Source organism: Bradysia coprophila, unplaced genomic scaffold, assembly GCF_014529535.1.
Source record: "Bradysia coprophila strain Holo2 unplaced genomic scaffold, BU_Bcop_v1 contig_13, whole genome shotgun sequence".
NCBI classification, from domain to species: domain Eukaryota; kingdom Metazoa; phylum Arthropoda; class Insecta; order Diptera; family Sciaridae; genus Bradysia; species Bradysia coprophila.
The window spans coordinates 1-107831 of record NW_023503402.1 but is presented as its reverse complement, the minus strand read 5'-3'; the positions used below and the strand labels follow the sequence as shown (position 1 = coordinate 107831).

At 33.2% G+C, this 107831-nt stretch overlaps 4 protein-coding genes across 4 annotated transcripts; 2 read left to right on the top strand and 2 right to left on the bottom strand.

The window, feature by feature from the left end:
* Positions 1-1047: 1047 nt before the first annotated feature.
* Positions 1048-1767, bottom strand: LOC119073080 (salivary glue protein Sgs-3-like). Its single transcript, XM_037178393.1, has 2 exons — positions 1654-1767; positions 1048-1596 (listed from the first exon to the last, which is right to left on the bottom strand). The coding sequence occupies exons 1-2, from the start codon at positions 1690-1692 to the stop codon at positions 1048-1050; spliced, it is 588 nt and encodes a 195-aa protein (XP_037034288.1). The 5' UTR covers positions 1693-1767.
* A 9512-nt stretch (positions 1768-11279) lies between these two features.
* LOC119073081 lies at positions 11280-86044 on the bottom strand. The gene is given in 19 exon segments (XM_037178394.1): positions 11280-14665; positions 15302-15499; positions 16844-16939; positions 17298-17428; positions 17493-17684; positions 26506-26778; positions 27724-27879; positions 28129-28241; positions 35460-35617; positions 44486-44568; positions 44626-44689; positions 44753-45121; positions 50590-50835; positions 59010-59126; positions 59221-59326; positions 59388-59496; positions 81517-81696; positions 85047-85266; positions 85268-86044. Coding segments are annotated over 19 exon segments (5397 nt in total). The 5' UTR covers positions 85799-86044; the 3' UTR covers positions 11280-12610.
* A 7228-nt stretch (positions 86045-93272) lies between these two features.
* LOC119073079 (sulfated surface glycoprotein 185-like) lies at positions 93273-94041 on the top strand. Its single transcript, XM_037178392.1, has 2 exons — positions 93273-93419; positions 93568-94041. Exons 1-2 carry the CDS (start codon positions 93417-93419, stop codon positions 93928-93930), a joined length of 366 nt encoding a protein of 121 aa, XP_037034287.1. The 5' UTR covers positions 93273-93416; the 3' UTR covers positions 93931-94041.
* A 5337-nt stretch (positions 94042-99378) lies between these two features.
* Positions 99379-100162, top strand: LOC119073078 (circumsporozoite protein-like). The gene is made up of 2 exons (XM_037178390.1): positions 99379-99508; positions 99658-100162. The coding sequence occupies exons 1-2, from the start codon at positions 99506-99508 to the stop codon at positions 100048-100050; spliced, it is 396 nt and encodes a 131-aa protein (XP_037034285.1). The 5' UTR covers positions 99379-99505; the 3' UTR covers positions 100051-100162.
* Positions 100163-107831: the final 7669 nt, after the last annotated feature.

The window sequence follows — 107831 nt, the reverse complement described above, 5'->3', positions numbered from 1 at the left end:
TGCTTCGGTAATGTATGCTGGGCGACACTGAATGCAAACAGAATTGCTTAATGGACAGCAGAATTCGAATTTCAAATTTCAAAAAGAGAAAGCGAAAAAAAAACTAAATCAATTGAATTCCGTCTAAAATAGAATTCGAATTTAAATGGAAGTAAAACCCACCTCACTCATTTTCTTCTTTATGTAATCGTCGATTTAGAAACGGTGCAATCGAAGTGTGATCTTGTCGAAAGGAGATCAGTTTTTGAACTAAAATGAGAAAGCTAGATCGTGGTATCGAAAATTACCGGCTACTACGCAAAAGTTATTTGATTTTTTTATATGGTTGTTTAGATTCAAGGCTGTATCTTTTGTATACCCCAAAGTATACAGCCGGTTTAGATTGGTCATTGAAATAGTGCGCACTCTTTTTGGGGGTAGAAGGGTCTAAAAGCTTGCTGCCATACAAGATTCCAATACAAAACTGCGTGCAGAGTCGGAAAATCGCCTTTTTTAGCGTACGAACTATTTGAATGGCGTCATATATAGTACGCCCTTGATGAACTGAATTTTTGACTAGTGGATTATTGTCCTTAAACTTTGCTCGGGCTATACCACAGCTCTGCTATGGCTATACACTTCCTAATAATACATAATCAACAAAATCTCTGAAAGGAGTCTATCTATGCTATTCTATTACTTCATCATTTCTTTCAATCTAATTAAAATTCATTTTTTTGAACATACTTTTCGTTATAAGTCATAGCTGTTTCATTCGGAAGTCTTTATTGATTCTTGATTATAGACATCCTTAACATGTTAGTCTTGATCACATGCCAATACATGCTATTTAAAATAGCAATATTGCAACTATATCTACGAGCTCGACCGATTTTGACCATCTCCACACTGAAACCCACAATTTCGATTATCGTTAACAGAAGAAAAGCGAGTAAATATTTTTTGAGGAATACTTCAGTTTATTTGCACATACGATTTTTCGCTTAACAACATTGCAATTTGTACTTACGAATTTCATAGCTTAGTGACTATGGTTCAGCGGCTGCTTCAGTTGTTGTATCGCTTCGGTTGTTGTAGTCGCTTCGGTTGTCGTAGTCGCTTCGGTTGTCGTAGTCGCTTCGGTTGTCGTAGTCGCCTCAGTTGTTGTAGTCGCTTCGGTTGTGTAGTAGCCTCAGTTGCTGTGGTCGCTTCAGTTGTTGTAGTCGCTTCAGTTGCTGTAGTCGCTTCGGTTGTTGTAGTTGTTTCAGTACTTGCAGCAGCAGTAGTGGTAGTAGTTGTTGTTGTGCCGTTTCCGGAAGTGGAGGATTTGGATGTGCAGGAGTTGATGGGAGTGGCGGATTTGGATGTGCAGGAGTCGATGCAAGTGGGGGATTTGAATATGGAGCCAACTGGAGCTTGATAATAAGGATTTGGATTCACGGCTGGATAATAAGCATATGGGCCAACAGGTGGATAAAATGGTGGAGGTCTTGGACTTGCATAAGAAGATGGATACGATTGTGGATAATATGCTGGTGGACCATTAAAATCCTCTTCCGGAAAAACCACCCCAACCACCGCGCCACCATAATGCGCTACAGGGGTCGTCAGTACAGTCTAAAACCAATTTTCGCATTTATTTTCAATTTATTATCAATTATTTATATATTATACCTGTGCTACAGCCAGTACAACAGCTACGATCGAAAACATTTTAGCCGTCTTTCAATTAATCGTCTCCTCGAAATATGTTGTTGATTGTATAAAAAATTGGTCTTATATAGCCGAAGTTTCACAAGTACGAGTCATCGTCTTAAATTTGAGAAACAGTTGAATCAACAACATTTTTATTAAATTTGTGTGACATTTATATCAATTATCGGCAATTTTGTTTTTGTCATTATTATGAATTGTGTAGCTTCAAAGTAGACATGGTTAGTGAGTTATGGTACAATGATCACCCTACCGCCAACGAGTATTAAAAAAAATCTATGTCATCAATTATCGAGAAAAAAAATGTTCAAAAATGAGAGTGACTGCTTCCAAATTTTTATTTTGGCCAGTGGAAAGTTTCTAGTCCAATCCGAAGGTAATGTACTGTAATAGCAATCATTGCAGAGGAGAGAGTAGAAGATTTACAGAAAAATTGAATATTTAAAAATTTGAAAAATTGAATCATTCGACGTCAATAACGCACATTTCATGGCTAGTTTTCATGAGGAAATTCAAAAGTATGTTTAAAATACATTTTCGAATTTCCGCATCCGACTCTAATATGAACTATCGCAATGGTACTGCTTCTCGTATATGAACGTTTAAATACTTGTCTGTGAAGTTTTCTCTGCCCATAAGTATCTTTGAATTTTTTTATAATTGTCGCTTAACATATTAATTACCAATTTGAATTTCTATTAGGAACTCCACTAAAGCTGAACCTGCGTAATATCTGTTTTTCGGTAAATAGATGACTACAACAATAACATCGCAAAAAGAGTAGATCGCTCTACACAGGCAAATTTTAATTAATCAGTCTGCCTTTTTTAAAAACAAAAATGAAATTAATCGTTTGTTTTCTACGAACTATTCTTTACAGTCAAGTTTACAGTAATTAAAAATTCGTACGAATAAAAATTTACATTTCTGAGTTGTCTACGAAAACCAAATTTTTTTCTTCTGGGAAACAACACTTTAAGCTCTGTCATTTAGATGCCATCTACTAATTCTATACAGGAAATGCCAATAATTTTGAATTTATACAACTGTGGACGTCTGCTAGATGCCCCTGATCTGAGGTAGTTTGAGGATTAGATATTTTTAGCATACAGCCTTGTTTCATTTTAAATAATGTTTTTTGTAGCTCTCTGTCTACTTTAGAGCTTTATAGTGTCAAGACTTTTTTTCATAATATTCTAAAAAGAAATGTTCGGCTAAATACATACGAATAAATAACAGTTTATACTCACTAGCCTCCAATAATTTTTTTTGTATGAATACGACAAATTAGGAAATTCTAATAAGAATTAAGCTTGCGGCCAGAGTTAAGCGACGTTTTGCGGAAAATTCTTTTTTGTCAACGAAAAATAGCAAATCAAAGAAGACCTAAAATACCATTTTTCTTCGACGTATAGTTCATATTGATATTATTGATATTTTCGAAAAAGTCAATTTAAATCGAATGTTTTATCGATAACCGATAATCGATACATATAGACTGATAATCTTTAAATGTCGCGTGATAATCGAGTAAGTGTCAACTGATAATCGGTAAATATAGACCGATAATTCGATTTATCAATCGATAAAACATTGATTTTGTAATCGATTATTTGGAAATTTTATCATCGAATGATAATATGTTTCAGTGAACACACCTAAATTACTGACGAACTTTCGTTTGTTTTTTATAGAAAAACATTGTATACGCAATGCAACTCGGTAATAAATGATTTTTAGACACGCGATGTGTATTGTCACACTCAGATTGCGGCCTCGAGTGACCATCTACGCATCTAGTGCCTAAGCATTTATTAATCGGTGGCATAATAGTTATTAACATAACAAGATATAAAAAGTTCAAAAGTCCAAAAGTAATCACATGGAAACTAGACTTTTCATTTTTGTCCCGCGGTATGTACACACTTGTCACGAAGAAGTCGAGGCTTGCCGAGACTGATAGTGACAAGTATGTACTCCATTTTATCACATAAGTGAAAACGAGAAAACAACATAGACCTAAAGTGTAATCTTTCAAATATTCTTCTAGTTAAGTAGACACACCGTGACTTCCATTGAAATGCAAAACTTTAAATCAAACACTAGGCGATATTTTTACAAATGAAGTAACAAATTGAATGATTTCGTTGTTCGAAGTTAAGGTATTTCAATATTTGGTAAATCACTTATCTTAGAAGTGTCTTCTACTTCTGCTTTTTTCCAGAATAGAATTGGGAAATTTACCCCAAAGGTAGAATCGGGACAGGCGAAATTACCAGAGCAACTAACATTAAGCTGAACAGAAGAACAACGACCGTTAGAATCGACAGTTTATGTTGTTTATGAGAAAATGTATCCGATACTCCGATAGTCTACAGGAAATAAAACGGAAGTTTGATTCGTTGTTTGTGAATACATTTCATAGTAGATCAACCGCAGCCATATTTTAGAGTGCAAAATTTGCCAAAATTATGGTAACGGCACAAAATTAGCGTACAGCTTACACATGATCTTGCAGCAAAATCAAAATGAGTAGCACAACCATCGTAACGATGACTTCGTCGGCGAATTTTGTAAAAATGATCAAAAACTCGTTCCATCGGTATCGTTCGAATTAATGAAATGTGCTTCTTCTTTTTGTTCAGTTTCCCTAAGCGTCTGCTTTCCTTCAGTGTAACTTTTATGCGCTGTGGAGCGAATATTGAGCCTACCGCCTCTAATGGGAATCGACTCGAACGTTGCATTCTAAATGATAAAGAAACAGAAAGTCGATTGAGTGTGGAAAACCCCGATGTTCAACATTGGAAAATAATCTATATCACTCCACTGTGTCTCTACGTCTAGTGTATAACACTCATCATCCGAACATTTGATAATCTGCTTTGAATTGATCGTTCTACGTATTGTCAAAATATAATTACCATCAATGGCGATTGCAATCCTTCAGGTATATCGATGTCAATAACGATATTGATCGAATTGTTTCGGTGTTTCTGCGTCGCTAAGTAAACAAGTTGCAGACTTACCACAGTCAACCCATGGACAATTAGAAAATAAGACAAAACCCAATTAAAAATCATTCTGGCAAATGAATGAAAGAATGATATACGTTAATACAAGCACTGTGTCGTTGTCGGTGGCGCACATTGTCAGCAGATCATGCAATGCATGATACAGCTGACATTATTGTTTTTTTTTCCCGAATTTTTCTGTGTGAGTGCATTTTTTGCATTTCGAAACGCATCTTGTGCGTAAATGTGTGTGTATTGTCTAATAGACAATGTCTATGAATAGAATAGTTGTTGTAGCAAGTGTAGTAGCTGTAAATATCCCTTCTAGGGTGGATCAGCAGAACAATTTTTTTTAGATTGTGTGTGAGAATGACTGTGATAAATGCCCGTTCTCATTTCATTACATTGGTTTCGAGTTAGTTAAGCAAATATGAGCTGCAACGAGGATATACGACAAATTTTGCTTCGTGTTGTATAATCCGAACCCGAAGTTCATGAAACGGTGAAAATGCGCCAGCAGACGTATACCGCATACCATCAACATCGCATGGTCGTTGCTATGTATCGGATGGGGTCAGGAATACGGTAGAGGTGAGTGGGCATACCTAATTTTTATGCCCGCCCTGCCCAAAGCCCAATAATTAAAAAAAAACATGCCCACGGCGCAGCCAATGCCCAAGAATTTTAAAAAGCATGCCCACTGCCCAGCCCATGCCCAAGGCCCACATCGGAAATTTTCGGAAAAAATTTGAAAATTGTCAATCTGAGGCGAAACTGAGGTTGACAGCACATCGTTCGTGCAAAATTCTAGTAAATTGATGAGTTGGAAACACGATTTTATGTGCGAAAGCCGTTTTAAAATTTCTTGATGAATATTACATCGTACGGAAAATCTTGACTACACTTAAGACTTAAGTTTGTGGGCTCACACATTTTTGAAAAGTGCCCATTCTGCGCCCTATGCCCACGAAATTGAAAAATGCCCATGCCCATGTCCCGTGGGCATGCCCATGGGCGTGGGCAGCCCACTTTTATGGGCAGCCCACTCACCTCTAGAATACGGTGAAGAAGATTATGAAATTTTCATATTGTGTCCTTAGAGGATTGGTGCCTTTTATTGACATCAAGACCAGTAAGTTGCTCAGGACCCTGTTATAATAACTAATGAAAGTACAGGACAGACTGGGCCGATTGGAAAATTCATCGTAAACTGTGAGTGCGTTTTTGATCGATCCATGTCAAAATAATGTGAAAATGAGTACGTTTGCTTGTGGAAATCAAATTTTTATGTCCTCCGGGCGGACGATAGACCATCTGTTTTTATTGATTATAACATGTCCATATTAATTTAATTTAATTTTTTGGGTTTTGTTTCGTTTTATTTTATACTCGATATGACGGCGTTGAAATCATGAGAAACTATCGCTTCCTTTTTCTTAGCGAACTATGTCCATCGTTTTCCTATTAACTTGGCCCCATCTTTTGGATGGGTCAGATCCCTTGACTGACTGACTAATTTTCTCAAGAAGATTTTTGTAATCCGAGCAAAAAAAATCACTCTAAAAGTTGTATAAAAGTACAAGGGTATGTGTAGCAAAGTTTAGCTTAGAGATTCTTATTCCCTTTACTTAAACACCACAGATTCTCAATCCACATAAAAAACTTCGTACTTTCAGTACTTAAGAGGCATCGATGCTTTGCTGAAAAGTATACATTTGGGTGATTTTTAAATACTGTCCTTTGATGATATCTTTCCACCAGAATCATTTTTCAAATATGTACGACTGCACGAATTGTTAGCTTTCAACATAAAACAGATTAGGTTGTAGCAATCCTCTCTCTAGCAACCAAACTCTCAATTCTCTGTGTCAAATTCACACCTTATTTCTTTGTATTTTACTTGATTTACTTGATTCTTTTACCACCTTAATAAAAGTAGTTTGTTTGCTAGAGAGGGTATTGGTTGTAGCAGTTTGACCAACCATGAGAAAACTAAGCAGTTTATGAAAATTTCGTTACACTGCTCACTTTTTTTAGAGCTGGTAAAGTTTTTTTTTATAAAATCATGGAAGAATGAGACCATGTTTTGACACCTTTTATTGGTATGCTATAGTACAATGGTAACTTATATGTTAATTTATTACTATTGATGACAATTTTTCCAACTGTCTCTCTGTGAGAGACACCCAGCCGAACGTGTGCGAGTTTTTCCATTATATTGATTAATACTACAATTTTAGCTAACCACCGATGCCTCTTAAGTTTTATTGTCTGCTAAGAGACCCTGGAAAGTTGCGAATTTCTCGCTTATCTCTTAAATAAAAATGGAACTCGTGTTCACACTCGTCCAAACTTTAATTTTTTTCTTATCATCGATACCAAGATATTACACAAAAAATTTTTTGGAATAAATCCTAGAATATGATTACAGTATATTCCATTAACGAACTTAACCCAAAAATTTCATTTTTAGAATTTATAATTTTCTTTTGTGGAAAACCATTAAGAATTACTCAACTTAAACACGATAATATCACGGGACGATACAAAAATTCTTTTGGGAATATCTCTCAGATCCCCCGACCGTTATGTTATAGGCCATCTTTGAACTTATCCTCGGGAATGGAATTCCCCGTCTAATAAAAAAAGTTTTTGAAATCCGTTGAGGATTACGTGAAGTTATCGTGTTATCTAGGAACGAGACAAAAATTCTTTTGTGAATATCTCTAAGATCACCCGTCCGTTATGACCTATCTTCGAACTTAACCTCAGCAATTTAATTCGCTGTCGATTAAAAAAAAAACATTTTGGAAATCCATCGAAAACTACTCGAGTTATCGTGGAATCAAGCGACAAGACAAAAATTCTTTTGAGAATATCTCTAAGATCATCCGTCTGTTATAGTCCATCTTCGAACTTAACCTCAGGAATTCAATTCCCCGTCGATTAAAACAAAGTTTTTGGGAAATCCGTTGAGAATTACTTAAGTTATCGTGTTATCAAGAAACAAGACAAAAATTCTTTTGTGAATATCTCTAAGATCACCCGTCCGTTACGACCCATCTTCGCACTTAACCTCATCAATTTAATTCGCTGTCGATTAATAAAAAGTTTTTGGAAATCCATCGAACACTACTCGAGTTATCGTGGAATCAAGCTGCAAGACAAAAATTCTTTTGGGAATATCTCTAAGATCACCCATCCGTTACGACCCATCTTCGAACTTAACCTGAGGAATTTAATTCCCCGTGAAATAAAAAAAAGTTTTTGGAAATTCGTTGAAAACTACTCGAGTTATCGTGTTATCAAGGGACGAGACAAGAATTCTTTTGGGAATATCTCTAAGATCACCCGACCGTCATAGCCCATCTTCGAACTTAACCTCAGGAATTCAATTGCCCGTCGATGAAAAACAAGTTTTTGGAAATCCGTTGAGAATTAGTCAAGTTATCGTGTTATCAAGGAATCATCAAAGTGTGACAAACATTTTCTATATTTAAGGTTTTTGGTCATACATTCATGCATTTTTAATCATAGTAGTAAACATTGTGTGACAAACATTTTAGGGTGTTTATCATCCATAAGACCCATGACTTTCAGTCAAGGGAACAATAGATTCGAAGTAAAAAAAAAATCAGTTAACAATAGAAGTGGATTTTTATTATTCCGCAAAATTTGCACAGCACATTTTGTTTGTGAAAGGTTTTAACTATAAATTAAAATATACTTTTTAACAGCATTTGTTGTTGTTCTGGAAAATATGTTAGATTTATACTTTTGTTATTTTTATTTTAAATATTTTTATTTCTTTTTTTGTATATTTTTCTAAAAAGATTTTTTGTTATATTTCATAGGTTATTTCATTTTAAAAAGGTAAATTTTCTCTTGGAAATATAATTTTATGGATTTGTATATATGGAATTGTTTTAGTAAATTGTGAATTATCTTTGTATTTCTAACGTCGATGCGTTCAGTGTTTAAAATGAGAAGGAGCGTTTAAATGCTGTGTGATAACAAACTGAAAGTTTCTAAAAAAATCTCTCTATTATTGCATAGTGAACAATTTTACGAAACTTTTGCGAGATTATTTGTGAAGCGAAGCAGCATCAAATGCCGAGTAGTTGCAAAGTATTTATTTGTAAATTCAATGTACCATTCGATGTTATATCATATATTATTGTTGCAGCCTACCAACACCAATCCTATTATTTAGTAAAATACTACAATTATTTTAGATTTACCTTTTTTAGAAGATCGTTGTCTCTTAAGATTAGGAAAAAGAATAAGCAATGAGCTCTGGTTAGGTTACTTTACTTTGGAATGGAAAAAAAAGTATTAAAATCTTTGTGTATCAAACACTATGCGATATTTTACACAAATGAAGTAACAGATTGAATGATTTCGTTGAGATACGGTTGTCGTTTCTAAAAGGGTAGGTTTGGTTTGGTTGGAATTTGTTTCACTATCATCCGAGGCAACAAAATTGTGGTTGGAGTTAAGGTATTTTAATGTTTGGTAGATTACTCTTTTTAGAAGAGTCTTCTACAACGTAGATTTAAAGAGTCCGAATGTTTCGATTATGTATATGAAAGTGAAAGCTTCATGTTTTCTAAGTTTATTTTTAGTACTATTAGTCTTTGACGAAGGTAAATGTTCATTTTTAACTTTAATTTTAAAGTAAACATAACACTAATACTGAACTGACTGACTGAATATCCTCAGCGCTGCTTCGCTTCCCATTTCTATTAATGTCCTTTACGTTTTAGTTTAATACTCGAACTAAGATCAACAAAAACCGAATTGCTAAAAAATATAATACTGCAATTAGGTAAAATGCATACTCGATGGAAACTAAATTAGAATTTTTAAAGTTAACAAAATTAGCAAAATGTTTTTAGATACTTTTGAGGTTAGTTTTCATTATTTTTTCTCTTCTGCGCTATAATACCATTATATTTAATACGTTAATTATGTTACGATAGATAATAATAGACAATATTCGTGCAACATATTTTACAATAACTTCATTATAACATTGAAATATTTTTTATTATTCACTTTTTTCACTTAACATTCAGCGTGTGTGTGTGTCATTTTGTTTCAAATTTTTTTTTTTTTTATGAGTGATTGATTTTACACTCTTTACGTTTTGTAACAATATTGTTTAAATATTTTTGTTTTTTATTTGGTTTAATTCGTGCATTGAATATACTATACAATACGTTCTAAAAGTAAAAAATATATATTTTTCAAACAAGTTTTAAAAACTTTTTAAAATAAATAAATAAAAAATCTCATTCGTGTAAGAAGGTAAATTTAAAAACATTTTCTTAAAAAGGCTTTGGTTGTTGCTATTTTCATCATTTTGTTTTTAAATTTATAGATTAAAATTAGTACTTTATAGGAAATGGTATCTTTCAAACATATTTTCATGTTAAATTTTCTTTGTAATTTTCATATAAATTTTTAAAAGCATTTTTACACTTGGTCAATGGTTTTTACGATCGATAATAATAATTTTCATATCAAATTCAATATTTATAAGTTTCATTCCTTAAAAAAAAAACAATTTATAAAATTTTAATGATTTTTTGCATTTTTTTTATTTATTTTTAATTAATTACATTCATTTAGTGTTATAAAAGGACGTCAATTGAAAAATAATCAGATGTTATATATGTACACATTTACTCTAACCGATTTACTCTAAGAAACAAGTAAAGCGTTGCTGTGGTGGTGCAATAATTTTTTTTTTAATAAGAAATTTAAAAACTTTGGAGATAATGAAAGTAGAAAATCGAAAAGTATGACTGAGCAGTAGAACATTCCCTCGACACTGTAATTCGTTCTTCATGTGTTTTTAAAGCTTTGATCGTTCATATCGACTCTTCGACAGAGTCTTTTTTCTTGTAGCATATTTAGTCAAGGCACACCTCTACGAAATTTCATCGCTTGAGATCATAGATATCATATCCAATAAAACCACGGTGCTCAATAACATTTTCATCAAAATTTTATTTTTATTATTTTTCCAGACAGTGACGACATATGGAGCTAAGCAATGAGGATTTATATTCAAAATCGCATATTACCACTAATGAAGTAGTAGAGTTTTTGTCAATATTTCAAAAATACTTCATTCAAAGAAAGTAACAGACTCGATCAATATGCTGGAGATGCGTTTGCCATCTTCAAAAGGTAAAAGTAGTATACCGAACAGGTTATTTCACCGTTACATTAATAAGTACTACTACACGGTTTGACATCTAACGATCATTACGCAGAATTAAAATGGATGAGGACTTTAATTAATTGGAGGACTGTTCAGCTGAGTTATGTGGAGGTAGGCTCCATTATTTTGTTCGGTTTGTATTGTTCAACATACTCAATCATACAAAGATTTTGAAATGAGATAGATACAAAAAATGTACAACGGACGGTTGTCTTTTTACAGTATTTTTTTTGGGTTGAATTGTAATTGGTTTTTGTATTTGATGTTAATTATAGATTTTACTTAAAACTTAAAGCAATTTGAATGTTCTTTTTGTTTTAATATTTTGTTTTTGTTGAATTTTCTTTTATTTTAAATATTCATAAGAATCGGGCATTTTATGTCACATACGAAAAATGTTTTTTTTTTACTTAATATACATAAGAAATTTGCAGTGCACATTTTGACATAAGAGATTTTGTAAATGTAATCTAATTTTAATGTTTTTTTTATTTATTTGAATATTTTTATTTAGTGATAATATCTACGTTCTTTTGACATATTTTTTATATTTATTTGGTATTTTATACGTATAACAATGAATATTTTTTAATATTTTAAACTTTCACTTATCTTGTCTTGTCTTAGAAAATTTATTTTTAAATTTTGTTTTTGATGCCTAAATATTCCATAAAATATTTTTTTTTGTATTTGTCCTACGAAAATGGTATTTTGATAAGTATAATTATTAGTAGCTTATTGTTAATAGCTTGGTAATTTGTTAATTAATTATTTTTTTTAAACTGGGTGCTAGACTTGTATGAATTTAGGATTTTTATCGTTTTTAATAAAATGTTTATTAATTTTCGAGATTATTTTTTATTGTTGGACGACATGAACGACAATGTGAAAAGAAATGTGCAGCTCTTTTTGCAGAATCTTTCGTAAGAATTTAGCTTTTTTCAACAGTACATTAATAAGGCTTAAAACTGGAATAGAAAACACGAGTTTTTTTTAAATCCAAAATGTTTTATAATGGTGATGGTGATTCTAAACTCGGGATAATTCATTTTCTTTCTGATATTCAATTTATAAGGAAAAATATTCACCTGATAAGCTATGGTTTTTGTTGAATGGTGTGCTCTAATGTAGCAAAATGTATATTAATGGTGAAATAAGTGAAGTAGTAGATTTATTAGCTTTTATTGTGAATACGCTTGCCTCGCTAACCCAACGAAAACATTGTTACTTTTAAGTCAGCTTAGCGCTGCATTTCTGAAAGTGGTACAGTCTGTTTTATCTGTCTTATGCTTATCACTCGCTAACTGAATTATAGTCTTTAAAGCATAAATGTTTCAGTTAGTATAATAATTGTCAATCGGAAACAAACGATCACATGAAAAGTTGACATCTAAAATTGATGAAAAGTGTTTTCTTTTATTAAAATTTCGGTTAATAATGAGGAAAGGCAGTACGATTATAATTTAAAATATCCACCGAAAGAAACAGCCAGTCAACCTGCGAAGTATAATTTAAAGTCTATATCACAAGTGAAATGTACCAAATTGCGGGATGTGTAAAAGGTCAAGGTTAGAGAACAGATATATAGTGCACCCAATCACCCCAATCATCTCCAACCACCGAATCCCAATCCCGAGACACCACAAAATCGTTCAGTCGCCAAACAATAGAAACATCAGTGTGGAAACAGCAACGGTCGTGCTGTGCTCTTCAACTGAAACTTGGCAGCATCGTTATCAAAATCGAAACGGTACAAAGGCGATATTTTCAGACCAGTCTTTTCGGGAATGATCTTGAAACGGGGCTGTTCCACACAAGGCGATGACGTAACCAATAATGGTCGCTTTAGTGATGTCATAAAATCGTTTTGTGGAGCTCCCAATGGACGTATCGTACTGGGTACATTCATTTTTTTGCACTGTACTGGTTTAACGCCGACTTGTTGACTGTGACAGTTGAGCGGAGAATATTTTTTCGGTTTGTAAATTGAGAAAATGTTGTTGATTAGGCTAAGTGCACTATTGTTGTTAAGCTGATTCTGTTGCGATGCTATTCCGGCATCGTGGTTGAAATTATTGAAAAACGAACGTTCCGGATGTATTCGATGGCCCAATCGGCCGATTGTGGGAGAGCCTGAAACAGCATTAGTGAACGGTGAATGAAAATCGTTACCGATGAACCCATTGTGTTGTCTAGACATCAGCTCTTCAACCTGATTGTTCTTGTTTATGCCATGCATGAGATATTGATCATTTGTTCTGCACATATCATCGTCTATTAATGATCCGTTATTGTACCTGCCCACATTCACATTTTTTATCTTTTTTGTAACGTTGCTCGTCAGATTGTGATTATTGTTCTGCAAATCGATATCTAGAGACGTTTTATCCAATTCTTCCCAATATTTTTCAAAATCAAAATTAAAATCGTCTAGGTCTTCGTCGGTTGAGTCTGAGGATGTATCGTCGAATCTACAGGGCGGTTTTACTTCTAACATGCTCTTATTTCTAGTTGGTTGACGGTATGTAAATTCGTCCATAAAATCGTTATCAAATTTATCGTCAAGCATCGTATGCGCCGGTTCGTCAATAGAAAATTGGTCCATTTCGTTATCAAATGAGCTGCGATGATTATTTGTTTCGAAGTAATTATCGTCGTACGAGTCAAATGTGTCCAGATTTTCCAAAAGGTAGTCATCATTACATACACTGCTGTCCCTTCGTTGTGGATAAGTGACATCATCGTCGAAGCTTAAATTACCATTTTTATCACTGTTTCGCTTTATTGAATTCTTACTGTATTTGGTGTACCATTCGTTACGAATGTATTCGGTTTTGCTTCTACCTTGAGCCTCGTCGTTAAAGTTTCTCTTGCACCTCGGCCGATATTCGTCCGAATGGTGTTGATGAAGCTTGGCACTTTTGTGACCATCACGGTTTCGCGGATACATAAAATCATTATCACGTTCACTGTCTACACTGCAGCGGCGATAACGTTCACGATATTTGCTGCAGTGATGATGTGGATCATTTCGAACATCACGCATTTTGGCAAAGTTTGCATTGGCACGTGCTGTACTAAATGAACTAGATTTTGGCATTGTTTGCATGGGTGGTCTCATCGTCGGTTCATAGCCACCTCCGAAACAACAACTTCGTGATTTCGGATATTTGTATTCGCGACCGGGACTTCTGGGCTTGTGATGAACACTAAATGCATCCTCATCGTCGTACAGCGGATCGTCGTGTCGATGTTTTTTGTGCAAAAATATTCGATCGTATTTAATGTAGTCCGGCACGGTGTCATCCAAATCTAACGACTCATTAGCGTAGATGTTGTCCGTATACCATGATGGATCTAATGCTTCTTGTTTCGGAAATCGTTTCAATTTGTCTCGCCTTTGACTCCAATACGTCCAGTCACCGATATTATCACCGCGCTGTCGTCGCTCAATGTTGTTCTTATGTTGACGCATTTTCTCCATTTTACTTTCGCGAAATCGCTCCCATTTCTCCCAGTTTTTAAACGATTTTGGTTCACTAATGTTTTTGCTGCTGTTTTGGTTCAGGTCGTTTTTGATTATTTTACTACAATTGCGATTTTTATCGCGATCTCGTTCCAATTTCTCTTCATCTGGTTGTCACACCTCTTGCAAATATTTCACGGGACAAATACCCTGGCGATTGTCGGCTGATCTGACCATAACGGCGCCGGAAATTTCTTCACCAATCTAAAAACCGAAAATTTAAGTTGCATTAATTTGTAATGGATACTCGAAAGCAGAATTGAGCTGTGTTGGAAAATAAACGGAAAAGGCAGAGAAACAGCGAAAATAAATCTGTTAATTAGATATTCGTTCTGAGAATGAAATATTAAAAAGTAACTCAGAAAACGAACATTGAAATATGAGAGATGTTTGAAAGGAAACTTGACTCTTGGGAAATTTTTAGGGTTTTGTATTCATGAAGACACCCACTCAAATCAGAACTTAACCGCGTTATATTTTGTAAATTATTATTAGATTGAACGATGTGAATGACGCATATACAACACTTGATGAACAAGTGGTACCTGGTACAGCCTTTACTATTACAATATTACAACAAGCTTAAACTGTTCAATTTTAAGTGTATCTGTAAGCCTTCGTTTTAATGTACGTTGGCTGGATGCAAATTATTGTCCAATATTACATTTACCAGCAATATAATGGCCATTCAGCGAATTTGTTCAATTAATTCATTTGCAATTTCGAATTTCAATAAGCAATTATAATTCCAAACGACAATTCCGGATGCAATTAAAAGGGTATACCGAAAGGGATAAAAGCCGACATTCAACAACATTTAATTCATTGTGTTCGATTTACCTGCACAACAATTTGATCTCGTAACAGCGTCATAATGCCGTCATTTCGTTCACCATCGGACAACTGCAAATTTTGTATGACTTGAAGTGGCTTTTCACCAGCCGATAAACGTGCACAATATTTCGACGGAAAATATCCAATGCGACCCAAACATTTACCTTTCCACCAATCTGGGTCGGCCATGTCGATAACCGTAACCTAAAATTATTATTATATGAATCTGATGTCGTGTCGAATTTTATAAGGGGGTGTTATGTCGTACATTTCCTTGAATTATCGACGGGCTTAAATATATATATTTTGTGGTTGGCAGTCTCGAAATGTATACAACACGAGCTTTACACAAGCTGTTATATAGATGTGTGTTGTACGGTGCACAACACTCATATCGTTAAAGTTAAGAGTGCTAATCTAAACCACATGTTTGAATGGCATTTATTATAGTGTTATAAATAAATGGTGCTCTATGTCACCGATATTATGGAAGCTGAGAATGGATTTCCATTTAAATAGAATCGGATTTAGTGTGTTAATGGATATAATATACGATTAAAGCTCAATGGGAATAAATGTCAGATAAAAACAGATTGTTGTTTTGATATAGTTACATCATTGAATATACGCAAACTAATGACGAAATGAATTCAATTACATCAACAGGCAAATATGGTGTAGCCACGGAATTTGTGTCTTATTGAGTTTACACGTCGGTGTCAAACTTCGTTAGAAATGAAATTGTCTGTGTTGAGTTCGAGTGACAATTTTCATTATCAATCCACAGGAGATAATGGGAAGCAGAAAATCTTGCTTTAAAAATTCATGTTAATTCATCTTACGACCTATGCCAAAGCACCTGTCAGAGTAGCAGAATATTGCCTATGTTAAATCACGGTGGGGCTGAACGAACTTTAAATAAACATGTCAACTTCCATCCAGCTTCTATTGCTCTGCGACCAAATGACCGAGAGCAATAATTTTGACATGGTTGTTCTTACAATTTGTCCCTCTACCGATTCCAGTTTCAAACACTGGTCCAGCAACTTCCGCGGAGCCAGGCGACGATATTCCTAGTTCTCAGAAACGGCTCAGCGGTGGCGCCCGCAACATGTGCCGTTGGATAGTACACGCCTCCCCTAACTCAGCTATGAAAAGAACCGAGATGGAAGTCGACATGTTTATTTAAAGTTCGTTCAGCCCCACCGTGAAATGGAGTAGTTTTTACTTTCATCTCATGACTTTGAAACAGTTTAAAAATGTGAAATGACTGGATACACTGACGTGACTTACTACTTTTTTCTATTACTATGCTTGGTGCTTTGCCTAAGCTGTCAATGATAAATTTTCAGTTCGAGTCGAAGTGGTAATATTGCCACGGAAATTGTCTCAGAGTATACAGCATACAGGTCACTGCCTCAAATTAAAATGATTACTCTAGAACAACAGCCAGTCGTATAATCGTTCGTATTTTAGTCTCACAAACTCGACGAATTTTGCAAACTTTTTTTTGATGATAAAAATGGAATAAAAGAACAATTCACTTACTTTATATCCTGCCTTCAAATCTAATTCATCAGGATGTCTTGCTTTAAAGTTATACAGTATGACGTACAAGTTTGTTGGCAAAAGTCTATGTGGCTTCTGAAATCGTACAATGGAAAACATTTTTTTTTTATTTAGTTGTGTTTTTCGAAAGAGAAGAAAAAACATTAATTTCAGTTGCAGTTTTAGCAGCAAACAATAAAGAAAATAAATCATAAAAATTGCTTGTATGTTTACTACAATACAAGTTTTCTGTTTCCCGATTGCAGATGAAATATATTGCAACGGAATTATTCATAAAACTTTTTCCGAGCATGAAAAGAAGAAGTTTTCCGAGTTTAATTCAAATAAATTGAAAATCATTGGAGTATGGCTGCATTGATAGAATTGTATTTTTCCGAAACTCTATGAAATTCTGATAAAAAAGGCAAAAGCAAAGCACCTGAATCTGTCTTACAGGTGATGGACACGGTGATGTACTAGCCGATGATAAACTTTTCTCCATTTCGTCTGGTAAGTCGACTGACCCTGTTCTTATGTTACGTGTTGCACTCAGAAGCTTTCGATTTGCTGACGGACTCGATGGAGCTGAACAAAAAAAAAAGAAAGTTCGTCTATACCTTCAATAAACTTGAAACAAATGTTCATTTACAATGTAAACGACTGTTGTTTGATGGTGGTGTATGTTCCAGACCTCCGCCAGATCCACCATGACAGCTCATTCCGGATGGTCCGGGTTGGTAGCGTCGTCGCATTTGTCCGTGAAGTTCTGTTGATTCTGGTGAGTCTAAACTTAGCGATTTCATGCGCAAGTTAAGCTTTTGACGACGTGGCGAATGTGGAGCTGCTTTTCGAATTTAAGTTTTAAGTTAGTTGGTTGTTACGTTTTTATATAGAATATTCACATCAAATTACAACATAAAGAACAGCTAAATATTTATGGGGAAACAGATTTAAAGCCGTAAATGTAACGTTAGCATGCTCATACCTAAAAAAAAAATTGAATTGCAACGAAGTGACGGAGTGCTTTCGTATGAAGTCTTAATGCTATACCAAAACCATATTCAACGCGTATTTACCTCATGTACTTGCAGTGGTTTATCGAATTTTCATACGCTTGGTATATAAAACTACCAACACTCCTTGGAATTGCAAAACGGTATCTTGGATATTGGTGAGATAAACTGAATCTAAGACTTCGTTTCCGATCATTTACTCATCATCGATCGGAGAAATCATTTTAATAGCATTCTAATGCTAGAAATTATTACCAAACTTGTACAGCATTCTCATAATAAATTGTCAGTGGTACTGGTACCATAACCATAAACACTTTTTTGTTCATTTTTTGGCATTTTTTTGTCAGGCAGCGAGTCTCAAATAAGTGACGCATTTTCTTTCAGCTGATCCGCTCATACAGGTAAATGTGGTAAACCGTTTAAAGACAAAAGAACACTTCAATTTGAAAAACAGCTGACTTAAAATGCAACATATATTTGAGAGTCGCCAACTGTAGCCCCCGATTGGATTTTTCGAACCAGTCCGGCCCTGCACTGTCTAGGTTCTAAGCTTCATTGGTAAAATTATTTATCTATTAGCACCAACGCCTTTCGCTTAGAAAACAGTGTAAAACTAAAGCTTAGAAAACTTACATTTATCTTTCTATCGAGTTGAAATTAAGGACTTGGTATATATTGACTCACTTTAGCCTATTGCAGCGTACAAGTTTGTGCTTGTGATTCCTGCGATTTGAACAAAATTCTTACATATGAATATGAAATTGGATTAATTTCTTTTAGTATCTTCAAATTTAGACACTCGAATCCTTTACCTTTTTATATTACAAATTGATTTCATTTCTTGTTTTCACATTGCAACTTGTCAAACATGTGAGTTTTTATCTAGACTTTTATTGTTAGCATACTTACAATCATATTTTTCATCGATAAATTGTATTGAATCAGGTGTTATATGCAAAGTTACGTAAATTCATTTTTGTATTTTATCGAAGAAAAATCTTATTGTTATCGTTCGTAGACAGATGTTGCTACTTGAAATGAAAATATTATCGACATGGAAGTGCGACAATAAGCAAATAAACACAATAACGTTGAATTGTTATGCTTTGAAGTCGTTTACCCTTCACATTCATGAAAATATAAATGAAAGGCAGAACTATAGAAAATGTTTCGAGTTCAGTCAATTGTAAACGATGTGAATTCATTAAAAACGCGACTAATATGATGATGTATAGGCAAGGTGTGTGTATCAGAACTTATAAACCTCAACTGAACGGCACGTCTTACAAATTATTAGTAATTATCGTAATGCTTCAAATAGATATATGTCGCGTTTAATAAAATCCACTTTCAGAATCTTCGAATAGTTTGACATCTGCTAATGTATAACAGCGCAGTCTGTTATATATCTGCCTTCTAAATGCAGACAATTTAACACGTTTATATCAATAATACAATAATAATAATCTGTCTGAACGTGAACAACCCACGAAGAGTTTGAGGCTAGATCATTATACTATATATACAAGTTTTGCTGTACATGGTTCTATTCAGTGCCTAAAAAAAATATTTGGCCGGGGGAAAACATTTCTGGGGGCCCTTTTTTCTGTGAGATGGGCCTTTTTCATTCTGATGAAAGAATACCAGAAACCTTAAGCCGAAGTGGTTTTGTTAGAAAGATATGCTGTACCAGGTACTTTTTAGCCATATGAATGGGAAATCTCAGACAGTCGTATTTTTTGGAAAGTCGAGTGGGCGTGTAGTCTAAAAATTTGTCTGAATTCTTATGGATGTTCTGTTTATCCATCATCTTTGAATTATTGATAAGAAACGAGTAAGCTTTCACATATTCTGATTACTAGCTATTGAGCTAATCCAATCTTTGGCCTGACTGAGTGTTTGATGTAGAGAATATAATGAATTGATATATGTTTCACAAAAGAACTGAAAAATGTCTCCAATCTCAAGAACTCGAAGGGTCTTAGTCTATAGACGTTTGAGGTAGAATGTGAGACTAGAACGATGCTATAGAAGAGTAATTGATGAAGGAATGGGTTTGACCTTTATTTTTTAACACTCGAGTGCTCTTACATAAACTCATTAAATCTAAGGCTTGTGCAGAATGAGCTACAGCTGATCGTCTCCAGCTGGTCAACAAAGACGACCACTTTGTATCGAAAACAATTCAAAGTCAAGCTACATACAGGGCTTACATACGTTAAGGTCAACTATTTGCGCACATAACACGTATGACTGTAGTTAACTTGTTGTTCAGAATGTGTTTTGATTGTATATTATACAAGTAGGGTGTGTTTGTTGATCAGAAGCAGTCGGTGAAGTTCAGCTGTTGCTGATTCTGCACAAGCTTTAGGTTAAATGTATGTAAAATTTTGAAAAAATTCACAAGAACTGTATGTAATAACTGGAGCTGGAGTACCCGTGATTTTATTTTTCAACATTTTTTAGGCGAAAAAAAATGTAAAATTCTGAGAATCTGTAAAAGAATCTGAAAAAAAATTGTGCTATGCATTTATCAAAGACTGATTAATGAACAGAAAACGGTTTTTCTTTACCGCACCAAAAAAATCATTGAATTTTTAAATCACCCCGAGAGTTCAGACTTTCGGAAAATAATCCCTATTCTAAGACCTACCCAATGCCCATTCGATTTGGGAGGCACAACATTTCTAACTTTATTTCTAATAATTATCTAATAATTATTTAGCGATTGGCTTCTATAACATTACCATAGCTTGTCATTTGCTATCGAAGGATGATAGAAATAAGCATTTATCTCTGATTAACGTAAGAAACTGTATCTTAAATCAAGTGAAGTAACAGAGTAGTAAACCATAGAAAAGCTTGACGGTTTTGTAAGATTACCAAGTTTTACTTGAAAATAATTTTTAACACAGGTTGCACGTTTTGCTCTTCACCTTCTTTAAGTTGCTTTTACTGGCCGTCAGGACCAATTTTCTGAAAAACAATTTCTCAAATTTTCTACAATTTCATAAAGTTTTCACATTTTTTTAGAATTTAAAGTTATTTAGGAAATTGTAAAATCTCTATAAAATTGACACTGCTGTTGGCCGTTCTTAATAAAATCACAATTTTGGGAAAAATGAAAATTATTTTTCCTTGTGATGACCTAAATAAATCACCTACACGTACTCATAGGGCTTAGTCATATATAATCCAATATCGAATACAAACATTTGAATTGAAGATGAAATATTTCAATCCATCAATCCAGTCCAATTATTAAAAAAGAAATTAAAGCTGAAAATGACTGCAAATCGATCTTTTTCGAAATAAAATATTTCATTTATTTAACTTTAAATATTTATCACAGACTTTTGGGCGGGGGTATAATAATAAATTTTACAACATTATTGAGCATTGTATCAGCACCCACAATTCTAAGCACAATATTTAAAATTTAATTTTTTTATTTTCTCATTTTTTCACGAAATTAATTTAAAAGTTAAACGAAGAAAAAAATATGTTTCCATAAAGCAATGCTTATGTTCAATTGTCTAACTAAAATCTAAAATCATTTAATTTAAGTAATAATAAGTAGAACATAGAGGGCAGTAAAGAGAAGAAGACGCTAACAAAATCTATTTTATGGGTAACAAACATGAGGTTACATTTGAAAACAAAAGGGGATAATATTTGTAAAGCATAAACGTTGAAATCAAATGATCGATGCTGATATTGCAGTGAACGCTACCAAAGCTTGCGATTTAAGGGGTTGGACAATTTGAAGAAAATAGGCAGCAAATTATTTTTTCTTTCGAACTCCCTTCCTCGGGGGAGCCGCCACAGAAACGTGTGATTCAGCTACAAGACATAAAGGCTGACCAAATGGCCGTGTTGATTCAGTTGTGTCATCTGAAAGATATTCAATTTTTCCTGTGTTTAGTTTGGAATAATTTGATGTTAGTGTTAATCCACACACACACTGTAAGCTTGGTTAATCGCAATGTTAGTAAGCGAATAACTCTCTATATTTTGTTGATTGCTAGTGATCAATGATCAGCTCTTTTTTCTTCGATTTCGTCTGAAACTGACATAGGCATTAATTTGATCGAATTTAATAGTTTTTTATTGTATTGGTTGTTCTGTTTTCCATTTGCGTTAGTAGCGCAGAAATAGTGAAGGAAGAGGCAAATGTAACATGAATTTTAGTGTCACTGATTTCGCATTTCATACATTTCGTTCATATTTTGTTGATATTCTGTTAAGATGCAGTACTGCCTCGGTTTAATTTAATATGAAAATACGACTACATTAATGCAACGGATGAATGGATTTTATAGTTAAATTTTAACTCGCCTAGAGAGTAGGTCAAGTGGTAACCACATTATCTGAACATGATTATGGCTACAACAGAAGCTGTATTGAATTTGTTTATCAAAAGTGTTTTCAGACTGTGTTCGATTGTTATAAGACGCAATTTACGATTGTGTTAATTCAGCACACATATAACCGGCTATATTACGAAAGTAATTAATTAATCTTACACCGAAAACATAAGCTGGTTCGTGTTTGAGGATTACGTTGTAAGCTCCACTGGTTAGGGATTTGTTGTGCATATGGGTATGATAGGTATGATATGATTCACGCACATCGATTGTATTTCATAGTCCTAAACGAAACTTTTACATTGTAAATCATTTCTATTTCCTCGTCACACTTAATACCTATTGTTCACTTTTAAGGTCGACAAGTAGCTTTTATGAAATAAAGTTAGAAAAACACGTTTATGCAATTCAGTGATGACATTTGTAACGCATTTTATCGCACTAGAACGATAAAGGATTTGCAAGGGACACTAACATTATCTTCGGTATTTATGTGATTTTCTTTATTGCATAAAACGTTGTATGCAACACGAATCGTATGAAGGTATATATTACCGCACACGATGTCTTGCCAACCTCGTCTTCGCCTCGGATTGGCAATCTGACATCTAGTGCGATAATATACCTTCATACGATTCATGTTACATAAATAACTATTATGTAACGACAATTTACATCAGTGTATGCTCCAATGCAATTCATTGAAATCAATTCGTGCAGTGTAAGATAAGCTTCTAGACTTATAGCTTCCTACAACTTATACTGTTAGAGTTCTGATCGTTTCAGGTTTTCGTTTCAAACACATGTATAGTAAACGGTCAGTATTCATTTTAATCATTTAGGGCTGATTGAAAAAACACTTTCAAAAATAGTAGCAAAATTATCATTACACAGAACAGCAAAAATGAATTAAGTTTTCCAGTAACAGTTTCCAGCACATTAGGTTGAATCAAATATCGAAAACATTAAAGTTATATAAATGAAAATTCCAATTTATGACTTTCCAATTATTGTTAAAAATAGATTACAAAAACCGATATACAAAAAGAAAATTGACCAACCGAAAGAAACAAAAGAAAACTACTCTTGTGGTGAACGAAATCATGACGACGAACATTATACGAACATTGTTTGAGAATTGATAATATTGACACTAAATTTTCCAATCAAAAAAACAAACTTATTTACAAAAATGCATTCAAACTATAAATATAAATTCCACAGTAATGCATTTTACAACATTAAATTAAATTTTGAATGAACGAATTTCTTTTTGGTGTGTAGGTGTGCAAAAATAATGTACATGAAAACAAAATAAGAAAATATTCTTCAATTTGCTGAAATTAATAGTTACTTTCTGGTAATGAAATTGATCGATGTTGTTGGGAACGTATGCGTCCGCGAGCGAATGCAGATAACGGTCTGAATCCAGCAAACAATTTCCGTCTCGTGCCCGTATCAACTGGTCCGCCAGAAATTGGCACTGTTTATTTTTGAATATTGAATGTGATTAAAATGTTTATCGCAATTGTTTCTGATTTGTTGTTGTTGTTTAAAATTGTAGATTTCAAGCTTCCGAGAAACCTTTCTAGTCATCGCATCTGTCATCGACAGTGGACAAACCAAATGAGCAATGAGCTCTGGTCAGAGGTCTCTTAAATAGCAATACGTCTGCTTCAACTAATGAAGTAGAGGATTTTCCACCAAATACTAGACGATACTTTCAAGTATAGAATTGTCAGATTTAATACGGCCATTCGCTTTCTGTTTGAAAGTTTTAATAGAGTCACATTGCCCTCTCCACATAAATATTTTATTATTTCCAATTTCTGATTTAAAATGGAATCAATTTAATCATTGCAAAAACCCAATATTAGCATAGGCCTCAAATATAACAAAAATTTGTTGTTGATAAAACCATTCATCGGAAAATTCTTGGTATCTGACACAAAAGCTCGTAATTGTTTCATTTATGTACCAAGGAATTTTTCACTGGAATTTATTTAAAATTTTGCTGATTCTTTTTTTTGAACAGAAAGCGAAGCGGAATTGTTTTCAATGGAGTAGAGCCAAGAAGGTAATTTTCTGCAAATTTCTCAACATGAGATATCTGAAGAACAAATTTTTTCGGGAAAACGAAAGTCTCAATTTTGAGACAAGTCTCAATCTTCTGTATATTTCGTACCACCCACCATATTCTATCGTCGTTTACTATCATTGGAAAGAAGAAAACAATACAAGTTTTTCAATCGTAGTAATGAATTAAAAAATGTGTCCGCTCGGCTCACGATTGCTGTATTCACTTTTAGTGAAAATGAATCGAACTCGGTCATTAAAAGAATCAGTCAAAATCAGGGGCGGTGTTGAGGAATCTCGCGCCGCGTCATTCACAATAACCCACAAAGTGACACTTTCCTTATACAAAATGTGTCATTTTGTCAATTATTGTGAATGACGCGGCGCGAAATTCCTAGCAGCCATCAGGGGCGCCGACTTCTAAGGACAAGCGAGGCTCGTGCACCACTACTCGAATGATGAGCACCACTACATCTTTCCAGTTTTACTTGAAAGAGCACCAATACTACCAGATTCGCTTGTTGAATGAGCACCACTACTCCCAAACACAAGTCGGCGTCCCTCAAAATCAGTCTAACCACTCAACACAATAACCATTGATTTTCTTTGTTTGTTTCTCACTTGCTAAAGTTTATGTCAGATTAATTGCCGTCTATAAAAACCAAAACCATTATACTGATTCAACGATTTTCCAATAAAATAAAGAGGTAACTCAATAGAGTTTTCACTAGTTTCGCTTGCGTTTTTTATTGTTACTTTCAGAAACACTGTGAATATTTTTTTTGTTTAACTAAAAGATGTCCGTGTAATAGAGCAACCCTTTTGAAAGACTTTTTTCAATATTCATATGAACTTATTTCAGAACGGGAAATTTTCCTTGACGTTTCGACAAAGAAATTTCTTTGCTCTGGTTCTAGGAAAGAAAACGTAATTTCCGTCAGCACTTGATCTTGCAGTCGACGTTGTCGTTGTAAGAGTTTCAATCAACAAATACTTATAAAGAACATCTTTTTGAAATTCAGAAAGTTGATATGATTGTAACAGTTCAAAACTTTGTATCATATAGTAGATGTTCTCGTCCAGGTTTTTGATTACTGTGTGTCCAAATAACATGAAATAAAGCTACATTGTCACATACGACAATGATTTAGTTTAAGATTGACTTTAATCGAAATAAATATGGGTTAACCGTTTTTTGTCAACTCTTAATAAACCAAAACAACCCGATTTTCGTGTCGGAAAATTTCTTTTCTTAATAAATTATTAAAAGCGTTGGACATATCGTCTTGGGAAAGAACACATCCTTGTATCAAAAAATCAATAAGATTCGTTGTGGGAAATAATGCAGAGCGTGAAATATGTTTCCAATGGAAACGCGCTGGGCGGTAATAAAATTTTGTATTTGGAAAAAAAATCTTCACGTCGATGACTTCAAGAGCTGAAAATATGAACATTTTAAAGTAAAATACCTAAACAACAAATGGTGGAACTTGTTTCCCCTATTGCAATTTACCACGCATTGGGTTGGGATCAACAGATTTCACTTCTACCATTTGTCTCATAAATACCATACGGTTTGGGTTTGGTTACCGACCTTGTCAGGACATTTACAGATAAAATAATCTAGAGCTCCATCGCCATCTCTAGGTGCAGTTTTTTCGATAAATAACTTTTCAGCTTAAGACTGCTTATTTAGAACAAAGTTTCATTAGGAGGTGAAGAAGTACATTGTAACTTTGGTCTGGCTGACTATCACATTTAATATGCATCAATGTTGATATCAACTATCAACTCAATAAAACTGTTGCACTCATCTTCATGTCGAAATGAAACTCTGTTTTAAAAATCCAGATTTGACCGATTAATTCGGTCAGATATGTTTAACTGTGTATAATATGGTGTATCGTGGTTGAACCCATTTCAATGGGTGTTTTTGTCAATGTACACTAAATAAGCTAACCAAAATTTCAAGAATTAATCTACCAAATAGGATCTAGTCTACAGTGACGCAAAAATAATATTTTTTTTTCTTTTCAGCTTTAGTCATAATTCTGTTGCCCCATAGTAATTTATTAAACGGAAGAAATAAAAAAAATTTCTAACGAAAAATGGAAATAGAGAACAGAGAAAACGAAGAAAAAAGTGTAAAAAAAACATGCTTGAAAAATATTCGTTGTAGTGTTGAAAAGCTATTTAACCAGACCTGAGCTGGACACATCTGCGGCGGGAGTTGTTAAACAAGTTTTAACTTGTGTATTTTGGCCTTGTGGCTTCAACTGTCCACGACGTACCGTTCTTTCGGGACATTCTGGTACATTCAAAGTTGGTATTTCTTGCTGCTGAACCGACGCCGTTGTTGTCACTGCTGCCGCCGTAGTTGTACCGTTATTGGCAGCTGATTTATCGTTCGTTTTATTACTGGATATTTGTCCAGCTTGTTTTAGAACTCGGTAGATTTGATCGATATCATTTGGTTCTAGAGAATATTTCGTTTTTTTTTTGTTCGTTTTTTATTTGAATTTGAAATGAATGGTATGAAAGTGAGGTTGTTAGCTGTTGATAATTTGTTAAAACACTTAAACATAACTTATATGATATAACCACAGCGTAATGAGTCGAATTTCGATGGTAAATGGTAAAGAAGCGAAATTAAATAGATGAATTATGTGGTCCCAATTCGTTTTTAATTCCAGACAGTCGGATGCATTTTAAGCACAACAAAACACCATAAAAGTAATAATGCTCAATGAAGATAACCGAAAAGTCGAAGCAATGTATTCACTTTTCAGAAATATTTGTCATACGTTATCGACAGAAACGCCAAAAGTAATCGATAGTCATCGGTTAACGTGGTCTTTTATTTTGAAATGAATGTTGAAATGGAAGAAGTAAGAAATCAAATACTTTGAACAAAAGAAGTAACAGATTTAGTCGTTATGTTGCGATACGCTTTTACCGTATCTAAAAGACTAAAAAAGTTTAAAGTTCTAAACCTCTGCCAATCCAGAACAACAGTACACACAACATTTACGTCACAATGTGTATGCTCTTGAGTTTTCGTTCGGTTACCATAATTGAGCATGTTTTTTTGTAAAAAAAAAAAAAATAATACGCAAAATTATACCCATAAAGCTACTTGATTCGTCGACTGATAATTGGCGCGATAGCATTATCGACCGTATCCCTAAGCAAAAATTAAAGGAAAAAAAGAACATTTAATAAAAGAAACCAATTTCGTTTTCCCAAAAGAAAATGAACCTTGCAAGCACATAAAAAAATATTTAATTTTCCCATTTATTGCATGTTATAAAGTCCCTTTCCTTTCCTTTTGCTTGTTTTCAATTTTGTGCCCCATCTTCTGCATATTTATTTCCTAGATTTTTCATGCTTTTAAATAAAAACAACGAAACATTTTACTTACTCTCTTCTTCCACATCAACACGATTTTCTATTTCCGATGTACTTTTCTGTCGTCTTAATAACTTTTGTTTTGCCTGGCATTTTGGCAGCTGTGCTGCACAATCGACATGTACATTAAATTTGCATATCCTACATCGCAATCCTTGACGTGTATGTCCTGTGAGCAAAGATATAAAAAAGTTAATAAAAGTGAATTATGTATGAGCTGAGCATTGTTTCAGTTGTTCAGAAATTTATTAGGGAATCTGGAATTATATTTTCGTATTGTTCCTCTGATATTTTCTTTGGAAAAATTTTGTATTCAGTATACGTGCAGTCTTATATGGTTTCATTTCTTTTGCCATCCATCACCCCCACTACCTCTACACCTCCACTCCACCACCTACATTACCGATGCCATTCATACCTCTTAAAACTTGGGAACAAACATCGCAAGGTGTTATTTTCTTGTAGGTGTACTCCTGCAAATTGTGATGCTCGCTCTCGTATACCTTGCCAGTTGGAGTTGGTCCATTTTTTCTTGAATAATTAAAAATATTTTCCGTTATTCAACATGTGGAAAGATTAAGATAATTTTGGGCAAAAGAAAAATAAGAAATTGTAATTTTAGATTATTTTTTGTGTGTCTTGTTTGTGAAATTTATATTTTATTTTAAAAAAATAAATAGATTCGGTTGTCCCACTTCCGGTGGAATTGGTATTTCTTTGCTTGATTAATTCAAGCCCATTCTCAAAAATTTTTCTTTTTTATTTCTTTAGGCATTTATCCATACTAATGTCGATTCTTACTCCACGTGTATTTATAATTTTTATGAACGGAAAAATCAGGTAAAACAAAAAGAAAAAGGGAAAGTCTGACGATGTATATACGTTAATGGTATGGAAGTATGAAAGTTCGTCAAAGTTTTCTAAAATCTTGAAGTCTACAACATCGCAATCATCTTGCTTTTATTTTGAATAAATAGAAGACCTGAGTCTCAGTTATTGCTGCTTCGGTCTGATGTTGAATTTTTTCGTGTTTCATTACTAATTGAATTAGGAGCTAAGAAATGCCGTTGAACGTATTGAATTCATTTTCAAGATGTGATTTTATGTACAGCAGTGCGTAAATGAATGTAAATAGAGGCGAAGCCGAGATTGACAACAAACAGAATAATGCGAAAAGTTCCAGTTTAGTTCAGTTAGGAACAAGATTTTATGAACAGAGTTAGTATACTCATTTTTACAAACGTCACTTTTACGCACTAGTACGAGTCCTAATTCATTGCTTTTCGTTTTTCTTACTTCTTCGTGAGATATCTACAATTTTTTTATAAATTGAAGCATTGAGTCAAATCTTAGTGATATGAACATTTATGGTAATTTAACTGGATTGTCCAATCAATTCACATATTTCGATAGGAAGATTCCTAGATTTGTATCGTAAATTATGATCGTCAGGGCTTACATCAAAATTGATGGAAATTTAAAATGTTTTGTATCCAAAATTGTTATTCAACACGACAGATATATATTTATACTTTGACAGAGCTGTCTTGTTCTCGTCCTGTCTAGAGTCTAATAACGATGATAAAGTCATTCTACGATTCTTCACATACCTCTGCAAAATGTAGATATAAAAACATTTTATTATGCAGACCACGAAAGTTACTTGAAATACCAATCTCACTGGAGGATTAATAATGAACTCGCTCATACATCATCTTGCAGCGACACAATAAAAATGATAATATTTGATGCTCGAATAAATTTTGAGTGATGCTTGGAGAGACATGTGAAAGACAACTGAATGAATATGAACTCTAAGAGTGTTTGTATCATTTCACTCTTTCAATGAAACGTAAAAGTATCACTTGAGAGCCATAATTTAAGCATAATATTGTTGAGAAACAGTTTGTTTTTAAATGAAAGAGTAAAGAAATATAATTTATTAAAAGTTTTAGTCGGTTGATGGGACCATCTAAATAATGAAATCTTAATACAAGTCACTCAAAACGCCACAGAATCAAAATCAATAAAATGAGTTATCAAAACTGCTTATAGTTTGCGCTGAAAGTAGTGTATAGAATGATCCTTCAACATTTTTGAAGAGAATCTTCCCGACATGTACACGAAATTACAATTTAGGCAAAATCTGTTGGATCTACGCAAACATTTTACAACGTCAATCAAAAGTGAAACTGTAACATCAAATATGAATATGCTATTTAGATAGGATTAGTGTGTTTGCGACATAAAGGCATAAATAGGGCAAACGGTCGGAAACTAAAGTTATCTAAACATAACATACACACAGTGGAACATAAAAAGAATTTTTGTTACATGATCTGCAATGGGAATGAATGAATTTCATTAAGCTTTAATGAAGCAAAGAAAAAGAAACAAACGGTCATTCAAAAGCGATAAAAAGCATGCCATACATAGAAGGTTGTAAACTAAGACCGAAACGATTTTTTTTGCTTAGTTTCTGCGCTTTGTACGTTTCATAATTTTCTTGTTATACGGGGAAAGCCAATGTTTGTGGAAAATTAATTCGGTTTGTTTTTCGTAAATAATTTTCTTTTTGAGAAATTTTCTAATTTCTGTGGGGAACGCTTTGTTTGTGAATTCGGTTTGTTATTGTAGGATACTAACATTTAGACGGTAAATATAGGAATAAATTTATTTACAGTATACAGCATAGACTAGACAGAGATGTAATTTATGGCTTTTAAAAGTTAAATTTTAATTCAATTTTGTGAATCTTGAATCAAAACTTTATAAATTTATTTATGTACAATCTGTAAGGGAATTACCAATCTGTCACCAGCGGTTGACTTTATTTTATGCGAATAATAATAAACTGTTTTAAAAGCCATATTACGAAAACGGTATTAATCAATCCGGTTGTGTATAATATTTACAGCATTATTAGGTATAGGAGGATAGACAGAATTTCATTTCTAACAAAAACCACTAAAGAGAAGCTATTCAATTTTTACATGTCGCTGGTAGTAAATACAGTGGATGGTTTAAATTGCGGATATTACCATTCATGAATATGACATTAACATTTCATAGTAATAAATTCCTTGCTTTGGATCAACAACTTGTAGGAATGGATGTGATATTACAATAATGAAAATAAGAATCTTATAATTGAAAAAGAAGCATCTCACTCACACACTGTGAGGCAGATAAAACATATTATTTCCGAGACATAATATCAAATGCAGTCTTAATTTCAAACTGAAACAAAAAAGTTGCGATCACAATCATTGCTAGAAATGTTTGCCAATAAGCTCAAGGTATTATAAACTATGCGTTGGCAAAGAATCCAGACAAATTGTCTCTTCGAATCGGTGGTAAAGGACAGATTCGAGGTTCTTTGTGTTTAAACGATCCATACTCTGCTATTCACTTGGTTAAAGTTTTTTTTTCTTCCTTTTTTTGTCTTATCGAATATCGAACAATGCAGTTCTGTACAGAAAATCTCAGGTGAAGTAGAATTTAGATTTTTCGACAGGCAGCGTTTGAAAATACAACAAATTATCAGAAAAACATTTCGCTATCTTAGCTCAATCGTCTAGAGTAATATTGTTACTACCTGTTCCATTTCCAAATCCAATTCTAATATTCTACATTGATCTATATGGTCAAATATTTGCGAATGATAATTTTGCACATATTGACCTATGCTAAATTACACATGTTTGGTTCTGCTGATTTGTTGTATAATTAATTTTCATTCAAATCGAATAGACAAAAGGAATTAAAACGTATAACCGGACCAGCAAATAGTAAAAGTTTACTTAGGTTAGGTATGTTGCAGGTAAACAGAGAGAGGAAGCATCATGTTTATTTTCACAAATTATTGGAATCCTCTTTTTCATTATAATGTTGGTGTGTTACATCCGTTATTCACGAAACAAAATTCAATTTTTGTGAAAATTTGCATGATCCACACCTCGACAGAAAAAATACAGGATTTTAATTATTGAGAATATTGGAGTGTAGCTAACGCATATCATGGCACAATTGTTGGTATTTTATTTGATTTTTTTTTGTTCAACTAATTTTGTTTTACCTCATAACAGCTGATACCGCGTGATACATTTGGTTTGTTCGGCTTGCGAAAAAAATGGAATATGAATTAAGTGTTTTAAATTGTGAATGTTATGCATGATAATTGCAAAATGAGAACACAAAATTTATTTAAAATAAATTAAACAAAAAATAACGCAGCAGCTGCAGTTAAACTAAATTTTTATAATATTTTGTTAAAAATGTTCCATTATTTACTTCCATTTTCCTACGTTCTTCTTTAGTTTCAATGCCTGTACGAAGAACAGGGGTTTTATAAGTTTAGTATCACGTTTTCGTCACGTCGAATTCGAGGCTCTGAGTAGGAATTTTGATAAATTTTTTCCTGTTTGGCATTGTTCAATGCTAGCCTAAGTTCGAAGATGATTGAATTGAAGATTGATGAAGGTTTGGTGCATGTATCAGTTTCCAGACCATATCAATCAGGGAAAAAATCATCAAAATCGGTTCATGTGATCGAAAGGTTCGCTGTTTAAGCGTGAGTTGGGCTACTCAGTCGTGACGGTAGTGTTTTTACGAGTTACAGAAATGTTAATGGTACTCGAGATTGTACTATCTCGTATAAAATATGCATTTACATTGCTTAGTTACGTAAAACACAGTATTTCGAAGAGTAACTTTTTGGGTCAGGCTATATTTTCCCCACCCGTCGGAATTAAATCTTTGAAGCACAGACGTAATGTACTATCAACGCGCTGGAATCTAAGCACCGGAATAGATTTTTTTCAATTGGCCCCTTATTTTGTATGGAACGTCCAGACGCAGTTGCATTACACCAACATAAACTGTGCAGCTACATTGAGCTGTATTCACCAGTTATATTTAACTGTAAAATGCCCACTTATATAATAGCTATATAAAGTGCACACATAGCAACATAATGTAGTCATTTAATAAATTACTTCGCCTGTCCGAACATTGCTGCAACTTTAATGGGAGACAATATAAAGAGGAAGTCTATGTTGAGAGATTTTTAGATGCAGTGAAGTTTCAATATACATGCCTTTTGTGGACTTTGTGTACAACTAGCTCTTGTGTTCGAGCCATTCGTACGAGTCCCATCATGTGTTTTTTTCATGTAGAGATCCGTGTTTTTTTTATAGAAAAACCAAAAACAATTTTCAAGCACCGCTTAGTACACATTTCATGTTTGGAAAATAAATTTTCTTAGATTTTTCGTGTACTTAACAAACACTTGAATCTCTGCAGAAAACAAAATATAAAAAATTAACCTTGACTTCTTATCTTGATGGTTATATCATTTTTATGTGTGACTTCAATATAAAGCTCTATACATTCATATACAAATGTATGTTGTGATCATGGCTTTGTATATATATGTATATATATACAATATAACATGTTGATACGGCTGTGTATATAGGCAAGGTTTATCTCCTCGAGCTTTATCTACCCTCTTAAACCTTTATTCCAACAAGCAGTAACAGATAGCATCTTAAACAAGAATAAAGATACATTTCGGTCTAGATGGAAATGACAAAACGAAAATTGAAAGGAAAAACTCATTTTTATTTGCTTAAAAGGAAAATATACTTTGATTTTCATTTTCATTTTACTTCTCTGTTCTTCATCCCTGAACAGTTCCGTTTGAAAATATTGTGAATGAAAAGAGAAAACATTTTTTTTCGTTATGTTTACGTCGTTATTTCCCATTTTTTTTCCATATATACATTGAATTTGTCACATTGTTTCACAAAATTGTTTTTTATGGCATTTGGAATGCTAAAAGTAAATTTTATTTAGCAACAGCTCCAACAGCTTGACACCGTATGCCGCCAGCTCTGTGGTTGATCTATTGTCATTTTGTGTTCTACCGTCGTCTACTGTTATAAATTCAGAGAAGATTTATTAAATAAAACTAAGAGCTCATGGGGCTTCATTCTTTTTTTATAAAAATCAGCAATGTTCATGTTTATGCCCGGATAAATTATTGCGTATGAAGCAAGTATCAGTTTCGTAAGTTTTGCGGAGTTTGTAATGTATCAGAGATTTTATGACGAAAATTGTCTCGTTTTATTTGGGTTATCTCGGATAACGTATCTGTGTTCTCACGGTTTATGTTTCAGAATTATTGATATAAACTCACTTCATTGAAATGTTATTATGGACAAAGATTTTGATAGCACAGAATATGTATACAGTCAAAACGGTTAAAAAAAATCGTTTTAAACGCAAGAATCATCTGTTATCGACTATAACGACTAAAATAAGTGATGTCCTCTGTTTTATGTAGATTTATATAGTAAAATGTATGTTAAAACAAATGAAGTAAAAGATTTTTTATCAAACTCTTGTCGATACTTTGAACAGAATAAGTAATAGATTCAATGATTACATCACGCTACGCTTGTCATTTTTAAGAGGATACAAATAAATAATAGCAGAATCTAGTATTATGATCGTCTCAGTCAATTTAAGTTTGGTGTCTGATGGCAGAGACCTTTGTTACAATATAGCATACGTATCGTTTTTTTGTTTGCTCTAGACCGTAAAGCATTTCACAATTCTTTAATCCCCCATTATTCACACATTTGTTTCGGTCATAAATCGATGTGACTTATTGGATTTTTTTGTGGTTTTATTGGTGAAAATGGAAAAAATGGGAAAAGTCAACACAACATAATTTCAATTCTACTGAATATGAAACATAATTTCAACAAATAACAGAAGCATCGATTGTTGTCGGAGAGCATTGTTAAAATACAATGGCTTTGGGGTTAATATGTATGTGGCTTTGTACTCTTTTAAAGGGTTTGTGGAGGTTGAATGCATGAAAGTCCTCTTCCGCTATATCTATACGACCAAGAGGACTCCACTAGGACATTTGCTGTCTTTGAAATCTCTTGTAGATAGATTTTATAGGTCGCACTAATTTAATAAGAATTTCAGAAGCCGTCGTTCGTAATGTGCATTTTGTAATTAAATTGAGATAATCTTAAATTTTCAATTATGGGAATGAGCATAATGGATAACTTCATAATAATAAATTATTTGGCAACACACAGTCTGCTTGAACTGGGAGAAACCAGCCTTTGTGATTAATTATTCAGCTCACAACCTCTCTAAATTCGCCGTTCATAGATATAAATTGCAAAAGACATTCAATAAAGAAGAACATTGCATGCACAATATGAAGACACATTTGAAATATATTTTATACTAAGTATATATATTACCGGAAAAATATTGATTGTTTTGTGTGTTATATCGTTTTGTGGCACAACATAACATGACATAAGGATATTGATTAAAAGGGAAAATATTCATGGACAGACAATGGTGCATAATAAACTGAACATGAGAAAGTTCTTTGATAGCTTAAATAATATTTTCAGCCAATAAATTTTTCGCCTCACTCCATTGAGAAATGGAGCTCGCACGCACTTCGGTGAATGTGTGTTTATTATACGCTTAACACATAACGTAAAATGGAAAATGGAAGAAATGGCAATTCATTAGTCTGGCCATATATTTTGAATGAACAAAAGAATCCTATTTTTACATTTATATTGTCGGCTGTATTGAAGTGTAGTGAAATTGTTAATTAAAAATTCAATCGAATCAATACGATTTCAATTTTAACAACTAATCAACCACTACAAAATTGTAAAATCGACTGCATTATTTACTCACTTATCGGCTGGTGTAGGTCCTGATGTCGGCTTGAGGCTCTTGAAAGCCTTCAACCACTTTGTTTTCATTGATAGTGAACTGGGTACGGTACCAGAAAGTTTTCTTTCGTTTCTAATGGGCGATCCGGGCTCAGATGGTCGTCCTAAGAATAGCTCCTTCTGCAAAACATTAATTAAAATTTTTGTTAGATTTTAAGAGATAAGTCTTTCAACTGTTCTTTAAGTGACATTAGGTCCGTCAATGTACCGTGTACATATCTTAAGCACGGATCTATTATTTATTTTATATTCTTCAAGTGAGCTACATTTGTCCGAGAAGTTTATGTGTGCGGAATGTGTAAATGTGTCATGTACACACGTGGAAGTTCAAACAAGCTAGTGTACTAATGAATATTTTCATAACTCAGACTTGAGAACAAGTTGTTCTGAGCGAGTCGCAAAATGTAAATTCAGAAGTGGCTTCATTTAAATAATTACTTCCCAATGAGATGAAAATTTGGTAAAAGTCTGCTACTTTTAACTTTTACCCTATACCCTAACTTTCAGCACATCTAATTAATTTTATGGGCATTGATTATGCATGAATGAAGCAAATATATTCTTAAAAAAAAGAGAAATTGGATGGCTTGTTGAACAAATTTCCGAAAAGTAAAGTTTTCTTGCCTCCAACAAATTGGTTGTATGTCCAAAAACGAATACGTAACTATAACACTTGAGTTGAGTGGCTCAACCGTTTTTGATTTAAATTTCTATGAAATTTATATGGTAATTAAAGAGGATGATGGATGAAAGTTTCAAAGTTGAACCACTTCATAAATGGTATTCGTTATGCTTATTGCCTCCAAAATTTAATTTTCTTCATTTCAACTTAATTCAAATATTTCATAACGAGCAAGGAAATGACTACGATGCTCGAGTGTAAAGCGGGCTGTGGAACAAAATTCGACTTAGCTGCAAGTATAATTAATTGGACAAAATTTATCTCTGACAGAAAGATATTTTTAGACATCCATTCCTTTTATTTGTACTTTTTGAACATGGAAGACGTGCATGCAGCATGCCATTGTATGTGCCTCTCATTACAGCTCGTATCATTTTCTATTCAAATCATGAGTATGTCGTTACTAACAAAAACCTGCACAAAATACAAGAGGCACACTGCTACAAATTTCATACAAAAAAGGTGCGCGGAAAATGCACCCCAATTCAAGTGAAATCAACGAGCGTACAGACTTTTTACAATATAGATTCATTGATTATATGGTTAATTTCCTTGTGGTATCTATGTTCTGAAACCGTTAGTGAGGCTATACTCTAAGCCAATTATACCTAAGGTTCTCATAGTATCATAAAACCGTTATTTATGCATAAGCAGTACATATATAATGGACCAGGTGGAACCACAGTTGAAGCGAACTTAGACACATTCGATTGACATTAACTGTATCGCAGAATTGTTTTAAAATTAGGAAAACAATTCACGATTATCGTCATAATTACATGCGTGTTGCACTTAGTAACATGGAACTATAAATTATATTTGTCAAAGAAAGCAGATGCGATAAAGATAGACTAATTAAAGAAATTGCTAACATGCACGCGAAATGCCAATTCCGAAAAATGACACTTTTGCATACGTCATTAGTTGATAAAAAAAGCTTATTAGCATGCTCTGAGAACTAATTACTAGAACAAACGAAAAAACTAGTAAGTCACGACACATTTTTTTTGCAAAATAATAATTTGCTTGAATTGTGTCAGTTTATTATTCAAGGTGCTGGTGCATTTCCGTAATCGATGCATATGTACCTCAAAAAGTACACGCTTCAGTCGCAGAAATACGACAAATACCAGAATATGCTACAAATCTGTAATCATTCCATCATGAGAAACAAAGAACTATTCATTCCATTTATTATAAACGAAGGAAAATCATGTCGCACAGCACAATTGTAAACAAAACAAGTAACATTTTCTGCATCCCCTTCTGCCACTAACCTATGATAATGGCAAAGCCCATATTTATGCTGTATGGCAACGTGCATGTTATCATAATAATTGAATGAGACAGACAATAAGTTCGCAACTTTATTCTCGGGTAGAGAAGTTATGTCGTCGGCTTATATAAGCTATTCTTCTTTCTATTTATTGTGAATGTGATCGTGATACAAAGCCCGAATAATATTTTGTTAGGTAAGGTAAAAGATTTTGCTCTTAACATTAGATAAGAAGTAAAGAGGAAGTGTATCAATGCAGAACTAGTTTAGACTATGTTCGAAATTTACGTTCAATTAGACCTATTATTTGTGGTATTGCAAATTGTAAATTTTTAGTTCAAAAGTTCCGTCTATTAGGGATCATTCATAAATTACGTAACGCTTTTCAGTGCTTTCATCAAAAATTAAATCGTAAATAACTCGAGAAATAAACTGTCTGCGAAGATAAGTCTACCCCCCCCCCCAATATATCTCCCTGAAAATAGGGAGAAGCGGTAGATCATAATTGTAACTTTACAGAACGCGTATTTCTCAGAGTTATTTAAGATTTAATTTTAACACTGAAAGATCGTTACCTTTTATGAATGATCCTAGATAGTTTCCTACGATTTACATTTTTCAAAGTTTCAATCTTGCTGTCACCACCTTTAGGTGACTATACTATACTATAACGTTTCCAATTCCGTAATGTTTCATAAAAATTTTATAAACCACTACTTAACCGTTTCTCACAGCTTTAGTTCCAGGGCATGCCGCGTGAATCATTCAAAGCGACTGTAAAGATGTCGAAGATTCCAATCAAATTGAACGGTAAGACCAAGATTTCATGATTTACACTGATTTAATCTTGCAATTATGCAATTATGAACCAATGATTCTCTCTCTCTCTCTCTCTAATCCGTATCGATTAGTCTAATCTGGTCTCACGACTTCTAAATGGTCTAACGACTTCTAAATATTAAACTCCAAGTCTCATCGACTTGTGCAAAACCGAGCCTATCTAGTCGATTGGCTTTCGCTAATCCGTTCTTTTCCAGGTGGCTCGTTGACCCAAAACGCATCTTCTTGGTCCTTGGACCTTGGTCACACGAATCAGAACTACCTGCTGCTTTTAAACGTCGTGTTTTTTTTGTGTTATATAAATCTTGTCCTTATTATCTTGTAATTGTAATGTAAACAATTGTAAATGTAAGTAGTCAGGGGGCATGTTGCCATTGATGAAATGAATAAATAAAATAAAAAAAATACAATCAACACACAACTATAGACAACACAATACATTCAAAATTTAAGAATTTTCCATTGGTTTCATTTCGATCGATATTTAATTTTTAATTCGAACAAAGACTCTTCATAATACTTTTCGTTTGTTTTATCGGTTACTGCTCCCAAATTTTGTCATTTTTTTTTTCTTCATACTTTTAAATGGTAAAAGCTATGGTGACCGTATTTAAGATGGACTAGCACTTTTTAGATCATCAATGCTTACTATTGTAATGAGTCTGTAAGTATTTACAAAATATTACTCGCAATATCGTAACAAAATCATTCATGTAAGTCTGTTACTGCATTTGTATAAACATTTGGCAGCGCACGTTTGTTGCAAAATCTATCACTTCAATATTTTTCATATTAAGAAAACATCGGTCCACCATAGATCATCGCTTATTCTTGTCATAGTTGTCGAAAGCAGATGACTAGCTTTTTCTATAAGGATAATTGACGATCTTAAACGGATTTGTTTCCATAAAAAATGCAAGTATATTTGAAGATATTCTCATTATTTTCATAGTTGATTCCCCTTGAGATGAGAAATTAAAATTTTAATGAATCTAAATCAATTTTCTTTTTCTGCAATGCTATACAATGCGACGCGACTGTATGATACCTACGTAAAATATAATTCTTTTTATAAATTTTATAAATTTCAAATTAAGAGTATCGATAATAAAACGAAAAAGAAATTGAAACCATTGCTTATTATCCGGGTAGGTTTCTCAAATCGGATTAGAGAAATCATTGAATTCATGATAACATTTTGATTTAGTAATTTAATGATGACTTTGGACGTCATCATAAAGCTACAATAAAAAGTTGATTTTAATTTCATCTTAAATACCATAACGTTTCGTTCAATTTCTTTCACAGATTCTTTTCTGTAAAGTTTTGTATTCTAAGCTTATTTGGTATGACAACTTTTAAAATCTATGCAATTTTTTGTTGTTGGTTGGGTATTGATTGAGAGGATTACTACACAACAATAGGACACAATATTTGTATTCAAATAAGTTATTTCATTTTTTGTGTTACATTAATACGCTTACAGAATATTTCTATTGTACATTTCTTGGGACATTATTACAAAGCGTAATTTACCTGCCGAAGTTCGAGGCATTCGTAGCAAAAAGAATCAATTGTTACAGACACTATAGTAACCGGAAAGGAAAAATATTGCGACTTAAACAACTCGGATGGTTTTACCTAGCTAGTTTCAATTTCTGATGAAATTACAAAATCCTAACGAAATGAAATTACATCTGTCCTTAGAAGTAGTTTCGCAAGCAAGTAAAGAAAGTACGTTTAAAGCTTGGCAAAGTTTATATGACCTGAACCTGAATCATTTAACAAGGCTTCAGGTAAATCCATATAAAATTCAAAAAGACATGACCTGTTCCAAAGGCTTTATTTTCAATTCTCAGAAAATAGAAAAAACAATTCCTAAACAAAAAGGTAGACATTTAAATGCTGCAAACACGGAAAGTTTAAATTACTTCACTGTTGCTATTGCTTGCGTGATTATCAAATTTATGGAAAAGCAGGTTGGAAATTTTTAACTATTAGTGAAAAATATTAAAAATTTTCCCTACATACTGAAGTTATCGTAAAATGCTCAGATCTAGAACTTGCGTAATGAAAGTCTACGTTTTACTTTTCACTTAATAGAAAAACCGGTAGGTGGTCCTTGGTAAGTATATTTTTAGCCATAATCATGTGAGCACAAACATATCAAACCTACACATTTGGATGTTATACACTTCAACGGAATAGCTATATAAAATAATGTGAAGCGGAACCAGATTGATGGGAAATATATTTTCGGGAAAAAAGAAGAAAAATTCCACTTTCGAATACATTTATTTACTGGATGTCTTCATACCAAAAATAATCAATTTTCGATACCATTTCCCCTACTTGTCGGACGTACTTCCATCATATAACTTTCAAGTTTTAACCCTAAATGAATATTAATGGTTCGAGAAGAAAAAGTTAATTTGGAAAATGGATTTTTTTTTTTCATGTAAAGCTTAACCTCCACTCAGTGTTGCTTTGAAAATTAAGTATCCGTAAAGAGTGTTGCTGCGACACGACATGAACATCAATAACCGAAATCGGTGATTATGTTTTTCTCTGTTACCATTTTAAAGTGTACAAATACTAAAAATTTCACTAGCAGACTACATTTCTATTCTATGTGGCATACATTCATTAGCATCAATACGAATTACTCCAATTTTCGCCAAAACAAAATAAAATAAAGTCTCTTACAACATGCACACGAATGGACTCCCATCCCATATCTATTTAAACAAAAAGCAGCCTCATGCTATTTAGACCTGATATCAACCAAACGGCAGCGGGCGTTCCAATTTCACTTTGATTTGAACAGACACACAACACGACCCAATGTATTTTTAGTTGGACATGGGCATATATTAGTCAGATGTGTAGAACAGTAGTTGGTTGCTTGGTCGCCCGATACAAAAATACACTTTTAATCACAAATCAATAACAATTTTATTTCGTTACGTGATTGCTGCTATTGTTCCATTCTGTCTTTTTATTTTAATGTTTGTCACTCGTTTTCAATATGTAAATAATTGATTGGAAAATATTTGAATAACACGTCGTCGTAACAGCTTTTTTTAGTTAAACTTTTAAAATCGTTTTTTTTTTGTAACAATGATTTTTTTGTAATGCTTTAAATATGTAAATCCTTAATAACGATACAACATGGTTAAAACAATGATATCACAAAAATTATTTTTTTAAATCTCTAAAATTTATTTAACGTTCAGTAGATTAATAATAAACTTTTTTTTTAAGGTACGATTTGTGCGATCATTTAAATTCTATTTTTTTAAATATTAATATTCAATAAAAGTTTTTGACCCATTACCATTAGTATATCACCACTTCTTATATAATAATTTATCATTTAAAGTTAATAAATTTTTCATCTCATCCGAACACCTTGGTAACAACAAGAACTCCACTGAATGTATTACAAAACTGGGTACATTAGCTAAATGTCTCTCGTTTTGATAGCATTCACGAGAAGAGGAGAATAAACTTGTATGTACACACTCAATTGCCACTAAAACGCGATGATAATATTTCTTTTGAAGCGGATGTCAAACACTCCGAGAATAAAAACCCACTTATTCAGCGATAAAACATGAATTATTCACTAAGCTTTAAGGGTACAAATTAACCTAATGACTTTTTTTTTTAAATACTTGTGTGGTTATTAGTTGCTGCAGCTGTGGTATGTTAATCTAAACTTTTCGGCTGCCCAACAATATTTGGACACAAAACTTCAGATGAATGTGTGTGGACGAGTGTTCCGACGAGCGCAGATATTCATGGGAAAATATGGGAAATTTCATCGTGGCACATGCGCCGTATGACGGTGATACAATATAATGACAAGTGAAATTTATATACACTCTGGTGGAAAATTGGAGCAAAATATTTAAATGGGAAAATTTCATTTAAATCTTTTGATTGCTTTCGAGATGTATCTGTATAGTGTATACAAACCGTGTAATAATGGGATACGAGAAAAATAAATTCCATGTTTGTATGCTACTGCTACGTACATCTACACCTTTCATGTGCAAATACACTGGCACACCGTAGCGAGTGTAACAGGAATAATGTCTAACCGTTTCTTTAAAAGTGTTTCCGCATGCTTCTTACGGCAATTGTACGACAAAACAATCGATGGTTAAAATTGTTTGACGCTAATTTTAATTAACTTTTCGTTTCATTTAACAATATACGCTTAACTGAACATCCCGTGGAAATTTCATTATATTCTCATTTCCACAGCATTCCGAAAAATTGGATATTTTATGTTGCGTATCCCGACACTATATCAGTGACCATCACTGGCTAATAATTGAATTTCTTCTTTGGTATTTTTCGTGTACGACATAAGTCTTGCTGGAGTGACAGCAAAGATAAACACGTAAAATAATAGGATGCAGGAAATGATAATGTCTGTAAAAGTAGATTAAATAACTGAAGAGCGTAGAAGCTTTGAAGCATTGTTGCCACACACAAAATAGAAAAATTTCTTTACTCTAATATTCTGATACTGCATCGAATAACCTCGTCTGTAAAATCAACGTAAGTTTAAATCGTCTCGACTCGAATCAACAAATTTTACACCCAAATGTTCTACAAAAATATACTATGACGTCCTCCGATTCAGTGTTCGACTCATCCCCCTCAGAGTCAGAAAAATTCATGGCATAATGAAGTAAATTTATAAACATTTCAATTACAGTAATTGCCTCAGAAAAATTGCTGTATCGAAATTTTGCATAATAATTTATTTAACGCCATAAATTTTACCAACTTCCAAATGGGATTTATATCTAAATCTGACCTAATTGAAGTGATGGTAGTAAAAGACGAATTATGTGAAATAAAAAATGCCGACGTTAACATCATTTTGGAAATGTAGTATTTGCAGCTCAGCTACATATGGTGATGATATTCAGTGATGGATAATGAAAAAAGTTTGTGATTTCTATCGCTGCAAATCTGGTCGAACGTGATGAATGTTCAACTACAATTGGAGTGAGTAACAGATGATGGAGAGAACTGTTATACATGCCAATTTTCAGTCAACAGTGGTAAAAAACTACGCAATGTGACATGTGAACATGTCGGAACAGGGTAATCGAAGAGATGATTCGCTGAGGGCAACTGTTAAACGAATATTTGTGTGCTTCATTTCCAATTAACCGAGTAAGCTCCTTTTCCACTTTATAGTCGTATTAAATATAAGGATCGGAAGAAATTTCCTCTTTATTTGACATTCTATGTGCCCCTTTAACGATTTATTGAACTGAAATCTACTTGTTTGAATATAAAGACGTATTAGGATAAATTAAGTTTTTTAACGTGCTGATGCATTCGACAGTTAATATAGCGTGTGTGTATTATCAGCTTTCATCGTGAAAATATTAAAAATTAAATTTTGGAAATCTTTCACTCAAGATACCGATCTTTGATTTCGGCCGTAACAAAAAAGATTTTTATTCGAAATTGGTTCCATTGCAGATTCAACTCTCTTGATATTACTTTTGTTTTACAAAAAATACTGTATCCTCTGCTATGTGAATATTAACGTTACGCATGGGTTGAGGTGGTTCATTTTCAATTTAGGAACTAAGAAACGTGTGACCTAAATCATAAGTTATATTTGATATGAGGTTCACCACATCAGACACACAAGTAGAGTTCTATTTCTCCTATATTTTTTCTGTGCCATCCGTTGTGTGTATAGCCGAGCATAATGTAATATTGAAAACTTTAAATTGAAATCGAAATATTGATTCACTTTATGATATATTGTGTTCTTCCCTCGATAATTTATACGCTTGACTGTGGATACATTATGGTATCTGGCAGATAAAATATAAGTTTTATAAAGACCTCGCAATTTAAAATCAAAATATTTACTATCAAGCAATCCCTGTTATGAGAATGTTATGTTATTCCCTGTTTAGCATATTTGTGTTACAATGTCGCTTTAATATGTTTTGGAATTGAAACTCAATCTTGAATATATGAATACGATTAACTCAATTTATTGGCATCAACATCAGCCATTGATCCATGCTGTCACATAATATTAATATTTTGAGGAACCGCTAACATTTCCATTACTCGTAGTTTGCAATTATGGCTCATTCAAAAGAGTCAAATTTTTCAAATTTGTAAAATGTAAACTTACCTGAGCTCTAACAGCAGCAAGATGTATTTGTTTGGCTCGTAAATCGAATTTTTTCATCGAAATGTCTTCCTGAAGTTCGTTAACTAGAAATTGAAAAAAAAAAAGTTCAATACTTTCCCAGCACAAAACATTTTTTTTACCTTTGTTATAGAGTTGATTTTCGAGACCTCGAATTTGTGTACGGATTAATGTTTCGATAGTGTCCTGTAAAATGAAACAAGCTCAATCAAATGATGTAAATTCTCAACGTATCTGTGGACATTTGACCTGTAATTGTCGAATTTGCAACTCAATATCTGAAGCTTCCCTCTTCAGTGCTTCTACGGATGGTCTCATTTGCAAAGAAGCATTTCGTTCAATAATCAGTTCGTTTTTTAGTGGAATAGGTGATTGATCCTGCTTTCAGTAGAATAATCGATTACCTGTACGGCATAGAGAACACAACGAAATACTTACGCTATAAGCTAATACATCATCGGCATCGCCTGGTCCTGATTGTGGTGGCGCATAAGCTTTTCTAGGAACTTTCGGTGAATCCGGTTGTAAAAATCTTAGAAAACTATTTAAATCCTGTTGACCAGAAACTATTCTACATTGGGTTGATAAAGCATCATATCGCTTGGATTGTTCGTTTGCCTGCAAAACGAAAAAATAAATAAATTCTATTATACGTGGGTGTTACACTTAGGATTTATGTTCAGAATTTTCAATTCGAAATTTCCATTTACCGCAGTTGCAATCGGCAAAGAATGTATTTGACTTTACAGCTCGTTATTATACACCCACATACCATCGTATTAAAATGCAAATTTCTAGCTTTGAAGCTCCCATTGCAATTCAAATTATCTTTAATTTTTGCAAGCTTTAGGAGTTTTGTGACATAGAAATTAAGTTATGCGAACCAGAAACATGAGGTTAAGCTTTTTATTATTTATGGATTGCCCTACTCAGATCTTCTTTTAATGAGAACTAGACTCAAGTGCCACAGCAATATTCAGGAATGATTTATACACAATACCTTATACTACCCTATTAGACCATTTCATTCAGAGCAAATGTGGGTCATCTTATGATCGTTTTAAGAATTTACTGAAATAGGATTCAAAATACGCTGATACAGAGTGAATGCATGTTATTGAGTAAGTATATAAGACGACATCTTTATAATGCTGAGCGTTAAATGAATGTAAATCGCAAACATCTAGATAAACGGTTTTATGAGATGGCGAAAACGTGTTCAACATTTTCGCTATTATACATTTACGAAAAGTAACACTAATATCGTCGCTCTAAAATGGAAATATGTGCACCCGTTCGTTCTCGTTGTATGTTTATTCAATATACTGAAAAAGTCACTTTCATTTTCCGTTTCGTTTGCTGGCTTGCACAACACATACAATTTCAGATGTTAATGATTTGAATTGAAATAAATCGCATCCGTTGAATAGGGAATCAGAGAGATACAGTGTGATAGGGATTCGTGCCAGTGTTTTTGTCGAGTAAATCTTTTAATTTTCAAATGACACTAATCCTGCTTACATGTAAACTATACAAGCCAGGATAACTACCAAATTTAAATTCTGCCATGAAAAAGCTGTAACTAAATAATTCAACTTGAATATCCATTTGTTGTACACAGGCACCATACATGTTCTGTTCATGGCATAATTGTAACTTTCAGCAAAAGCTCGTTTATTGAATAAAGCCGTAAAAATATATGAATAAAAATAACCTTTCATTGAGAGTTAACATTTAAGAAGTATTTTGTCTTTGATTTAACTTTGCTAAAGTTTTCAAAAGAATAATTTTTTTTATTTAAAAAGTTTGATTTGAAAAAGAAACTCAATTTCCGGCTTTTTCGGAGTTCCGATCGAATGAAATTGCAAACAAAAATTATTAGATTTCCAAGCAAGAATTTCAAGGATGAGTGGTGGTCATTTTAATTAAAATGAAAACCATTGGTTTGGTATTACGCTTAATGTTTGGCTCATAAAACAATTCTAGTTAAGATGGCACATCAATATTTTGCTCTCCAAAAGTGTAACATGAAGATTTGCTAAGGAATTAAATATTTTCTCTTCAGAAATACTTTGTATGGGACAAGTGGGTTGGCCTGTTGAGGCGCCACATTTTTTTCATAGTACTTCATTCTCTGTGGCTTATTTTCATGTGAACCAACTTCACGTTTGTCATTACAGAACAAATGTCACCATATGAAGTTGGTTCACATGAAAATAAGCGCAGTGACAGTAATTTTATGACACAACGTACTAAAATATGGGGAAAACTCTATTACATTTCTTCTTAGTTTCTAAACATCATTTTCCTATACAGTTGCAAGATTAAGTGATTAAATCCTTTGTCGAGGAGTAAAAATATATTTGCAAGCAAGATAGTACTAGTAATCTGGTCTATTATCCATGTACGTCATTCACTTCATGATAAAAAATCATTTTAAGTGGCTTTTTGATATCAACTCAACAGCCATAGAAGTATATGTCAGCACTGGAAAATGTCTGGATATGTTTACAGCAAAAGAAGTAGCAGATTCGGTAAAATTATTGATGTTATAAATAATTTATATCTAGATCTCTGAACAGAATCGATTGAACCGGGTGAATTAAGTGTGTATGACGACGAGATAGAAGATAGAAGGGACTCGGAAATTGTGCCTCATGTACATAGGAAATTGTCAGGGCTGTCCGAGATCTATACGGAGTAAATGTAACAATCCATTATTGTAGAACAAAAAGTTATCTGGATATTCACTGAAGGTTCTATATGACTAAAAACCGCAACTAATTACCATTGTGGCATTGTGGCATTGTCTTTTAATGATGGAAAATAATCGATTTAAGTTTATACCAAGTATAAGCACATCGTATATGTGCTATGGTTGTGGAAAACCGTGATACTAAAAGGCTCTTTTTCCGTTAATGTAACCAAAATGTGGTCACAGACAAAAGAAATTGTGATGTTGCATTGCAAATTGGCATTCCTTTTTTTGTCATCGGCTAATATTAAAGGAAACATTTTGCGGACCTTCCCTTTGCATGTGCTAATTTCGGTGGCATAATTGAACTATTTTGAGAAAAATTCCAATAACGAAATCTACATAAATTTCATCCATCATTTACATTCGCTTTTAGTATCATTTTTTCTATTTAACGAGAATCCATAAAGAAAATCCAATTATCTTACATTTTCCACTTCTCATCTGTTCAGCTAAAAAGCTTTTACAGAAAAGTATGGGAAATAGACGACAATCTATCAATCAGCTGTTATGTGTTGTACATATATGTGAAGTGTGTCAACAATTTGCATTATTGGTATAATCATTTCCATATTTAGTTATGTGCAAGAGGAAAATTAGAAGAATGAGTATTTACGGTACGTTCATATTTTGCTGCTATGCTACATTCAAAAACATTACAAAAAATGACAATATATCACAAACACTTCATAGTTCATATTGCAACGCTAACACGAATACCGTCAAATGTGACTTTTTTAAGGCAAAATTATTAACGTGGTATTTCTACCGATTGTTCAAATATCCCAATTGACCTACATCCGACGGAATGCCTTCATACACATGTTGTGGTGACGAGACAAATCGGACCTTTGTTTTCTCAATATTGGAGAGAATGTTTTAATGATCACAATAATGGTGATTTAAGTTGGATGACAATAAAATATTAAATTCCTTTATTTCTCATGAGTCAGGCTAAAAAAGCAGCGAATTTTATTTGTTTGTTTTGGTGTATATTATTTTCGCTTTTCCAGAATTAAAATTTCATGAGGTTCGCTTTTCTATACAATATTCGCAAGTCCGCATGTGTCCGAATTCCCAGGACATTTCGTCTTGTAACTCCTATACACTCACACTGAAAATCTACAATGAGTAATGGCTTTTACCGCCTACAGGTCTTCTTGTAGCAATAAAGTTGGACCAGTTAAATAAAAAATAATTTTGTCAGCTACTCGTCTTTTTGTTTTTCTTGTGTAAAATATATAATTCAATATTCCGAAGCGTATAACATACATACATACCTGAGTTTAGCAATATATCGATGAAGATGATTCTTGGTACACTACAATAACTGACTTTATGGAATTGGAAATCAATCAATGCTGCTAGGCACATATATGTTCCAGCTATTGATATAGTTGGAGTTGATTTAATTTGAAAAGAAATCGAATGGAGTTGTTTGAGAAACAGTTTCCATTTCTCGAACCGATTACAGCATAACAAAATAAAAAAAAATGGTCATGGGAAATAAATTTGAAAAGAACTTTTGACGGACAAACACATCAAAGAAAATACTTAATTCCCACAAGTCAACTCTTGCCTCCGAATGACTTTTGCGATGACTTTCGGTTCTTTGAATTGGATTCACATTCACATGTAACGTATAAAAAATATTAAATTCGATTTCTGGTTTTCATTGTCAATATTTACACTATGCTGCCCTATTGCACGTAATTGATATTGAAGCTCACAGAGGAAATCGAAAAGACAGTAGGGTGGATCGACTTTACCAACTTAGCTAAGCTTGACAAGACTAGCCTAACTGCATATTTACATTTTCGAATCCAACTACCTACTCAATGGCGCATCTTTTGAACGTAATTTCGTTTTATCATGAACTTTTTAGGTTGCCGCCGCTTGTACGACAACCCATCTTTATTAAATTTAATGAAATGTGTCTTACGGCATGCACTTTATTTCACTTCTCCCCCTATGATACATGCCTGGGTAGTAACATCGAAAGTTTACTTTGGTAAGCAAATACTTATGTCACAAAGTACGTCTACTATGAATGGGACTGGGTTGACTATTTTCAAGTTGGTAAAATCGATCCACCCACGACATCCCACGACCTTTATAATAATGTTTTCTATGCAACAATATAGTTCGATTTTCGCATTAACTTTACTTCTAGCGGACAAATTTAGAACTAGTGCAACAAAAATCCACTTCGATGCCCAAATACTATTTTAATGTGCGCGACAGGTCCGTTCTATTTTCAGAACTATTTTTCTGTAATCAGCTGAAAAAGTAATGAAACCATCACGTTAAAAGTCGACAAGCTTTCAAGTGAAAATCAGAAGGACCTCATATTCATGATTCAATGCTACTTCCACAAAAATTATTGGAAAAACATGATCAAAAAAGATAGACAATGTAAAATATGGATAATGTTGAACTTTTTGGTGATCAGGTGAGTATGTGCCATCACAATGATAAAAGAGCCGACTTTGTCACTCTTCGAATATTTTTTTAAAGATTTTACATAAGCAAATGGAAAGAAAATCAAAAGATTGACATTTAAATGGAAATTCTATTACGAGACGGCTGGAGTGCTCTATACAATATTATTTATGTTATTTTAGATTATTCAATTCGTTTAGACAAGAGAGCTTTTCCATATCTTTGTGCTACGAATTCAAATATAAATATACCGATTTTTCCAGACCATTACAAGATGCGAACAGAGCCGTAGCTAGAACGAAATTTTCGGATAGTCCCAATATCTATTTCTACAATTCTATGACAAGTATCTTCAGTACTGATTCAGCACTTAAATTTTTGCGCAGCGGCAATTACGATTAACAAAATGGTGTAGAATTTACATTAAATTACAATTTTTATTGCCGCGCGAGCGCGACGGACCAGGAGTACAAAGACTAAAATTGTAAAAGTTTTAGAATCATGATATTTGTAAGTGCTTTCGTATTTTTGCTGTCTTTGTAATTACATTTAAAAAAAATCATGGTAGTCCCGTTCCGTCCGTTAGCAGCTTCAGTCCTGGATTACAATGTTTAGAAATTTTTTATGGAATTTCTTGAAAGCTTTTATGTTCTTTGTCGTCAAATGCCGAATATCCTTTCACTTTAAATAACAAATCCTTCAGGTACCTACCCACCTACCTAACATCTCAAGTATACAATCTGGGTTTTATTAATTTTTTTTTCAGACATTCCACACAAAAATTTCCCAATAAAGCTTCACAGAAACATATTGTCATTCCTATTAAATGGAAAATGACGCAATCCGCTTTCAACAATTTCCCAACAACCATAAGTTCAAGCTTACTCACCTTTGTTGAGATAATATCAGCACCGCGCAATACAGAATCCGAAACAATTGCACACAATTCACTGTAAATCTCTTCCAGCTCTTGCATCAATTGCGGAATTGTGTCACAATGATACGTTTCCATCATGGCATTGGTGGCATGCAATTGTTGCACGTATGCATTGTGTGAATCAATGTACATGGTCAATGTGTGTTGGGTTGGATTCTGACGATGAGCCATGTAACATTGTTTGTAATCCATTCGGCACTGTAATAAAATTATTTGATTAAAATTTGGTATTGATAGGGATGCAGAGTGTCTCGCATGGGACATTCGATTTCCATTTTAATGTGCGCTTTATATTGACGAGGCAGTAAAAGACATTCTTTAATGTTGGGTTTGCTTTATGTCAAAAGTAAAATTGGTGTGCGACAACATAAGACTCAATACCGAGTACCCATTCAACTTTCGGTTCGGTTACAAAGACGAGCGAATGTGTAATCGAATGCAATTTCCATGTCAAAGCAAAAACTAATTACGATTTTGAACGTGTCATGAATTTAATGTTTACAGGTATATAACATGCCTATCCGCAAAGTTTAGATACGCTTTAAAAGGCAGCTAACAGGAAGATTACCATATTATTGCTTGCTAAATATTCGTATTTAACATATTGCGTATGCATCAACATTATACACTTTATTTATAACGAAGTATCTCACGAAGTATGTAAATATGTTCATTGTCAAATTGAATTTATTTTCTCGTGTGTCACCCCAAAAATCTGGCGAGCACATAAAATGAGGTTTTGTCATTTAATGTAGTAATAAAACGCTGGGATGGAAAATCATTTACTTTATTTAGCGAGGCTTTGCGATTTTTATCTGGTAATTGACAAAAATCTCAAATGCTTTGCTGATAGATCTGCCTAAGAAGAGACTAAATGAGGTGAGTACATCTAAGGTTCGGAATAGGTCGACCGCGGTCAAAAATTATAGCTATCTGAAAATTCAGGTCAGGCCAGATAATTTTTTTCAAGATTACCTGATCTGACCTGAACCTGAATTTCTGAAACCTGTCAGGTCAGGTACACCTGAAAATTTACACCAGTCGACCTGAAACCTGACCTGACTAGCACTTTTAGTTTAAGGTCAGAACAGGTCAGGTCAAAATTTTTAGAATCAGTTTCAGGTCAAAACAGATTTCAGGTAATTTCAGGCTAGTTTCAGGTAAACCTGACCTGTTTCGAGCCTTACTACATCAATTTAAAATTGACAATTTCATCGATTCGAGATGAAACGTGGTTTCTCAAAATATGTACATGTTCACTCAACGCAGACGCTAGACGTAGGTCTATTTGAAATTTCATTATTAATCTTTTTACACTGAGCTCGGAGAGCACAAGGAAAAGTTTTTTTTCGGTTATTCGTTTTTCGACCACTCACTGATTTAAATATTCAGTTGAGCCTACTGTATTACATCTCGTAAACTGTACTAATCGACCCATGAGTCAATGTAACACTCCCCCGTTGTGATTTTCTTTTTTTCCAAAGAATAAAACATCCATCCACCCACAAAATGTACTACCACATTAAAATTCATTAGCAAAATACTTCATCTTTATCTTCTTGGCAAGATTTCAATCATATATAAATGCACAATAGCTGGATAATCGAAATATAATTGCTCGTTTGTTCGTCGAGACTATAATAATCTTAGATACTATTTTGGAATTCAATTTGCAATGAATCAGAATCTGAGGTCGAGTACGTTTGGATGTGACGTGTTAGAATATGTACGAGTAATTAAAGTGATTGATTGTTGAACCGAGAAAAATCCGAAGATAATTGTATAATTTGCTTTCGATTGTTGTCGATTTGATTTTAATCGGAATATCTATTAAATTCATAAACGTAACAATATCAAACAATTTAAAAAAAAAATATTCTAGCGGTATTGATGCGACGAAACAGCAAACGACCTTGCTAGATCAGCATCGAGAATGACGCTGTATGGTCCTGAACCAGTAATTCCAGCACCTCTCTCGACGCTCTACGCTTTCGTAAGACAATCGAAAAAGTAACCGTTACGACGAAGTGGAAAGAGAAATGGCTGAGCAATACGCTGCGTTCATAATGAATCTCTTGATAACTTTAAAACCCAGTACAGCTCCATAAGACACATACAGTGACGGGTACATAAACAAACAGTACTAATAGTAATGCTGAATTTCTGTGGGTTGCACAACAGGCCCATTAGAGGCTGAGGTGCTGGAACCCTTTGTGGAACACAATGTCTACCGTTATCGCCGAAATCATTAGAAAATTTGGGATTGGCGCAAAGAAGTATAGAGCGATCCGCTGATGGAAAAACCAATTTGCTTCCCGGAAGCAAAATAGGCAAAAACTTCCCGATTTTGAATAAAATCATGGTTTCGAACTCAATTATGAATTATGTCAGAGCGATAAATAATAGACTTATCCTAATCCTAAAACGCTTTGGAAACAGTGATGTGAGGAGTGTGTAAGGAATAAGAATATGCATAATAATCTCCAAATCCGTTACTTCTAACTTTGCCGTGTGTTTGATAAAAGATTCCTTAACTTCCCCAGTTCTTCCATGAGAATTTATTTTTTTAAATTGTCGACACTTTACTAGCCGTTTCTAAAAGTATAGTATTTTACTCAACACTTCTTTTGCATTTATTTTGCACATAATGAAATCAGATTGGATTTTTTTTCTAACACGGAATAATTTAACTCAATATAATGAAGGGAAAAAAAAGTTTGGCATAATTAATTCCTCCCAGAACCATTAATTTTTGAGGCTTTAAATCATGTCTTAAGAAGATTATTAAATTTGAAAGCAACCCCACAGTTTGTCAGTGTATGTTGTAATGTATACGCGGAATAAATACGTCAATGTTTCGAACATTAACACTGGAAAAAAGATTTTATTATGAAATAAATGTCATGTATTATAAATATACGACACCATAGAAAATTTATTATAATAATCTTATTATTAAGCCCGATGGAGCCACAGTATGCTTACGAAAATGTTTCACTCTATTATATTATCAGAATAGCTTGTAAATTTAACAGCTATTTTATGAGAATATTCTTTCTTGCATATACGGCATACTCACAATACACCACGTGTGAACTGAAGACTTACGCGTGCCCATAGTACACAACACCAAAGATTTGCATAAGTTTCTTTCTTTACACCCACATCATCTTTAAGAAGAAAAAATACGTTCCGAATCCTAGCTTATCTTGTATTTGTGTTTGCATTTGTTAGATCGAAGGTAAAGTATTTGATGAGGTAAAATTCATGTGTACTGTACTGTAGGTAACGTACGAGAATTATAGTATTAGCGTTCTCAATTTGAAAATCCATTTATAATTTCATCGACAGCGTGGGCATTACATATGTACACATGATCCCAAAATTGTTCAATCACCTTCCCTACTCTTAACGAAATCTGTAACAAAAAAATGAAGAAAAAGCTCTGACGAATGATTGTTCATGTTCAAACGTTGATTTGAAAGTAAGGAGAAAAGATTGGATGTACAGATGCAAAATCGATGTATCTGTAAGAGATACACTCTTCGGTGATGAACGTAAAATGCTTCTGACTTTCCCGATTTAATTTAACTCGCAGTGAAAGATTAAATCTGGTCTAACTACTCTAAACCACCTAGATGATGAATGCCCAAAACTGCGGGAATCAAATTTATCAAGGCGAAATTATCGTTTCTTTTCTCTAAATCTAAAGTGAAACTTCAGACGTTTTTAATATCGTGAATTGAACATGTACGTACACTATATACATGTGTACAATAAAGGTAAATGGCGTATATTTGATATTCGAAATCCCCAGTCGCGTCTAATGTAGTAAAGAAATGACATACTCCGAAATTCACTTAATATTGTTAAAGTCAATAAGAACATAGAACAAGAACATGTTTGATGCCAAATCCCTTGTGGCAACGAGTGTCTAGAAAATATGTTGAAGACGTTAGAGGCTGATATACGTCACTTTAAAAGCTGTTTTCCGTTCATAGACGAAAATTAGTGGTTCGTAAACTCTGCAAAATTTTCTTTCGGCTAAATATATTTGAAGAAACCATCATAGGGTATCTAAGAGCGGTGTAAGTTAACTTTACGTTTGCTAAAATAAATCGTCATTACAGCTAAATATGCGTGATGAGGATAAATTTGAATGGTTTGTGGAGCGAAATTTATTATATTTCATTTAAGACCTACGTATGTATATACGAGACTCATAAAATTCTTTACGTTTGGTTTACACGATTCGGCATAATCCTTTTTAGTCTCAAATGTATGTTATGACGAGATATTCTTGAAGCGATGAAGAGAGGTTGAAGTTCTTTGTGGAGTGATTTACTTCATTTTTTATGTTCATTAATAAAAAAGAAGAAACGGGATTATGGCCGCTGCTTAAAATATTAGCTACGGGTAAAATTTGTATCAATTGTGTCGATATAAATCGAAGACTTTGATGACATTTATAGAAATTCTATATACAATGAGCTCGCTAGATTTACCTTTGTGCCGTCATTGACTAGTAGGGCAAGTTGCCCTACGACCTGTTCTCATGAGCATAACATGTAATGGAAAATACCAATAACGGCAGAGATGTGATGTATTTGTTTTGTGCTTTTATTAAGTTTTGAAAAGCTAACAAAACGGCAAACACGACGTTGTGTACATAGCAAAGAGTTTGGGGAACAAATAATTCATTTCTGGAGTATATTTTGGGTTAATAAAAGCTATCGATTTCATTCAAAGCATTTCTTTAATGATTAATTTATCAAAATGCCACAGCGATTCAAGATGAAACGTTTAATTATGCATGAAGTGTCTTCACTTTTCAATTTAAACTTCTGCTATGACCAGGGACTAAAATAAGGATTTTTGTGCAGGTGGGAAATTCCACCAAGGGGCGCTTAAAAATGCATATTTGGGGCGCCAAATCATCCAAAAATAAAAATGCGCTTAAACGTTGATCTTTTAGTTTATCGTTACACTTACGATTTAAAAAAAACACAAGAATAGGACTCTGAAATATTTCCTACTATGGATAGATTGCATTCGATGAAATTGTATCCTCGCGATTACGAAATGTATATCAGAATAATTACGATATGAAAGTAGTTGGTGTAAGAAATTAAAATATCTTTATGGCAATTAGTATCGTAATATGAAAAATTTGCAAACTTTAGATGCCTCTGTGGCATAAAAAACTATTTCAGAAAAGCCAACCCGTTTTCGGAACCTGCAATTAGAAAATTAATCTCTTTTTCAATTATTAATTGAAATTCGCCTTCAAAACTTTTTCGACTTTAAGAGGTAAAAGCGACTCCCCTGACTGTCTGATTTTCAATAGATTTTCTTTTGTTACTGGCGACAGATGTTATGGTCACACAGTCCTTTTTTTGCGTACTATCGGCGGATAGTAGGCAAAACGAGGACTGTGTGACCATAAAACATCTGTCGCTAGTAACAAAATTATCATCCAGCCGATCCAGCCACACAACACCGAAGGATATTCCACCTTTACTTCGAATTCATAATAGATTTTTGTAATTGTTAGAAAAATATCATAAAATGGTCTTACTCAAAGGTGTTCTTTGTCTTGATTATTTAAAAATTGTTCATTCCGTTTATTTTCTTAAAAACAAATTTTCAGAGTAAGGCGCTGAAAAGATGTCATATATTTGGTCTTATTCTAAGACCTTTCTAGCAAGTAAATTTCCTGAAAATTTGCCCCTGCAACTCGAGCGAAGCGACTTTCACACTTGTTGAATTTTTTTTCTTTTTTTTTTTGATGACAGCCGAAAGCTTGGAAATAAAATCAATTTAAAAATCTAAACCACGCATCCAATTATTTAAAAAATTAATTTCATCAAATTGTCGTATTATAAAGAGGAGAGAGAGATATTCTGTTAGAATTTTTTTTTAATTGCGCGCGGTCCATAAAAGCACATCGTCCAACTCAACCCCAGGAATTACAAAAAAAAATATAGGAAATTCGTTGAAAATGTCTCACGTTGTTTTCTAAAGCAACGACACCAAACTTCTTTTGCGAATATATCTAAGGCCACCAAACTGTTATAGCTCATCTTCGAACTAAACCTCAGGAATTTGATTCTTTGTTGATTTAAAAAAGTTGGAAATCCGTTGAGAATTACTAGCTATAGGGAACTATAGGGAACACTTTATGTTACAAATATTTTCAAATTTTTATTATCATCCGAAAGACCCTGACTTTCAGTCAAAGAAATAAACGTAGTAGATGTTGGAAGCGCCGCAGGCAAATTTTTGATTGAATTTTTGTTTCTTTTGGATTACTTTAAGTAAGGTCAACATGATTTTTATTGTGGGGAAATCTGGATCCACCTGCGATGTTCCTTAGTTTAGTCCCTGGCTATGACTGAACTTTTGCGAGCATTGATTAATAAAATATTATAGGTCATCTTCAGAAACTGTTGAAACTGATTTAACATTTATGAAACTGCAAGCGTTATTTTATAATTGAATCTGTTACTTCTTTTGATAAAGGCTACATCATCCCGGGCCTCACGTATCTGATAAAAATCCTTTTACTTCCTACATAAGAAGACACTAGCTAGAGCAAATAGACTATTTTTGACGTCGTTGTCGACAACAAATGACTAGTGGTTGCTGAAAGCTACATAAATATTCAGTACAGCTCTTCGTCAGTTTGACGCCATTAGTACATTAATCTTTGGGTTCAACGATATTGCGAGTAATTCAAACATTTTATGAGTTCAAACTGAAGTTCGACTGAGTGAACATAAACACCATCTTGAAATACGTAAGTCTAATATAAAATATAACGGAGAGAATACAATTAGACTTTTGAAACCATGCAGGACTTAGAGTTGCCGCGTAATATGGGTTGAATTAAATATTTTTTTTATTTCTTTGCTACTTTAATTGAAAAATTGTAATCTCTAAATTGTTCAACGTTTCTGTTGTGTCTGAACATTTCTTTTTTCTTATGCAGCACTCCTGCAAGTGTTTTTAGTGTTTCTACTTCTGATGTATTTCAAACAATTATGATCCTACTTTAAAAAGCCATTGCTGGATTTAAAATAAAATGGTTTTTATGGTCTGCTTATACACCGCTCATTAATTACTGGAAAAATTCTTTTTATTGTTGGAAGGTATACCATTCATGTAGAGTACAATTCGCTGCACGTAAAACAAGCAGCTGAAGAGGTATTGCATTGAATCAAAATTATTACTGAAATTTTCCGTAGCATACCGAATAGTATGTGTATTAACGTGAACCCTATTATATGAATTGTGAATAGAATGAATGGATGATGTTGCTGCCTATTCATCCATTTCAATTACTTCATTTTCTCACATTTCTAAGCTGAACTCCACATGCTATCGCTAATAAAGACATCACAAATTCATTACTATCGTCCCTAGACCTAAACTGTTAATGAGTTTATTAGAACTATCTATATGATCCTTGAATGATTGTATTCGTCTGGAACCATAAGTGTGAAAATCATAACGATCTCTTTGCACGTACAATGATTTATATCAACATTACCTTCGGTGTACAGGTACACACTGTTGCTATAGATACGTATTGTAGGAAATAACCTGTTACACTTTTCCCGGATTTAGTGTATCATTTTCCCTGTTTATTTTTTTAAAACAGACTACATGACCTAATTACACATTTATATCTACCGACGTGCAGCAGATTTGTTTTTTAATTGACCTCGGAGGGACGTGTTTTTGCATGTCAGCTTACTTTGTGTGTTTGCTGATAGAAAGAAGTGTTTACCTCGTTGAGTGTTACTTGTAGATCTAAGTGGCGAACACGACACGCAAATTTTAGAGGGCATATTCAGATAGTGTGTACGGTTTTTTTTTAGAGTAGGAGAAGGTGTCAGACAAAATCGTTCTTCAAATATTTTCACATGTCGTTCTTTTCAAACAGACACTCTATTTGAATGTTACGGCATAAACAACCCAATTTTACGATAATGCCACCCTGCCAAACAGTAATCTAAAAATACTTCGAAAAAGTTTTTTTTTGCCATACGATCAATCTAATAGTTGATGTTGATGGGATTGGTTATTGTCAACAAACGACTATGTCTCGGAAACCTTTTAAGGAAATGCCACAAACTTAAACTTTATGTAATAGTTTAATGGTCTCTTTCCAAGAAAAATGTACTGCAAAGGGAGCCTGTAAAAAGGCGTTGTTGTTTCTGTCTCTGTGTATGTACATGTTGTTGGAAATAAGTCTTTGGCAAGATGTTTGGACGGTACGGAGAAAAATTTATCGAAAATATAACATTTCCAACAAATAATTTTATTAAAAGTAGCTCATCGTCTTGATTGGATGTGGCAGAACTCACCTTTGATAATTTTTCTTCAGTCTTTGAAATAATAGTATCAAAAGATTCTCGGTGAGTAAATATTTTTCTACTTTGAACTTTCTTGTGAAACGTTCTCTCCAGCATTGGCCGTGACACCTACAAAAACAAAAAAATAAACATAAATACGGTTTTCGTGGAAAGGAATAATCGTCCCAATGAAAATGTTTTGGCATTGGACATTCTTTTTTACCTGTCTTGATAGTGTACTCGCAACATCGCTTGATGACACTGAATCGGCTTCAATTTCTTGTAAAAATGTTTCCCAAGCTTGGAATAGTGAAGAATGGCATGCTGGTCTGTAATGGACATTGTAAATTTTATAAAACATATTCAAACAACATCGCAGTCAAGTCGTACCGTTCTTTCCTTAATTCTCCATTTTTCTTTCTGAATGATGATACTAATATTTGTAAAGCTTCCGCATGTTGGTCGTATAGTAATGATAATTGTTCGGTGAAATCGGATACTAAAACATGAAGGAAACACAAACGTTATTATTTATGTAATGAGAGATTTGCATTAGATTTTCATTTTGTAAAGGGTAAAGCTCAACCGTCTTCTCTACATATATAAAATTTTACAATCAGTTTTACATTCATGTTTAATGCTTTTGTGGTAATTGTTATGATCCAATTACGAAATTGCAGACTAAGCGATAAAAACGTTCGGAGTGAATTTGAATTTCAAGCGAAATTCCTCTGATCACAATTAACCTTGCTCAATTATTTCAAGTAAGTTTTTGCATTTGCAAGTATTGACAACACCATGAGTGGTTTTTCACCTCCTTATCAATTTAATTTTAAAATTGCGAAGGTTGCTCGTTTTGATTGCTTTTCTCGCTATCATCTTCAACGATCAGCTCTGTTTAAGTGTTAATAAGTGATGTAAATGATATCTTTTGCTGAGAGCATTTTGGTATAACAGACAATTGTTTATTCCATAGGCTAACACACCTTTAAGGAAACAACTGACACAACTTCAGTTTCCGCAAATTTATTACGACTACAAGATCCTGTTTTCGTTAAATTTCCGTTCTCCGCTTTATGTTTTAATCATGTATAGTACTCATGCCGGTACTTTGTAAAATATACATAGCCATTCACCGATATAATAGAGCCCAAAATGTTACATTTTAAATGTTCGCTTTTAATCTAAATGTTTTAAGAATACAATTTTCCTTTGGAAAACTTTTATTGTCTTTCGTTTTTGTTACCAAAAACCACTTATATTAGACACACACACACCGTTGTTTGATCTTAATGTGACGGTAAATTGCTAAAGTAAAATAGGATGATACACATTTTCGGTTGTTTTTGTTTCGTTTTTCTTTTTAAACATAATAGACGTATAAGACCGCTCAGTAACTTCAATGCCTAACAAATAGAATAATAAGACATAACCTGGGGACTCTCTTGTGTATTTGATTTAAATTTCCGTTGGAAAACATTTCTATTCATGGGAGTATACTACGTTTTATATACGTGTAATTTGAGATCAATTATAAAAATTGATGTACTTTCGTTAGCTACATAGCTTGGCATTATATTGTGCTCTACTACATTATTGTTATACTACAGTGTACACCATAACACCAAGCACATTTATGTGTAATGGATGTTAATTTCGTAATTATTGTTTTATTATTATTCCTTCACCATCATACATTACTCTTTCAACGACGACGTAAGATTCACAAATAACTAAAGCATTTCCATTAAACCCATACCAAATTGTGTTAGTCAATTTCATGTGCTATTCCAGACGCTATTTTATGTTATGTACACAAAACTATATCGGTGCTGTAATATTTACTTTAATACATAAAATAATATTGTATGTCTCATGCCAGGTCCCATGCTGTTATCCTTCAACTCAATAGCGAGCTACACTTCTTTTTAATATTATTAATAGTCGGAACGTGGAATTTTTCTTTTCCGACTTCTATTCTTTGGGGTATTATGAAGGTACATTATAAACACATATATAAGGATATATCCATATTAACTGGTATATTGAACACATGAGATGTGGAATGCTAAAGGAAAATGGTAAGATTTATAAACCACTTTCTTCCTCATCACTTTTAGCAGCTTAAAAGAATTGAGTCTGATGCCGCTCTTTTATTTACACACATTACAATATAGACTTATTGCCAAGCGTTTACTATAAATATTTACATTTTTTTCGTAAATGAGTGGGGTGCGGAGTTCATTATATTTAAATGTTTAGTGGCCACACTTGGCGTCAATTATAATCAACTTTTCAGATTAGTTTTATGACCATGTCAATCTTGATTATCCTAACTTTACCATCACAACGAATAATTCACAATGATTCCACTTTAAATTACGTAGTGACTATTCGCAGGCGCCTGCCAACAGCCAAATTATTACTAAAGGTGCTATTGACAGGCGCCTGCCAATAGCATCTCCCTTTAGAATGCAAAATTGTTAAATTTGAACATGGACTTTTGCGCGTAGGATAAAATTCTAACATTTGAACATGGACTTTTGCGCGTAGAATGCAAAATTGTAACATTTGAACATGGACTTTTGCGCGTAGGATAAAATTCTAACATTTGAACATGGACTTTTGCGTGTAGAATGCAAAATTGTAACATTTGAACATGGACTTTTGCGCGTAGGATAAAATTCTAACATTTGAACATGGACTTTTGCGCGTAGAATGCAAAATTGTTAAATTTGAACATGGACTTTTGCGCGTAGGATAAAATTCTAACATTTCAACATGGACTTTTGCGCGTAGAATGCAAAATTGTAACATTTGAACATTGACTTTTGCGCGTAGGATAAAATTCTAACATTTGAACATGGACTTTTGCGCGTAGGATAAAATTCTAACATTTGAACATGGACTTTTGCGCGTAGAATGCAAAATTCTAACGTTTGAACATGGACTTTTGCGCGTAGAATGCAAAATTGTAATCTTACCTACATGAGATACACATATGAAAACTTGTACGTAGCTGTTAAATGTTCGGTGTGACCGCCATGCCGACAACTCTGACACCATTAAAACCATTTTGAAAAAAGTTTCGATTGCCAGCCACAATTTGCGTGACCGGTGGGATTCTGTAGCGACAGACCTAGCGTTGTTCCCATTTTTATTGACCTGGTAATCGTACGGGATGGATCAAAAATTACACAAACATTTTAATGTAAACGGAAGTTTATTTCGATGTCTGTCTCGGATAATGCAGTAAAAGATGCGATACCCTTGCCCATTTCGGCGATGTATTCCAATGGATAAAATGTGATATCAAAGTAGTCAATTTAATCAACCATTAACCTAAATGCTGCCCTTATGATTACTGTCAAACATTTGCCGAGTTTCCATTTTACTATGCGCAACGGAACTGATCAGTGACAGGTCATTTTTGACAAAAACTTCCCGGTATATTCGCGGATACTCCAAGCTCACGATGTTCGTGTCCAAATTAATGAATTCCCAATTGAATCGATGCAATCGAACGAGTCCAAACATACCCATCTCCTCCAATAACACTTCGAACGGCCGTTTTTCAAAAAAATCGCTCTGATTTAGCTTCATTTCTGAGGGGCAGATAAACGCCAAAAAGCCTTAGCTATTTAGCACCGACTTTCATGAAACATCAGTCGAATACAAAATGTTATTGGCATGCGAACTTGCCTGCTGTTACGGAGGCTATTGGCAGGCGCCTGCCAATAACATTTTTCCTTTTACAAAGACTATTTGCAGGTTAAATGGCCTGCCAATAACATCTACATTTAAATTATATGGATCACATTGAACCACGCAGAAGACTCTCGAAAAATCGAACAAAATAAAAATGAATTTCGTTTATTTGAATTTGAAATCCAAATCTATTGGTATTTGCATATAATCCAGTCCAACCATATTAATATCGCATTTTACGATCGGTATATATTGAATGTTGAACGTGAAATAATGCAAATAAACACAATTTTCTCGTCTAGACAAAAGTACTCGATTCGGTGTGTGCATTATTAATGAAAGGAACATCGTATGGGTGTAAAATGAAACGCAAAGTTCATATCTCATAAACGTGATGAATTTTATGAAATGAGTAATTCAAAAGTTCCCTTCGATTTTAATTAAATTTACGTTTATCTTATACAAAACAGACGTTTCAGTCAAAATGTTGCAACGAATCCTTTGCATGCATTATGGCAGAGGGTTTTAGAGTTTACATTTAATACATTTGAATCTCTCAATGAAGTCGTATAATGGAAAGATATGTTACAAAGTCCTGCATTTAATTACGAATGTTTTCCCCTAACTCGGAATGAATCGTCACTAAATTGTTGTAAATAATCTAAACTGGTTAGCTGAATAAATATTTTATTTTCGGAGATTTTGGAAAACATGCGATAACCATGCTTTCTTTTAGAGCTTTTAAGCCAGCAAAAAGCTCTATTTGATTAAATGAATTCGCAAAAGCTTTTGTAAGATCCATCTGGTTTCGAGGTCTGAGTTTCATGGAACTATATGTCATAAAATCACAAATTTCTTGATTTATTGGATTACTAAAACTTTAATGGATGAGAAAAAGTTAACATTTTTCTGTCTTTATTATCCGCCTTTTTATCAAAATTAATCAGTAAAGCATTGTACACCATGTTGTTCATCTGTGTCATTTAAAAAGTTAACATCGACAGTAAAAAAATTTGAAATCATCAAATAAATATAACAATAGTTCCAGTCTCGAGCCCTGGGACATATAGTTTCAGTTTCGCAGAATAGGAACATTTAATTAATATTTTTTATTTAATTAAAATTTTAACTCTTCATGACTTGTCAATCCAACTCATTGCACATACATCATCAACATACTTTGAAAATGAGGGAGTTTTTAGAGTTTTCTCTGGTTTTCGACCACTTACATGAACATTTTTTTGAGTATCTGTTTTGGACGATTGATTTTAGGCACTTTCGCATGTAATCCTCACTTCGGTCGGGCTACAACTCGCGAAATTGCCTAAAAACAATCGTCCAAAACAGATACACAAATAACTATTATATTGTGCCCGCTGTGTTGACTGACAAAAAAAGGTAATTGTGCGACCGTGTTTGAAGGACATTTTTCCTCTGACAAATTGGAAGTTTTAAGCCCGCGCCGAAAGTAAAATTACAATGATAGTTCAATCTTCAATTTGTTTTTTATCGCTACTGTGACAAAATACTGTCGTTGTACTGTTGTCTTAAAAAAAGCACTAAAATTTTATTTTCATTTAGTAGGCATCGGTTGTGCACACCATTTCGGCGATATTTATTTGACTTCTTTATTGTTGTCATTCTCAGTTTCAGTGAAAATTTTTTGATTTTGTTGTTTCAAATTATAAATTCAGTTGTGATTTTAGTGTTTTCTTAATTGTATCGATGGCACGTGTACCAAAAAATAGTTTTGCCTGTGTGAATTCCAATTTATATCGCGATTTGTGAGAAGTGAAAACATAAACAAAATCATCGAAAAATTTCCGACCAAAGCATGTAAATGATCGCGCATAGCATGTAAATCATCGAAAAACCTAACATGTAAGTTTCATTTACATTCTCATCGCAGACAATGTAAATACAACGTACAGGATGCCTACACATTAAAAATATAAAAATGACAGTTGTTCTTCTAGAAACTACAAGTGAAGACAGTTCTCGCCTCATCCGGTGAATTCTCTTTTCTCAGTGTAAAAAACTGACGAATTGTTCATTATATTGAATATGAACACCCAATATAATACTATAATTACATTCTATTCATATTATAATCAACAACATACCGCTAACAATCAAAACATACAATTAGACAAAGCTAAACAACAACGGTAATTGGAGACATATTTTGAAATAATGAAGCGACATCAATTTCTCGGTATAAAACATAGCGGTAAATTCAAATTCCCTTACCACGTATTTCAAAACCGAACCCGAAATAATTTTGGTAATCCAAGAAATTTTATTGTTTGACGAGTTAATAAGCAAAGCTGGTCGAATTTGCAACGATTTTTTCAACTAAATTTGTACATTTTTGGATCAAAAGTTATTCGGGTGAGTTATAAAAGAGTAATTCCGTTTTTCGAGTACACTAAATCGAAGTAATGCAACAGAGTAATTGGATCTGTAACTGAATCACCGAACAAAGAAACAGTAATTTATAGGGACTTTCACGTACATATGTTGTATATGATTATGATGTTATATAGTGAACATAGTCGAGAACTTCGACACCAATTTCGGGTGCCTCATTAAATTCATTTATATCGGATAGCCGACTGACACATTGGTAATCGAAATCGTTCGTTTTCTCGTAAATGATTTTATCAAGAGTTGTATACAGAAATTGTATCAATGTGTCACGTAGACTGATTAATTTCCTTGATAACTACTCCACACAACATTAAATGGGAATATATTGAACGAAATTGGCATGTTCCCTTATATGTGGTACATGGTAAATATACAAGCATACAAGTAATGAGCGACGCACAATACAGATGTTTAATTAATGAATCGAATAAATATAAAACTAAACCAAAGTAAATTGTTGGTGTTCCATTGATTTGCCCTCTTAACTTTGAAAAGAAAGCTCAACACGTTTTAGGTGTTGCGCAGATAACGAAATGGGGTTACAGGGCTAGACGTTTTATCAAATGAAATATTAATATTTAACTGGCTTGGCTGGATAAGAGTCCAACAAACTTTTTATGATTTTGGCATTTCAATAATAATAGTATGGTCATGTGGCTGGTGAGTGATATTTTCATTTCCGAAACCCACAGATATGAATCATTTAACCGGAGCACTGTCAGTAATTGTAGATTACGTACTGGTTTGGCAATTTTCATTTTGATGAATGTGACGTTAACTACCAAACTATTACGTAGTGTAGCTTTGTCGAGGTTATTTGCAGAAATGAGTTTCCAGAGGGTGCTGCGAGTAAAACTATAATTTTCCATAAGTTGAGTTGTATGATCCTTTGACGGACAACATATGAATTTTCATAATGTTTTTGCTGTTTTGCGCGTAGCTTATTCTCCAGATTGTTTATGAATATTGAAAATTCATTTTCCATTACAACTAATTTTAAATTCATTAACAAAGTTTCGTAAAAGTTTTATTGAAATTGTAAATTGATTTTACAAAAATCGGCTTGTCTATAGGGCGGTAATGGCTTTTCATCCGATTACAACGACTAATTATTAAACTTTATGTGTAAAACAGTTGAGATTCTCTCAAATGCTTCAAAAATTAAAAAGTAAATCGAACAATGTGAATCTTTAGCTAATTAAGAAATTGGAAAACTACGGAAACATAGCGGTAGCATTATAATAAAGTATGAAGAATTATTAGTGAAGAAAAGGATCCTTTGCAGGCGCTTGCAATTTATGAAAATTAAAACCAGTAACAATTGTTTCACTATGTATGGATATTTTAATCAGATGAGAAACACTATAGGAAAAACAACAATATCCCAATAATTACTTTAACCGATACCGAGAAGAAGTACGAAATTAAGCCTTGACAATAAATGCCACTAGCGTAGAATGTCGTGGTACACAACGAATAAAGAGGATTTAATAATTACTTAACTGGTATTATTGCGTAAAAGAAAGCTATAAAATAATTATTTAACAACGCACTATCTACGACGGCTACACTACTCGGGCAGGGCCTTCGTACCCATCCATCACAGTGTTGTAATCTACTATTTTATTAGGTACGTTCTTGAACCAATTTTATCGCTTCTCTATACGGATATTTCAATAAAAACGAGCATTACATTTTCCTCGCATTACTTTTATACCGTACACTGGACAGCAAATATGGTATACTATTTCTAATATTACGTCCAGTACTTGTTAAGAAAATCGAACGTCTGTCACATACATATATAATTTGCGTATGTTACCATACTCCTGTTCCATCCATGGAAATAAATATAGAATAATAAACATAAATCCATTTGAATTCTAAATGTAAACGTCTTATGGAACGGATGTATGAAATTTCTCTTTTTCACGGACAAAGGACGGAATAAAAGATAAAAAGTTATCGTTCAACGGAAAGATTGTCAAGTATTCAAGAAATATTCTAAAATCATGTAGGTGTTCAGTCTACGTTGCTAGGGTGGGAGAATTCATTCGAATCGTTTTAGCAACGAAATGAAGCAGTAAAATTTCATTCACACTGTATAAACTACATAAATTGAGCACATCATACTAAAATTATGTTACAAATTTCACTGCAGCTCATGTGAAAAACGAAGGTAACCTTTGAAGTGACAAGCCGTATCTATAATTTGATCTTCGAACCTCTCCGATGTCAGTAAAATCATTGAAGATGATGACGTCTAATCTTTCACATACATTGGAGAATCTACTACTTTTGATCCGAAGATTTTTAGCAAAACCACACATAATTACACAAATACAACTTAAAAACTCTAAAAATCGTTACCGTCCAAGCCAATGTACACATTTCTTCTACGGATTGCTCATTTTTTAGCGTATTTCTTCTATCAAATTGCTGCGAAATAGGTCAATTTATTTTTGGAAACAATTAATTTAGAAACAAAGGGATGGAATTATTTTCGAAATATCTCTAACATAATCAAGTATAATAAATTATTGGCCGTCACGTATGGCTAGATTTAACCTTTATCTGTTCGATTTATTTATTGCATTGCCAGAACAGTGACCGAAAACCGTTTAGAATGAGAAACATGGTGAAGATTGAAGGTGAATTAATAGAAGAAAATGCTAAATCGCTTAGAAATTGATGGATTAAGTAATTATGAAACTCAATTATTTTCACGAAAATTTTCGATTCATTCAGTGGCAAATTATTGTATTACTTTGCGTCCTTTTCGGACATTACGTCTGACACCATACACGATGCTTTTGTATGATTAAGTATTCTATTATATATTTAGGTTTGGGAATTAAGGGTTCAATTTTTCTCTTTTTCAACAAAAAAGATATGTTACTGTATGTGGTGTGGTGGTGTTTTGGGGCCACACATAAGCATTCTTTAACCATTTAACTGTTGTGTAGTTAAAATCAATGAGAGGATTGTTAAAAAATACGCTAACATAATACAACATATTGGTTTGGAGTGGCAATAAGCATGATAATAGTAACCGTTTCAATTCACTCGAGCATACTTGGTTGCATATTACATTAATCATGTCATAACATACTTAAGAATATTATGTCAAAATTGAAACTGCTCTTCTCAGAATTCCTTTGAGACAATTAGCAGAGTTGTTATAGCAAAAGCAGGTTTAAGTTTACTCAATTTTCAAGGATCAATTCACGTTTTCAATAAATGGTACGTACAGCAAGCATGATAAGTTTGTAATTTGATCTATGCTATGCATGCATATGAGCAGAAATTTTGTGTGGTGTATGTAATCGCAAAGACCTCAAATTTCATATTAATTTCTGCGATGCGTTAAAATCCTAAAATCAAGTGGATTATTTTTTTATTCAAATGTCGATTGAAATTTGAATTATTTACGGAAATGTATTTATGAGATATGAACGGAATACTGATTTAGATTTTGCATTTCATTAATAACCGATATTTGCCTTGAAATTTAAATTGTAACTGCAAGTCACTGAAATTACTACCCTCGTGTATAACATAGATGTAAATTCGTATCAGCATTGGCTATTCATTGATAACTTCATCGATGTAATCTATTACAGAATGTACCTTCTAGCAATTAATGTAGATGCGATTGAATATTTCGTAAATTTGCGTAGAAATATGCAAATGGGAACATTTTAATTGGATTGATTTGTTGCTGCTGATAAAATAGTAGATTATGCACTGGCAATGTCCAAATTGGTATTTTGACAAGTTGGAAGCTATGGAGCGAGCCGAAGGCGTGATAGATACATTATCCAATTCGTCGTCAAAATAAACTATTTACACTCTTTACCTGTTACAGCCAGCAAGCATATGACCAGATTTATTATCGGGTCTATTACTTCCATCGATCAAAGTATTCTTAATATGTTGATTCCAAATCTTGTACTTCAATTTTCTTTAACATAAATTACCATTTTATCCAAAGCTTGTCATTATTTTGTCGTCGTTATCGATAACAGATGAATAGCCGTATGTGACAGGTTAATGTGATAAATCAATTTTATCTCTCCAAAGCAAGCAGAGGAAAATAAAATAAAATTTCTCTCGTATATGACCTTTTACACAAAATTGGGTTAGGGTTTTGGTTAAAAATCAACAAACGGCACATTGTATTGTTAATTTATAACGAAAATTCAAAATTGACGGAATAGTTGAAAAATGAAGAGTGTGCCCTACTGTCAAGTCACAAATAATTAATCTATTTTCCCGTCTCACTATGTTTCGTTTATTATAAACTGAGAATGCGTTGTACAGACTGAACCCACGCGTTTTCCTTCCCATTTAATGTTTTCGTTTTTTTTTGTGTAAAGAATTAAAAATTATTACGAATAAATAATTTGTAAATTTTTAGCACTTAAAAACGAAATATCTTCAAAATGTTAAAACAAATGTTCGGAATTAATATTTTGTCATTTGTTCATTCTCGTTTCTTTTCTTTTCGTTTTTGTGTTATTTATTTTTATTAGAGCCTAACGTAATGTTTACAGTGTTTTAAATGATCGTCGAACCTATTAAAAAGTCATTTTATTTTTAGAAAAAAAAGAAAAGAAAATAAACGTTAACATCGGGCTGAGCATACAACACAAAACGGTACAAATGGTTTTTATATCAGCATAAAATATTTTAGACAATTCGGAAGCAGCCATTAATTATTTACTTGATTCTAATATTAATTTACTTTTCGGAACATGAGTCGTTCAACTGGAGATGAGAACTCTTGGAGAGCTCTCGCTGTTGAGTTGATTGGGCAAATTTCGTGCAATAATTGCAATACCCCTAGCTACTACGTACCTATACACCCTGTTTAAGATAGTGTCAATTTTTGTGCTAGCACAGACGTTTTTGAAGTTCGTTCAGATCTTTTTGTTTGATTCAGTTTTAGTAAACATTTGTGTGGTACGAATATTTTTGCTTATTCGTTAATTCATCCGTCCACGAGACATATCGAAAAAGTGATTTGTTCAACAATAGGGAATCAATAGATTTACGAAATAGAAAAGGCGTTCCGGTCACCCGTAGCACAAATATTTACTAAAACTGATGCAAACAAAAATTTTGTACTGGCACAAATATTTGTGTTACAACGAAGAAATTGAACGAACTTCGCAAACTTTTGTAATATGACAATCAATTTGTGCTAGCACAAAAATTGACAACACAAAAACTGCCACTATTTTCTACCAGACAACCCAATGGTTCCTAATAGTATGGAGATGTGAGGAGATGCGAGGAGATGAAATCTCACAGAGTAAATCACCACTACCACATCTTCTCACATATCCGCACATCATAATGTATCATATAAATTCTGAAATAGGTACGCAACTTCGTTTCTCTGATAAAATCCTCATTATATTTACTCATGAAAATAGTTTCATTTTCTCAATTAGGTTATGTCAAAAGAAAACAAGCGAGACACCGCAAAAAAATTGAAAACGGTAATATTTCAAACCCGACAAGAAGTGTTCATAAAACGAAATTTTGAACAATTTAATTCGCGAATAGCCAAAAACATTTTTTTCCGATTTTCTATAAATAACTAATTAGGTGGCAAGCAAACAAATTATAAGTACACACGCAGTTCCTTGGTCTTGACCCACTTAAATGTCCGCATCTGGTTTGAGTTTCGTTCAAGGCAAATATTATTTGGCGCTTAAACATGGTGCCATAGGGTTTTTGTGAAATTTATATAGAGGCGTTTTTACTACAACGTGATCTTGTTTGTACGAAATTTGTTACTTCATCTAAAAACATATGTGTGTTTAAGGTAGAACAACCGTTTTAATGATATGTTTATTTTTATTATTCCATTGTGATGTATTCGTGCTTACACGTGGAAGAACGGTAAGAAAGTTTTGAGAGGAGCATGTTTTTCTTTAAGCTACAAGAAACTTTTTATTTCGCATCCAAACTTCTCTAATAAAAATAAATCTTCCGAGGTACAAGTTAATTGAAAATTACAAACGTAATAACATTGACGTTAATGGCATAAGTTTAATAATGATCAAGTGCTTGACAATTTGCTCTCAGGTATCATTCGTTGATAGAAGATTTTTTTGGACACATTCTGGCCGTATGGCGTAAATATACTACTGGAAAATCACCTGTTTAACAATTTTTCCAAGGGAAGTCTCTTACCACGATCTCCTAATATTTCCAACAAAAATCGTATATTAGTTTGACTCCACTCTCACAAACAAACTGACCTGTTCTTATTCTATTTTGGAAATCAAGCTCGACAAAATTGCATTTCAAAACTTGTGTGAATATTTGTGGGATGTGCGAGCTATTTATAGTTCTGATTTTCATTTAAAATTCGGTCATTTAGCATTAAACGAACATTAAATGTGTGTTCACACCTTTCTTCAACTAATTATTTTATAATTTTACTTGTCTAATAAATATGACTATACTTTGCAGAGCGCAAACAAGCGTTGAGTATCATCTAAATAAATGCTTGAGAAACGTTTTTTGATCCCGTCAACTTTATGGTCCAATCAAAATTATAAACATCAGGTCATTGCCTTCGATTCGATAATTTATTTTTTCTGTTTTTCGTCTATAATACAACGGTGAACTAAGACATGTGTCCAATCGTTGATACATGGTCATGTAAATTGATAACAATTTGATGTTAAGACTAAAGTACCCATTAGTGCCCTGCATGTTTTGGTGTCATTGATTAAAAAAATACCTTTATGGAAATGTTATGTACTCTACTACAAACCGTGCATTGTTCATAATCATATATATCTGACCTAATGCTTCGACTATATAACTTATAAACACATACAGTGATTGCAATGATAAAATCAATAAAACCAGGCGGGAAATTGTTTAGCCAAGAGAAAACTTAGTTATTAGTTCATTCTATGAATCCTTGAGCTGTATTTGTTTATATTTCGTGTTAACCTTTCACAGACGGAAAATATATCAGATGTGTCGGATCTATTCCTTCATTTGTTCTTAGTAATCTAAGTAATCTACGAGATTTCTTCCAAATCTATTACTTCATTTTTCATAATGTGCATAGTATTACAAGCCAGGGTAAACGTATCGTAATCTCTTAACAGTGAAAAAATGATTATAGCGACAAACCACTTCATAACAATCAACAAATCCAAATCGTATCGTAAATGCGTTTATGGATCAAAAATTAAATTAAAAAAATGAGAAGGATATTTACTTACTGGAAACCATACTTTCACTTAGTTATACTTATAAATCGAACTAATCATTTTTGTAAACATACCCTCAGTATTAAGCTCCTACTTTTCCTTGTTTTTCAATATTAGCGAGCTATATGCGATTTCTGATACGAGTGATTTATACATTGGGATGTCGTCGTTATAAAAACGTATGGATTGTACTCACGAAATCTTAAGCATTGAAGTGTTTGGGTATTACGATCTACATAGTATACAGTACACATTCTCAGTTGTAACTATTTTTTAAACCAGACATAATTGATTTTCGAAGGTCTAGAATTTTAAGCTTGTTTGATTTCCTTGCTTACCCGTAACACCTCTAACATTAGAGCATTCTCGTCCTACTTTATAAATGTTTCAACACATGAAGAGGTCGTTATGCTTGTGCAGTAACATTATTCATAAGGAGATTGTCTGAAGATTTTTGCAAATATTTACTATTCCAGACTTATCCCATTTACCCTTCTACGAAATTGTAATTTATTCATAAAATAGTTCTTTCTGCACTTGTTGCCTTGGAGATGTTTATCATGTTACACCTACACTTTGATACATCCTCCTCTAACTTTTAAGTTATTTATTTTCATTAAAATTTCATTACGAGCAAGGTACTAACATGATAAAATCAAAATGAATGAGTCTCTTGTGTGTGTGGGAGAGCTAGAAAGTATTTTCCTGTTAAACAAGCACATTTTAGGCGACTGCTTGCTGCTCTGGTCGGTGTTAAATGCAAATGCAACTGTTGATATTGACTTAACAGGACTTGTAATTATCCAAGTATGAAATCTGATTCGAAATGTTAATTGAAATAAAAATACGAAGTACAATGGGAAGGAGAGCATGCTGTTTTCAATAATGACGATAAGTAAACAACTTCGTTAGAAGCTTAGATAGCAGATTTATATATTTCAATAGAAAGTGAAACAAGTTTTTTTCTGTTCATGACCACACCTAACATAGCTGCAAGTCTCCGGTATTTTCCATTCAAATTTTTATTTATTCTTTTATATTTTTAGCATTTTGTCTGAATCTGAAAAACCATCACCAGCATCATCAACCTGTCCGTTGAAACGTGATCTTCCGAATTTAAATTGGTAATGGAGTCTAATTAATAAGCAGCTTAGATACCGGTTTTTTTCCAAAAAATATAAACAATAAATGGCGCGGTTCAGCGAAAAATAATCGATTTATCAGTCCAGCGATCAGAATATTATTTTGCTGCCTTAAATGCTTCAGACTAAAATAGACAAAGTCAATTTTCGCGTCATATAATCTACATCATCGCCTATCACAATATGTTCTATAAAATTACACGCCCAATATTAACGCCAGAACTGTCCATCGGTCTATTCAATTTAGTCTACGTGGATGCATTATTTCCATACGATTATTATATGAATTTTGAAGTGATACCACCTATCATCCCATCCCTGCCTCGTAAATTCGGTCCCAAAATTTAATTGAATTTTAATTGACAAGCCTTCATTTTCATATTTCGTAAAACCTTATCGTATGACAATCAAATTGCTTTCCATTATACAATTTAGAAGGGAATTTTGGGTTACATGTGTTTTCCCAAGCATGAGATGGAAATTGTGATATCATTTTGAAATATGCCGTTCATTGTTTTATGAACATGGAATTTAGGTTCGACATTTCTATCATGAAAATGAAGACATAAATTTTAAGCGATTGTTTAAATTAATAAGGTTTTTGCTTCAGTCTGGCTGAATGCTCTATGCCACTAAAGTTGATGAATCTAAACACAAAAATATTTTTTGGATAATCAATACGTATAAAAAAAAATCGTATGGACTATTCGCAGGCGCCTGCCAATAGCATCTCCCTTATACAAAATGCTATTGACAGGCGAACTTGCCTGCGAATAGTGTTTTCCCGTTTACGGAGGCTATTGGTAGACGCCTACCAATAGCATTTTCTCTTTTACACCAGCTATTGGCAGGCGCCTGCCAATAGCATTTTTCCTTTTACAAAGACTACTTGCAGTTGAAATGGCCTGCCAATAGCATCTACGTAAAAAAATCACTAATTCTGTCACTACTATGGTGAGACTTTTTCACGGCAATCACTGTCGCAAATATTCACTAAGTTCAAAAACAATCTAACATTTTTCCAGCTAAAAACTTACCTCAAATAAAGCTTTTACGTGCTTTATGGTTCTGGAGTTATATTCATTCCATATCGTTTTCTATGCTTTTAGCAGGAGAAATGTAAAGAGAGCCGGTGGAATGGAAGAAATGAAAAGAGAGATACCACTGTTCTGTGATGGAATCATGTATGTGAAACGAATAAAACGATAGAAACAAACAAACCCCACGAAACCGCGTAAAACCTTATTTTGAGTTTAGTTTATTCTAAAAATCGTCAAGGACAAATTAAATATCCTCATGCCTACTCGAAAGTACACGTAATGACCAACAGACATCTGAAAAATACCGCTGACCGATCAGTGTAAAAAATCTTCATTCTGATTTCGTTGCCGTATAAGAATTTAGTCAAATAACAGGCTAAGTTAAACCTTAAAAAAAACATTAAAATGCCTGCGAAACGGGTAAACATTTCCAATGATAAAAGAGCTAACAACAAAATCCTTCCATAAAAATGTCTTCATCTCTTGATTAATCGAGTAAAATAAAAATGAAAAATCTCAGTTCTGTTAGAATGGAAATTTCAACATTATTTCGCATAGACAGTAAAGTTGAAGGCAAGAACAAATTTTGATGAGATGAATGGAAATAAAATTGATTTGTTAAATAAATCTATTTGAGAAGGATTTATTTGCACACATTTTATAGGACAATTTGCTTATTTCGATGCGAAATACGTAATACATTTGCATTAAATACAAAATTACGACTGTATCTACAAATATACAGATGGGAAGATCAAACTAAATTAAGTCTTGAATAAAGAGAAACCATAAATAACTATAAAAAACGACTATATCAGGAAAAAGCTCAAGTCAAGTGTGATAAAATCTTGCAAAAGTATATAAATACGACAAATAATAATAGTGATTATGCGTCGTTTCAACGTTTTGTTGTTGTTCTTTTTATTATGGAAATGTAGATCTGCTTATCTATTCTGTAACTGGGTAAAATTAATCTTTGATTCAGACATAAACGAGTTTTTTTCTATCTATGTTCAAGGTTTGATTCTATCAGGGGATTATTGTTTGACTGAAGTAGCAAATTTTGTACCACACTGAATATTTATACCATACTACACTCAAAACTCAATTACCATAATATGCAGGAAGAAGCTACGGTTATAATTTTTAAAAGCTTCTTAAAAGCTTTATGAATTTCTACAGAAAAAAAATAACAAAAAAACATAAAACAGGCACTTCATTATCGAGAAATTATAAGCGGATTCGTGTGCGATAAAATCAATTCACTTTTCGATATTAAAAACATTGTGCCCGCATTTACATCATGTAATTAAATTGATTCTTCCGTGCGTCTCTATATGTCTTTGTACCTTTTCATTTAAAATTTCCGTTTTCCATAAATAAATGAACAAATAGACGTAAAGTGTCGTGTTGAGTGAACAATTCCAGTTATATTTATTGATTTTATATCAAACAATTTCTTTTAGTAACATGCATTTCCTTTGTACACATATTTTCTTTTCCCGGTTATCGATTCATATAAATACGACTTTACTGCTTGTTCAAACATAATACACTGAACGATATATATCCCAACTATAGAAGCGAAGTACTTGAAAAAGTTGTGCAATTTCGTTTATTAAGACTTCTGATTTGATGTCAAGATTTCCTTTGTAAATTAGAGAATAACATCCTTAAAGTCGTTCAAAATTTTCACTTTGTTACAAATTGTTGCAATTGTTGCAAAGAAGTATGGCAATGTTAATTCTGCATAATTATACTACCGATTGTTATAACTATATATTGTAATGAAGTTGATCACTTAGTAAACAGGCTTTGTTGTCACCACAGCTAAATGAAAAATTAATCGATTTATAGTAATTATCAGCGAGTTCAAACCAATTCTTCCTATTCCTCAAACATAGGACATCGACTTTACCATACGTTGTTGTATACACAAAGTGAAAAGTGTGTGTCGTATAATGTTGGGTTGTCATGCGAAACGAATAAAATGACCTGTATTTATTGCCATCTCAAACAACATTTCCGCAAAATATTATTAACAAAATAATGTTCTCGTGATATTGAGAACTAATTTTTGTCCCGCACCGGTCAGGAATGGTTCTATCTGACCTTCGGCTACTTCCGGTGGTTTCTGTCCCGTGAATGTATTGATGACGGACAACGACTGATATTAATCAATATGCAACATTTTTCTCGTTTTTTGTTTGCTTCATTGTTCAGGTTGGTTGAGAGCTTTTATCTAGAGATGGCTAAAGTTACTGTAGTAGAGGAGAAAACTAAAAATGTCAGACGGTACCATTTAACAAGAAAGTCATAACATCTTAACCATTTCAAAGCGTTTGGTTTAGTCTACAAAGACGACCAAAATAAACAATTGCCCTAGCGGTTGTTCTATGCAGCAAAATGCAAAATGTATTTTGAAACGAATGAAGACTTTTCGTCAAACACTAGAAAACATTTGAAGTAACAAAATGATTGATTTTTACCCGTAAACAGTGATGTTAAGTGCACTTTACCGTGCATAAGCCCGTTACATTACATTACTTACCAATGGAACAAATGTTGGAAATGACATGTTTTGTGTGAAATTTACCGATCGAGGCGTAGCCGAGTTTGTAAGCTTGTAAAACATTTTTACTGATTCACCAACCTAACCTTTTAGAAACAACTTTGGTGTATAGTGGCAAAATTAACCTTACCTCACGCTTTTGAGTGAAATATCTTATGTAATTGCTTGCGAGTTATTGTTTTGACTTGTGCGATCACTCCTATCGCCTTAGGCTCATTTCGCAAATCTAACACTTTCCAAAAGTACAAACTTACAAGCAAGGACGTAATATACTATGAAATATTAAATTGGAATGTTAGATAAAACATAACAAATTGACATTATTGGAATGTGTGGTATAGGGAAAAAAGAATGGAATAATGCAAAGTGGCTAACACTATATTTATGAGCCACATGCGCAATAAGTCTATTGGGATCTAGAACATGTAAATTTTAAGCGAAATCCACCTGCCTTGTATTGTTTTAATACAATGTTGTGGCCAGAACGTTTTAATAATTTAAACAATATTGTCTGCATAGACAACATGTTGATAATAAATTATTGAATATTGCATATACGATGGTGAGACTTTTTTACTGCTCATTCAGACCGGTGTAGCATTTAATGGAAAATATTGATTAAACGTCAACAATATAGAAATGTAATTGCCATTTGGAATCAACTAAGTTTTATATTAAATTGTCGATTCATATAGAAACTGTTGTAATATTTTATTGAGCTTTCCGACAAAGCCCTGATGTATCTACACCATTTCATACCATTCATATTTTATAATGCAGCCGTAAATATCCCACAAAACTTGGGGTAATTAAAAAAAAATTAAATGAAATTTCATTATTGTTACAGCATGTTTCTTGAAGCTAACAAGTTGATTATAAGTCACCCAAAGCTGAAGATATATTTTTTATGATATTACTGCATTGCCTTGTACTCCACAAATGGGTGTGTGTTGCACTGATAAATGATAACTAACAGCACCCATTAAATCCAACATTTTTTCGCAGGACTTTTTTTTATATTTTTCCAGCAAGACTTTAATGTTGTCCGCATATATGTAAATGTTTACGTAAGAAAGAAGAACATACTGAAATAGACTTGGTGCAACATAAAAACGGTAGTAATACGGAATAATATTGTTTTATATCATGGAAATTATATGGGTAATGTGCGAATATATCACATGAAATCCAATGTCTTTTTCCTCGTATGTATATTTCATGGGAATAAATTTACCAACTTTATGTGTTGTAAGACGTGTTTGATTGTTGAGCCCTGGGTTTTTGTATTTACAACTATAAGGAGAAATTGGATTCACATATATAAAGCGACGAACATGTTTGAATAAAGTATAGTAGAACGGCAAGGCTTTAATAATGAGGGAGTCGATGTAACGAAACAATGGAAAAGTCAGGAAAAATTTAATGTCGTTCTTCTCAAAAAGGGTATTCTTGTTTTGAATTTTTGAATAAGTACGTCGTTATGTACCTGAAATCCGATAGTAAGTTATGACATGAGTCAATAACGTGTGTTTATGTTTTTCGGTAGAATATGGAAATTGATTGATGCTAAGCTACAAATGTTATATGAGTAACGGAGACATCAACGACTGGCATCAAAAATAACATAAAAATATTGCAAATATATGTCAAGCCATTTCGTGATAATATTGAAATTGGAGGCTATATATTCATGTCGTTCTTCTTTTTTTTTCTGAAACTCTTAAGCCGCAATTTTCAATAATTGCAATTCATTTTGGAAAAAGGTTTTCTCGCAAATTTAACAGGCTTGTTACATCGGAACGTAAAAGCCTTTCTAATAATAGGTATTTGACTGAAAAACGGTATCTTCAATTAAATATCTTTTTTCTTGTAATAAAAGGTACTATGTTCCATTTTACTTGACATGACACTTCCCTCCTACCAAATAAATAAATAAATAAATTGGAAGCGGGCACATTTTTCTATGTTAATTTTCATATTATCTTTTTTACGCCCTTAAAAATGAAAGGTAAAATGATGAAGACGTGAAATAAATCGATTCTCAAGATGATAGGATAATGCTACTTTTACAGCTCTTAGCGAAGCTATAACTGTAGTGAAAAGTTGAATAACCGTTTAATAACCACGAATGTTAAACAAATGTCTGAGCTCAGAAAGTTTTATTGATCTCCGACACAGACGATAAATTCGCGAATTTTACAACCCAACTACTTTTATATTATGCAGAAAAACTGTTTAGCACGCTCGTTCATATACCACTAAAATAATAGTCAAGAATTTGAAAGGGTAATCGATACGACAATTTTACAGCCACTTCGTCATGTAATGGAAAAACTGAAAATTACGTTTAAAATCCAGCAGAAAAGTTTTAACGGAACATGCAATTAAAAGTAGTTTAGAACTTGGTAGGGTGACACTATTAGCAAACTGTGCAATTAGGGTGGTTTTTGCGCCTTTGTAAAAATGGCAATGAAGGGGCCAATGCATTTTTCACGAAGATACTTTAAAAAATTGTTTGCATGCATAGGCTATGCAGCTTACCACTTGAAACAGGTATCTGGTATCGAGTCGAGGTGGAGTAATATTTCCACGTACAGATATTTTTTTAGAGAGAATCTTTTAAAAACGGTAGACAGATCTTTACAACAAAATGGTTTTGCTACTTAATCGGTGTGGCTTAAGAGGCTCCCAGCGTTCATTTTAGACACAAACCAAAAAATGAAGTAAAATCGACCATGACTAAGTATATAAAACTGCCAAACCATGGCATGAAACTCACGTCACGAATAATTAATTAGAACCTTAACTGTCAAGACTGTGGTTTCACATTGAGTAAATTACTTGAATTCGACACTGATTGTTCACATTGAATTTACTTTTGCAAGGCAAAACAGAAGTTCAAGATAGTTCCATTAGAGGTACACTTTCTGTTAATGCAAAAACAGCAAAACTCAATATTAATTAGATCAGATCATAGAATATTGAAGTTGTCACAAAAAAGAGACTCACACGAAGTTATGTTTATTAAGCCAATCATTACACTATTTATGAAAACTTGGTCTCACTTCTTCGAAATTAGGTTTGGTTTTGATGAAATTACCGAAGATAGAAAACACAATTTTTCTAACACTATTCGACTGCTGTCTGCGACTTTCGAATTTCTATTATCATTAAGGACAACCATAATGATACTAAGAATAATCACACGCGTTTCATTCGAATAAAACGAGATGGCGCTTTAGTATTTGGTTTGTATCAAAATTGAAGGCTCGGAACCTCCTAATTAAAAAATGGAGGACTGAGTGTGTTCGCTTGTAACAAACTTGAGAATTTTCATTTGTAAATTCACCTAAATATTGTTTCTCTGTCGATAAAGGATCTTACAATATTTATTATATTATAGAAGGCAATCTATAGGCAAATGTCCCGACTACCCAAATAAAAACGAAGGTTAATCGGTTATTCCGTCTTTATTAATTAATTTTTGTCATTTCTCATTTTCATAGCAGAGAGAAACACAAGCAAAACGGATAGGCTTAATGTTAAAAAATTTAAGGGTGAGGTCGAAAATATCACAAAGTAAACAAGTGTCATGCAAGTAAAATGTAAAATGTGTAGAGCTTAGATACCCCAGTAAAAAAAAATTGTAAGTGAGACTTCTTAAAAGCCTAAATCGAACGAATTCAGACTTCTCAGTCCTTAGCTTCATACACTGAGACAGTGAGAAATCGGAAATCGATCGATTTCGGCTTTCTGAGAACTTTTTTTTTACTCGGGATACACTTTACAACAATACCAAAAGGTCTAATTCACATGAAATTAACGCAATATAGAATTCAAACAATGGGCGAAAATTAAATTTTTCTGAATTATGTCGGTATTCTCTTTGGGACGGCAGACAAAACATATTTCCTTCGGATGTGTTATTACATTTTATGTGAGTGCCCTTAAAAATGTTTACATGAATGTGAAACCGTAGACGATGGTTACTTTGCATAATTGCTAATTACTGAGGTCCGATGATTCCAAAACTTTTAGCTAAAGTAAAAGCAATGTAATTTTTTTATATAATTTCATTTAGCTTTACTTAGACAAATAATAACATTATGTACACATCCATTCATTCATTCTTTATACTCGTATTATAGACCCTAATGAACCACTTTATTATTCCCATTTGCTTCTTTAACGTTTTCGCTCCGAAAAAGGAACTATATAAATATTGAATCGGGTTAATTATGAAATTCCATACAGAAATCTTTTACTATGCTTTCATCAGTATAACAAATTACTTAATACATAATTGATATATAATTCGTTTGGCTTAAACCCCTTACTGGCTCCGTTGGACAGAGTACATTATTATAATAAATTGCTCACCTGTTTTGACTAATTTGAAAGTAGTTGCATTGTGTGATTTAATCGTCTCGTTGAGGTTTGGATGGGTACAATCTCTTAATATACAGGATGGTGTGGCCATACTTACTGATGGGCTGAGAGAGCCGCCACGAGCACCTCTCCACCCAAACAAACGTCTACGCTCTGCGCTTTTTGGTGAGTCTGTAAAATGAAAATAGAAATTTCATTAACCTGATAGTTAATTCGACAAACAAAAGCGAAAAACTCAAAGAAAGTACATGACTCCAAGCAATAGCAACAAAAAAAAATACAAACAAAAGGAAATAGAAGTGAAGTAAAAACCGCACCAGATTTCCTGAAATGAATTTCAAGTAAAACAATGAAAATGTAAAAGAAAGTTGTTGTTGGCGATTGTGCGCGCTGCGCAAGATGCATTTAATGTTTACCACATTTAATATAGCATCAAAACAATGAAATTGACGTTAAACTGTTTTGTACAGCAAACATTTAATGAGATATAAATAGTAAAAACTTTTAATGCATAAATCCCATGCACAACCAACGAGTGTATGGAAAATATTCGTATACAGAAAATCATACATAACGAAAGTTTTAATGATATTTTGAACTTTCAATTGCGATAACATAAATGAACATTTTTAGATAAAACTGTTACGAATATCCAGAGTCATTTATCTACTTTCTTGTTACTCGAATATGTTCAAACCATTAGTTGATTGTAACTTGTAACAAAAAACCCTTCATCGGACGGAACTCTACCCGTTTTCATTTCAACACACTTTTTTGTCACTTTTCCGAAACCTTTCTCAGAAGAATGGAGCGATTTTTTTTCTTTGGGTATCTTCTCTATCTTTGCACTGGACTGTGATATTTTAATTTTTTTTTGTAATATCTCGTGCGCCTGAGTAGTAACAGTAATAACATGAATCAATGCCGCTGTTGAAAACGAATATGTAAACATTTCAACAAGCTAAATGTCTAAAACATTTAAAAATGTGTATGTAGCCTAGAATATATTTTTCTTTGAAACAAAAAAAAAATCTGGAAAATTAGATTACCAACATACAAAAAATTGAAAATTTGGTAAAAATATTTTTTATATTTTTCCTTGACAGATTAAGGAAAATCCGGTACCATTTCGATTTTTGGCGCCCTCTCAGTCTGTCAGTTTACACTGAAAACACACAATGATCGAATACTTTTGAACTGTAGGTATGCCCGAACATCGGTTGCGGTATAGCAGAAATAAATTTTACTGCCTGCCCTACGCGAATGTTAAATATTACATAGCAATTTGCCCCTTACAAAAATGGTTACATGTGAAATATTTTCGGTTCATTTTTGATGAATTTTTATGTGAAATTCGACTTTCGCATGTGGTAGGCAGTAAAACAGAATATATTGGATGCTGCTACGTAATTCATTAATTGGGATGCATTCCTCGGCTTCGGCTCGATATACAACCGTCTCACGCCCCTCAACAAAAAATTTCACAGCAAGACAGTAATGTTCTACTGTGGATCCTCGTAAACTTCCTCGTGTATTTTTGAGTAGCTTGCACTCACGGACACATTTTCTGTTTCGTGGTTTTCGTACTATTTTTCGAGCGATAACTCATTTAAAAGTTGCTAACGAAAGAGTAACCTGAGACCACAACAAATTTTAATGCATTTTGTTTTGTGAAACCAAATTGAGAGCTCTTTGTTAAGTCAATACAATACAGTCAAGGCAACTCTCAAGCCTTGGTCAACATAATTTTACAAATGTAAGAGTAAACGTACAACCTCCAATATCAGAGTCTGAAAAGGTCTCAATAATCTTAGAAGATGCACATCTGCTAGCATAAAACTAACATGTCGATTAGAAAAAAAGTGTTTTTTTTACCGTAAATTTTGTGAATAATTTTATCAAATAAAAAGTGATAAATTAACCACACAGTATGGCCATTAACTCTTCGAAATTAGTCAATGAATGGCCGTATCAGCAGTATAAAAAAAATTACAAAAACGGATTTAGAAAAATCAATTCGAGACTCGCGTAGATACTACAGAAATAATACTTTGGAATATTAATCAACTCTCAAGATTTATCTTTTAACATGTTTTTTTTTTGTTCACAGAATGTATATTATGCGTAGGTACTTTTTGCACTTTTTGCTTAGAGCTTAGAGATCACGTAAAGAAGAAGAAGCGACATAAATAATCAAAATGAAAAAAGGAAAAAAATCCTTCGCATCGGTCGCTGTCGCTTATTATACATTTATAATGGAATTTCGATAAAATATTCATATTCAGACAGGAATATGCACAAAATATTTGCTGTGAAATCACAATAAAAATGAAAAATCGGTTATATAATATGCAAATAGGATGAGAAACGTAATGTAGAAATGAGAGTACCCTCTTCTTATTCATATCTATACAGCTGTCTGTCTCCCTTTGACAATGTGCAGTCAAGTGAATATTATACTCGTATTAGCTTTTGCCGAATGTAGTTGAAGGATACTTTTCATTTACTTGATTCTATAAACGAAATCGAGTGAAACATGAATATTTGTCATTTGACGTTACGATTACACTTTATTATTTCTTCAGCACTTTTTAGTCCTGTGCGAAGTAATCGTACGTACAATAGACTATTAGGTTTTGTTATGCAATTATTTGCACTTTTATTTATTATTATTTATTTTGGCCAATTTCATTAATTACTTTCGTTATTATTTTTTATAGTAAAGCAGATAAAATTACTTGTCAAAAACTTGCACTTAGGCCACAGGTGGACCATTTGCGCTGGGTACTGACTTGATGTAAGGATTGTAGAATACGTGTTTTGAGTATACAATCATTATTAGGTTCAATTATTGAAATCATTTTGAATGATCAGTTAGTATGGCTCGACGTCGGTCGTACTGGGCTCACGTTGCCAGCACTTTTTTTGTGTACACAAATTTTGGGTGCTGAAAAAAAAACGATGCGCGATAAATTTGAGTTTAAGTTATTTGAATGTTGTCTTCAAATATTTGAATCGTGATGTTGACTTGAAAAGCAATAAATGATTGAATAACTCAATAGCTTGTTCGATATATTGCCATTGAGGTATTTTTGCACTTGGAACGTCAATTAAAATAAAAAAGAATTCACGGAAAATGTATCCAAGACCTTGACAGTTGAGATTTTGTGTATTATTTCCGTGGGAATATGCAATCTAAAATATGTCGGTAGTTGCTGACGTAGCTGGTTCAGCAAATAACAAAAGAGCTGATTATTAAACTCTCTAGTAGCTCACTAACTTTTGAAAATGCTCTTGAATTCCGCTAGACTCTCAACTCAGCGCTGAACCTTCGATGAATTATTTACGGGAAACAAGGCACTCACATTGAATCAATGAAAATGATTACTCATAATCTATGAGCGAATTCAATGAATGGTTAATTAAAACAGATGATCGTCAAACAAATCCAAACGAAAAGCCAAACTCACTTAAATACTATTATTAAATCAAACCAAAAATTTGAGAGGGGCACCTGTCACCTTTCTGGGGCACATCAACCGATACCGGTACTTCAGCGCTTTTCGATCGGAACGTTACTGAAGGTTTTGGTTTGTTGAAAAACTTCAGAGAATTTGGCCGATGGTCGATTATTGAGGATGGAGGTGGTTCGGGTTCGGGTGTCGGTTTGAATGGAGCTCGTCGTTCTAATGAGTAAACCGGTTCACCAGATTCAAAAAACGCATCGTAATTTCGTTGCCACCAAATTTTCTCGTGTAAATGTTGGATTTGCAATACGAATCTCGGTTACATCACGTAAACGAGCCGGTTCCGCCTTTTGACTCTGCTTTGAACGTCCTAGCCGTCCCAAGCTTAAGTGGAATCTGTGTTTAGGTTTGCTGCTTTCGTCTTTTTCTTTGTTGATAGGTGGATTATGGTTGTAGGATGTGGTGCCAGGATTTGCAAATTCCACATGAATACTTGGTGTATGTTCTCGCGGATTGTTTTCTAAACGTGAGGTTGGGTAACCGAATGCGTCCGTTTTAACATTTTGTGTGGCACTAGTGGGACGGGTACTAATTTCTTTAGGTAATGATTGATTGGCATAGGTTGAGGAAATGGGATAAATGTCTTGGGAATATGTCAAGACATTGCTAGTGGGAGAGGAGGGCCTAGTGCCAAAGGGAACAAGTGGGTCACGCAGGTTGTCCAGAGTTGGTCGAGGCTTAATTCTAGGTAGTGCGGCACCGTATGTCATGTATAATAGATCTTCGGCTGGAAATATTACGTACATTCCTGGCCCACACGATTCATGGCGATGGGCTCCAGGTAGTACGTTTCAAAACTTCTCAGTTTTATAATTTTGGATTTATCGTTTTTCAATAGCAGTAAAATTCCATAAATATTTATTTAATTGGAAAACTATATATTACTTAGTATATCACTGAGGTCAAACCGATAAGTTTCACAATATAATCACCTGTTCGACGTAATTATTCTTACAATCATCTTGTTACACAGCTAATATAAGAATCTTTTGCTGAAAAAGAGAGAGAAAAACTGATAAATTAAAACAATAATAATAAAATAAATAAATAAAAATAAAGATTACTTTCTAGGTGGATCATAATCTCCACATTTCTTATTTATGTGCGATAGGAAATATTGAGACAAATATTCAATAAAGTAAGCAACGTTCTTGTAAAAATAAAATTAATTGAGATTAAAGGGGGGGGGGGGAACGTAGGGCGTGGGTAATAATAACATGCTAAGGTAAAAGACGTTTCAACGACGCAGGTGATAAATAGTTATTTTCGTAACAAGTGACGAAAAGTAGGACTTTCTGTTGCCTTTATTGCGAAAAACGTTATATACAACTCGATGATAAATGATTTTTTAGGCACACGATGTGTATCGTCACACTCGGGCAACGGCCTCGAGTGACAATCTTCATATCCAGTGCCTAAAAAAGCATTTATCACTCGGTTGTATAAATAACTATTACATGACAATGGATAAAAAGTTGAAAAGTCGAATCTTTGTGTGAAGTTTGTGTGTTGGATCAACAATCACATTACACACTTTACATGCTTTTGTAGCCTAAACCAATTTTCTTGTTTTCTCTATGTGTAAAGATAGCCACTTTACACTCTAGGGAAAACCAAAGCAGTAAATATTCGTTTTCTCACCTCAGCTGAGACTTCGCTAGACTTTGTTGCAAAAAACGTTGTTGACCTCGAGAAAAAAGTATGAAATTTCATTTTGACCAACATCCTCGAAATGAAATTTCCAACTTTTCTTCCATTGGTGAACAAATAACCATTTCTAAGAAAATGGAGTGGTCTCAAATTTTCAATTTTTGCACATGAATTTGTGAATTAAAAGAGAGACGACTCTATTACGTTACAACTCTTTTAAAGAATTAATAAATTTCTAACTAAAATATTGTGTTGCTGGCACTTGTTGCAATTCAATTAATAAACCATTTTTTACGAATTTTACGCAGCAATGAGAGGTAAATCCATCGATGTAATAAAGGGTAGATTGGTACACATGAAGAACGTTTGTGCGGAAAGAATGTAAGAATGTATGTGTACCGTAATTTACGTTCTGAGAAAGCACGCGAAAGAAAGCCATACAAATATTTCAAAATCTTAATGTCCTCTTCCTTGTTGAATGTCCCTTCGCTTTGTTTTGTGTTGTGATTACAAATTTTTGTCGTTGTGTGTGTGATATATTTCCGAATTTTCGTTCTTCGTGTGTACCAATCTACCATATATTATATCAATGGGTAAATCTTATTTTCATTTTCGGCAACGAAACTATTATTCAATTTTACCCCTCATCGATGCTTTGGTGAAAATCATACATTTGAGCATTTTTTAAATACTGGAATTTAGTTTACTTTTGATGGTGTATTAGCTTTCAACAGAAAATAGATTTGGTTGTAGCAGTTTGATCAGCTCTGAAAAAACTGAGCAGTTGACTAGCTAACACATTCGTGGTAGTTATTGCGGTCGTACATTTTTCAGTTGCGGTCGTACTTTAATTTTAGCTAAGCGTCGATGCCTCTTACAATGGAACAATTGACATAAATTGATTCTTGTATGTTTATTATGTTTTAATGTGTTTATTAACCTCGACTTTTCCTCAGATCAACAAACTTTACTGCTCCGTCTCCATTATTTGTCCCATAAAAACGTAATGATCTATAGTTTTCAAGCAACGTCCTTGAATTTAGCCAAATAACATACAGGATATTAAAAGCATATTCTTAAGGGTCGGCAAGTTCAAGTTTTTTTTTTAACAATAATAGAGTTTATATAAAAAAACAATTTCAATTGAAATTAAATATCTGACGACCACTACCACTGTTTTGAACTCAATGTACAAATCATATTATTTTATACGAAACCTTCAAAAATTTAATTAAATTTAATGTTGATGTTGAATTTAATTGAGAACATGTTTCTCTAACTTCATTAAATTTTGCTTTTAATATAAAAACATCAAAGCAATTGATCAAAAGAAGCTGAGTTCCATTGATGCGGGCTTATAAGACAAAGAAACCATTGATCGTAAATAATGTTACGAACAAAAAATTAATAAAGAAATATGAATTAATTGGTTATAATTATTAACATTTGCTAATACCTGATTTGATTCATTGGATACATTTCGAGCTACACATTCAACAGTAATACTGAATGTCTGAATCGAGTCAATGGAAGTGTTAACGATTCCTGGTTTGAAAAAACAAAACAAACTTTAGTCAGGTTTTTTTGTTAGTAAATCAAACATGTATACACTATAACGTATACGTGATTGATTCATTAACAAAAAGTTTTAAAGAGATGAATGCACTCAAATTTGCAAACTAACAAGTGAAGTTACGAATGAAAACTTTGTTTGAAAAACCTTCAATTAAATAAATTTTCAATTCAATGAAGTGAAATACCACATCGTTGATATGCACACAATTTTGTTTCAGATTGCTATTAAATCGTAGTTTGACTGAACCGCAACATTTTTCAAAAGTTTTCGACAATTTATCCATACATTTTCAATATACCAGTCCAGCTCAAATGACAGACAACATGTCGGCTTGATACTAAAATTTTTTTGAATGAATACACAAAAAATCCTCTAGTCCGACGTACCCACCCATATTTCCAGTTATTATTATTTTTGAGTATATGTACTGAAATATCAGTTTCCAAAAAAAAAAATCTTTTATATTTGCCACTTCCTCATGTTTCATTCGATTGACTCATACGAAAATAATATACAAAATTACATTTTTTTCGTCATAGCTGTAGATTATATTGTTATCACATCACACACAATGGGTATCCAATTCAAAAATAATACACCATGCATGAAACGAACCGAGTAATAAATCTTTTGAAAACTTAACAAAGGACATCGTTAAAAATTTACACAATAAGAAAATGTATAAGCCTCTTCCACCAGTGAGCGGTGAATCTAAGTGGTTCTTTAGTTAAAGTCACAATTCAATTTTTGATATTATTAATAAATCACCAAATTAATATTCGTAAACATTTTTTAGAGTTTCTGGCTAACCGCCAAATTGTCAGGCCGAAGTGTACGTTGAATTAATCAGTCCCAGATATATCGTTAATACATAGCAAAACAAAAAAAAACTGTATAAGATCCGTTGAGAAAGAAAGAAAACGTTATCCTCGTTATAACGATGACGTGAATATTAAATAAAAACGTATGATCGCATAATATTGATTCGGAGCTGATGTATGCTGCGATGTCATATATTTTAAAGTTTTTTTTTATTTGTGAAAAAAATATCCATCACCACGATCACCACTTAGAACCGATGAGTTGAAAATTTTAAAATAAAACGTCTTAACAAGAACAAGAGTATTGAAAACTATTTTTTTTTTAACAAACCGGCAATGACTTCTTTGCTACAATTTTTCAAAACAAATATTCGTCAATTTTTGTATTAAAAATGCACGAGAATATTTTTATATACACTTGAAAATAGACTCACAACGCCGACACGTCGGAACAGTGAAATATCCAATTTATTCTGAATTATTAGTTGGCGTAAAAATGACTTAAGGTTGAATGTTTTCATTTCGTATATTTATTTTAGAACCTTTTCCCTCAACACAACAACCTGAAAATAGAAATTATGGGAAGTGTATTTAAAAATAACGCCGTGGTTTGTTTATAATTTAAAGGTTGTGATTTTGAACTTAATTATGCGTTTTTTCAATGGCATTTCGTTTATGGATCATTATTATAATTTTGTTAGGTGATTAGTTTGATGGCTTATATGAATGAACATCTGGCAGCGTTGATTGATTGAAAATGTCTTATGCTTTGTTCCTTGCTCGTTAATCAGACAATGCTATACTTCAGTTTCAGCGATCACACAGTAGAGTTTAAGGGTAAGAAAAATGTACATACCGTAATATTGTACAAGGTCTGTGATACACCATGAACGCAAAGAAGAAAAATCAGGAATTACAGCAAATTTCTTATACTTGTTATTTGAGAGGAACGTATTATCATTGAGGTGTTTTAGGAAGAAATATTTACACTTACCTTGATTGAGTTACAGTTGTAGCAATTGTAAGAGAAACTTTTATTCTTAAGGAAATTATAAGAGGGAAAAATGCATCAGTTGAGAAATGTTACATTTCTAAATTATATTCTCCACTACAAACTATATGTGTTGTAACCCTTATTCTTTTTGGAGCTGTTATGGTTTGTAATTGATTCCACAATAATTTCGTTGAACCAATAAAAATCAAGATTTCATTTGTTAAACAAATTTTGTGTCAAATCATGTACAAGCCACAACAATTCGTCCTTTACAAAATCATTCACCGCCACATGGACACGACCTTGAACCATTTGATTACGTTTCACAACCATGGGAGATTAACCAGAATGAATCTTGGGGTGAGCAGACCGATTTTCTACACAACGACATATTCAAGTAATGCCGAACAGAATGAACCACTAAATAGAATGCAAGATCAACACGACAAGTACTTTTCCAGTTGTAATATCTTTGATGATTCGTTTAGATCGTTCAATAGTTCGGTCATGAGTACCGGAATGAATATGGACTTAGATCAGTAGTGACTGGAATGGATAATGGATTTTGATTTCAATTTTTCTTAAAGAACTTATGTTTAGTATTTGTAAATGATTAATATGTTATTGGGTCGAAAGGCCTGTTTATTGATCAATAAACAAATAAATAAATTCCCAAAACAGAAAACATGTCGAATTTCACTTTTCTCTCCCTGTAATATAATGACCACAATTAGGGTATCATCAACAATCATTTCAATTTTGTATTCACAAGCTTTTAAGTTCTTTCCTTTATTTTATAAAAAAAATCTAATTGAGCCTACTGTATTAACTTATGTGGACTTTTTCTGAAACAATATTTAGAAATTGCATCGAGATAGATCAACTTCGATTGGAAAATTAAATTTTGGGCCCGTTTGCCAGCTCCAACACCAAAATATATTTTACAGATCTACAGTGTGTTCATATTTAGAGAACCCAATTTTAGATTTAGAAGAGTTTTAAGTCACCGATGTTCCCAGTCATCTAAGTGCTTCCCAGTCTATGATATTTTGGCGTGAAATTTGAATTCGTTCAAGGATTTTGAAATTTTGTGCCAAAATGTTATAACCTGGAAACACTTTATTGACTGGGAACATTGACGACTTTTAATAGTTATTTATACTTCGTCTCGAACCATTTACCATTCCTCGAACATAAAATACCCTTTACAGTTCTTGTAGAATAAAATTTTTTATACATTGAGCGTTTAAACACACTTTATTTGACCAAAAACAAATCACATATTCTGTGTGTATATAAACACATTATCTATGTACCTTTACAGTTCAACTATAAAACTTATATACTCGACTATAAAGTTTACGTATTGGCTTATCTATTTGATGTTTATACGCGAATCCCAAAGCCTTCTTTATATCGAGGTTTGCGGTCAGATAAAGTGCGTTTTTTAAACGAGAAATATATAAAAATGTTTATAGGTTAAGCGCTCAAACGCACTTTATTCGACACATTCTGTGTGTAGATAAACGCGTCATCTATGTACCTTGGCAGTTCAACTACAAAACTTATATACTCGACCATAAAGCTTATGTATTGGCTTATGTATAAAGCAAACAGTGATGTTTATATGCGAATCGCAAAGGCTTCTTTCTATCGAGGTTTGCGGTCAGAAAAGTGCGCTTTTTAAGCGAGAAATTTATAAAACTCTAAAATATTTATCTTAAATATTTTCCGAGATAAAAAAGGCCCACTATATAAGTTAAGGTTGCATGTTGATGCAATTTTCAACCAGAAAAAATTTATTCGGTCAATCGTAAATTCATTGCGATTTTAGACTTTTTTGTATCATACGCAATGTCCATAGTGCTATAAAAACGTTACGTAACGCTATGAAAATGAAACGATCGTAAAATTCTATTTTTATAACCTTTTTTTCAGATAAGATTTATAAAATTCTGTAGGTGAGGTTTCCAGTAACTGGCCCTGGGCTGCACGCTCTTTATTTTACGTAGAACCTTCTTTTCATCATATTCTTTTATCGATCAGATCTTACATTTGATCGAAAAAAAGCTTCTATCTTTTAGACCAAACACGGTGAGCTTGAACCAAGTCTAAATGAAAAAGTTACTTTACAGTTTACACGCCAGCAAATTTTTAACAAATACGACATTTTCCATACATTTTTAGAATTCTTTCAAAGTTGATGGAAAAACGATTGTTACAAACAGACCTCATTTTATTTTTCGTAGACGGACGGGACACATGTTTATGAGCAAAATTCGTTCTACGTGATGTCACTAGGTTTTTATGGAGTCTTTTTGAAGCACAGAATTGATTGAAAAATGCAAACAACATTGGATCTATAAAAAAACTAAATATTTTTAGGGGCATACCGTAGAACAATTTTAGAACACATTATGCCAGAACAAAGAAGTATGTTCTTGACCCTAAAAACAATTTTTCGTGACAAAATTCCATACGCATCACCTTTTTATTTAGACTTAGTTCAAGCTCACCGTTCAAAAACTGTTCTTTTCATTGATACAGTGTTAAACTCAGTTCATTTCGGGTAGATACATTTTAAGCCAGTTTGAGGCATATTAACATAATTTTTTCTCAATCATCCAATATACGTTATATAACGAATTTACCACTAATCCAATCATCTACCGAAATCATTCGATAGTAAATCAAACTCACCCACTTTGCATGGAGAGCTTTGCAAATTTATGTTTTAGAGATTCTTTTATTACGATTAGTAGAACTTAGTGATGCCTAACCTACTTTTAAAAGTCCCGGAAAGAATTGAAATAATCATTTAGCGAAAAAAAAGTTTCTCAAATTGGCACAAACACCACAAACAGTAAAAACAAAACAAGTGGAATGTGAAAACTTCTTATATTTTCCGTGAAAATCGACAAAAGTCGGAAAAGACGAATCAAAGATCCTTGTAATGGTTTCTTTTTTCGATGTTCAGGAAAAATTTGCCTTTTTCAAATCTTTTTCTAAAACTTATTTTTCCCTTTATACATCCCAAAGTGCTTTGAACACTAGTCCACTGTATCACTCGTTATGTGTAGGGTATAATGAATGGCGGCAAACCGTTTCTAATTTTTTGTTCAATTTTTTTTGTTGTATACTCATTAAACAATATTCTATACCAGAAAGTCGCAACCGGTTTACATGCTCATTAGGTGCTTTTGCACATATTGGCAAATGATATAAATAAGCCGAAATTGTTAATAAACAATTATTCTGGAACAGCCAGCTAAGACGTAATCTTCTTTGCTTTGTTCAGTTCATCTCTGTGAAAAATTTTGAAAATGGTAAGAATATTGAATTGTAAGAATTTAATATTGAATGGACTTGTAAAAGTTCTAAAACAAAATTTTGTTGTTGTGATATTGATACTGGTGCTGATTTTCATTTTCATAAAATGACAAACGATACTGATGCCATATTTTTGTTCGACAGAAATTGCTCATTGTTTGCCTCGCTGCAATTGCAGTTGTTAGCGGAGATGTATCCCATTTGTTCGGCGGAACAAATGTTGAGCGCTCATATTTGCCACCTGCACAAGAACCATCGAACCAATACATTCCACCAGCAGGACCACCACAAAACGAACCAGCACAGCAGCAATATCAACCAGCTCCAGTGCCTCAATATGCACCTCCACCACCTCCACCACCACCACCACCGCCACCACAACAATTCCAACCAGCTCCACAACCACAATACCAACCAGCTCCACAACAACAATTCCAACCAGAGCCAGCCCCAGCTGCTACTTTCGATGATGTCAACGGATACGATTACAAAGTTCCCGGAAAATAAGAAACTATTCCATTTCCGTCATTTTGATTAAACAGTTACCATCCAAGATTTTCGAAAATAGTGTGATTGTATCGACACGAAATCAGTAATAAAATTTGCGAACTCAATTAATTTGTGGAATTTTATTTGAAATCATCGGCGAAAAAAGACTGCTTACTTTTAGACCGGAAAAACGTATTTTCCCCGATATTAAGTCTTTCTGGAAAAAGAAGTTACCTACCAAGGATAAAGGATACAGTGAGCTGAGCCCACACTTGTTAAAAAATCAATTTCAAAGGGAAGCAAGGATCGTTTTACTCCTTTGAGAGATTAAAGTGCGATGTGAAAGAAGGCATCAGTTAATTGTGCATGTTCAAGTTCAAGTTTAAAGATCGTTCAGGTATCTTCTCTGCATCGACGAGACAATAAAAGAGAAAATTAGTAATTTTATAGGTCTTCACCCAGATGTTTATACATTCAAAATAAAAGTATGTCAGATCTATCTGTTTTTTGTCGAAAACTTTTAATGCGAATTTAAGCAATTATATCAACCCCGTGTATGAAGAACGGAAGTGCTGATGTAATTTTACAAGTGTTAAGCTAATCAAATCCATCGTGTTGTACGTTCTAGCAACGATATAAAAAATTCTATCCACCTTGGTTATAACAAACAACGAACATACGAAAGACTTCATCGCATATCAATGAAATTTGGTTTAGCAATGTGTGTTTTGTAACCGATCTAATTGCAGTATGATATGAATCTCAGATTATCATTAACGTCCTTAGAATTAGAACTATTGATTGCAATGACAACCAGATTAAAGATCCTCTGCACACGAAATAGACTGATATATTTTACATCTTGAAACTTAGTGTACAAATGATGTCTAAATAAGGGTTGTGCAGATTTTTCTAGAAAACTTTAAAAAAAGATTCTTGTATGTCAGTTAGATAGGAGTTATCTTATAAGTATCTTATAATTGAGGAGAGATATGAATGAACCGAAAAAAAAAATTATTTGGGAAATGTCTTTTTGTGACGGTTAGTGCATAGCTCTACTCAATTATAGTTGTTTCACATTCATTACACAACTATAATTGTAAGTAACACAGGAATAATGGAAATCAAACTTGATACAGTATGCCAAGTCCAAATATGCGGGACACAGCCATTTCGGGTTTTCAGTGCATGATCATTTTTGTGTATTCTTAAATTTAAAACCACAATTACACTTCGCTGAATGGTCAGCTAATATTAGTTTTCTTATTAAAAATACCAAGTTTTGCAAAAGTTATTATTCCCTTGACTGAAAGTCAAGGGTCTTATGCCAGAAAATACCCTAAAATGTTAGTAACCATACAGTGTATGAAAAATTATCAAAACTTTAAATGTTTGAAATATTTTTTTTTGTCACGACGATAACTTGAGTAATTCTTAACCGATTTTGATGATTTTTCTTTTAATCGACGAGGAATGAAATTCCTGAGGTTAAGTTCGAATATGAGCCATGTCGGGATAAGGTTCTGGAAACTATTCCAGAAAAACATGATTTTATTGATAATTTTAATTGTTGATAATTGTAATTGATAATACAGTGCTGATAATTGATATTTTGATAATTTAATGTGTTGTGGTGATATTATTATATAAAATGTAACTGTAATAACTGATAATTGGTAATAATAATATTGTTCCCTTGGCTGAAAGTCAAGGGTCTTACGCCAGAAAATACCATAAAATGTTTGTAACCTAAAAAATGTATGAAATGTGAGGGAAAACGTAATTGTTTGTAACCTATTTTTTTTGTAATCACGATAACTTGATTAATTCATAACCGATTTTTATGTTTTTTTTTAATCGACGAGGAATGGGATCCCTGAGGTTAATTTCAAAGATGGGCCATGTCGGGATAAGGTTCTGGAAACTATTTCAGAAAAACAGGATTTTCCTCTGTTGATAATTGATAATACATGTTAATTGAAAATTAATATTGAAAATTTAATGTGTTGTGACATTTTATGAAATGTTATGAGAAACGTAATTGTTTGTAATCTATTTGTCACGACTTGAGATGACTTGAGTCATTCTTAACCGATTTTAATAAAATTTGTTTTAATCGACGAGGAATGGAATTCAAAGATGGGCCATGTCGGGCCCAAGGATCTGAAAGCTATTCCAGAAAAATTCATTTTACGCTGCTTATAATTGATAATTGATAATTATTGGTAATTGATAATTCCCTTCACTGAAATGTTTGTAACCACACAAAGATAGTTGGAAGATAGGTCATGTGGGCCTACGTATCTGGAAACTATTCCAGAAAAACAGGATTTTACTCTGTTGACAATTGATAATTTAATGTCTTATTCCCTTGACTGGCAGAAAATAGTGAAAAATTTTGGTTCCTAAAATTATACATCTGACATTTGGAAGGTTAAGTTCGACGATAAGCTATGTGTGATCAACGCTTCGGAAGTTACCCCAAAAAATAGAAATGCAATGTAATAAATGAACAATATCATTGATATTCGATTATTGGTATTTGATAATTGATAGTTGATTTTTATATTTGATAATTAACAAGCAGCATATATCTATACAGTGAGTATATAGTATTACAAAAGTGAAGCAATTCTAACATTAGGCAACTTCGACGAGTGTGAAGCTTACGGCCCGAGCGAAGCGAGGGTCGTAATTCACACGAGTTGCGGTATCATATTGCAATATTAGACAGCTCGGCCTTGCGAGAAGTTTGCGATTAGACCAAACCTAATATTAGACAAGTGACGAGTGTGAAGTTTGCGGCCCGAGCGAAGCGAGGGTCGTAATTCACACGAGTTTCGGTATCGTATTGCAATATTAGACAGCTCGGACAAGCGAGAAGTTTGCGATTAGACCAAACCTAATATTAGACAACTCTGACGAGTGTGAAGTTTGCGGCCCGAGCGAAGCGAGGGTCGTAATTCACACGAGTTGCGGTATCGTATTGCAATATTAGACAGCTTGGACGAGCGAGCAGTTTGCGGCAAAGTATCAAGCAGAGTAATAGAAAAAAATAAAGCAGTTAATTTTGGCGGTGTCAAATGTCATTTTGATTTGGTAAGATTTTTACACTCGTAAAATTGCGATGAGAGCCAACGTATATTTGAAAAATAGGCACGAACGTTCTTTCAATGAAAATGTGATCACTGAAAAAGGCTTTAAAACACAATAGAATTTCATTGTGTCTTTATCGGATGCGCTTCTTTGTAGACGATTAATCTGATATGAGATGAAAAAATCAGTTAAAATAAATTAAGATATTTATAATAGTGTAATATAATTGGTTAATTATTTTGGAAAAATTATCAGTCAAGGGACCCGACCCGCCCAACAGGTGGGACCTAGTGATTTTAGAATTCTGATCCCATTGTAAATGTAAGTAAAGTAATGTAAAAATACATCATGAGTTGCGAACAAAAGCATGCATACCGGTAGACAATAGATTTTAAATCTGAGCTTATTTCAAGTGAAAGCGGTTAGAACAAAAACCTTATTCGTTGTAGGTGAAGACACAAAGTTTACGCGGTTTCGTAAAAATACTTCGTAAACTTGAATTATCCTTGATTCCTTCGTAAAAATTAAATTCATCGGGTGTGACCTTTCCGATATTGTGAAGATGTTTGTGCAAAACATATTTTTACGAAGAAAACTGGTAAATCCAACAAGATTGACGTTTTGTAGTCAGAGCGAAGAGAAAACAGAATTATTTTATATTGAGCTATGTTCGCTGACATCGAAAACGTGTGTCAGCCTTATATGCTACAGAATTTTTTTTTTATCAAATTGTTTCCGTGTTCGTTGATCTTTGAGTAGAGAAACCAATTCTTAAATTTATCGTTAAAAGGTACATTCATCGTGTCACTACTCATGCATGTTTGGTGTCGTCGGAAAGCTCGGTCTTTCTGCTATTTTTACACAAAGTCTATTCTGTGCACAAAAAGTCCATTTCGTCAGAAACTATGATTTGTACACCCTCGCCCTCGACTGTCAGCTTTTATTCTATGTAAAACCTTCTTTTCATCTTCTTTTACCGATCAAATCTTACATTTGATCGAAAATTTAAAAAAAAAGAAACTTCTATCAATTAAACACTGTGTGCTTGCTTGTATCTCAGTGTAGATGAATTTTAATCCCAATGAGACCCTATCTGCCCCGAAAGTACTCGCAATTACCTTTCCAACAACACTACAAACGATTACGTAGCTTTCCTATATCTGGAATGGACTCCATAAGAAAAGTACATGTTTTTACATCTCTTCTACTCTTACATCTCTTACATCTCTTACACTTCTAGCAGTTTTAACTTCTAGGGACCAATACCGTTCAAGGTACATATCAAAAAGTCCTATGAAAAATGCGTCCGATTTCGATAGGTACGTTTTCAAAAGAATCCCTCAGAAGAACCTATAAAATTGTGGTCCGCCTTTTCTGAAACAATTCTTCGGCTTTTTTTAGCTGCGAATTTATGAATCCCGAAGGTGAGGTTTCCGTTCTTTATTATATGTAGAGCCTTCTTTTATTAATGGGATCGCAATAAACGGCAGATAAAAAATTCAAAAACGCAGATATAAAGTTCGTAAAAGAAAGATATCTTCGTTATCTTCTGCGCTTTTGATTTAAATATCTCCGAATTTGTATTTTTTTATTTCAACGTTTAATATAATACTTATTAATAAGACATTAGAACATTTAAAGAGAAAAATCTTTTTCGCAACAAGTGACTAAAAGTAGGACCTTCCGTTGCCTTTATTGCGAAAAACGTATACAACTCGGTGATAGATGATTTTTTAGGCACACGATGTATATTGTCACACTCGACCTGCGGTCTCCACATCTAGTGCCTAAAAAAGCATTTATCACTCGGTTGTATAACTATTTTATACCAGAAACCGTATGTTTCACTGATTTAGCAATCCATGTAGCTACATGTAATTCATCCGAATTGATTCCACATATCGGTTCTTCCTGTCAGGTTTATTTCACTCAGGTAGAAATATAAAAGCCAGTTTGTGCGACATAACCCTAATTTTGATTCAAATCATCCAATATACCACTAACCATGTACAAAAATCATTCAATAGTGGAATTGGTAGCACTTAGTGATGTTTAACCAATTTCAAAAGTCCCGGAAAAATTCTTTATATTTAAGTGAAAATTGACAAAAATCGGAAAGGACGGCTCAGAAACTCCATGCAAGGATTTTTAATGTTCATCAAAAATCTGACTCTTCCAAAGACTATTCTGAAACTTTTTTTTTCCTTTTATACATCCTAAAATGCTAGTCCACTGTATCACACGTTATGGGTAGGGTATAATAAATGGCATCAAACCGTTTTTATTTTTTTGTTACATTTTTTTGTTATGTACTCGTTAAAACAATATTCTATACCATGAAACAGCAACCGGTTTACATGCTCATTAGGTGCGTTTGCACATATTTGCAAACGATATAAATAAGCCGAAATTGTTAATCGACAATTATTCTGGAACAGTAACAGTACCAGCTAAGACGTTCTTTGCTTTGTTCAGTTCATCTGTGAAAATTTTGAAAATGGTGAGAATAAACTTAAATCCTTTTCATAGACAAGTAAAAGTTCCGAGACAAAATTTTGTTGTTTGTGATATTGATACTGATGTCGATTTTCTTTACTTTCTTTCTCATAAAATGACAAACGATACTGATGCCATATTTTTGTCCCACAGAAATTGCTCATTGTTTGCCTCGCTGCTATTGCAGTTGTTAGCGGAGATGTATCCCATTTGTTCGGCGGAACAAATGTTGAGCGCTCATATTTGCCACCTGCACAAGAACCATCGAACCAATACATTCCACCAGCAGGACCACCTGCTCCTCCACCACCACCACCGCCACCACAAAATTTCCAGCCAGCTCCACAGCCCCAATATCAGCCAGCTCCACAACCACAATATCAGCCAGCTCCACAGCCTCAATATCAGCCAGCTCCACAACCACAATACCAACCAGCTCCTCAACCACAATACCAGCCAGCTCCACAACAATTCCAACCAGAGCCAGCACCAGCAGCTACTTTTGATGATGCCAACGGATACGATTACAAAGTTCCCGGAAAATAAGAAACTATTACATTTCCGTCATTTTGATTAAAAAGTTACCATCCATGATTTTCGAAAATAGTGTGATTGTATCGACACGAAATCAGTAATAAAATTTGCGAACTCAATTAATTTGTAGAATTTCATTTGAAATCATCGGCGAAAAAAAAACTTCTTCCTTTCAGACCGGAAAAATGTATCTTCTCTCCGATTTGTCAATTCTTTCGGTAGAAAGTGAAAACAGACTGAGTGTAAAAATCACTTTTACATTTAGCCATCAATAGTAAAGAAAAAGAAAAGTCGTGCTATTGTGTAACAGTAGGAAAAAAATTGTTCTGCATCTAAAGTTCGGAATTAGTTCAGAGCTGGTTCGACTAGATAATTATAAAACAAACAATTTTATCGGTCTGCACTTTTTGTTTGTGAATTCAATGCTAGAGTATTTCAGATCGATTTAAGAAGATTTCTGTTTTTTATCGACAAAATTTTATGCGAATATCTGAATTAATTAAAATAAATTATTTTCGTATAGAGTGATATGAAGGATTGAGGTGATGAAATTTTATAAAAGTAAGTGCATTGTTAACATAAAAATTATTCGGAGAATTTAGAAAAATAGTTAGATTTCTGTGAAACGACAACAGGTCATCAAATATGATCCAGAGTCCCAGAGCGTAAACTTTTTAGTCATTTTGAAGTTTATCCACAATTCCACTTGGCTAAGTGGTAAACTAATATCGCATTAGTGTAAAATACCGACTTTTGCAAAAGTTATTATGATTTTTGCATTCTGTTTCCATTATAAATGTAAGTATTGTAATGTCAAATATTGTACATGGTTCATAAGTTGGGAACAGAAGCAGACATACCGTTTGAAAAATACATTTAAATCTGAGCTTATCTCCATTGAAAAACATACCCCTTGTAGGTGTAAACTTTGAGCGGTTTCGTAAAATAACTCCTTAAACTTGAATTTCAGAAGACTTCTTAGTAAAAATTAAATTCTTCGGGTGCGACCTTTCTGATATTCTGAAGATGTTTGTGAAAAACATGTTTTTATGACCTCGTGATAAATGACTTAAAGAGTTCGCCTATGTTGTATATCATGTATCGAATACACAAACTAGTATAAAATGGAAATCAACAACGCACTTCAAGCGCGTAGAGTACTGAAACTGGAACTGAAACTATCGCGCCGTATGTGAGCAGTCTTTTTTTTCGCTTTGAATAAATAAATTCATTTCTAAAAAAAAAAAAAAAAAAAAAAAAAAAAAAAAAAAAAATCGAACAAACTTTGGCACTGTAAACTTTGGATTCTTTTTTCATACAAAATAGTACTCTGACAGCTGTCATGTCATTAAAAACAGTTTTGCTTGAAGTGCATTGAAATCAACCAAAATATGACAGATATAATTCGATTATAGCTAAGTGCAAGAATTTTACATTTCAGATTGAGTATGGTTTCCACTCAACAAAAATTACTCCGTGAGAGAGCCTTGAGAGAGCGAGCTGTAAAATAAACAAAGTAAAAGTTGAAAAAAATCAACTTTGTCTCTCACACGGAGTACTTTTTTGGTAAGTGGAAATTAAGCATTATCAATATGCAGAGCAGACAAACACCGTGTATCGCATACGCTAATTTATTTTTTTCAAAATGAATTTTCAAATTTTATTTCAAATTTGCTTGACAACACTGACAAAAACAAAATGTTTACGCATAACTCCGTAGTCAGAAGAGACCGTGTAAAATATTTCCAATTCGTCAACCAAAAATTCAGCTTTCTGATTGCTTGAATTCGATATTTTGTGTAAAAATCGTAGTTTGACTTCGTAAGTTCTTTTTACTCAAACTTCATGTGTACATGGGTATGTATGTTCGTAGAACCTATATTTCAGGCGACTTATTAAATAGTATTTTACATGACTAGAGTTTTCGTGTGAATTTTGTTGATTTTTTTGCGAAGCCGCGGTCAATAAACACAAGAAAACGAGACTTTTCATTTTTATCCCGAGTTATGGGGGCGTCGAAAATAGTGCTTGAAACATGAAAAGAACGGTTTTCGACGCATGTATAATGGAAATAATTTTTCATGTGTCGGGCCGAAAATGAGGGAGTTTCGAGATTTTTCTTGAGTTTTCGACCCCTTACATGAAAAATTTTCTGAGTATCTGTTTTGGACGTGTGATTTTAGGCACTTTTTCATGTAGCCCTCACTTCGTTCGGGCTACAACTCGCGAAATTGCCTAAAATCAAACGTCCACAACAGACACACAAATAACTATTGGTTGCACATTCCGCAAACTTACGAACTGGAACTACGTGAAATTTGAATTACGTGAAAATGCTTTTACAGTGTTCTTTGTTTGTATGATACACTGTCCAGTTTCAGTACTATATTTATAGTACCACTCATGCTTGAAGTGCGTTGATTTCGCTTGTTTTTTTGTGTCGAACGTACAAATTTTGTCATTTTATTTCTCGACTTAACTTTAACTAAATTCATATAAATCAATAATTCAAGTCTATAAGGTTTTCCGAAATGCCCATTATTCTACAATCTTAAAACGAAAGAAAAGGCAGAATAGTTTATATTTTAACCTTCGTTCATTGATAAATTGGACAAATAAAAAGTGGTCGTGGAAATTCGAACTTAAAAATCAATTATATTTCTCGGCCAATGGTCAATCAAGCTGATACATTAATTACATCCATTTATGCTCTATTCACATTGAAAATTCATTTTAAGACCGCGTTTAAAACGATATTTCATGGTAAAACTATCCAACTATTAATGGTACATAGCGCAATCGTTTGTACACAACGATTTAGGTGTGAAAACGATTTAAAATTTTGAATTTGATCAAACAAATTGATATTATAACAAATATTTGATAGATCGCTAAGTTTTTCTATGTACTAACGAAATGATTTATCTCAATATAATTTAATAATTATATGCATCGCCACTGATACTTTTAGCGTAATTTAATTTAATTTGCTAACATCTCCAATGTTACACAACATTTTTTTTTCTCCATCGATTTCGTAATGCCTCATATACGAATGTGTGTGGATTTCTACGTTTCGTTTCTTTCTTTTTCTTTTTGTTTTTTTGTAGTTTCGGTTTTTTTTAATTAACAAAAAATCGATGTTCTGAGTTAATGCCTTATCACAAATTTATACAATGCTACAATCAAGTTCAAGATCATGGTTTGTGAAATTAATGTCGGCATATTGTCTATCGAAATTTGAATTTCCAATAATGAAAGGCTTATAATGGGACATGTTCTTTTTTTTGTTGATGAGATTTAGGAGGATAGTTTGAATTAATTAGATAAATTTGCATATTACCTTGTTCGGCTATAGTTAGATCGTTGCATAAGACTTTTTTTTCTTCAATTATTTATTTTAGAATTTATAGGTAGAAATAAAATTCTGGATCATTTATTAGTTTATTTTCGCTAAATGTATGCATATGGACGGACAATAATAATATAATAGCCAAGTTATATAATTTTATGCGTGTGGTTTTTATGGCCGGTTATACAACGAAAATGATTTCGGTAGATTTTCTCACAAAACTGCTAATTGGCACATAATTCCACCACACCAGATTAACGATATTTTTTATCTTTCATATTTTTTTTAATTCATTACGTCTGATCAGAATGTTTTAACATTCTTACATTAAAATAATGAGCATTACTCTAGCAACGTTTCCTTAAATGTAAAAAACGAATTGTTCATCTCACAACTTATAATTTCCTGATTGAATGAAAAAATAATAATTATTAGCTTATTGACTTATAGACAATAATAGAGACATGGTTCACAAAAAAAAAAGAATCGAAAAAAAAAAACAGAAAAATTATGCAACAACTCAGTTCGATTCATTAACGAATGAATTAACATAGATAGTATACAAACTTGAACAATAAATTTTATTTGTCCATGTTAGACAAAAAATCACATAAATTAATTAATTTTAACAAATAAAAAGTCCTTTTTTCTGGCTAACAAAAAAGTTCTTATTTATTATTAAGCCTGGCAACGCGATGAGATAGTCTGTAGGAATGCAAATGCTTATGGTCAACATTATAGACGAATTGTAGCCACCACGATGCCCTAAAGAATCTAAAATCCATTTTTATCTTTTTTCGGCGATATTTCACAAAATCCGGTTAACGTACAATATTTGAATTATATAAGAATTTAAATCGAATTGGGATGAAGTGTCGATGCCGACTATACGCTTTCAGATGTAATTCTACACAAATGTGCACGGTTCAAAAATATGAAGAGATATCTAGCTAATAGAAGTGATGCAAATTTTAAATCAGTATTCAATGACACAACTAATGGAAAATGATATAAAGTTTTTGATAAAATCTTTCATTATTAGCTATAAAAAAGCATTTTTTGCATGACCTGAATAACAAATTTATCGGCTCTAATTATCATTATCAGTGAAATATTTGAGCTTTCAGCATTTAGCTTCCCCGAATTTCTCATTCAAAATGGTTCTTGTTGGTTTTTCGACTTCATAAAAAAAACTGAGCTGAGGAATGGTTTCTTCCTAACATAGTTCATAGTTCATTAATTTCGTCACAATTCTACTCTTCAATCACCAAATCTCAATTTCACACATTCACACGTTTCATCACTTTCAGCTGTTTTGTCAATATTATAAGAATAACAAAAAGAAATAAATGCGCAAAATTGAGATTTGATGATTGTAATTCCTGAGATACAATTTCTCTCTATATAAAATTTACAACACGCATGAAACTTACTTTTAGTGACCACAATCAAACACTGGTTGACTGAGAGGAGCTATCCAACTGTAAGCCAAAATGACAGAACCTTCTTCTCATTAATTTGGTTATATTTATTTATTTAAAGTGTATTCAATATCAATACAAGCAAAAATGTCTTTTAGAACGTGATCCCACATTATTTAACCTTTTGTAAAAATGAAAACATGTGATCAATAAATCCATGCCACGTTTTCTGTTTAAACTATTACAGACAGCAAGCATATGACCAAAGTAATTATCAGGTTTATTACTTCCATCGATGAAAGTATTTTGAATCTGTTGATTTCAAATCTTGTACTTCAATTTTTTTGACATGTATTTTACTATGAAAGGGCCGCATTACCCAGAGCTTCTAATTATTATTTTTGTCGTCGTTGTCGATAACAGATAACAGATGTGACAGGTTACAGTATTACATAGTATGTGCATTAATAGTATATTACTTCCGAGGTTTCAAGTTGTGTATTTGATAAGTGTGGTGTTACCCGAAGGGGAGGGCTGTATTCCCCACTTGTCAAATACACAACTTGGAACCTCGGAAGAACAATATTTACGTGATTAGGCAATGTAAATGAAAATGAAACATGCCGTAACACGTAAAATCTTTTACTTCATTAGTTTTACTGGACATTTCGCTATGTAAGATCCCGAGCTCGTCGCTTTATTGTGTGGCCGCTCTCAATAACAGATAACTATCTGATTCTAAAGAAACTCATGCAATTAGTTAATTAACTAGCAGACGTGAAACAGAAACAGATTTAGATTAAATTATAGCCAGGGACAGTGAAACTTCAGCTTGAATTTGCTTCAGCTGTTTTTCAACTGATTCCCACATACAATCAAAACTGTTTTTACTTGTTTATAGGGTTCAAGCTGTTACAGGCACGTGGATGGTAGTGGTAAAACCTTATAGACAGTTTTAATTGTGTAAAGCAAATTTATGTTAAAATTAGGTATTTTCGTTTCTCTGATAGTTTCGCACAAGTACAAAAGAAGGAACCAAATATTTTACCGAACGCTTCATTTGTTCATTTGCTTTTAAGCTTTTCCTTTTGTTAATCGTAAAACTTGATGACTTTTTTGGCCAAGAAATCGTCTTCTCACAGTGAAGCCATGGTGTCACATTTTTGGTCAAATTAAGAAAAATGTGATAGACAATATAATCTACGATTTTCTTCGCTTGGTCCTCTGAAGAAGGTCTTGGCCAAAAATAAGGCTTTAAGTTTTACCATTATGAAATATTAAAATATGGTTTCCTATTATCGAGAGTAGTGCATGAATGAAATTAATTCGGTATAACTAATTCGGCAGATAGAATAGAAACATAGAAACAAAAACATTTTCGAAAGCGATAATTCTACGCTTTGTATTTTGAATTATCACTTTCCAAATTAATTATCATAGTAAAGTGAACCTGTGCATGATTTTACGTAATACCTATGTCATATAGTGTTTTACTATATTCATATTAAAAGTTGAGACCTGTCAATCAAATCCATCACCGATTTTTGGTATATGAACGATTGATAAAATATTTTCCGCAAACGTACATCCTTTTCTCAAAAGTAAGCTGTGAAATCATCGTACATTAATTGAAATAAAATTTGTCTATAATTGTTGGAATCGTATAATTAAGTTATAAACAACAAGGAAACCGTCAAACTTAAATTAATATAAAAAATGTATCACTAATGCTATACCAAAATCATTCTAGCCCACTTTATCACTCGCTATGTGGGGGGTATAATGAATGGCTTGCAAACCATTTTTATTTTTTCGTTAGATTTTTTTTTGTATGCTCACTAAAAATATATTCTATCGTAATACCATAAACCCGTAAAGCCACAACCGGTTTACATATTCGTTTAGATGCTTTTGCTCATATTGGCAAATAATATAAATAACGCGATGTTTCTAATTGACAATTATTCTGGAACAGTAACACTACCAGCAAAGACGTGATCATCTTTGGCTAGTTCATCTGTGAAAAATAACGAAATGGTGAGAATATCGAAACCATTTTCATGGACTAGTGAAAGTTTCGGATTGTTTTTTTAGTTTTGTGATATTGATACTTGTTGTTGATATGTTGATATGTTGATACGTAGTCTTATTTATAAAAGATTATCGTTTTAGTGATTTTGCAAATTTATTCTAGAATTTTAATTTAAGATGTTCGGTTAATTTTTCAATTTTTTAAATGGCAAACGTTACTGATGTCATTTTTTTTTGTTTAACAGAAATTCCTCATTGTTTGCCTCGCTGCAATTGCAGCTGTTAGTGGCGATGTATCCCATTTGTTCGGCGGAACAAATGTAGAGCGGTCATATTTACCACCCTCCCAACAAGCACCATCAAACCAATACTTGCCGCCATCTGGACCACCTGCTCCACCACAATATCAACCAGCTCCACAACCACAATATCAACCAGCTCCACAACCTCAATACCAACCAGCTCCACAACCTCAATACGCACCACCACCGCCACCACCACGTAAGTTTTTTTTTTAAACTTTTATACTGAGTTATGCAGCTTACAAAAATACGTCAGAAACCAACGCGCACACGATGCATCATTTTCAAATATTAATCAAATCTAGTACTTCGAAATGAAATTACAAGAAAAAGTTAGATATAATATGTGGGTATAAGAACATCGAACCGCATCGAACCAGAACAACATTTCTAAGACGATTTTGTTGACTGCTAGTTTGAAGGGACACATATTGATTTTTTGTAAAGCGGACGATTTCCTCTTCCTATTTCAATGTCCCTCTGTTATATGTGCCATAATGAATATCTAGACGCTGTTTAGCAGTTGCTACGGAACATTCTCTCACAAATATACTATTCGGCTTGATTTCGAAGAAAATTTGCATGTCCTATCTGAGCATGATCCGATGATGTCGAATTTTATTTAAATAATTTGGTTATGCTAATTTATTTATTTGTTTGTAGCACCACCTCCACCACCACCACCTC

Excerpts from the sequence above, each read along its gene's own strand:
- LOC119073080 (XM_037178393.1), bottom strand. The coding sequence starts at position 1,692 with ATGTTTTCGATCGTAGCTGTTGTACTGGCTGTAGCACAG. Across the intron at positions 1,597-1,653 it reads TTGTACTGGCTGTAGCACAG|ACTGTACTGACGACCCCTGT; the intron begins GTATAATATATA and ends AATTGGTTTTAG.